The 110,116-nt window shown below is 30.2% G+C and overlaps 5 protein-coding genes and 1 long non-coding RNA gene across 33 annotated transcripts; 3 read left to right on the top strand and 3 right to left on the bottom strand.

Annotated features, from left to right (window-relative positions):
- Positions 1 to 6,432: 6,432 nt before the first annotated feature.
- LOC123259336 (serine/threonine-protein kinase MARK2-like) lies at positions 6,433 to 67,162 on the bottom strand. 27 transcript variants are annotated; one of them, XM_044719725.1, is made up of 18 exons: positions 67,008 to 67,162; positions 63,394 to 63,536; positions 23,386 to 24,220; positions 23,023 to 23,296; positions 20,882 to 21,097; positions 20,410 to 20,788; positions 20,105 to 20,340; positions 19,834 to 19,945; positions 19,361 to 19,473; positions 18,938 to 19,139; positions 18,623 to 18,820; positions 18,030 to 18,231; positions 17,160 to 17,339; positions 16,197 to 16,317; positions 16,015 to 16,103; positions 10,999 to 11,040; positions 10,269 to 10,380; positions 6,433 to 9,744 (listed from the first exon to the last, which is right to left on the bottom strand). In XM_044719725.1, exons 3-18 carry the CDS (start codon positions 24,066 to 24,068, stop codon positions 9,526 to 9,528), a joined length of 3,378 nt encoding a protein of 1,125 aa, XP_044575660.1. In that variant the 5' UTR covers positions 24,069 to 24,220; positions 63,394 to 63,536; positions 67,008 to 67,162; the 3' UTR covers positions 6,433 to 9,525. The 27 variants fall into 27 exon arrangements, with proteins under 27 accessions (XP_044575660.1, XP_044575669.1, XP_044575664.1 ...); XM_044719734.1 differs by having other exon boundaries at positions 16,015 to 16,085; XM_044719729.1 differs by having other exon boundaries at positions 17,160 to 17,327.
- On the top strand, positions 26,603 to 27,317 carry LOC123259375. The gene is made up of 2 exons (XR_006508222.1): positions 26,603 to 26,723; positions 27,042 to 27,317. It is a non-coding gene; the product is annotated as an uncharacterized LOC123259375 (long non-coding RNA).
- Positions 41,397 to 43,198, top strand: LOC123259356. Its single transcript, XM_044719801.1, has 2 exons — positions 41,397 to 42,583; positions 42,956 to 43,198. Exon 1 carries the CDS (start codon positions 41,663 to 41,665, stop codon positions 42,575 to 42,577), a length of 915 nt encoding a protein of 304 aa, XP_044575736.1. The 5' UTR covers positions 41,397 to 41,662; the 3' UTR covers positions 42,578 to 42,583; positions 42,956 to 43,198.
- Positions 67,163 to 68,245: 1,083 nt separating the features above from the next.
- Positions 68,246 to 69,695, bottom strand: LOC123259359 (macro domain-containing protein CT2219-like). 2 transcript variants are annotated; one of them, XM_044719806.1, is made up of 6 exons: positions 69,609 to 69,695; positions 69,385 to 69,463; positions 68,993 to 69,250; positions 68,780 to 68,896; positions 68,496 to 68,704; positions 68,246 to 68,404 (listed from the first exon to the last, which is right to left on the bottom strand). In XM_044719806.1, exons 2-6 carry the CDS (start codon positions 69,404 to 69,406, stop codon positions 68,324 to 68,326), a joined length of 687 nt encoding a protein of 228 aa, XP_044575741.1. In that variant the 5' UTR covers positions 69,407 to 69,463; positions 69,609 to 69,695; the 3' UTR covers positions 68,246 to 68,323. The 2 variants fall into 2 exon arrangements, with proteins under 2 accessions (XP_044575741.1, XP_044575740.1); XM_044719805.1 differs by lacking the exon at positions 69,609 to 69,695 and adding an exon at positions 69,530 to 69,593.
- A 90-nt stretch (positions 69,696 to 69,785) lies between these two features.
- LOC123259366 (28 kDa heat- and acid-stable phosphoprotein) lies at positions 69,786 to 71,682 on the bottom strand. Its single transcript, XM_044719817.1, has 5 exons — positions 71,521 to 71,682; positions 71,265 to 71,362; positions 71,002 to 71,133; positions 70,789 to 70,922; positions 69,786 to 70,142 (listed from the first exon to the last, which is right to left on the bottom strand). Exons 1-5 carry the CDS (start codon positions 71,528 to 71,530, stop codon positions 69,926 to 69,928), a joined length of 591 nt encoding a protein of 196 aa, XP_044575752.1. The 5' UTR covers positions 71,531 to 71,682; the 3' UTR covers positions 69,786 to 69,925.
- A 227-nt stretch (positions 71,683 to 71,909) lies between these two features.
- LOC123259372 (protein BUD31 homolog) lies at positions 71,910 to 73,276 on the top strand. Its single transcript, XM_044719826.1, has 3 exons — positions 71,910 to 72,415; positions 72,493 to 72,615; positions 73,026 to 73,276. The coding sequence occupies exons 1-3, from the start codon at positions 72,322 to 72,324 to the stop codon at positions 73,241 to 73,243; spliced, it is 435 nt and encodes a 144-aa protein (XP_044575761.1). The 5' UTR covers positions 71,910 to 72,321; the 3' UTR covers positions 73,244 to 73,276.
- The last annotated feature ends 36,840 nt before the right edge of the window (positions 73,277 to 110,116 follow it).

Here is a 110,116-nt window from a genome sequence, read left to right as displayed (position 1 = left end):
TGACGCCAATGATGTCGAAGAATTTACGTTGTATTGATGTCCAGAAATTAACTTGTGATTTTTAAAAGAACTATAGAACTCAGCATAACTATAATGTTAAAAAGACTCTACAAAAGCCTTTGGCGATGACATTTTTGCCTTTTATACTAATTATAATAAACATGAAACAACGATAAAGCAAATAAAGTTAAACATATGAGCTTAGCTAAAAGGAAGTAATAATGGTGCCGAACAAAGTAAATCTGAACAAAAACAGTTTCACTGTAAAAAAATCGCGCCAAGTCCACGTTCATAAGACTATTAAGAAAAAAGAAATTTTTTTTTTCTTTACAAAAAGATATAAAATAAAAAAATTAAAAAATTCAAGTAACCGATATGATTGTATAAGATTTTCGGAAATTAAAAAAAATTTTGTTGTAAATTTAAAAATTAAAAAAAAAATTTTGGAACGTATTTAGTGTGCGTGGTTGCAAAATATTTTACTTTTAATGAAATTCGTAAAATCTATTTACTAGTACTTTAATAAAATTGAAATACACAATGACGCACACCAAGTACGTTCCAAAATTTTTTTTTTAATTTTTAAATTTACAACAAAATTTTTTTTAATTTTCGATAATCTTATACAATCATATCGGTTACTTTGATTTTTTAATTTTTTTATTTTATATCTTTTTGTAAGGAAAAAAAAAATTTTTTTTCTTAATAGTCTTATTAACGTGGACTTGGCGCGATTTTTTTTACAGTGAAACTGTTTTTGTTCAGATTTTAGTATTTTTTGTAGTTATAATAAAAATTTACAATTGGTACCAACTTAAATCTCGCGTTGGCTGCATTTTTTATAGCAAACTATCCCCTTGAAGCTACAGTTTATGTAAAAATAATTCCAGCGCACCCTGGCGGGTATAGATGCAAGCTGTGAAATGTATTTTTTTAACTGTAGTTTCCCATCTATTGGAGGATTACCATGTAATCTCAAATTATTTAGTCTGTGGCATGTCACTTTTTACATCGAAAAAAAAGTCAGGATCGAAATTTTCGAGCTTGCTATAGTTTACGTTGATAAAATTTAATAATTTCAAGTAGATTAAGTAGATTAATTGTTATAATTGAATATAATGAACTAATATCAGTAAAATAAAGTATGAATTACTGTTATTATATAAAATTTAGGAACAAAAAGTACCGTAGAATTAAATAAAATTTTGCAACCTCGAAATACCGTTCTGCTTACAGTAAACATACTCGATAGTCTGGAGCTCCGTTTACAACGGATTTGAACGGAACTTGGCGCCAGATTCTACCGAATCTGTGGATTATAAAATTTAAAATTAAACAACATAAGAAATAATGACACTTATAACCAAAAACGTTGCATAAAAATCACTTAACAAAAGAAGTAAAAAATTTTTGAATTACAACATATAAAAACCGCAAGCTCAAATCATTCTTATTATAATCTCAACTTAATCAAGCAGACATCAATTTATTACTGATATATTATAGAAAATACAAGAGAACAACATATAAATCAGAAATTATTAAATGCACAATAAAAATAAAATTTAGAATGCTAAAATAAATAATTGCTTAAAAATAGTCTAATAGTATAATCTAATTGTAGTAATCGACAACGTCGCACGAGTTGCACGTACTATTTTTTATTACAAATGCGGCTATATATGTGGGCCCAAAATCGGGGTCCAGGGGCGAAGCCCCGGCGGGGGGTTGAGGGAGGGGGGCGGAGCCCCCCAGTCTCAAAAACAAATGAAAAGTTAAAAAAAAAAAAACAAATATATATCAAATAATAAATCCAAAGTGATTAATATTAATTAACAAAAAATAAATTCACACATTGAAACAATCAATACATAAAATTAAATAACATTAAATTTAGCTGTCACTTTATAATTTTTTAATTTTCTTAAAAATGTTAATTTCCACTTTCTATTTATTATTAAAATCTTAACGAATATTTATCTTTCTTCTGATTGAACTTCAATGGTGAAATGGCAGTTTTGGAATACCATACATTGAGGCTCTTCAAATTTTTTCACGCACAAACCTAAGTCTTGATCATAAAATACTGTAGAACAGATAAATGAATGAGGAGTTTGACAATCGTCGAATTGAGAAGTTGAATTTTTCTTTCTTGCAACAGTATTTTCTTGCAAAGTAGATTTAAATTTTTTTTGATGGCGTAATGTATCAACTTTAACTTCATTTGATGCTGATGAACGAGGTTGGTCAAAGTTTGATGAAACATTATCTTTGGGTTTGGACATTGAGACTGCTGTTTTAATTAATTTTTCATTTAATACTGGTAAAACATTTGAAATTTTTGTAAAATTTTTTTTCGTCGAAACATCTGAATCGGTTGATTTATTCAAAACGGTAATGTTTGTAATTACAGGAGATGGTTTAGTAGATGGAGGAGTGGATCCAACAGTATTTGTTTTTTTATTCAAAACAATTCCATCGGTGATCATAGAATGAGTACGTTTTTTGTTGTTAACGGAATCGGCAATATAACCTTCAACTACTGTTGATGACTTCCAACCACCATGTCTCTTCATCACTGTCATATCACCTCCAGCATCAGCTAACAATGTGGCAGATGTTCGACGGAAACTATGTCCTGTGTATTTCTTTGCATTTTCTAATTTTAAAAATTCAGCAATGGTTCTAGGCATTGAACCAAACTTGTTAATTCCTATGGGCTGACAAGTACAGCGACCATTTTGGTAATTCAAAAAAAATCTGTTTTACAGGTTTGGGGCCTAGTATCCATATGTTCTTTTGCGTAGTCGTAATATATACCATTAACGGTAAATGATCTTGGCTGATTATTTTTTGTTATCGGAACTTTAATAAATAAAGTGTTCTCATCAATTTTTTTGACATCTTCCAGTTTCATGTTCATGAATTAACTTCTTCTTAAAGCACGAGAAATTCCAAATATTAAGCAAACCGGCAACAGTAAGAATAAAATAAACAAATGTTTAGACTATACAGACATTTTCATACTAAACATATCAATAAATATTTAATTACTTTTGTAGCAAGATATTTATTATCAGGGGCTTCATTTAGAAATTTTTCGATATTTTCTTTTGTAAAAACTTCAGATTTTTTAGTAACGTATTTACACATTTGTTTCTTCAAAAAGAACGTTACTTTTTTGTAATTACCAATATCAACATCATCAAATGCTTTGATAGTAGTTTTCAACATCAAATGAAAAGCCCATAAACTGGGAGGGGCATATTTTTGAGAAAGATTATCAAAGTAGACTACAATTACATCTTCAGCAAAAGAATTTGATTTAACATTTTCTTTACGCCATGCTTTAAAAGCATTATAAGTTGCCACATACATTCGTCTAGATTTTGTTGGCATTGATTGTAAATCTATATTCTTCGCCTTTTATTTTATCTCGTCAGGAACAAAATCATTATAATCATCGTCTAAATCACTGTAATCACTGTCCATATTCATTACGGAATAAGATTATTGTTAAATTAAATAATGTTTAGAAAATATTTCACACCAGAATAATGTTTACGACTGAGCGAAATCCTTAATAAAAAACATTTGAGAATCATTAATAGAGGTTTTAGTATACTTCAGACTGAATCATAACCGACAAAAAGATGTAATTTTAATCATTAATTATTTATTATTTTGTATTTTTTCGGGGCTTTGAATGTTTTTAAATATATTTTTTCGTTTTTTTTGCGGTAAAAGTCAAATTTTTAGAGCAGAAATGTATGAATTGATCGTAAATATGAGCCCGTAGCCTAAAAAATTCCTCTCTACTCGTTTAATAATTGTTTATTTAAGTCAACAGTTGAGCGAGTCCTAAATACGAATTTAGGACACGCAGTGCTATAAACAAATTTGAGATTTTCATACATTATATACGTTTATTTACCACAATAAATTTTGAATGAATTGACCGATTTTCACGCGGTTGGTGGCATTCGACGTAGTTTTTGAAGTCTCAAAAAGAATTTTTGAGTTTAAATTGATCGACCGATGAATTTCGAAATAATTCCGAAAAATCACTTTTTTCGGTTTTCTTTCGAAAACGTAACTCACGACCGAATGAACTGATTCGGACCGGGCTGGCGGCGATCGACGTGGTTTGTTTTTATGTTAAGAGCTGATTAGTTTTTTGAATCGATTGGTAGAGCTGTTTAAGAGTTATTCCAAAAAAACTACATTTAAAAAAATTTTTAACTTCCCGCTAAGAAAATTGAAAATTAAAAAAAATCGGGAAGTTATTGGTTTTACCCCGTTTTGCAAAAATCGAGTTTTCTTCAGATCTCGACGTTTTAAGGTCACAGGAAGTTTCCCTGACTATTCCCGCGAAGGTGTCCATGCGGTTGTGTGTGTGTGTGTGTGTGTGTGTGTGTGTGTGTGTGTGTGTGTGTGTGTGTGTGTGTGTGTGTGTGTGTGTGTGTGTGTAAACCTCTTATAACTTTTGAACAGCTCGGCCGATTGGATCGAAATAGATGGCGATCCAAAAAGTATCATTGTTATTGAAATTTGTGAAAATTTGAATCGATTTGGTTCGATAGATTTTGAGAAATCTCAAAAATAAAATTTTCAAAAAATCGTTTTTTTTTAGAATAACTTCAAAACGGCTCCACTGATCACTTCTAAAAACTAATCCGCTCTTAAGTTTAAAAAACGACGTCGATTGCCACCAGTTCCGTCAAAATCGGTTGATTCGTTCGAGAGTTATCGAAAACGAAAAATTTCGAAAAAAGTGTTTTTTTCACATAACTTCGACATTTCTTTTAGAATCGTTTTTGATGTGATAAAATAATTATTAGAGCCTAAAAAAACCACGTCGATCGCCACCAAGAACGTGAAAATCAATTGATTGATTCGTGAGTTATCGTTATCGAAAAAATTCGGAAAAATTGAATTTTTCAAATTTCTCTAAGATTTTCGGTTCAAATAGTTTGTGTTCAAAAGTATATCATAGAATTTGAAAAACTGTGTGGAATACTGCTAACCGCGTGGAAATCGATTCATTCATTCAGAAATTATTGCAGTTTGAAAATTCAAAAAATACTGTATTATTAAACTTCTATCAGACTTTTGAGTTCGAAGAGCTCAAGAGCTTAGAACAGCTAACTATGAGCTCGGAGAGCTTGAAATAACATATAAATTATATTTTTGAGCTCGAAGAGCTTGAAATAACATGTAAATTATATTTTTGAGCTCGAAAACGTCACGTGCAATTTTAAGCCTTTAGATATGAAATTAGCGGGAAGTTGCAGGGATGGCCTTTAGGGTCAACCGTATTCCAGATTTTTTTTTGTAGTTTTTTTTAGATTTCTCAAAATCTACCGATTCAAGCTTTCTCGAATGGCGCCATCCGCGATGAAATCGGTTGAGCCGTTCAAAAGTTATAAGAAAGTCACACACACACACACACACACACACACACACACACACACACACACACACACACACACACACACACACACACACACACACACACACACACACACACACACACACACACACACACACACACACACACACACATATATATATATATATATATACCTAGTTACGATAGTATTCGAGTAGAAAAAGTTTGAAGGAGAAGCGATTGGTTCGTTTTTGTCTAATCTGGACATGACAAAAATATGAAAAAAACGGGAAAAAATTCATTGTGAAAAAGAAAAAAGAAAGTAAGAATAAAATATAATACGCTAATAACGACTTTTTACGAAAGTGGATATACCTTTTGCGGAGTTGGTCACTATTCAGGACGTAAATTTAAGCATCAAAAGTTTTTTAATGTGTAATAACGTTAAGGTATCTATTACAGATACGTACAATACTTTTCAGGCATGCTCAAATTGTTTAATGAAAGACTAATTGAATAAAATGAGTTATAATCAATATACACGAGAAGTTAAATGTGATAATAAAGATTAATGCGAAATGCTTATGGACAAAGATGCAAAATCGTCGAAAAATATTTATTTAATTAGTATATCGTTAACAGCTAAGAGAAGAATACGATAAAGACGCACTCTAATTGTTGATAAGAAGAAAACCAAAGAGAGAAAAGGAAAAACAACGAAGGCAGGCGGGCAGTACAGTAGCACAGCAGCAGCAGCAATAGGAAGAAACCAGCTTCATCCTCTACACGTTAAATAATAAGTACACAACATTACAGTATTAATTCTAATAAAAGAATTTAATATCATTAATCAGTTTTTGTGCTTATTAAAATAATTGGTGGTTTTCATATCACATTGGTCAGATTGACGACTACAATTAGTGTAGTTGGTTTTTCAACGATGCTTTTGCTTCGGCAGACAGTGATTACTTACCTTTAATTGTTTAACTGTTAATTAATTATTTATTATTATTGAATAAGGAAACATGATTCAAAAACTATTAATTTTACAATTTTATTATAAATATTTTTTTCTTTTTTACTACATTTGGCTAGATATCGAAAACCAAGAAAACCCTTAACAAAGCTGTTTTTATCTATCTACAAAAGAATAAACGTATGATGTGTGTATGTTATTTGTCCAATGACATAACGCGTATATTGCATTAGTAATCGATGACTGCATGAGCAGTACTAATCCGTTTTTCTAATTTTCAATCATAAGCATTTACTTACAAAGACAAAAATTTACTTATATTAAGAATTTATCAAACACATTCACTGCCGGATAGTTACCTTAATTTATATTATCTCTACAAGGAGCCGTGTAGGTGTTAATCATTTTAATTATTTGTCAGTTCAACCGACATAATTTAATGTGTAATTTAATATTCTTGTTGTATTTTTATTTCATTCCCAAGATAATATTCTTATTTTATTAAACGTATCTTTTTTTTTTTTTTTTTATAAATATTAATAACGAGTTTTTACATTTATTTAAGCAAGTAAACGCATTGTGAATCATTGCACCGATCATGCAAGATTATTTTTCAACATATAGAAGAATTATTTATCATTACTTCTAATAGGTTTTTTATAGTTAGATGCCAATAATTATACATATTACACTGTAAAAAAAAAATAATTTTTTTTATTCTCTTATTAAAAATAGTTAATCTTTAACTTTTAATAAAACAATTTTTTTCAAGTCCAGCCATTTAACATAAATGAAGAGGTACATTTAAAAATACGAATTACCATGTATTTTAAATGTAGATAATTTTTAATTCACTATAACTTAGTAAGAAAATATCTGCTACAATTTTTTAATCAATCTAAAAAAAAATCATGCAGATGAAACTAAAACAAAACCAACATTTTCCCATTAAAAATATGACATTATTTTTTTTTCGTTAGAGACTAACTTTTTGAGTATGAGAACGAAAAAAATTATAAATGTATAACAATATTTAATGTATGTATTTGAGTTTATTCATCAGCTTAGTTAATTAAAATATGATGCGACAATTATATAATATTATATTACATTAAATGAAAATTAAAATAATGGAAAATAATGATGATGATACTGTACAGATTAAAAAAAAAAAAATAATTAGTCTCGTTGCCAATTTCACTTGATTTATCCTCATTTTATAATAATAATTTTTATTTACTATATCATATGATTGATGTCATATATTTTTAATGTTTTATATCATTACTGTATCATATCAAAACTGTTGTCGATTTTTGTCAGTCATTTATGAATATCTTACGACATACAGTTCTTGTAATTCGTTACTATGATGTAGAAATATTAAAAAATGTATATGATAATGCATATTTCCAATAAATGATTGAAATATTTGATATTTTTCAATTGTGCAAGTTTTTTTTTTATTCCACTCATTATTAGGCGGATACAAAATACATCCCATTATGAATTATTTGATGACAACTGATGTTATTTGTTTAAAGTGAGATGCACTGAGACTTTTATAACTTAGTATCTTACAATATACAAATAATAATATTTATTCACCACGGTTTAAACATTTTCACAAAAATTATTAATATTATTAATTTATTGGGTTTATCGAACCGTCAATTACTCGTTAAAAAAAATATTTAAGGACAGAATGATTCTCCTTGAAACCTAACATACTTATTTTTAAATAGTTTATTTCAATTGGATATAGCAAATTTTATCGTTACGATATTTTACTTTTTAAAATCTGTGATTGAATTATTGAAGGAAACGATATATATTTATTATTATTATTATCATCATTATTCACAATAGATACGATTAGTGTTGATAGTTTTAAGTATAGTATTATAATTAATATCATTATTATATTATTTCACTATTATTTATTGAGAAAACTCAATATTTATATAATTATATTAAAGCATTTACAAATGCTTGATTATCTAATTATTCACATTCGTTAATAATAATAAAAAAGCGTTTTCTTATTAATTAATAACAAACTTACAATGTTTTAAACGTAGAACTGATCGAACAGTTGTTTATTTCTTCTTTTGTTCACTCAGCCTGCAGCAATTTGAATCCATAAGATTTTCACTTAACAGAAAACGACAATGATATAAGTTTGTGCAATAAAATAAAAGAAAAAATTCAATTCGTCTTATTTATAAAAACAAAAAAAAACACAACTCGCATATGTGATTTCGCGAATGGACGTCAGTAATGAAAACATTGGTGCCACATTGTAAATATATTTATAATTGTTCTAAGAAGCTTAATAAAAAATTGAAACCAGTGGCAGATTTTTGTTTTCTTTTGTTATACATGTATTGTTATAGTTTATAATTATTTATAATTTTATCGTATTCCGATACTCTAGACATTTTTTATGCAATTTAATAGATGATTAACAGGTACAATAATTATCCCAAGGATGTCTTGTGGGTCCGATAGATGAAAATTTACTACGAAAAAAAAATCCATCATGTTTTTTACTTTTTTTTTTTTTTTTATTTCAAGTATTTGATTAAAATTAATTCATTGGATAGTTCTTAACTAAAGAAGTTTAGAACAGATAGTGGGAAAAGTTTGAACACCATGAATTAAGTCTAGTTTCCCATAATAATGAATTAACAAATCTAAGTTGAAAATAATAAAATAAAAATAATAATAACAATCATTTATATTACTTTGATCCCATATATAAAAAAAAATGATAAGCCCGGCCTTGATATTTGGCACACGGGAAAGTTGGAAGGAAAATGAATCATTACAAAAAAACAATCGTCTATAATTAGAGATAGATGTTTAAATCATATTGAATTAATAATTAATTTCATTAACTGTTTGCATTAACATTATTCAATGACGATCATTTTTACGCGATAAATTTATTTAATTTAATGACATTTTGAGTTAATTGTAACAGGAGTAAGGGAAATTAAACAAATACTTCTCGTGTATCTGATTCATCAGAGTCTGAGTCTGAATTCCAGACATAATAGTAATATAATAAATCCTCATTATTTGTCACTGAGTGATTTAATTCATGAAAGGGTTATGGATTAACGTTAGTGGTCAAACCACCCGCAGCCGGCAGTCACAGCTTGAGTTCATTAGCTATTTTACTAGCGATATTCTTGAATCCTATTGATGTACCGAGTATTCTCTTGAATCGTACACCATTCAGCGAAAGTCGAGGTAACTTGCAGACCTCTATTTCCCATTGAACTTGGCTGTCTGTTGCTGCATCTCCGTGCGCACATAGCAATAAGAATCGTTCTCGTTGTTCATATTGACATTTATTTGCATCCAACACCTACAATTTTATAATTGTTTAATTTATTTATATTTAAATTAACTTTAGAATAACTATTGTGAGGTCTTATCTCTGCTAATATTGCTTATACTTAAAGAGTTTGTTATAAATCATAAACAATATCGAAACTAACAATTGAAATAACAATTCTTCTACCAACTCTTCTTTCCATTAATTTATTTATTTCTTCATTATCAATATATGTTTTCAAATTAGGATCATCATCAGTGTTTATGGAATAAATTGTTTGAGTGAAATTTTAATTTAGAAAATCAAATTTTATTCTTCTTCATAGTTATAAAAATTCAAATATTAGATTTTGTTTTCACATGAAATCTAACAAATTTGAATTAATTAAAATAATTTATTTATCAAAGCGAAATTTCTTACTTTATTTGGAAAAAAAACATCGTCCAAAAATAATTAAAATTTCAGTTTATAATAATTACTTTTGATCTTAAAAACTCGTTGAGTTTCAATACAATTGATAACATAAAAATTTTTGTACTAAGATATCACTCTACCTTACGTATTTCCTCCATAATGTCATTTGGATCTCGACTGCTTGTAGTTCTCATACTCCAAGTAAAACGTAAGCTACGTGGTTTAACTTGCTCATCATTAGTTGTAGCTCCACTGAAAAATTCAAAATAATTATACAATTATATAATTAATTGGTATTATTTTCCTGATAAAATATAAATAAAAAAATTCATTTTTTATATTTATAAATATTTATCACAATTCAGGCTTTTCCATAAACTGTATACAATATTTTATGGCCTTAAATTTTAAATTAATAAGTTCAACTTTGATGGGCAACCAATTATTTTTTATAAGAAAATAATTTTGCGTAAAAAATTGTGATAATTAATATCGCTTGAAATTAAAAAAAAATATCATGCAAGTTTTAAAAGTAGTTTAAATTTTATCCATGCACATGCTGACGCATATAAATTTAAAATATATAATTTGTTGTATAGTCAACAGTTTTTATAATTATTTATATGATTATTACTGAGAAAAAAAAAATAAAATTGTTTGCACAGTTAATAAGTTAAATGAAAAAATTTATTGTTAACTTTAAAGAAATGATGGTGTCAATTTAATTAGTTATTACTATATAGTGAAGACAAATTATTGAATGAAATTATTATAAATAAAAGAAAAATAAACTTGTGAACATACCGTAAAATAATGAATGATAATAATAATAATGATACTAATAATAATTAAAACTGAGAAGCTACATACCTTACTACTGGGTTCTTTGGGGGTGCAGTTTGGTCCATGGCGCTGAAATAACAAAACAAAGGCGATTGCTAACGATGATTGAACTGTATAAATGAAATGAACATTTTTTCTTATTTACGACCATCACCAGCGTGTAGTCATTATTATTAATTCTTGAATAATGATTATTAATGCCATTTATTAATCAATGGAGTATTATTTAATATTTTACTAAAAATTCATTAATTTATAATTACTATTTATGATTTAAATTAATTTAATTAAAATTATTTGACAGATATAAAGTAACACTTAATAAATTTATGGTAAAAATTAAATAATATTCAAAGTTTAATTTTTAAACTTACTACAAAATTTTAAACAATAAAATATGGTTAACTTAAGTTAATATTGTATTGTTGTAAAATGACAATTGTTTTTTATATTCTTAAGGCTTATTATTATACAATAAGTTATAATGATGTGGTGATTTAAATGATCAACTGAAGTAAGCATTGACATTTGTTTTTATATCTTTATATATAATGTTTAATTGTAACAAAATATAATAGGCTAGTTAAATAGTATTATTAAATAATATATAGCAAAACAGTTATATCATGCAAGCTAAACAAAATTTTTAAGTAATAAATTAAAAAAATAAAATAATAGAACAAATAAATTTACTAATAATCTAAAGAAGTTTACTTCTTGAATATAGGTAGTAAGAAATAAATTCATACAACATTTAAAAGACGGTTTTAAAATATTTATTAAAATGAAATTATATTTATTATTGCTTCTTAATATTATTAAATTATCCTGCAACTTTTGTAATATATTTACTGCTTTTCATGTAATCATACCTTCAGTCAAACGGTAATAAGTCAACCGAATTTAAAAAGTATAAATCATATAAAAAAAACAAACAACGTCAATTTAATAATTAAAAAAAAATTTTAATATTTTTTTATCTAAATTTAGACGGTCACATAATTGAAGAGCAGCAAATAGTACAGACTATACAGGAATTAAAATTAAAATTTATAAATCTTTATGCAATGTAAATGAATCTAATAATTGTTTAGAATAATAATTACTTTTCAATTTTTAATTTCATTTCACTGTGACACATACATTTCGATTTAATGAAAAATAAACATAACCATTTTTAAATAAAAAATTTGTCTACATTCATGCGTTTATATTACAGTAAAGCATGACCAAAATTTATAATACATGCTACTGATAATATAAAAACAAAAAAAATTTTTAGCACAATAGTTTTACATTGATTTATATCATTTTGCTGATGACTATAATTATCAATTAATTCATACTTTGTTATTATGAAAATTCATTGATTTCATCTAAAATACATAGTTTTATCCTTTAGAATTCCATTTTTATGTAAATATATATTTTTTTTTAATATCATAATAGATTCCTTTTTTGTATTGAGAGATGCATCAATTTGTTATTATTCTGTACTTTAATTAAACCGAAGACTCTAAATAGATATATGATAATGGGAGAACTATTAATTAAAAATATTACTGTTTTAAAATATATGAATATATGTGTCAAAATAAATCATAGATAATTTGATGACATAAATCAATTTGTCTCAAAATGATCGGAAATTAATCTGTTGAATATGCAAAAAAAAAAACATGAAAATTGATTTATATTTTTATAAAACCTATTATTTAGTTAAATGATTAAATAATAGTTTAATACAGTCTCTTATTTTATGATAAACGTAAATTAAAAACTTTAATGTTGATTATGGAGTAGAAGACAAAAAAGCATTAATTTTTTTAATAAAACTTAAGATATTATACGGATAATAGATTTACAGTATTTCCCTTGAATTAAATAATAAAAAGAATAATAATAATTAATTTTATTTGATAACAGAACTAATTCCTATAAATGCATCTTTTTGTTTCATAATTGTACGTTAAAAAGCGGAAAAACGTGAAGTTTAACTGAGCTAAAATCGATATGAATAACAACATCGGATCATGATGAAAGTAATGAGATCACAGTCAAATCTAATGACACAATATAGCCTGAATGGATATCTCTTCGATGTTATCAATTGATTATTATAGATAAATACTTATTTTTAAATAACATTTCAAATATAATAGTATAACTGATAAAAAAAAAAATAAAATAAAATAATAATTATTTTAAATGTTAATAATTTAGCATTAAACCTAGTTATTCTGAACGATTGCCAATACTTAATAATCAGCTTATAGTATACACTCCATTGTCGATTGTTCGCATATCGATTAATTAATATACTTTCCTAATATTAATATGAAAATAATTTTTATTTAAATATTTTTTTCGTTGCGAAGAAGTTTTCACGAATCATCTAGTGTCTGGAATATGCAGCTCTTTTGGCAAGTATACCGATGTGTGAGTTAGCCAGTCTGTCACTCGCTCTCGTTTCAGCATGAAGAAACTAAGCGAGACTTCACCTTTTCACTTAGAAAACCTGTTAATGTATGGGACTATTATAATTAACCGATCCATTGTTTTCAATGACATAAATTCGCAATAACTAATTATTAGTCACGATAGACTTATCCGCTGGCGATGCCGCATAACATTTATATTACTATTACTTTTTGTATTATTTATACATTTTATTTAAATATTTTTCTTTTTTCATCAACTAATACTAGTTTTTTATATACTGTATATAAGCCAACTAATTTAAACGATTTCCAAGCAGAGCATTTTTTATTATCAGAAACTATTTAGGTAGTAAAATACATATTAATATATTTTACAAAGAAATAAATCATAGATGAATAAGAAATCATTTTTAATAATCGTAGGTATTTTTTTTAAATAAAAAATAAAAAATATATATTGACACCCAAATATAATTACCCATTTATAAAAATATTAAATGATGGTACTTATTATTTAATGTGTGACTGAAAGTTATGATTTACAAGCAGAAATAGGGAAGGCACAAAGTTCTGTGCTACGTCTAAGTGCATGAGGCAATCATATGGTTGCCAATATCGACAATATTACGTTCATATCATATCATCGATGTGGAAGACATTTTTATTTTTCAATAATTTATAATATATATATATATATATATATATATATATATATATATATATATATATATATATATATATATATATATATATATATTTAAAAATACATACGTATATAAATTGTTGAAAATTTAATCGAGCTTCTACATACCAATTTTATCCAAATTATTATATGTATATTATTATAGACACTATAATTGTTTGTTTCTTTGTTTTTGTCGATCAGCATACAAAGTTTATAAAAAGTGGTATCTCTACTTTAAACTTCGTGCACCACAGAATAACGGAATTGAAAATACTATTTTTTATTTTAATGAAAAAATTATTTTATAATGTAAATGTCATTTCTTTTTTGTTTTTTTTTTTTTTTGTTCTATAAATCACATTTTCCATTGAGCTTCGACTGTAAAGACTTATTTGCATTCTTGCATCTTAAAAGTTCATCATTATTATAGATATTAAGGGGCTAGTTGTATTTCATTTCTCACAGTGCCCTATGTCATGAGGTTGTTTGCGGAAAATCGCGTCTTTATGACTTTGGTCATCATTGAACTTGAGAAGGAGCCAATTAACTTGGATTCAAGTCCTGCAGCATATAATTTTAACCGATATCAGTAAAAGAAAAAAATAATGAAAAAGAAAAAAAAACGCAATTTAGAAATTTCAATGATGCATTAATGGCTATGCAATTAATTTATCGCGTATTTTAATTTAATGCAATTTGCAGTACTCCGATAATGTATACAGTGACCATTTCATGAAAGACAATTTAAATTATTAATTTATTTACAATATTACAAAGACAATACCGTTATTCTGTGACACACCTTGAGATTAAGCATTTCGTGTCGGCAAGTAATTCAACATGCCATCACCACATATTTGATAATACAATCGTAGCTATTATATCTTATATAATAATCGTAAATTCCAAAAATATGCCTCGCTACAAGTCTGAGAGTGATACTGGATGCACAATGAATATGCGAGGTAGTTTAATTTTGAATTTAAACAGAGTTATAGAATCGACATCATTGTTTTTCGACATTAAGTTGAAAAAAAAAAAAAAAAAAAAATAAGTAAATAAAATAACGTTACTTTTTAACAGAACTACATCATTATTTTTATGTAGTATATTTCGGATATCCATTTTTAATAAAAACAATATATATGTATATAATTATTTCTACAATATTAAATATATTAACATTAAATGCTAATAAAAATAACTACTATATATTTATCCAAATATAATTTCAAAAAAAAGACGCCATCAAGCAGGTTTTTATTTATGGGTCGATTAATGATTGTAAATAATAATACGTGCGCGAAATTATCGATAATAATTAATAAGAAAATAAACTTTAAATAAGCTACATTTAAAATATAACTTTCACTGATAATGGTCGCTGTTAACTCATTGGATTACAGCTGATATTACTGTATGCATAATATGAAATAATTATTTAGTTATTTTACTTTTTTTTTCTTTTCATTAATGCATCGTTATCCCGTGAGGGCTTTTGATAAATAATAGTACATAGTCATTGTGCATCCTTAAAACGAAAACATAAAATGGCATGCAAGCAACAATAGATACGATAATTCTTCGGATTCATTAATTGAAACAATTAATTAATAAAAAAGATAATACTTGGATAATTTAATTTTTTTTAATAAAAACTTATGCATCGCCTAATTTATTTTAGTTATTGTTGAGTGTTAGTTGTTAAAAACCAATTATTAATAGATATAAAAGATGAATAAATTACAATAAGAATAAATTTTTCATGATTTTGGTTAGAAATTTTAATTAAAACTGATCCGAAATAGAATTATTGTATTTAAAAGAGTGGAATTGACTATATTAACATGCAAAATATTTTAATATTAAATGGTTTATAATATAATACTAAAAAATAAGGAAAAAATAGTAACTTACCGCTTAGAGAACCTCGATGACAATTTTGAAAAGAAAGATGGCCTTGCCAGTGGACTTATTGCGCTTGTATCCTGTGTATGAGTATGCCCCTGTAATTTTTGCAACTTCTCAGTTCAATTATCAAGATAAAAAAAATGATTAAACAAAATAATAATAATATATTTCATAACTACTTTACAAACCTGAGTATGATTTCTCTGTGCCCGATTTTGACCAGAATGGAACGTACTGCGACTTGGTACATTTCGTGGAAATGCTGGTGTCGTGGGTGTTGCCAATCTGCTACTCGGAGATACTCCCATACTAGGTCAAAAATTAAAAAAAAAAAAAAAAAACTTATAATTACATTGAAATATGAAAAAAAATTATTATATAATTCAAATAATCTATTAAATATAATAAATAATACTAAATAAGTAGTAATAGTAATAGTAGTTGTTATTTAGTGTGAATTATAATCATTGTTATTTACAAAATTTATAATTGATGCATTGTTAAGTAACAAACAAAACATATATAATTTAGTTATTATTGAAATCGTTTGTGGAGAGAAAGTGTTATAACCTAAATGTTAAATACAAAATTTTAAATGTTTACTATAAGCAGTATCTATGAAAATGATCAAAATTGTCGAAGCTCAGTAGATTTTATAATAAGTTGAAGCATTTTTGCTTTAATGATAACACTTAAATTATTTTTTTTTTTGTTAAATAAAAATAAATCAACATTCGAAAAATGTATGTATATAAACACTAATAACAATAATACTCAATAAAAAAAATTATTAAAAAAATAAAATATGAAAATTAATTATCATGCACTAATGGCAATATGAAATGACAGTATGACCAAAAACTATCCGAGAGCTCCTACAGGAACTATTGATCGAGTATTTTAGTTATGAAAGATTCAATAGACTCATTCGAAAATCTGTAAAATAATATAAAAGTCAACTAGTCCCACTAAGCTTGTGAGTAGTTGCGAAAATTCGACCTCGTCGACGTGTAGATTCCCCAAGAGAGTTAGTGGCCCAATAAATATAATAAAATAATATCAATTTATCTCGATGAAAAAAAATTAATAGGAAACTTTGATAAAATAAATAATTAATTCCGATTGAAAAAGTACGATGGGGAGCCTTGTACCTCTGCCTAAGAGGGTCAGTTGTTGTGAGTAACGAGATGTGAGCATTCCGTGGCTGAGTATCCAGTAGCAACTGATCACTGGGAGCTACACCACTCGTAGATCTGTGACTTGCACTGATGCTGGCAGACTTGATATGACCTCGCGTTGGCCTAGTGCCCTCGGTTAAGCTGTGTACAAAACTAATCAACAAAAGTCCCGATCCTGATCCATTAAATAAATTAAATATAACCAAAGATAGTATTTAAATATGACGCCTGATATATATTTTAAGAAATTCTAAATTATCATAGTTCTGAAAACGAAATTAAAAATACCATCGTGTTTTATTAATAAATAAAAATAATTAAAGTCTACACGATTTAATAAATTGATTTTTATTAATTGAATAGTATTCAAAGTTTTGTCAATTTTCACGAGATCAATGATTATGAACGAATAATTACTGTTAGTGAATATGATTAATGATTGGCAGACAGCAGCTAGCATGCTTTAACAATGCAGAAAATAAATAATCTCACTGAGTTTCGTTTACTCTGCTATTAATTCAAATACACTTTCTTACCCTTTTGATGAGATTTTAAGAAATATAATAAATCATTGTAAATTTACAAAATTTTCAAGTATATTCAAACTAAAGCGTAATTTTTTCTTAATTATTACTAGTTAACTGAGATCTAGTTTAAAAAAAAAAAAAAAAAATCATCATCACTCGATTGTGATAATTGAATAAAATTTGGTTAATTATTAAATTAATCATGCAAAAAAGTGATCAGTGAATGTCATAGTCATATTAGATTATAAATATTGTTATACATACATATAGTAAATATAAAGCTCTTGGAAAAAATAAGATCATAATATTATAATACCTAGGTACGTCATTAGTTCTCTCTGTAGATGAAGATGACGTTTTAGCTTGATCATAAGAAATGGTGCTACGTCGACCAACAGAGCCTGGGGCAGGAGAGGTAAGCGGTCGCACACCACCTACCCCTGAATTTATAGTATTACTTTTGCCCACTCTTCCTTTACTACCAGGACTCGTACCGACGCCTAGAATAAACATTGTCACTGCAAGCTTCATTAGATGTGTTTCAACACAAAAAAACTTAACGTACGCCAACAAAATTATAAATAAATAATAAAATTAAAATCCATTGAAATCTCGGGATTTCAACAAAAAATATAAATTTCAAATCTACAACTATCTAATAAATTTTTAATGAAATTTTAATTATGAATGTTAAGTTTTATAGTTCGTTTGAAAAATGAGTAGTGTATAAAAGATGAGTTGTTTTAATAGTATAGTGAAGAATGTTTTTATATGATTGAAGAATTAATTTTTTTTTTTAAATGAATTTTGTCAACGTAACGAAAGTAAATGTTGAAGATGGAATAAAATAAAATTGAAATAAGAAAATAAATCTCTTCCAATTTATCAATCAAAATTAAATAAACTCACTGGTATCAAGTTGTCCAGGATTATTTTTCGGCGCTGATGTCCGTGTCGATGAAACGCGGGCACTATTTTCTTTAATAGTCGCCGCATCAACGGTGTTCTGTCGTTTAAAATTACTACCACTACTAGCAGTCACTGTTCCACCAGTGACAGTTGATGCATGATTATGGTTCGTTGCATTACCTGGGCTTGGTACACCACCTGAAAACCGATCATTATTATCAGAACTTATACTTAATAAATTCTTATATACAGAAAAATAAATTCTATTTTTAAATTTAAAGGTATTATATATTTTAATAAATTGATAAGACTTACGAAGAGTTTCTACACCAGCAGATGCACGTCTACTAGGTTTAGCATTACTAGCAGAAATACTCCGATGAACACCTCTATGTGAAGGGCTTTGAACTGTACCACCAGTACTTCCTCCACTGCCGCCTCCTGCACCTGAACTAGCTTGTGGCGGAATGTTACGCAGTGATAGTGAACTGCCTGACCGCGAGCCATCACTTTCAGGCTGAAAAAAAATTATTTTATATAATTTTATTATGCAAATATAAATCAACTTTTTATTTTCAAACTTCTTACTGATAAAAAATTTTTAGAAAAAATGAATAATTTTAATCAATTAAAATAAATATTTTGTGACTATAAAGCTAAATATGAGTATTAATATCGACAGTCAAAGAATTTTATCAGCTAAAGAACAGCTGTTTATTTTTAAAATTTTTTACTTACATCAGTAGTTTTACGTCCTAGTAAAAGATAAGTGGCGAAAACATCATCGTATTTAGCCTGTCCCAGCGAGTCTTCAATTTCAGTTCTTGAATATCCCATGATAGCAAGGGCTTCTGTAATAAAATTTTGCAAGAGGCATAGTCACATCGAGTCAAGATTACAAGCTGTCGATAATTCATTCAATTACTAATTTATAACCCAGCTGTATTTTTACAATTCTACCAATATTAACGTGCAACATAAATGATATATATCACAGTACTATGATAACATACAAATGATATTTATATATTAAAATTTTATTAATACCTAATGATAATTTTCTCTTTTCCCAATGAATAAATGAAAAATAAACTAATACATTTAAATAACAATTATTATAATAATAAACACGTGATTGTGCAAAAAAAAATCACTGAAAAGTAAGTTACACAATTTGCAAATTAAATAGGTAGGAAGTGTTATGTACATACTGGCAGACTCACCTATCCTCTTGTGATCTTTATAATCGGGTTCGGGTTCTAAGTACGGTTTCAATTCATCGTCTTCATAGCCCATATTCATCCATTTGTCCTTCATTATATTCTAATAACGTAAAATATATACATAAAATAATATTAATTAATTAATTGCTTGATTAATAGACGTAATAAAATAAACAAATAAATAAATTTATATAATTATAAATTAATATTAAACTAATTAACTAAATTTTTTCAATCAAAAAGATAAATAAACCCGAACCTTATCACCACGTACCTCTAATGAGGCCCGCTTTGTCGGATTAAGCACCAAAAACTTTTTTAGCAAATTCTCGCAGTCAGTAGACATGTAAAAAGGAATTCGATATTTCCCTCTTAATACTCTTTCTCTCAATTCCCGTAATGTGGAACCATCAAATGGCAATGAGCCAGATACTAATGTGTAGAGAATTACTCCTAATGACCATACATCCACTTCAGGTCCATCATATTTTTTGCCTGTAGTTATGGTAAATTTTATTATTAATAAAATAAATCTTTAACTATTGCTCAAAAAATAATATTTACCTTGAAATAATTCAGGTGCTGCGTAGGGTGGTGATCCACAGAATGTATCTAATTTATTTCCTGGTGTAAATTCGTTACTGAACCCAAAATCAGCTATTTTAATATTCATTTCACTGTCTAATAAAAGATTCTCAGCTTTCAAATCTCTATGAATTATTTTCTTTTGATGACAGTACTGCACCGCAGACACTATCTGCCTAAACTTGGCTCTAGCTTCTTTTTCTTTCATTCTTCCATGTAATACCAAGTAATCAAATACTTCACCACCGCTGGCATATTCCATTACTAAGTATAATGTTTTTTCTGTTTCAATAACTTGAAACAATTTTACTATGTTTGGATGATCAAGCATCTTCATTATCCTTACTTCACGGAAGAGCTAAAAAATAATTTAAAAAAATTATTTCAATTTTCTAAACTTTTACTATAAAAAAATCAAAACCCGTAACATAAAGACACAACATAAAATTACCTTTTGAAGACTGCCTGGATTTAATTGAGTTTTGTCAATGATCTTGATAGCCACTTCTTTCCCCGTTGGTATATGTTTAGCAAGTTTTACTTTGGCAAAATTACCTTTACCAATTGTTTTTAGTAACTTATACTTGCCAATGTGAGGCTCCTCAGAGGTCCGGCTTCTTGAAGAAAGCCGCCCCCCGCTGCTCGATACTCCCACGCCATCTCCAGTCTGGTAAAAAATAAATTCAATATTATTAATAAAAATAATATCAGAATAAAAATTTAAAACTTATTGTCCTAACATATATTATATTTATATTTTGTTTATGATATTAATAGTAGGTACATCATTTTGATTTCAATGAAACGATAAATGTACTAATTAAAAAAAAACACACACACACACACTCGATTATGGTTGACAATTTTAATTCACAATTTATGAACAATTGATTGAAATAGCAGATATATACATACTCCATAAAAAGTATCAAAATAAAAAATATTTCAATATGTGTCAAGTAAAATAAAATACGTTTAAATATATTAAGGAATGGTAATAATATAGACCGTAGAATTAATTGAGCTTTATTTAGAACAACAAGATACCAAGTAGTTTTAATAAATTGGCGACAATCAGTATCCTCAAGGTTACTAAACATATCAAATAATAAACCAATAATGTTTATAGCATTTAATTGAATATATGATAATAATACTGAACCTAAATTAATGTGGTTCACTTGATTTTGTTATAATAGATTATATATTAAAATTATTAGATCTAGGATAAAAATAAATTTTTGACTGTTGAAATTATAATGAGAAGGAATTATAATTATTTAATGTTATTACCCTCAGTAAACCACGGGTGACCATTTTACAAGTGGTCACTGTAGCAACCTTCGAAGCCGCCAGTTTCTAACTTTATATCTATTAGCTAATGATTTAGAAAATTTTCCTTTCTCTTGTAGCAATTAATTCAAAAAAATGAAAACAATATTATTGTCATCAGGAAATTTTAAATAAGGTGAGACGAGTCACTTGTGAAACATATCCGAAGATCATTATTCAATTATAGAAAAACTTATTATAAAACAATAAAAGTATCATTCTCAACTCTAGATGATAAGTTTAAACAATAAAGTGATTTAAACATTTTACAAAAAAAAAAAAAATAAAATAAAACAAATAAACTATTTAATTTAATGTGGTATATCGTCTGATGAAAGGATAGATGAAATTATATGAAGTTCTATTACGATTCCAAAAAAGCACCTTCACTTCACGCTTTTCATTCGGTCGCGATACCTTTTTTTGTTCTTTAAGCGTCATTATTTTTATGATTAACCACAAAACAATTTCTCGAACTCCAACATGTAAATATTAACATTTGTAAACTATTACAGTAGTAAGTTAAATGTCCATTTTTTTTCCTTATCTTGATAAAAATATTTTTTTAAAATGAGTAAATACTCCATGTTCAATTACAAGATATAATTTTTAACAACTCAATTATTATAACATTAATTAATATTTTTGATCTAACTATTAACAGAATATCCTTCATTGAATATGTTTTATGCACAATTAAACTAAAAAGAAGATAATTTTGATTTTATCAAATAGAGAACTAACGGTTTCGAATCGCGACTGTCTCATGAACTAAGGGATGAAAGGGAGAATCAATACATGACGCCACTCCCGCCAGCATGGTAAAGTGCGCGAGCCAGTCACCCTTGTCGCTATCCGCTCTTCTAGTTATCAACGCATGCGCGTTATCGACTTTCTTTTAATAGTGACGACACTATTCGCTTAATAGTCAAACATGTTATATATATAATACAGCTATAAGGTATACGCATATACAAGTACTAGTTTAAGTTGAGGTTGCTGAGTATAAACTTTGAGAAAGGTCAGCTGATTTACTAGTTATACTAGCAACCCCCTACATCCTACATCATCGTTACCATTATCACCGTACAAACATACATACACGGATGCCTAAATTGTTGACTGGATTAATTCTCTTACCGATATACGTTTATAATAGATCAATTAAAATACATTACACGGATAAATTTTAAGAGTTGTTGAATAAAATGAATAAATTAAAATATCAGAAGGTAGATGAAGAGCGTTAACCATTAATACCTTCTGATGAACTTGAATGGCTTTCTGCATGATGTCGGTGAGCGGTTTGAGGGCTCCACTAACCTCGGGACGGTGACGAGAATCACTTTTCTTAATCACTACAGGTCTAGCTACCCTCGCTAACTGCTGGGCTCTCGACTGGACTTTCAAAGGCATTTCTGTTTCCTGACCACGTCTAGTATCTGATGCTGTTCTTGATAACTTAACTGCTGGCCTTTTGATTGCTGCATTCCCCGTTGAATTTCTCATAGCCTCACCTCGTTGCAACGATGCCCTTGATTTTTATATCCAATTATTTTCATTATTTTTTTGTGTACTTATTTATTTATAATAATTAAAAACTATAATTAATAATCAATTTACCCATCAGCTTCATCGTCAGTAACGTTGTTCAACAAATCTTCGTGTTCACGATAACGAAGTTGAATTTGCGGTTGCAAATCAGTACTATCGCGCAATTTTGTACGAGCTGCAATAGTCCCCAATTCAATAGCTTTTACTTGTCGTTCCAGCTGATCCAACATGTCTATGCTCTGATCCGCAGGTGGATTTTTCGGCTTCAAAATCGTATCCAATTTAATGGGACTATCATGAACGGTTTCCCCGTTATTGGTTTTGTTGCTCATTTGCTTGGCTGGTGGTGCAGGTGATGAAGTTTTGATAATATTAGATCGTTCAAAAGCTTTAAACTTTTGTACAATATCTTCATTCCACAAATTTTGTTCTGCTTGCATATTAGTTTTCCGCTTTTGAGACATTGACGGTGAACAAGGTACTGAAAGTTTTTCAAAATTCTTTGGTAATGAACACTCTAATGCTGATCGTTTTTCAACAACTTTGAGACCTCGATCACCTTCTATCAATTCCCATTGCTTGAGATTGTCAAAAGTCGATGATTCGGATTTTTTGACGTCCTCTCGTTCAAACTCTTTATTTTTTTGAGATCCGACTATCAAATAACTATTCTTTGATCCGTGTAAACCTTGAGATGACTGAAGATGTTCAACACTACGTAATTCAGCAATTCGACCACCTCGATCCGCCATGGCTCGGTTTTAAACTTTTTTTTTTTTTTTTTTTTTTTTTTTTATCAACTTTAGATTATCAGTTTCTTTTAGTCCTTTTATTTTATTTTTATTTTTAATTTAATAAATTTCCACGTTGACAATCAGACCAAGATCAACAAGTAGTTTGCGTTCTGTTAAAATTAATAAAATAAAAAATATGTCCTGTGTGTGTTGTATAGCCTCATTAGCAAGCGGTTATGATCCTCAACAATTAATACATGTAATATGACTTATTTTTTATAAACCATTACAAAAAAAAACCCGGTAGTATAGGGAAACACCAAAAAAGCAAGCCGTACCATAAGCAACAAGTATTGCATAAAAAACACCACACTTTTTGTTTTTGTTAAAGTTTAAAAAAAATGATATTTTATTAAAAAATAAAAAAAAAAAAATTTGTTGATGCGTTGTGTAGAATGGATGTCTGGCCTTGTCTCAATGTCTTATCTCATCAATCAAAAGCCTTGGCAGTATTGTCACAAATTGATTTTATTACCTCAAAACTTGATTGTATAAAATTAAAAACAGACTTGTTAAAAAATTTATGTAACTAAATAACTTTGAAGAAAAAATATTTTTGTGAATTAAAAACCTATTACATAGTTATTAATTAGCACATGAATAAATTTAAAAATAACAAAAAATAATAAATTTTAATAAGTGTTAAGACAACGTAAGTGACGCCCGCAAAGAAATAATAACTACTTGATTTGTTCTCCCAGTGCGATAGTCAAGCCTTGTCGTAACAATTTCGTTATCAGCCAGCTGCTGATAAGCGAATTTTGATAGCTATATGTTGTGCCTAGTATTTTAGCCGTTGTTACTTGTAGTATCATTATCATTTAAGGATTAAGACAAGTATAAGTATCTTCGTTCACGAGTTGATCGCATTGACCATGCAACGTTACCCCAAAGCCACTCCTTCATTTTTTTTCTTTAATCCAGCTCATTCTTTTTGTTTTTTACTTATACACTCATATTTGTACTGTTGTACTTTACTTTAATTTATTTTCTTTTCTTAATACGGTCGACTTATCCTTCGTACTCGATTGCAGACTTGAAGTCTGCTACTTAAATCGACACACAGACAGAATTGAAGGCAGTGCGGTAAAGAGGCGGACGGAAGAGGAGGAAAGCCAGTGGAACGAGTGAAACAAGAACGAGTGGAACTATGCGTGAGTCATGATCGAGGATTCACGAAAGCCTTCTTTACTTCGAGTGCGTGGAAACCGATCTATCGGTACGATATAATATTATACATAAGATAAAGTGTAAAGGAGGATACTTTTATGACTCACAACTCTTAGACATATTTTAATTTCAATTAAAAAAAATTGAAACATGTTTACTACACATATAATTAATTTAAAAAAAAAAAATCAATCTGAAAAGTTCTGCTATGATGTAATATATAAATTTAAAATCCTCTGAAACACCAACTAAAATTCACTGTTTAAATAGTTTTTACAATTTATCCATTTGAATAACCAACTCTACTTTTTAATGACTATCACTAAATTAAATAAAAAATTAATCTTTATTAATTCTGTTACTTGAACTTTTTAAAATTATTCTCAGAGACAAGTGTTACATATAAATGATACAAGTCTTGAAAAGGATAACTAAGTATAGTAGAATAGTAGTTCTCCTAGTTACAGTTACAAGACAGACACACGCGGCTTTACTGGTACGTTATGTAGCGCTTAGAAAGTCTCTAACCTCTAGTTCGTGTACAATCGCTTCTTAAAACTCGCTCGAGCGCCCACGCTTCCTTTTGGATAAAAATGAAAGTTTGAGACATCGTTGTCGAGCAAAAGACGGAAAACATAAAAATCTATACGTTATACGTTTTACAGCTTTATATTGTCTCAATGTTTGCTAAGAGTTTACTAGTGTTATCAGCGTGTCTTTATAGCTAATCACAATTAGAAGGCTTACACAAAACAAACTTTTAGCTCAACACTCAACTGTTAAGTTATGGACGATTTCAATAGTTTTCATTTCATGGAACACTGTCGTCTTGATTTTGCTCGGAAAATTTTCAAAGACAATACGACGAAAATGATTAATTTAAAAAACAAATGTTTTAACATTGTTGTCATACACTTAATGAAAAACACTCGATAGGAACGATGAATTGAATTGCAGACTAATTACCGCCATTGCTTTTGTATAGCCCGTTTCTTCCGCTTCCGTTTGACATGCAGTTATGCAATCAACACGTTTCGTAGTAACAACGCAGTTCGCAGTCAACGTTAAAATATATTAAGTATATTATACATCTTTTCATTTATTTCTTTGACACTTTTATCTTTCTATACCTTTCTCTATTTGGATTACATTATTTAGTCTAAGAAATTAATGCATTTATTTAGCAACGCACTTTTGACTTAATTTTAAATCTATAAATGTAATAGCTACATATTAAATTAAATACTTGAGGTTATTAAATGTAAAATGCAAAGGATTATTATCTTGACAACTCAGAGACTCGTTACTGACTACCGTCAGGTGGCGACAGTGAGTGCCATTAATCGGTATAGTCACTGACCAACAAAAGCTACGCTACTATCAACGAGATACGGCCTCCGTATAAATTGTTCTTGTTCAAATCAACTTGGGAGAAGACATCACGTGAGTGTATCTTAAAATACATACTTACAACGCCCACTATACAATACAGGCAACTGTGATGACACAAACTTATATGTGGCTACCTCACACATATTATTTTTTTTTTATTATTTAAATTTAAATACTTCTTCGTATGCTCAAAACACCTGACGTTTTTTATATCAACGTAATATATTAAAAGTAAATAACAATGTCTGTTTAAAAAATATTAAAAAAAAAAACCCGGATCTTGTTTTGTTTATTTTATGTATCTTGAAATTATTTTATTTTTTACTTTTTAAATGTTCTATTTAAGAAGAATGAATCACTTTTATACAGGTAAAAAAATAAGTAAGTCAACAAAAATCCGTTAAAGGTGGTACTACATGACTACTGAACTGCGTTTAAGCTAGTTCATGCAGATAACTACGCCCAGACAAATTACGAAACATCATAGAAAGATACGTAGATAGAAAAACTTTGACTAAACCTACTTTATCCACCAATCACATGTAATTCAAACGTAAGTTCATCATAAATGCTTTTCAATGTCATAATAAAAAAAAAAAAAAAATTATCGTCAGGTCACCAGTTTCCATATAGAGAGAGAAATTATAGACATACGTAATATTTTTTATCTCAACTCGTATTTTTATATGATTTAAATAGAAGTTAAAATTAAAAAAATAATGTAAATTTATCTCATTCTCACACAAAACTTTTTGAGTTTTCAGTTAAGACGTTTGTGATTTATTATTGTATTTTCAACACTAAAATAATTTGTATATGTAGAGGTATTAAAAAAAAAAATTGATAGTCTCTTAACATTTACCAGCATATGTAATTAATTATTATTTTTTATCTGTGCTTTTGCATTACTTGTTTTTTATTTTTGTAATAATCCATAAATAAATTGAAATGAAAATTAAACACATCGTAAATATCAATATGTATTTTGCTGCGGAAATTTCCATCTGTGTGTTGATGCTAACCAGGAAGATAGCAAACTACGTCTTATGACCTCAAAATATTGATAATCATGAGCTTTTAACAATGCATGGGATTTTGTATGAATTATAGGTAGGCTTAAATGTAAGTTAATTTTAGATTTCATAAAACTAAAATAGATGCGGTAAAACAATACGTAAAACTGTTTGAGAATCAGGTTAGCTTGAATGATCAAATATTAATTCTTAGTTGCATTACTATTGCTGTAATTATGATTTCCGTTATTAAAAATCAACGTTAAATTCAAGAAAATAAGAAATTATTTTTTATTATAGTAAAAAAATAAATATTTCATATTTTTATAAAAACGATGAAAGTATACTAATGTGAAATGTGAAAATAACTAATGAAAAAATATTAATTTAAGTTTAGAAATTAATAATAACAATAACAATAATATCTTAAGCGCGGTTATTAAAAAATATGCAATGTGATATTTATGATTACATTTTTTTTTAAAAGATATCTATATTTAATAATGATTGTTTCATTGATTTAATAGATTTCACTTTTTTTTTTTTTTTTCTAACTATTGACTTGATTAGTCTTGAAACTTTCTAATGTCGTTTCAATATAATTTAGAAGACTAGAAATTCAAATTGCGCGCATACGCGCGCGCTATAATTCTAAACCAATAAGAAATCAGGGTCCATGTTTTCGATACTAAGCTAACTTCAATCAACCATCAATTTTAATATATACACGGAGAAAATTTTATAGTAGATATTACTATCTAGTTATGGTAAAATCTATTAACTGAATTCGATAGTAGTAAATATTATTTAAATAATTATGTAAACCATCTGAATTGTAGTAGTTACCATCCTGATGGTTACTACTACTATTATGATGGTAATCAGTAATAATAGCTATTATTATTTTAACTAGTTACTACTATTATCAAAATCGTAATTCCTAATATAACCTGATGGTTACAGTTACCATCAGTAATAATAATAGCTACTATCTAAGCTAGTAAAAAATATTTAAAAAATTAAAAATTTGCGTTAGCGTGGATGCATTTCTGAATAAACTAAAAGCAGTTGTAGCGCAGTGTAGTACACAAAAAATCGGGATTAAATTCGGATTGAATGTATATTTAAATTTTTATTTGTCTAAAACAAGTTTCAACGCCAAATTTTTCAAAAAAAAATTTGAAATTTCCAAAGAAATCAAAATTTTCAATAAAATTCAAATTTCAAAAAAATTAAAATTTCAAAAAAAAAATTTTAATCTTACAAAAAATTTTTAAAAAACATAATTTTCAAAAAATCTAAGATTTTCAAAAAAAAATTTTGAATACAATGAAGCTTTAAACTAATTATTAATCATAATTATCTAATTATTTAAATTAAAATTTTCCCTTTAACAATTGCAATTAAAGAGAGCATACTCTTTGATCCAGCTGATGGTATCGTATTTTGAAATGCACCGAATCAGCTTGACTACATGTAATTTTTCTTCTGCATTAAATTAAATGATATTCTTAAAGCTAGCAGATGAAATAAACTCATTGACCTGTTATAGTTATGCATTCTGTTGAAGAAATTCAATGCAAAAATTATCAAAACTAGCAACCTGCAGTCCCTATGTGACTGCCAAGAATTGCGAACTATAATAAATAAAATTTTGCTTAGTTATATAATGATTTTCGTTAAAGTGGACTTTACTTTCTTAACTATTGACATTTATAAAGATATAATCTCATCCCGATATTACAATCATAACGAGCTTTCATTTGAGTACCCACTTGCATTTTTGATATATTTTTCATATATACATATATATAATATATATAAATATATAAAAAATTCATGTGGGTACTCAAATGAAAGGTCTCGATGAGTGTAACATCGGGATGAGCTTATACCTTTAAAAATGTCAATAGCTCACAAGATACAAGGTCATTTCTTAACTATTGATATTTTCAAAGATATAAGCTCATCCCAATGTTACACTCATCAATAGCTTTCATTTGAGTACCCACATGCATTTTTATATATTTTTCATAAATACATACATACACACACATATATATATATATATATACTAGCTGACCCGGTGAACTTCGTATCACCTACAATATATTTTATTACACCTTTTTATCAGCGATAATCAATCTTTAAACTCTAGTCTACTTCGATAAGGAATAAATACTGGCTGCATGAAGTGCGGTTAGAATTTTGTCAAGTTATTAAATAAAACTCGTTTCTCATTATCGCCTGAAAATCAAGATCCCAAAAAATGAACACTGAATTTATGAAATTTTTTTTTTGTTCATATATACAGAAGATTTTGAGTTATAATCAGACTAACGCACAGCAATTCATTTTTATATATATATAGAAGAAGAAGATAGTATAACTCTGCAGTGTACTTGTACGTATCTTCCTACATATTGAACAATTTTGGTACACTCTTGCAACCTTGAGGCTCAAGCGTAACAATAGCGATTCCGATACAAAATTAACAATTTTTTATTTTTTTAGCTGAACTTTCGGGTTTTCCAAAAATTTTTATGTTTCTAAACCATCCCTGAACTATAGCGAACAAAACAAAAAAAAAAATTTTTAAAATCGGTCCAGCCGTTTTTGAGTTTTAGCGAGACTAACGCACAGCAATTTATTTATATATATATATAATATATAAATATATGAAAAATTGATGTGGGTACTCAAATGAAAGGTCTCGATGAGTATAATGTCGGAGTGAGCTTATATCTGTAAAAATGTCAATAATTCACAAGATATAAAGTAATTTATTAATTATGAATCTAGAGATAGAGTATTTTCTCTTAATGATATTCTCTTAATAATATAGATGATAGGATTACAATTAATTCAGTTATAATGGAACCATTGAATGATGTTTCATAATTTTATCTTGTGAAAAAATATTAATAATTGATAATATTAAGACTTTTTTAGTAACCCAAATCTTGGATGATTGCTATTTTGATAATCATAGTCAATCATTCAAAATAATCAATAACAGCTCTAATATTTGGAAATTTTTATCATATATGGATTTAAACGATTGTTATTATTTGTTTTAATATTTTAAAGGAAAAAATGCTCATCACTAAAATATGAATGCAAATAAAGAATTAAATTAAATAAATTTATATTATTTTTTCTTTCAGAATTTTTACAATCTGAGATGGTTACAGTTACCATCTTCGATTATAGCAGTTATAATTTTTATTAATTACAATTATCATTTTCGATAGTAATCGTTACCATTATTAATAGTAACTAGTACAATTGTCAATGATAACACCTATTATTTTGTGACTAATTAATTTTATTACCATTTCAAATAGTAGGAGTTAATATTTTCGTATAGTAAATATTATTATTAATTTTTCTCCGTGTAGGATATCATTTTCAGTTGTATTGAAACAGAAAATCAATAAATTCGAAATCGACAAATAGAAATTGATTTTTTTCGACATTTTTTTTTTAAGTAGCTTATAAACAATAATGAAAGAAATTAATCTGTCAAGATGATTTTGAGTTTTAAGGTGATGTAAAATAAAAATTATAAATTTAGATAAAGAAATGTTTTTTTATAATTTTACGTTGACAGAATCTCTCAATTAAATAAAACGATCTAATTTTACCTCTTGACATATCTGTATTGATTAAACGATTAAATTTGAATTATACATTGAAATTTAAGTTTTTATAGGTGCTAAAATTAATATAAATGACCTTTTTTAACAGTAATAAGAGTCTTATTACAGATGGTATAACAAACTAACTTAAATACAATTGACTCAAGATTTTATAGTGGCTGGATCATGTAATTAAATTACTTTATTTTACATTGTAAAGTTGAGAATTCTTTGTTTGATAAAACAATTTTAAATTGCAGTTGTATTTAATTTATTATTTTAGATATTCCTTATCAAACTTTTTATAGCTGTCTAAAAGGTTATTCTTTATCTAATTCAACAATTATCAAAAATTCAAGTTTTACGAATTGAATTAAATTACAGTAAGGTGTTAGACACTTAAAATAAAGTAATATTGCATATGTTATTCATAATACATTACCGGTCATTCTACAATTTTCCTAATTTGCACGGCGATTATTTATGATGATTCATGTTGAGAAATAACAATTCTTCTAAATAGAAAAAATATTCGGAATTTTTATTAGTAATGTTAATTGTGTTAAAAATTATAAAGTATAAGATTATTGTTTATATACCATGTTTGACCAAAAACAGTTTTAAACTTTTCATTTGCCGTATGTGCGACGAAAAAAACGTTTTATTTATTTATTCAAGTGTGAGGAAAATAAATAAATATCGTTACTACTTGAAAGAATAATACTTTACTCATCAGAAAAAGAGAATTCTTTGAAATTATTTTAAGGTGCATAAAATAATGTATTAATTATTCAATTTAGATTTTGTTTGTAAAATTTAAATAAATTTCAAACTTTTACACAAATAAACACGCAAGCTTGAGATTTTAAATGCTATAATTTCTACACGTAGAAATAAAAAATCAACAGAAATGGTCCATAAAGTTTCATACTTAATAGCAATTTGTATTAACAAACTGTTCTTTTCATTTAAAACAATACTTTTTTAGTTGTCCTTGTAATTATTATTGTTGAAAACAAGACTTCATTCATGTCTTTGTACAAATATATAAATATAAATATAAATTTAATAATTAAATTCTTATCTATTATGAGGTTGATAAATGCATCATTCATTAGTCGAGACACCTAAAAGTGCTAATTAAAACTCAAGGACACTATGATCACCAGAGTGATGATGTTTAAAAAATTAATTTTTATCTACATTATACATTTTATTTTCTGCGCACTGGTTCTTTTCAGAATAAATAATTAAAAAATATTGAATTTTAAACAGATAAAATTTGCTCACTTAAAATGACTGCTTACTTATGTATACAAGTTTAAGTTGGCTTATCGTTTCTGATGTAATATATTTACGGTTTACAGGTTTCTGTAATTTCCTTACACTAACTCAATTATAATTGTTACTGAATAAAAAGGAAATTAAAATTTTTGTTAAATAATGAATTATAACTTATAATCAATAAAAAATATTTAATTTGATGGATACAAAAAAACTTATAATGACCTTGAAAGTAACTAAAGATTCCTTTGTATCTATTTGATTCTGAAAGATTCAGTTGGAATGTGGGGTGTTAAGTCATGCTGTTATATTGTGACTCAGAGTGAGTTGTTTTTGCATAGTAATTATTAATGACATTCGTTGGAATAAAACTCATGTATATTTGAAAAACAATCTTATTGCAAAATTAATGGAAATAAATAAATAAGTATTCAAATGAAATATAATCTATAGAGAATATAATCGATACTTTTGAAATATATTTACTACATTATACACCTGCAGGATAAAAAAAAATAGCAAATCATTAACCACAAGAACAGCAACCTGTTTGTCGCTGCTTTCGCTTCTTTATTTCATTTCTTTGTTTTATTGTTTGCTATCTAAGGCGCGTTTATATTATACTGTTGAAACGAGTAGTGGAGTGAAAGGAAGTTACTGTAGAAAAGCTAGAGATCATTTTACCGATAATATTTAGTAATAAAATAAAGTTGTTTATTAAAAATATTGTTCTAATATATGAAAAAATAGAAAAATATAATATATTGTTTTTTCACATCAATTTACATTTTTTTCAATACTCGATACTACTAACTATGGTTAGTAACATATGATTTAATATGCTACTATTAATATAACTTTATTCTTACAATTAACTGACGAGTCATCAAATTCAATGAGGCATTAAATTGAATGGTCTATAAAACAATGATCAAATTCAGGTAATAAAAACACTTATTAGCTATTATTTCTAACATACTCAAAAAAAAAAAAAACATCGCTTACCTTAATTAATTTTAACTAATAAGGAATTGAGGACTATAATTTTGTTACTAAATTGAGTTCAGTTAACTATCGATTTTGCGTTATAGAATATTTTATTCGAGTTGTTAATAACATATTTTTTTCGATAATTTGATGGATATGCAATATTTAATTTGTGGGTTCGTATTTTCATCTAAATAAATGTAAAATACAACTGCGTTTCAACTCAATACAAAGTGTTTCTTTGATCAAATGTAACAGCGCTATTGTAACTAGCTCATCAGAATAATTATTAGACACACATTTGAATTGATACCATTCTATGTACCAAACTTCACGTTTGTATCTTGTAATTGTTCATACTAGCTAATTAAAATACGTATTATTGATTGTAAACTTTGCTGTTCAGGTATGAAAATAATTCTGCTAATGTTCATCAAAAGAATTGTCAATTATTAATGAATAATTCAAATGTTTAAACGTACAATTATACATCTTCTTGTCAATGAATAATTTTCTAGCTAAACTGTGAGAAAAAATAATTCTATTCACTCATCAGACAAAAAAAAAGTTTCTACTAGTGTAAGTTCCAACTGGTGAGCTACGTCATTGTTCCAATCTATTCTCCATACAAGGTAAAATAGTGCGCCAACAAAGCTTAAAACAAAAGAATTAAAGTTGATCAGATTTTAAAATATTGTTTTCTTCAATTAGAACTGACCTTCAAGTCTTACTCATTGAAAAATTTATTAAAGAGAATCATACAAAAAAAAAAAATTATTATTTTTTTTAAATATACAACAGTTATACAACTCACACATAAAAATTTTGTCATCCATACTCGACACTAAGTTAATTAGAGGTGTAAATTATCTGCTATTTATGACAAAATTCATTAAGTAAAGATACAATTTAATATTTTATCTATCAAATTAAAAGTAGTTCCAAAAATAATCAATAGTTGTGTATGAAACTATACTAATAAAAAATGAACGGGACAAGAATGGTATTCGGTGAACGTAACACCTACTGCTGATGAATCATCAATCTACTAAACTTGAAAGACATGATCGTATTCGGACAAAGATTACCCATCTCAATCTCAATTTAAATTTTGTCCTTACCTTCAATTTAGACCGGGTTCTTGAATATCGTTTGCTTCCACCCGTACTTGTTCGGTTACCAGACTCTCGATATTGAGATGAGTGTGCCGGTGGTGGCGGTTGAGATTTTCTTTGGACAGATCCATCATTTGGATTAACGTTATTTTTAATCACTGCTGTTCCTTTTGAATTTGTAACTGGAGGAACATTTGGTATTGCTGGTATAATTGGAGTAGTTGCTTTTTTTGTTACAGCCGTAGTAGTACCATTCGCTGTTATTGAAGCAGGATAGACAGAAGGGGTATCTCGATGGCTTTTAGTTCGACGCAACAATCTTCGAACTGTATTTTTTACAGTTGCAGCAATATGAGTTCCTCCACCACCACCACCGCCACCATTTGATCGCTCATTGACACTTTCATTAGGTTTATAATCTACTTTTTTCAATAGATTGTTTGTTGGGGCTACCCTATGCCCACTCGATTCCATCATATGGATCATTAGTAATACATTTCACAACAACCAGTTTATTTGTTTTAACAAACTTTAATTAAGATTTTATTGGACTGATGAACACTATTCAACATAATTATTCAAAGATAACATTAATTACACAACATCACATCTTCTTTGCCAATAAATAAACAAACAAATCACTTCTTAATACTTATTAATTAAATTTTTAATTTAATTATTTATTAAATATATAGTGCGAGGATAAAAAGTCAGGTAATTTATTGAATTTTGTTTATAAAAAACCCGAATATTTACTTTTCATTTTGTTTTATGAATAAAAATATCCAAAGAATTAATAATTTATCAGAGATAATATTTCAAGTAATTAAATTAATTTACATATTCGATTTCAATGAACTCGCTGATAGAAACTGGATTATAGCGCAATAAAAATAAATCAAAGAAAGCTACGGTTTTATTTTACAATTGTATAATAATTAAGTTGATACACAAAGTGCGACTATCAGAGAACAATTGAGTTTTATTTATGTAACCACTACTAGTAGTATGAAGATCGAAGTTATACTTTTGCAAATGATGTTGCGTTGATGCCTCAATGCGTTTTCGTGTCAATTTAACTCTCAATATAATAAGATATGAATAGTAAAACTTTTATACATTTATAGTTGATAGTTATAAAATAATTCTTACATCATAAATTATATTAAGCTCGACACAATTGACAATTTTAAAATAATAACAAAGTAATTACAGGTATATATTTTTAAATTATCAAGTGTGTGTAATTATTGATTTTACGGGTAATTGAATTTACGATAGCTTTAAAGGAAAAAAAATATTCTCATGAGAATGTTATTTTTATAACACACGCAAATTTTAAATAAATTTACCAATAAACGTTCGAAAATAATTATTATTTATTTTTTTTATACTAATTTTAAATTTCGGCTATAAATTAATCATATTAAATGATAGAAAATTATTAGATTTTTCATATGGATAATGTAATAACACAATAGACTAATGATCATTTGCTTGGCATGCAGTTCAGTAACAAGACAAGTACATTAAATTGATATGACTAGTACACCTACAACTTTTAAAGTCAACTTGTTAATTAAATATTTCACGACCAAGGCATCATTCTAATTAACCCAAGTTATAATATTTTTGATAGGAGCAAAAAGTCAATGTACGAACTTTGACATACAATTATCTCAAAGTTTGAATCATATTTATTTTGACAACTGATGAAACACTTGCTGATAATTGAATAATATAAATAATAAATCACAAAACAATATACACTAAAATATAATAGAAGTCTTATATTATGATTGTAAAAAATTGTATCAAACATTGGGGCGTATTCTTAACGTTAATGTTATTAGTGTAATCAAGTTAGCAAGTACTTGGTTGTGGCACATTTATGATTTTGCACGGAAACTTCTCTTGGCTAGCTCGACAGCTTAGCTTAGAGTTGTTCTCTTGTCACGCCATGTTGCAATGTTGCAATATTTTAATAGAATTCTATTTAACCATATACATTTTTTCCCCATAAGATCAAACATAATTTTTAAATTTGTTTTTTCTACTACCAGTAGATGTGTAAATAAATCATAACTAATTTGTCAAAATTCATAAATTGACACATATTTTCTCAAGCACAGATAATTTTACCATCAAAATAAACATTCAAACAAAACAAAATGAAATTTTTTATTTTAATAAGCAGTAAGTCTTTGGAATTTATTTATATTTATGAAGAAAACAATTTTTTTTTTTTCTATAGAAAAGCTTTATAATTGAATATCAATCGCAACGTTGATTTTTAATACGTGAAAGTATCTTCGTTTATACAATCAAGAAGTCCAGCTGGCGCGCACAAATGACCACGAGGGAGTATTAAATTCTCTTTCTCTTTCTTTCCTCGCACTATTTACGTACCATTATTATTATTGTTAATTCTAATATCACGAAACTATTATTTACACCTTCTAATTAATCACTTGAAATTGAAGTACACTAAAACAATTAATATTAAAAGAATAACAACAACAATATCAATAACAATGTAACAATAATAAATTATAAAAATAAAAACGGGAGTTTTGGAGTTAAAAAATAGATATTAAATTGGAGTTAAAGGCTAAGAATAAAGATATGTAAAACACACACAATACCGGGACATGAGTAGCGGTAGCCAGCAATAAGCTTTGTTGCTGGATCTTTGGTTGGCTTGATACGTAACTCGTGTCCGTACCGGGGGGCCTGTGTGCGTCACACTACGCTTCTATATTTCTTCAATACAGTATACTATCCTCTGTTATCCCCCACGTCTATTCTCTCCCACTCTTTTAATGTTACAATATATCTTTCTCTTTCTAACTCTCTACTTTACTCTGTTGAGCTCAAAGCCTTCGACCGCCTTTACTTTGGAGCTTGACTGTTTTATTATGCCTCTGCCTCTACTCGTATCGTACCGACAGATACTTGCTGCGGTTATTGTGTCTTGTATGTGTACGCATCACATGTATGTACATTATTATTATTTTCCCTCTTTTTCTTCATGTCTCTACTTGACATATTCTCCGTTTAGTTGTATCTATTGTACTTATATATTGTTCGTATGATGCATCGCCGAATAGAGTACGGACCACTGGAGCTTGTGTTGGATAGATTACGTTCTATATTATGTTATATTAGTCTTCGTAGTCGATTGAATAGAAAATTAAAACGGCATAACCGCGCCTAGATTCATTTTGTTGTGCAACCAATGTTCTTACGGCAGTGTAGAAAACCTTATGCTTACTTGCTGTCCTAAGTCAAGACTATACAAGTGGGGATCAACGTAATAGGCTATGCAAGTCATTAACAATTTAATATAAGGGCGGACAAGTTTAAAATCGACGGAATAATGAAATATTATCGAATAACTTATCAATTGTCTTGCACTGATAGAAGGATTTATTTGTATTAAAAAAATATTTGTTAATAGTTAACAAATCATTTATTAGAGACCATTTTTTAGTATCAAACAAATATTTCTTAGTATTTAAAATGATTTGTTTGTATTTAATAAATCAGATATTCATTTATTAAATATTAATAAATCTTTTTAAATACTAAGAAATATTTGTTAAGGACTAAAAAGTGGTCTCTAATAAATGATTTGTTAAATATTAACAAATATTTTTAACTATAAACAAATCCTTCTATCAGTGTGGATTTAAATATTATTGAACGTTATGTAATACTAATGATAACTTAGCGTATAACACTATTCATTTTTTTATAATAATAAAAGATTCATTTCACTGAAGAAGAATATTTTCTTCAAAATTTCGCTCATTTTCAAAAACATCAAAGCTTTTTTAATTTAGATGAATGGCTAATTTTTCTTACGAAAAGGTTCTTAAAAAGAAACAACAATATTTTTAGTTCAAAAAACTTGTCCTCGATTGAAGAATTTGACTATATTGACTAAAGATATTGTACTTTCGAAGAAAGTGACAATAGTTATCAACTCAAAATACAAAAATTTTAAACCAAGAGTTTAGAAATCAAGAGAATGAATTCAGAAAAACAAGACGACGGGTTTTTTTTTAATAATTATTAGTTAAATCAAGTTATTTTTTGCATCTATGTATTTTATTGATTAATTTTTAACTTCCCGCTAATAAAATTGAAAATTTAAAAAAATCGGGAAGTTATTGGTTTTACCCCGGTTTGCGAAAATCGAGTTTTCATCAGATCTCGACGTTTTAAGGTCACAGGGAGCTTCCCTGACTATTTCCGCGATGGTGTCCGCGCGGCTGTATGTGTGTGTGTGTGTGTGTGTGTGTGTGTGTGTGTGTGTGTGTGTGTGTGTGTGTGTGTAAACCTCATAACTTTTGAACAGCTCGGCCGATCGGATCGAAATAGGTGGCGATTGAAAGAGTATCATTACCATTAAATTTCGTGAAAATTTGAATCGATTCGGTTCGCTAGATTTTGAGAAATCTCAAAAATAAAATTTTCAAAAAATCGTTTTTTTGAAATAACTTCTAAACGGCTCCACCGATCAATTCCAAAAACTAATTAGCTCTCAAGCTTAAAAAACCACGTCGATTGCCGAAGTCCCATCAAAATCGGTTGATTCGTTCGAGAGTTATCGAAAATGAAAAATTTTGAAAAAAGTGTTTTTTTCACATAACTTCGAGATTTCTTTTTGGATCATTTTTGACAAAATAAAATAATTATTAGAGCCCAAAAAGTCACGACGATAGCCACCAAGAACGTGAAAATTGGTTGATTGGTTCATGAGTTATCGTTGTCGAAAAAATTCGGAAAAACTGAATTTTTCGAATTTCTCTAAGATTTTCGGTTCGATCAGTTTGAGTTCAAAAGTTTATCATAGATTCTGAAAAAGTCCGTGGAATACTGCCAACCGCGTGAAAATCGTTTTATTCATTTAGAAATTATTGCAGTTTGAAAATTCAAAGAATACTATTTTATTAAACTTCTATCAGCCTTTTGAGCTCGAAGAGCTTAAAAGCATACAAAAGTTATTTCTTTGAGATCCGAGAGCTCAAAATAACACACAAATTGTATTTTTGAGCTCGAAGAGCTCAGAAACGTCATAAGTGCAATTTCAAGCGTTTAGGTATGGAATTGGCGGAAAGTTGCAGGGATGGCCTTTAGGGTCAACCGTTTTCCAGATTTTTTTTTTTAGTATCCGTTTTTGAACAAAATTAATGTTAAAATAATAGCAAAGTAACTAAAATTTCATTGATAGGCTAAACATTATTAATAGATCTCGTGGAGCTTTAAAAGAATATTAAACAACTATATATTGACTATAACATAGATTAGTTTAACAATTTTTCCTTCAAGAGGTAATAAATTTAGGTCAATTTATTACCATAATGACTACTACTGTATGTTCTTGTTTATATTAGAAAAAAAATTTGTAGCAATTAGTGCAAGAGTAATTAAATAGGTGGTGATTGATAAAAATAATGGCTTCATATTTAAATTTAACGGGAGTGTTGTAAATACAGCGAAATAGAACGTTTTATTAATAATCAATGTATTAACTAAAGAAAAAAAAAATTCCAAGGGTGTTTACTGGACTTGGTACTTAATATTTCAATAAACAATTAGGTCGATTACTCTATGGTTATTAAGTTTATAAAAAAAATATAATAATTTACTAATTTATCGATTCTTGTAAATTTAAGAATGATGAATTTGCTCAAAAATACTTTTTTTTTTTGATAGAATAATTTTGCAATTAGTTCAATTAATAAACCAAAGCACTATCTCAAATCTTAAGGTACTTAAAAAATGAGAAAAAAAATGTATTGTTTTTTTTCCATGTCTGTGATTTTGGTCTTTTTCGTTCCCCTAATACAATAATTATTTTGAAAAATCACAACATGAGATTTTATACTTAAAAAAAAAACAAACACACATTAGTTATGGTATTCATAGAATATAGATTGAAAACAAACATGGGTACGGTTGTTTCTGATTAGTTAATAAATCATTGAAAAAAAGCTAACGATAAAATTTTTGTTATAAAAACGAATAAGTAAGAATAGCGTTTTTAAAAAATATTGTTTCCAAAAAACTATAGAACTTAGAATATTTTCAAATTTTAAAAGTAGTTACACAGTATCTTCTTTGAATAATTATCATATATTTGATAATTAAAAGATTGGGAAATCGTTTCTTTTCATGATAATATTTTTTACATTGAAATTTTTGATAATAATTTGTAACATTGCTATTCTAATCTTTGTTGGCCAAGTTTCAAATCTTAACAGATGGTTAAAAGCATATTTTTTCTTTTTTTGTTTTTCTTTCAGTGCACTATTTTAAGTACATTAAAGTATTACTGTTTTTTTTTTTACTTCCGTTTTGTATTTTACAAATATGTAATATGATATTGTAAAAGGACGTTATATTTATATTTACAAATTTATACTCTAGTGACCCTGTTATTGGCAATTGCTGTTGGGTCTTTATGTAAAGAAATAAATAAATAAATAATCACCCAAATATTTAGAGATGAACTTTTATTTATCATATGTACTTTTATACATATAAAATTTTCAAAAATACCTATTCTTTTATCTATGTAAATATCAACAAAGTTTAATGTATCTTATTTCCAGTGAAAAATGCAGTTGTTTACATACTACTTTAAGGGGGTCTTCTACTCTAGAAATTTCAAAAAATCGAAAAATTTTTTTTTTCATAATTCGATAGTTTATATATTCAAAAATATCTCTCTAAAAGGATTTTTCAAAATTCAAATTATTTCCGAAGTTATAGCCGTTTTAGTGTCGTGGCAACTAAACCGGTTGGGCGGACGACTGGAACAATAGACGATTGGAGGCCCGGGCTACCTGAGTATGAATAACTCTCTCTCTTTTCTTCTTTCTATTATACTTTCAGTATACTAAATCAATCGTTTGATTGACAAAGGAAGTGCTGGGAAGATGGAAGTCGACTCAATGATTGAAATGTTCAGTCGATCCGAAGAAAAGCATGGAGTAAAATTCGTCAAGTATATTGGAGATGGCGACTCGAAGACTTTTAAAGGTATCCTTACACTTGATCCTTACCAAGGTCAACCTGATGTTATAAAAAAAGAGTGTGTTGGGCACGTTCAAAAACGTATGGGATCGCGTCTACGGAAGGCAAAAAAAGAGAATAGTGGAATTGGTGGCAAGGGCGCTGGTAAGTTGACTGATAAAAAAATCAACGAGTTGTCTTTGTATTACGGATTAGCTATTCGTCGTCATCCTGACTCCGTCGAGGATATGAAACGTGAAATATGGGCAACTTACTTTCACAAAAGTTCAACTGATAAGAATCCTCAGCACATGAATTGTCCACCTGGACCAGACAGTTGGTGCAAGTGGCAGAAAGCAGCGGCCGAAGGAACTCTAAACGATTTTTCCCACGAGGATCCACCTCTAACTGATAAGGTTTTAAAGGTTTTAAAGCCTATTTACGAAAGCTTATCGGATGATTCTTTATTAGAGCGTTGTTTGGGTAGCGAAACTCAAAATAACAATGAGTCGCTAAATTCTTTGATATGGACATTTGCACCGAAACATATTCATGCCGGATCCCAGACAATCGAAATTGCTGATTATTTAGCTACCTGTATTTTTAATGAAGGCTTTTATCCTATTTTAAATATTGTGATACTAATGGGAATGAAAATTGGTCCGGAATCTTATGGGTTTGCTGTCAGGCGCAACGCAGGAAGAATTGTACGGTCTGAGGTTCGAGCTTCAGATGCTTCGAAAGAAGGAAGAACTGCTCGTTATGAGGAGAGAAATGCGGAAAACATTCAATATGAAGTCGAGGAAGGCCCAATGTATGAAGCTGGGATGGCTGATTAAAAGAATGTAAGTTATACGTACTATACTATCAGTTACGCTGCCTAAAACTTAACGTAAAACTTTAAACGCGTTTTTCTCGAAACTACTTTTTTCGATGCGGTAACCACAATATCTCAAGTTCTAATCAGCTGATTTACGTGAAATTTGGCATTAATATTCTTTATATATCTCTCTAACGCATGAACTAACAAAAAATAAAAATTAAAAATTTTTAATATTTTTAAAAAATTCGACAAAGTTGAAAAATTAGTGAAAAAATCGACCTTTATTTTTGAGTAGCCGCCATTTTATGAAAAAAAATTTTTTTTTCAGTTTCGTTGGTTCATGCGATAGCGACATTCATACTAATCAAGAATCCATCATTGTTTTATTTTTCAGATGACCACAAGGGCGGAAATCATGGCGATGAGGACACTGCTTTTTTTTTCCCCCCTCTACTTCAAGGATGCATAACTTGATGAAAAAATTTTTTTTTTTTTGAAATTTATTTTGTGTATTCTTTAAATATAAATAAACACATGATAAAAAAATGGATAGTAAAATTATCAAATGCTTTTTTTTTATCGACTGCCGAAAAACGCTCGAAATTCGAGCCTCTAGAGTAGAAGACCCCCTTAAAAGGTACATTTTAGGTATGAGATACTTATGAGTCTTTTAATTTAATCTATATATATATATATATATATATATATATATATATATATATATAAATGAATAGCTGTGCGTTAGTTTCGCTAAAATTCAAACCGACTAGACAGATTTCAACAATTTGTAAGAAACGCGTTATTCGGTTACAAGACGTTTATTAACAATAATGAGATTATACAGATGACTATGACTCAAGGGTTACAATAATATACGGGACAATAGAATGACGATTACCGAAGTGTACGAATTGGGGATCCTCTCGGAAGTGTAGCCATCCTCCCTCGTTGCTGGGGTCCTAGAGTAACCCCAAGGGTGGAGGTAAGTACAAGGCCCGCCTGTACCTCTCATCCCTCACTATCGGTACTTGAGACTGGAGGGTGGACCTCTAATGTGGTGGAAGGGGATGACGTCACTTTCAAATTTCCTTTTTGTTTTGTTCGCTATAGTTGAGGGATGGTTTCAAAAGAATAAAATTTTTGGAAAACCCGAAAGTTCAGCTAAGGAAATCAACAGATCTAAAATTTTTAATCGTCTATCTTCTGTATATGTGCGCAAAAAAGAAAATTCAGTGTTCATTTTTTGGGATCTTGATTTTCAGGCGATAATGAGAAGCGAGTTTAATTTAATAACTTGATAAAATTCTAACTTCAGACAGTCAGTATTTATTTTTGATCGAAGTAGATTAGAGTTTAAAGATTGATAATCGTTGATTGAAAGGTGTAATAAAATATATTGTAGGTGATACGAAGTTCACCGGGTCAGCTAGTTTTTCTATAAAAGTTATTTTTTTGAAGTCACGAAATTACTAAGTTATAACTCTAAGAACGCTCAGCCGGTATTTATCTGTAGAAAATTACTTGGAACAACTACAAATACAAGTTTATGAATTAATAATAATATATGCCGAGTTGATAAGTAAAAAATGCAAGTATCTCGTGCAATTATAAACATGATTATAAATTTCAATAATCGCATTTAGAAAAAAACAAACGAGATAGTATTATATTTATTTGCACTTGTATTAATTAAAAATTAAACTTGATAAATTTTTCAGTTAAAATTTAAGTCTGACCTTAAATTTTCAAGTTAAAGAAAATATAATAACCAGAATATAATGAATTGAATTAAAAGACATGTTAAAAAGTAAAAACATTAATAAAATATTAAATTTTAATATTAAACAACTATTAACTAATATTAACAAATATTAAATTTTCGAGCTCACCAGTATAAAATTGTTGTATTTGTGAGCTCGCAGAGCTCAGAACTTCAAGAAAATAGAATTTTTGAGCGTTAAAAGATTTTTGTTTTTTTAGTTCTACTATCAAAGTTTATTTTATGGAGATTCAGCCGTTTAGATTACCCTCACAATAAAATTCCGTCAAACTATAGATTCTTATCAATTAAGTCATACATTTTATTTTTTTTTTCGTGGGAAAAAATTTTTATAATCATCGGTGACATAAATTTATAATTTTTTTTTCAAATTGAATTTTGAAATCAATATCTTCAACACGAAATTTCACAGAGTATTAATTTGTCTCTTTTGATAACGAAGAAGTCTATTCTATAACATAAAATTTATGATCGAGTTGAAGTTCGGTTAGTATCGAAATTATCAAAATTTATTGAAATTTATCGACAAAAATGAGCCTTAATTCCTTATTGGTTCAGATTAGAGCTTGCGCATTCAATATGCAATTTAAATCTCTAGCATTTTTAAGAAATAACATGAAAAAAAAGATAGGGAAGTAAAAATTTAAAACATTTTTCACTTTATGTTTTACAAAATAAGTATCGTTTCATGAAACTATAGTATTATAAACGGAAAAATAATTGATTACTGCATAATAGATTTCTGATTAGACATATATTTCTTTACACAATTGAATACAAATGAGAGCTGTGTATCCACTCTTATAATTTAGATAAAAAATATGAAAATATATCATGCAAGCAAACTATTCGTAACGTGATTGGTTAAATATATCATAAGCATGAAAATATAGATAATTCCATACTAAACATTCAAACGCGCGCTTGCGCGCGAAACGTATACTAGTTCACTCTTATAATTTCGATGAAAAATATGAAAACATATCATGTAAGCAAACTATTCGTAACGTGATTGGTCGAATATATCATAAGCATGAAAATATATGCAAACTCTATAGTCAGGCGCTTGCGCGCGCAAATTTAAATTCTAGTATACAAGAATTTTAGTTGCAAATTGATAACAAAATAGATAAAAGTTAGAGATATGATGTATCTGTGTGATCTATTAATTAGACGGTTATATTGAATTCAAATCCCTTGACCGTAAAACTCTCATCAAAATGAACCTTGTCTATACATGCATTACCGTCGATTAATTGACCTTCGATTTATCAATAACCAGCCAGATAGCCTCAATAAAATTTGTAAATAACTTTAATGAAAATGTAATTAAGGTATTGTTGTTAAAAGAAAAATAAAATTTACACTTCTTCATGAGAATATGTTTCTTACGAATGATAATGATGATTTTCATCAACATATAAAAATTTATCTTTCAAGAATCAATGATTCAAACATATTTCCACGTCAATTAGGTTTGTCAATATATAAACAATCATTTGACCTTTCGCTATCAGTGATTTTCGAGAGTTTCTAATCAGCTCTTAACATAAAAAAACAACAACAATTGGCATAAACCGCATCAAAGTCCCATAATTAGTTCAATAGGTACCCGAGTCGAAATTAAAAAAGTGATTTGAGCCTTATGAGCCTCCTTTCTTTTGTTGTTAGGTTTGCATTGATTTTAAAACTTTTTATTTTTTAGAACATAGAATTTTTTTATAATATAAAAAATTTTATAAGTAAAAAACTGGACTTCGAAAATTTTTAACTTTTATCTTTGCAAAAAATTGTTTTTGGGTTGAGTTGAAATAAAAATTATGACTTTTATAATTAATGTTGCAACAATTTATCAATAATCCATAAAATATACGGACGGTAATAAGTAATATCATCTCAACTTATATTTTTTCTAACGTTTATCGTTAGCATATTCAGATTAATATATGGGGCATTTCATGCCAAATCGACCACTTTCGACCTCGCCGATTTTCGATTTTTCTGAAATTTTTGTATCTTTCTCTCCCTACTAAAAACAATTTTTAGAGTTTTTTCAATTTTTTCTACCCAACCAAAAAAAAAGTTACGAGTTATTTGAAAAAAAAAAGAGCTTTTTTTTTATTAAACAACCATAACTTTTTTGAAAATTGACTAATTGGGATGTTTTTTTTTATAATTTTTGTTTTAAAATGCACTTTTTAGAAAAAAAAAGTCAGAATAATAATTCGAATTCATATTCAACGTTTTTTTTTAGAAGAAAACGAAAATTTGGAGATGATGCTTATTTTTGATTTGCGATTTATTTTTTTTTATAAAAAACCAGTATTCTCCGCTAATTTCCTGAAATTTTCAGTGGCATTTTTTCTTCTTTCTATTTTCTTTTTTTAGAAATGAAAAAAAAAAAAAAAAAAAAAAATTTTCTTTCAATGTTTGTTTTTTGTTATACCACTCTGAAAATTTTCAGCAAATTAAGAAAACTTCAAAATCCGAAAAAAAAAATTCAATAAGTTATCCCATTCAAAAGTTATTCGAGTAAGAAAGTGAAGAAATATGAATTTTTATGATTTTCAAAATTTTGAAATTCTCGTATTTCTAAATTACTTGATCGATTAAGCTCATCTTCGAACTTGACTTTGGTATTTATCTGTAGAATAAGTATGTTGAGTTTGGTAGAGATCCGTTGTAAATTGGCGACGCTATCGTCCTGACAAGCCGCGTTACATCCCATATATATATATATATATATATACATATATAAACTTTTGAACCATATGCATTTTCTGAATTCGCTTGACGAGCTGAGTCGAAATATAGCAAAATTTTTTAAAAGTTCCGTCATGAGGACCAATGCAATAGTTAGATTTCTATGAAATCTACTAAAAACGGCTGGACCGATTTTCAAAATTTTTTTTTCGTTTTATTCGCTATAGTTCAGAGATGGTTTAGAAAAATAAAAATTTTTGAAAAACTCGAAAGTTCAGCTAAAAAAATAAAAAAAAAAAATTAGGAAAACGGTTGACCCTAAAGGCCATCCCTGCAACTTCCCGCTAATTCCGTTAATACCTGGCCGCTTTTTTAAGCTCTTCGAGCTCAAAAGTACAATCTGTGTGTTGTTTTAAGCTCTCCGAGCTCAAAAAGATACCTTTTCTATGCTTTTGAGCTCAAAAGTCCGATAGAAGTTTCATAGAACACTATTTTTTGAATGTTCATACCGCAATAACTTTTGAATGAATGAACCGATTTTTACGCGGTTGGCGGCATTCTACGCAATTTTTTAAGCCTCATGAAGAATTTTCAAGTTTCAATTGGTCAAACTAGAAATTTCGGAGTAACTCTGAAAAAACACTTTTTTCGGTTTTCTTTCGTTCACGATATCTCTCGAAGGAATCAACCGATTTTGACCGGATTGGCGGCGATCAACGTGGTTTTTCAAGGTTGAGAGCTGATTAGTTTTTGGAATCGATCGGTTGAGCCGTTTAAAAGTTATCCCAAAAAAACCACTTCAGAAAAAATTTTTTTTCCTACTTTTTTTTAGATTTCTCCAAATTTCTCAAAATCTATCGGTCCGAATCGGTTCAAATTAACAGGAAATCTAAGTTTGGCGAAGCCCTTTCGAATGGCACCAACCGCGATGAAATCAGTTCAACCGTTCAAAAGTTATAAGAGGTTTACATACATCCACACATACATACATACACACACACACACACACACACACACACACACACACACACACACACATACAGACACCATCGCGGGAATAGTCAGGGAAGCTTTCTAGGATCTCGAAACGTCGAGATTCGATGAAAACTCGATTTTCGAAAAACGGGGTAAAACCAATAACTTCCCGATTTTTGAAAATTTTCAATTTTCTTAGCGGGACGTTAAAAAAAAGTTAATTGCTGTGCGTTCGTCTCACTAAAACTCAAAAAAGGCTGGACCGATTTTCAAAATTGTTTTTTTTGTTTTGTTTGCTGTAGTTCAGAGATGATTCAGAAAAAAAATTTTTTTGGAAAACCCAACAGTTTAGCTAAAAAAATCATTATCATCAATCATCATCGAATAATAAAAAAATATAAAAATAAATTGCTGTGCGTTAGTCTCGCCAAAACTCAAAAACGGGTGGACCGATTGAAAAATTTTTTTTTGTTTTGTTTGCTATAGTTAAGGGATGATTTAAAAAAAAAATTAGGAAAACGGTTGACCCTGAAGGCCATCCGTGCAACTTCCCGCTAATTCCATACCTAGGCGCTTAAAATTGCACTTATGACGTTTTTGAGCTCTTCGAGCTCAAAAATACAATTTATATGTTATTTTGAGCTCTCCGAGCTCAAGGAGACAGCTTTCCTATGCTTTTGAATTCTTTGAGCTCAAAAATCTTATCAAAGTTCGATGAAACACGATTTTTAAATTTTCAAACTGCTATAACTTTTGAATGAATTAATCGATTTTCACGCATTTGGCAGCGATAGATGTAGTTTTTTAAGCTCTATAAATAATTCAGAACATAAAAATTGATCTGATGAAACATTTCGGAGTTATTACAAAAAAACACTTTTTTCGATTTTTTTCGACAACGATATCTCACGAACGCATCAACCGATTCTGACGCTTTTCGTGGTGATCGATGCAGGTTTTCAAGGTTAAGAGCTAATGAGTTTTCGAGGTCGATCGGTTCAGCCAATTCGGAGATATTTAAAAAAAATGAAAAAAAAAAAAAACAAATTTTTTTTTTCACTTTTTTTGCAATTTCTCGAAATCTACTGGTCCGAATCAGTTTCGAATTTCAGGAAATCTAAGTTTGGCGAAGACCTTTCGAATGACATTTACTGTGATCAAATTGGTCAAGCCGTTCAGAAGTTACAAGAGGTTTACACACACACACACACACACACACACACACACACACACACACACACACGTACGGGCATCATCGTAAAAATAGTCAGGAAAGCTTAGGGCTTCAAAACGTCGAGATCTGCTGTAACCTCGATTTTTTCAAAACGGGGTGAAAATAATAACTTCCCGATTTTTTGAAAATTTTCGATTTTCTTAGCGGGAAGTTAAAAATTTTTGAAAAACGCGAAAGTTCAGCTAAAAAAATCAAAAATTATTAATTTTGTGTTGGAATCGCTATTGTTACGCTTGAGCCTCAAGGTTGCAAGAGAGTACCAAAATTGTTCGATATATAGGAAGATACGTACAAGTATACTGCAGAGTTGTACTATTTACCTATTCAGTTTGTCGGACATAACCACAAATCTCAAGAAGAAACGCAAGAAGAATGTTTGTCATTACTTTTGTTTTGTTCGTGTTTATTTTTGTAATGTTTATATCTATCTATCAATGGGGTATTCCATACTAAATCGACCACTTTTGAACCCGACCCCTTTAGATTTAGCTGAAACTTTACGATTCTTTTCTACCCTTCAAAAGACGCATTTTTGAGAATTTTTCAAAAAAATGGCTTTTTTATTTTCAAATAGCCATAACTTTTTTAGGCATTGACCTTTGGGTACCTTTTTCTTTTAATAAATTTTTGTTTTTGAATGAACTTTTGGAAAAAAAATGCAAAAAAAATTAAATATGATCAATTCTATCAAAAATAATCGGTTTTTTTTAAGCACAATCGTTATTTTTTCGAAGTTGGTGACTTTTTGTTTTTGATTTTTGTTCTCAAAAAAAAACTTCAATCAATTTGACAACTATTTCCGCTCATCCCGGGCAGGGCCGATTTTTTTTTATATTTTTTTTAATTGAATAAAAAAAAATTAGGAAAACGGTTGACCCTGAAGGCCATCTTTGCAACTTCTCGCTAATTCCATATCTGGACGCTTAAAATCGCAATTATGCCGTTTTTGAGCTCTCTGAGCTCAAAAATACAATTTATGTGTTGTTTTGAGCTCTCCGAGCTCAAAGAGATAGGTTTTATATGATTTTGAGCTCTTCTAGCTCAAAAAAGCCATTTTTTTGAAAAATTCATAACCTTTTTTGGGTTGAACAAATAAATTTTAAAAAATTATCAAAAATGTTTTTCAAAAGGTAGAAAAGAATGATAAAGTTTCAACTAAATCTAAAGGGGTCGAGTTCAAATGTGGTCGCTTTGGCATGGAATACCCCATGTATAAAAATGAATAGCTGTGCGTTAGTCTCGCTAAAACTCAAAAACGACTGGACCGATTTTGATAATTTTTTTTTATTTTGTACGTCATCAGGTATAGTTAGAGGATGGTTTAGAAAAAAAAAAATAAAGAGTTGAAAAAAAAAATCCTAAATATTAAGAAATCAAAAATATCAAGTAACATCAATTGTTTCCTGCTTCACAGCAGTATTTCATTTGTCACCTATATAAGTCTATCTATATATATAGATAAAAATGAATAGCTGTGCGTTAATCTCGCTATAGTTCAGGGATGTTTTCGAAAGAAAAAAATTTTTGAAAAACCCGAAAGTTTAGCTAAGGAAATCAACAGATCTAAAATTGTTAAACGTCTATCTTCTGTATGTATGGACAAAAAAAAATTTCATAAATTCAGTGTTCATTTTTTAGGATCTTGATTTTCAGGCGATAATGAGAAGCGAGTTTCATTTAATAACTTGACAAAATTCCAACCGCGCTTTATGCAGCCAGTATTTATTCTTTATCGAAGTAGATTAGAGTTTAGATTGATAATCGCTGTTCGGAAGGTGTTTTAAAATATATTGTAGGTGATACGAAGTTCACCGGGTCAGCTAGTTATCAATAAGATTGGATTATTTTTTCGTATTTTTTTTTTTTCAAAAACTATTGTCTAATTGTGAAAGAATACTCAAACTCTCCTGAATTTAGGATATGTAAATTATTTAAACGTGTAAAAAAATGTAATCATATTCCATTCAAGTCTACTGTTTATAAATCATTCAACAAAAATGTTTTTAGCTGTGTAAATGAAAATAAATTCAATCAAATTTTATTTCAAATTAATTGCCACAAAATTTTTAAAAGTTCATGCGTTGCTCCATAATGGATCGAACAACAATTTAATTTTTTTGTTTTTGCATGTAGTTTTGGAAAAAAAAATACAAAAAAAAATTCAATGCTTCTTTTGATTTTTGATCTGACTTTATTGAAAAATAATCAAATCTTTTTGATAATTATCAATTTTAATTTTTGTTTTTATTTGTTTCTTCTCGGATTTTGAAGTTTTCTAAATCTGCTAAAAAATTTTCAGTGTTGTAACGAGAAAAAATATTAAAAAAAAATTTTTTTTTCATTTCTAAAAAATAAAAAGAAAGAAAAAAAATGCCACTCTGAAAATTTCAGAAAATTCACAGAAAATACTAAAGTATTTTATAAAAAAAAAAAATCGAAAATCAAAAATGGCAATCGCATCCCGAAATTTTCGTTTTTTTTCGAAAGTTTCAAAAAAAAACTTTGAATATGAATCCAAATTATTATTTTCATTTTTTTCTCAAAAGTACACTTAAAAAACAAAATTTTCAAAAAAAAAAACATCCCAATAAGTCAAGTTTTAAAAAAGTTATGGTTATTTAACCAAAAAAAAAAGATGTTTTTTTTTAAATAACTCGTAACTTTTTTTTGGTTAGTTAAGAAAATTTGAAAAAATTCTGAAAATTGTTTTCAATAGAAAAGAGAAAGATAAAAAAATTTCAGAAAAATCATTACCATATAGATTTACCTTATAAAAATGCTGAGATGTGTATCAGCTCATCGGTCGTACGGTGTAGGGGTAAGTTATCGATCTGGCAAGCGCGCGGCTCAGGCTCGAATCTCGGTTAGAACAGGTTTTCACTTAATTTCTATAGTTAGCGAATGTTAGGTCTAAATTAAAAATCAAACGGTATCGAACTTGCGATAGCTCTACATCAAAAATAAAATAATGATATGTCACTGACAAAATCCTTCTTTTATCATTTTTTATCAAATACCATATGAGCTGGACATAGCATGCCTCTAACGGCAGCTATTTTTATCTGGATCCATTCCCCTTTCCTTTCTTTCTCTTCGCCTACATCATGTTAACAAATAAGAATTTTTTTTTACGGTAGAGATGTAGGCTCCGTAGGCACAATTTATGGTTCTAAAACTGTAATTTCGGCCTAACTTTGGTAAAAGCGGACAAAAATACCACTTGTAGGCTGAAATTATGATTCTGATATACGCGTCATCGTAGTCGAAAAAATCTAAAACCATAATTTCAACCTATAACTCCTCCAGTATAGGTTGTGGAGGCTGAAAAGATGTTTTTAATTTTGACTCGGGTATCGTTGTCGAAAAATTTCGAAAAAAATGTTTGTTTCGCATAACTTCGAAAATTTTTGTCGGTAATAAGTAATCTTTTTGTGCTTCAAAAACAACGTTAAATGCCGTGATCAGATCAAGATCCGTCAATTCATTCAAGAGATAATGTTACCGAAAAAAGAAAGTGTTTTATTAGCATAACTTCGGAATTTCTAGTCGAATCATTTATTAACAAGTACGATAAAGTCTTTTGGAAATTAAAAACCTGCGTTTTATGCCGCAAATTGCATACAAAATGAACTGCTGGATTTTCGAACTCGAAAATGTATACAAGTTGTACTTTTGAACAAGAAGAACTCAAAATTTCGTAGGGAATTATTCGACCGTTTTTTAGATTTTTTATAATTTGAATTCATTAATAAGTATTTGAAAATAAACAAATACATGTATAACCTGAAGTAATAATACCTTATGATTATTGATAAAATTAAAATGAATGATTCAATGTTTTAATGATGTAAGTAAATTCGTAAATATGAACATTTACAGTATGAATACAATGTAATCTTTTGAACTTAGAATAATTTTCTATTAAGTAATACTTTATCAAATTTTATGAATATTTAAATTAACTAAATTTGAATGTAAAAATGTTAAATTTTTTTCTTAATTTATAATAATTATTACTCAATTGTCAATAATAAGTAATTCATAAATTATACAATTTATAAAAATATATTGCGTATTTGATACACCTATTTGAATAATAGTGAAGTTTACATATTGAGTTTATCAATTTGACCTAATTAATTTGATAACACAAAATTTCAAATTTTTAAAACGATTCAATATTTCTTAAATATTTAATCACATTAGTGAGTCTATATGATCAATTCATTTTAATGTAGCGGTTATTTTGGTAATTATCGACAAGCACATTTTCACTGATAATGTAACAACAGCTCATTTATCAATAAAGATAAGGGAAATTTGGTATTACTAGATCATTTTGATTTAGAATTATTTCAATTAATAAAAAAAATTTTATAATTTGGTATCAAAATTTAATGTTCATAATTACACAGAAAAAAATTACCTTGAATTAAAGAAACTAGTATACGTTGCGCGCGCAAGCGCGCGTGTGAATTTAGTATGGAATTATCTATATTTTCATACTTATGATATATTTGACCAATCACGTTACGAATAGTTTGTCTAATTGTGTATATTTTCATATTTTTCATCTAAATTATAAGAGTGGATCATTTCGAAGTGTTTCATCGTCTTGATTTAACCCTTTAACGCTTCTGGGCGTTTCCCCCACTCTTGGTGGAACGCCTCCTTCTACGTTTACTTTACATGCTCCCCACTCCAGTGCCACACGGGTCACTTAGGGCCATTTCAGCGTTAAAGGGTTAGGTAGAAAAATTCTCAAACTGATATATTTTTCTTGGTTTAGTGAATTTTACTCTATTCAAGAGTTTTTCGTCTTGATTCAAGACAAAGAAACTCTTCTAAATGATTTTCTTAGTTCAATAATTTTTCTCATGATTCAAGTTAATTTTTAACCTCCCGCTAAGAAAATTGAAGATTTTAAAAAGTTGGGAAGTTATTGGTTTTACCCCGTTTTTCGAAAATCGAGTTTTCAACGGATGTTGACGTTTTGAGGTCCTAGGAAGCTTCACTGAATGTTTCCGTGATGATGTCCGTACGTGTGTGTGTGTGTGTGTGTGTGTGTGTGTGTGTGTGTGTGTGTGTGTGTGTGTGTGTGTGTATGTACGGCCGTATGTTAACCTCTCATAACTCTTGAACGGCTCGATCGATTTTATCGCGGTTGGCACCATTCAAAAGGGCTTGACTAAACTTGGATTTTGTATATACTTTAGAACGATTCGGACCGGTAGATTTTGAGAAATCTCAAAAAAACAGCAAAAAAAATTTTTTTCAAATGTGGTTTTTTGGAATAACTTTCAAACGGCTTTACCGATCGATTCCAAAAACTAATCAGCTCTTAACATAAAAAAACCACGTCGATTGACGCCAGCCCGGTCAAAATCGGTTGATTCGTTCGTGAGTTATCGTTAACGAAAAAAATCGAAAGAATCGTTTTTTAGGAATTACTTCAAAATTCGTTGTTCGATCAATTTAACCTTAAAGGTTTTTCATGAGGCTTTAATAACTGCGTTGAATACCACCAACCACGTAAAAATTGGTTCGTTCATTCAAAAGTTATTGCGGTTTAAAAATTCAAAAAATAGTGTTTTATTCAACTTCTAGCAGATTTTTGAGCTCGAAGAGCTCATAAAAGTAATAAATGCAGTTTTGTGTGTTTAAGTATGAAATGAGCGGAAAGTTGCTGGGATGGCCTTTAGGGTCAACCGTTTTCCTAATTTTTAACTTCCCGCTAAGAAAATTGAAAATTTTCAAAAATCGGGAAGTTATTGTTTTTACCCCGTTTTTCGAAAATCGAGTTTTCATCAGATCTCAACGTTTTGAGGTCCTAGAAAGCTTCCCTGACGATTCCCGCGATGGTGTGTGTGTGGCTGTGTGTGTGTGTGTGTGTGTGTGTGTGTGTGTGTGTGTGTGTGTGTGTGTGTGTGTGTGTGTGTGTGTGTGTGTGTGTGTGTGTGTGTAAACCTCATAACTTTTGAACAGCTCGGCCGATCGGATCGAAATAGGTGGCGATTGAAAGAGTATCATTACCATTAAATTTCGTGAAAATTTGAATCGATTCGGTTCGCTAGATTTTGAGAAATCTCAAAAATAAAATTTTCAAAAAATCGTTTTTTTGAAATAACTTCTAAACGGCTCCACCGATCAATTCCAAAAACTAATTAGCTCTCAAGCTTAAAAAACCACGTCGATTGCCGAAGTCCCATCAAAATCGGTTGATTCGTTCGAGAGTTATCGAAAATGAAAAATTTTGAAAAAAGTGTTTTTTTCACATAACTTCGAGATTTCTTTTTGGATCATTTTTGACGAAATGCAATAAAAATTAGAACCCAAAAAATCACGTCGATCGCCACCAAGAACGTGAAAATTGGTTGATTGGTTCGTGAGTTATCGTTGTCGAAAAAATTCGGAAAAAGTGAATTTTTCAAATTTCTCTAAGATTTTTGGTTCGATCAGTTTGTATTGTGTTCAAAAGTATATCATAGATTCTGAAAAAGTGCGTGGAATATTGCCAACCGCGTGAAAATCAATTTATTCATTTAGCAATTATTGCAGTTTGAAAATTCAAAAAATACTGTTTTATCAAACTCCTATCAGCTCCTCTTCGAGCTCAAAAGCACACAAAAGCTATTTCTTTGAGCTCGGAGAGCTCAAAATAACACACAAATTGTATTTTTGAGCTCGAAGAGCTCAGAAACGTCATAAGTGCAATTTCAAGCGTTTAGGTATGGAATTGGCGGGAAGTTGCAGGGATGGCCTTTAGGGTCAACCGTTTTCCAGATTTTTTTTTTCAGTGTACAAAATGGCAAACCTTTTTAGAAGAACTAGCTTTATTAATGCAATGATCAAATGGTTCCGTAATTTTTCATTTTATGTATTTTCTCATATATCATAAATATTTGAGCGAATGTTTTTGTTTAAACATTCGCATATCCACACTGAATGTAAATATTACAAAATGAATTATTGTCATTTATATTTATTTTGACAATCACTTAATTGATGAAGATATAATGGTAATTGTTTAAAGCTATTAATAATATATTAATAACAACAAGCATCATTATCCAAGACAAAAAAAAACTTGGTGCTTAATGATCCGCCCATGACAGACAAAGAAATGTTTTGTTTTTTTTTTTAGTTCAACCTTCTGGAGGCCGCGCAGTCATAGTAAAGGATTTTGTTTTATCAACTGACAGGAAATAACTAGAGTACAGCTAATCATCAAAATAAAATTATCAATTCAATTTTTCGATAATTCTTATAAATTAACTAATTTAATTTAATTAAATTCTTTAATATTAGGTATCAGGTTAAAGTTTCTTTTGAGTGTTTTTGAATTTTAAAATTCTATTGTAACAACGATATCTATTTAATTTGCTTGAATTTAACTACTTAGAAGTTATAGTACAAGAAACTTTAGTTTTTGACAAAGTTGAAATTGAATTATTGTTCAGAATAACTTTTTATGCTTTATAGATAAATTTAATCTTTATTTTAAATCAAGGCTTCCAGACATTCTTCAAAAATTTTTCTATGATAATTAAAGATAAACGCTAACATTAAAATGTTACTTTAGAAGTTGAGTTAGTGGTTATAAAGTTTAATAGTTTTGACACATGTAATCTATGTCATTGAATAATTTAATAATATGGAAAATAATTTTCACAAAACTAATTTTTCATTTTATCTGACAAATATGAGTTAGGGTAAATGCACCAATTATTGACCGATTAAGGTTTTCTTTTTTTGTACTAAGCTATAAAAAAACTATTAACTTATTAACTACAATTTTTAATGGATTTTATTAAAGGTAAATACTTAATTAATGATAATTAATAACTATTTATAATAAAAATTAACAAAATTATGTCAATTTTGATATTTAAATCTTGAAATACTAAAATCACCAATTATTGACCGAAGAAACCCAATAAATGACCGACCGTTCTTCAATTAATTGACCGCTGAAATAATTATAAGTAATTTTGTAAACTACATGTATGTAATTGAATTTATTCAGTACTTTTGAAGTATTAACGACATCTTTAACAAAACTAAACTTCCAATTCAATTTTAAATCGTACTTTTTTATAAAATAATATAAATAATAGCAATAATTAACATAAAGTCACATTTCTTTAGGTCACAAATAACCAAAAGTTCATTTTGATGACGATAATTCTTCTGATTCACTTGAAATTTTTTTATTCTTCTTCTTTTCTTCAATTAAAGCTTTTTTACTAGCTTGTAACTCTTTTTTAACTTCTCGCTAAAAAAATCGAAGATTTTCAAAAATCGGGAAGTTATTGTTTTCACCCCGTTTTACGAAAATCGAGTTTTCATCGAATCTCGACGTTTCAAAGTCCTAGAAAGCTTCCCTGACTATTCCCACGATGGTGTCTGTATGTCTGTCTGTATGTGTGTGTGTGTGTGTGTGTGTGTGTGTGTGTGTGTGTGTGTGTGTGTGTGTGTGTGTGTGTGTGTGTGTGTGTGTGTGTAAACCTCTCATAACTTTTGAACGGCTTGACCGATTTGATCGCGGTTGGTGCCATTCGAAAGGGCTTGACTGAACTTGGATTTTGAATATACTTTAGAACGATTCGGACCGGTAGATTTTGAGAAATCGCAAAAAAACTACAAAAATAATTTTTTCAAATGGGGTTTTTTAGGAATAACTTTTAAACGGCTTTACTGATCAATTCCAAAAACTAATCAGCTTTTAACATAAAAAAACTACGTCGATCGCCGCCAGTCCGGTCAAAATCGGTTGATTCGTTCGTAAGTTATCGTTGACGAAAAAAAACCGAAAAAAGTGTTTTTTCGGAATTACTCCGAAATTTTTGGTTCTATTAATTTCAACTTGAAGATTCTTCATGAAGCTTAAAAAACTGCGTCGAATGCCACCAACCGCGTGAAAATCGGTTCATTCATTCGAAAGTGATTGCGATTTGAAAATTCAAAAAATAGTGTTTTATCAAACTTTTGAGCTCGAAGAGCTTAAAATCATACAAAAGCTATTTTTTTGAGCTCGGAGAGCTCAAAAAACACACAAATTGTATTTATGAGCTCGAAGAGCTCAAAAACGTCATGTACAATTTCAAGCGTTTAGGTATAGGATTGGCGGGAAGTTGCAGGGATGGCCTTTAGGGTCAACCGTTTTCCGAATTTTTTTTTTTTAATTGCTTAGCAATTTTTTTTTCTAATAATTCGTTCTTTGATATAACCGTTCACTAAAAAAATTAGAACAAAATAAAATTTAATGATAAAAAAAGATTTTAAGTATTATTTTAATTATAAATATACATTTTATAATCATTATTTTTATATTTACAAAACATTGAATGACTAAAGTACTTTAAACACTTGACAGATTTAATTTTGAGGTTAAGAAGTTTGTATTATAAATATACGGTCATTAATTGGATTGTGATAAAATCAGAGGGTCTAATAAATGACCGAATGAATTTTTTACTGGGTAATGGGCTTCTGACGGATCCAATAGTTGACCGGTCTTAAAATAATATTAAAACTGATAATTTTACTGTATTTTTCTATAAAAGTTGGAATCTGATCTTTAATTAACATAATAAAACTAAAATATTTTATATTATGTCAATTAATATCACGAAATTAATCATGAAATGCACTCACTCTCCAATTGTACGCTAGTTATTTTTGACCGGTTTATGGCTGGTCGCGTTGTAAACAAACATAAAATATTTTTTTTTTAAGCTGTAATCACTGCGCAAAAAGTTGCGTAATTTTTTATTATGATGATTAAATGCCATATTTTTTTATTTTAATACTTTAAGAAAAAAAAAACCCTTGTAAAATATTAATTAATTAACTTTTATATAAATCGGTCAACTAGTTGGTGACCGGTCAACAACTGGTGCATTTACCCTACCGAAAGTTTTTGAAATTTTTTTAATTTTTTAAAACTGAGTATATTTTCGTAAATTTTTTAATTTTAAGATTTAATAAATCATTGAACGTATTATAATTTTAAATGTTTAAAAAAAATATTTACAACATCAATACTGTAAATATCTAGGATTATATTTTGATGCTCAAATGAAATGGAATATACATGTGAATGAATTGACCAAAAAATTAAGATACTTTGTTTTCCTCTTTTACAAACTTACTAAATGTGTTAACATTACTGTACTAAAAAGTGTGTGTTATGGGCTCTTTGAAAGTATCATAAACTATAAGATAATTGCTTGGGGTGGTGCTTATAATAACGCCATCAAGCCTATTATAAACATTCAAAACCATATGTTGAAATATTTCAAAGATCATGATGTTTTACACCCCCTAGATATTAAGAAAACTTTTATTGTAAAAGCCTTGATGCGTTACTATCAAGAGTGTAAGGATCTACACGATGCTAACCAAACTAGAACTAAATTGAAGTCGATATCTCTCCCTAAAATTAAAAAAAGGATTAGCGTAAAGAACGCTTATTATGTTGCAATAAAATACTTTAACCTTTTACCTAATAATCTTAAGATATTAAACTATAGTAAAAAAACGCTAAACTACAAGATAAAAGACTGGATTGAGAATCTCAAAAAAAAAATAAAAAAAATTAGGAAAACGGTTGACCCTGAAGGCCATCCCTGCAACTTCCCGCCAATTCTATACCTAAACGCTTTAAATTGCACTTATAACGTTTTTGAGCTCTTCGAGCTCAAAAATACAATTTGTGTGTTATTTTGAGCTTTCCGTGCTCAAAAAAATAGCTTTTGTATACTTTTGAGCTCTTCGAGATAGAAGTTTGATAATACACTATTTTTTTAATATTCAAATCGCAATAACTTTTGAATGAATGAACCGATTTTCACGCGGTTGGTGGCGTTCGATGCAGTTTTTTAAGCTTCATGAAGAATCTTCAAGTTTTAATTGATAGAACGAAAAATTTCGGAGTAATTCCGAAAAAACACTTTTTTCGGTTTTCTTTCGTCAACGATAACTCACGAACGAATCAACTGATTTTGACCAGACTGACGGCGATCGACGTGGTTTTTTTTATGTTAAAAGCTGATTAGTTTTTGGAATTGATCGGTGAAGCCGTTTAAAAGTTATTCCAAAAAACCGCATTTGAAAAAAAGTTTTTTTGTAGTTTTTTTGCGATTTCTCAAAATCTACCAGTTCGAATCGTTCCAAAGTGTAATTAAAATCTAAGTTTGTTCAAGCCCTTTCGAATGGCACCAACCGCGATCAAATCGGTCAAGCCGTTCAAAAGTTATGAGAGGTTTACATACATCCACACATACATACACACACACACACACACATACAGACACCATCGCGGGAATAGTCAGGGAAGCTTTCTAGGACCTCGAAACGTCAAGATTCGATGAAAACTCGATTTTCGTAAAACAGGGTGAAAACAATAACTTCCCGATTTTTGAAAATTTTTGAATTTCTTAGCGGGAAGTTAAAAATTTTTTCAGAAGTGGTTTTTTTGGAATACCTTTTAAACGGCTCTACCGATCGATTCCAAAAACTAATTATCTCTTAACCTTGAAAAACCACGTCGATCGCCGCTAATCCGGTCAAAATCGGTTGATTCGTTTGAGAGATATCGTGAACGAAAGAAAACCGAAAAAAGTGTTTTTTCGGAGTTACTCCGAAATTTCTAGTTTGACCAATCGAAACTTAAAAATTCTTTTTGAGGCTTAAATAACTGCGTAGAATACTACCAACATCGTAAAAATTGGTTCATTCATTCAAAAGTTATTGCGGTTTGAAAACTCAAAAAATAGTGTTCTATGAAACTTCTATCATACTTTTGAGCTCAAAGAGCTCAAAAGCATAGAAAAGATATCTTTTTGAGCTTGGAGAGCTTAAAACAACACACAGATTGTACTTTTGAGCTCGAAGAGCTCAAAAAAGCGGCCAGGTATTAACGGAATTAGCGGGAAGTTGCAGGGATGGCCTTCAGGGTCAACCGTTTTCCTAATTTTTTTTATATATATTTTTAAATATTTTGTATAGTTTATGGATAATTTATCTAATATCTAGCTCTATGTACAGATGCTCTTGCATCTCTATAGACCTGTATGCTAGAAATAAATAAATCAATAGCAATTATAAGACCTAACGAATTTCATTTTTATATGAAGTTTTTATTGAATTAAAAAAAAAAAAAAAAAAAAAAAAAAAAAAAAATAGCATAAACCACTAGAGGTTTACTGATTTTATGATTTCAAAAAAAAATATTTAGGTTGACTCCAGATTGCAGTTAAAAAAAAAGTTTAGAAACATTATATTGTCAATTATATATTGATTCTAATATTCCAATAGCGTTTTAAGATGATATTTTAAGTTTAATAAGATTCTTATTATTTTTTTATTTTCAGTAAAAGCTATTGCAATTTTCTTTGTCAATGTAATTATTAGATTAAGCGCGTATTACTTTAAAGTATAGAAGTCGAGCAGTTCACTTAAAACAACAGAGAAGTACGACGAAATTCCGTTACTTAAGCACCATGCGACATACTTTTAATCCATTATGGTCTCAGTTGTTTCAACTCTTAGCAGCAACGGAAATGTACCGCTCAAGAAGTCTCCAGAGAATTATTTGCAAATTTTCCAACGCATAACTATATTAGAATCGCATTGACTAGATGAATATTCATTAGAGTTGAAATAAGATTAAGATATTTTAGAAAAAAAAAAAATAACTGCACATGAAAAATTTCGTTTGATCTTATACAAATGTTCAATTTGTTAATTTTATTCTACATAAAAATTGGTACACTCTCAGCAACTTACATTTTACTGAACCTAAGTTGAGGAACAGTAAGAATAATTTAAAGCTTTGAAGATCATCTTAACAATTTAAATACTTTTTAGCTCAATTATCTTTGTTCTAATAAATGATTGTAAGATATTACTATTAGTTTGATGCATCGATTAATTCTATAATCAATAGTGCAATTTGTCGGACGTCTGAAGGTCTTCTATTCTTGTTTGTTTAATATCGATTTTCTATAGTAATTTAAACTTAGATATTAAATAAAGAAAAACGTCGTCTTTACAATCTAATTACATTTTCTCATAGAGAAATTGCTTTACAATTGTGCTTTCAAAGTGCTCTTTAATGGTTAAAGGTTTGTCAAATACTTTATTTGAGTACTTTATCTGCCATCTAGTGGTATTTTTTCTATAATATTAATCCTCCTTATCTTTGTAATAACTATGAAGGATTAAAAATATCCAATTCATGATCAAAATTATAAAATTCCAAAACAATTGAATAGAAATCTCAGAAATTTAGCTGTCACAGACAATTCAATAGTGGACTTTCGAATAAATTTTTTATAATATGGCCTAATTCGTTAACAAATATTTCTCAGTTTTTAATTATTACTATTGATTTACTAGCTCACAAATTTTGGCGTTTTGAGTAATTTATAAAATAAATCTAGAAATATTGTTTTCGTAACAAACCACAAAAATGATTTTGAATGAGTAATTTGTTCGGATAAATCTTATTCATTTTCACAATATTTAAATCACTGGGAAAATTTCAGATCGTAATGCTAAAGTTTCAAATTAGTGTAAATAAAACAACACAACGTCATAATTATTATGTACAAAGACAAATAAGACTAACTAATAAGCAAAAAAATAAAATACAAACATAAATGATTTATGGCAAGTGTCAAAGCGCAGAGTTTCACGTATGGAGTTGAAATTGAGCTCAACGAACAATTATTAAGAGCGACCGTCTTGTTATTGAAATACTTGAATCACAAATAGCTGACAACAATAGAGACAATCTGTTTTTATTTTGTCGATTGGCAGATATATTCGTTGCACTGATGGTTAATCAGTTAAAAAAAAAAAGTTGTGGTCATAAAAATACATGAAATAATTAAATACTAATATTTCACTTCTGAAAATAATAAGTAATGCTGGGAAATTAGTACCACTTCCATTGATATTTTTTATGATTAAGCAGAAGCTTCAAAATGATGTATCCACCAACAGATATTTCGATAAAAATTATTGTGACGTGAATGAAATTTTTTTTAAGACAAGACTATACTAGTACGAATATATATTTTGTTTTTACCAGGACAAAAATTGATTTTTAATGAAAAATTTTAAAAGTTACCTTAGGATTTGTGACGCGGTCAGCGGGCACAGATTCTGGAACAGTTTGCAATGTGCTCCGCATGGTATTGTACATTATAGGCCAGCCAGGATTACTGCCTCAAACCCTCCAACCCTTTAATGCTACAGTTTCTGCCTTTACGCCTGTAAAAGAAAAGAAAAAAGAATGTTATACTAATCAAAAAAGTAAGAGCAGAAAAAAATTATCTTTTTACAGAAAAATTAAAATATAATATAATATAATACAGTAGAAACATTAATTTGAAATTGGTGAAAGCAAATGGTCGTTTCAACAGGTTTGCGTATTGTTGTAGTTATTTACCGTGGAAAGCGTATGATGAAGTATTACAAATTATCTTTATTGTTTACTACAAAAAACGTAATAAAATAGAGAATATAAATACTTTAAAAATATGAAGAAAAATAAACTCTGTATCTATGAGAACAATGGAAATAGTTAGCATCATATGGTTTATGTTTTTTTTGTTTAAAATTTTAAAGTTCATCTTATTTTTTGTTTTAGAGCTCAAGTAGTAATATTTTTTTAATTGAGTAACCACTTAAGAGCGTTTATTATGACGAATATTGTCGATTGCAATGCGCTACTTGACATGACGTTGATGATGTTGATTCAGGGCAGACCTCAAGCGAAGGAGGTCAGCTTCCTTCCGCGTTAGTTGAGTATTGTAATACAAAGCAATAAAAGCTCCCTACATCATTATAAGGTTAATACTGTGTTGAGAAAAAAATTTTTTTTAATCTTTGAACTTCAAAACGTTTTATTCGTGTAAATATTGCATTTCAAATATTTGACCATAGAATATTTTTTAGATTTTAGAAATCAAGATTTGGGTATTTATTTTGTCAGTGTCTGGATTAAGAAGGCAATTTTTAATTAAAAATTCATGAAAAAATTTATTAAATTTTATTTATGATCAAAAATAGAGTTGACATCAGTTATGGATTTTTATTCTTTATTTTACTAAAACAGAATATATAATAACTAACAAATATAGAGAGACTATGAAGACATTTATTTGAATTTCACAATTAAATATTACGTTTTTATTGGAGCTACTAGCAAAAATAAAATTATATATCAATTTATAAATTTAGTTTTTCTAACAGTTATCAATAATCCGAAATATTTCATCGATTTTTAAATTTCATAAAATGGAACGCAAAATATTTCAATTAAAAATTTAACGATTAAAAATAGATGCTGATTCGGGATTAAAAAAAATTGTTTTTTGTTACTCAAGTATTTGAAGTAATCTGACTTTTAAAGTGATTGTCACGGTAATTTGAAAAAATTTGTTTTTTGTTTATAAAATTGTAAAAAAAACTTCAATATTTAGATATATACATGTATACATGTAATTGTATAAATTATCACTATTTTATCGAAGTTATATGTGAGCATGATTAAAGTTAAAGCTTTTTTTAACATGCACTTAGTATTCTAGTACAAACGCAAATGGAGAACTCATTAGTCCCAATCTGACCTTTAGAGTTTACACAAATCTACAGCTTCATAAGCATCGATTTTAAATATACATGCGATATTATTATCGTGTAAACTGACCGGGTTTTACTATAATGCACTAAACTTAACAAAATTTTTCGTAAAATTAAAATTGATTTTTATAAAATAAAACATTCATAAAGTTTATATTTTTACTTAAATACCATATATAATAATAAATAACAGTAAGTTTCCGTTATTGAAATACTAATATATTGTTACACATCCGCTGTATGAATAAGTATGTAAAACTTGAGTTTCAACAAAAGTAAAAATTTTCGAGAAATTATTCACATAATGACAGCATTTTGATCAAAAGATATTTCCTGACCGGATGTTAAATAATAAATATGTACGTATGAGTTCAGTGAAAACGACGTATATGGGAAAAAATAGAGGAAATTGACAAAAAAAAAATTTTGTTTCAAAGAATAAATGCCGTCTACTCTAAGTCGGTGAACTCGCAATTAGTCTGATGATTGGACGATAGAGTGGGCGTTATTCTACAAGTATTTGCTCGTTTGGCCCAAAAAGAGAGAAAGGCCTTGCTGCCAAATCGGTTACACTCAGTTCAAATATTTCTCAGCCCTGTACATCTGATTAATTTTATATTTTCTTGATATTTAAAATACTCACAAATACCTACTCTCTATTTTATTTAAATATGCGTTATAATTAAATAATTTCTCTTTAAAAAATAAATAAATAAATATTACATATCATTAAAGGGAAAATCATGAGTTTGAAAAGCGAAAAAAATGAAATAAAACTAGTCAATATAAAAACGAAAATCCAGGAAAGCCGTTCGATCGAAGATGATATCTCTCAATTCCAAATATAGGTGTACACTAAATAACGAGGACGTCAAAAGAAAGCGAGCGATGTTGACCTTGGAAAAAAGAAAAAAAAATGAATAAATAAATAACAAAAATATGAGTAAAAAAATAGCAAGAGAAGAAGCGGCTTTTAATATCAGTAAGTCTTACAATATCACGTGAAAGTGAAGGGACTCGAAGTAAACTCGTTCACCATTGATTCGACCTCGCAGAGTCAACTGCAGTACTTACTCTCTCGAGGTCGCTAATTTTAAAAAATAAAATGAACCCAGGGATAAAATTTTGATAAATAAAATTCAAAGGAATGAACCTTAAAAAAAGAAACAAGATAAAAAATTATTTGTTTACTTATAATTATAAATTTTAGATAAGTTTTATTGATAGAGGTAAAATTGTTACCGAAATAAGATATCTTTAAAGAGACATTTGGGGCTCCTCCTACATAACTCTTATTAAGCTATTTTCTCATCCTTGTATATTTTTATACTCACCACTCGTGTGTGATTTGAGTAGACACACTTTTGTAGGCAAATAGTTGCATACATTTAAATTGCAGTACGCTTATCTAAAGTAAAAGTCATAAACGGTGGTGACAGCGCTAGTATAACCAGCGGGGGTGATTAGTTTCATTTAGACTGACACATGCACCTAGCTAAAAACGTGCTAGCGACCGATTTATTTTTTAGTCTAACTGACAATAAATCATAAAAATATATTCATATTTTATATGATGATATATAAATAACTAAAAATTAATAATACACAATTACAATTAAATTACACGAATTTAGAGTATTACACACTATCAGACTTAACAGACATGAGTATTCGTCAGTAACCTAGAAAGTAGGCAGCCATTCAGGATTACGGGACTCTGTATGTTTGTCCATGATACTCCAAACCATCAAATCATAAAATAATTCACCCGCGTATTTTATAATCCTTGGAACTAAGAATACATTATTTCAATCACTTAATTTTAGCTTATTGGTATCACCACAGTTTTTATTTAAACAATATTCCATATTTAAAACGATGTAATTATAAAATAATATACAATACAAAAGAAGCCACGGAAGGGAATTCTCGAAACTGTAGATACAGTTGACACAAGACCCGTTCTTCACTCGCGATCGAACGGTCGCCTCATGCCTTCGCCACAACTAATGTTTTATGGTTTGTATTACGATAGAAACAATAAAACTTATAATATCTAAGTCAGTTAAGCACTTATGTAAAACTCTAAATATTTACCCATTTGTGACAGATTTCACGATCGAAATGTACCACACATTAACAAACGTCCCCCACCTATTACCACATGCAGACATTACAAATTTTCATTTTTCAAGATGGCTGCCACCACTAGAGCTTGACCGTCAGGCGAAACGATGCGGCTGGAATGCTAAGTTATGGCGCTAGTGTACTTACCTTTTCCCTTTTTTCTTCTCATACTTGCCGTAACGTGCTGCCACCACATTTTGATAGTGGTAATTAATAATACTTAGGTGTGCTCTATTTAGGGCTGGAAAATATTAAAAACAACAAAACAATCATAAAATATGAAAGTTTTATTACAATTTTTAAAGTATGGAAATGATGATTACTAATTTATATTATATTACACATCTAGGGCAGTAAAATAAGAAATGTCTCAGATCACATGTAATTGTTGTCCGAGGCGAAGCCGAGGTCAATAAACATGTGATCTGAGGCTTTCTTATTTACTGCCCGTGGTGTGTATACTATTTTTCTCCTCGACGGAGGCGGAAAGCGGCATTTTCGTTTAGCGCAGCGAGAGGAAAATTGACGCTTTTCGCCCGGAGGTGAGAAAATTTATTTATTTTAATCAAAACTTAGTACTAAAAAGCACTTTTGCTGATAAAAGCTACATTATAATAATACCAATTGTTAAAAATTACAATGGTGCCAATTTACAATTCTTTATTCTTTTAAATCGCGTACATTTTGTAAATGTTATATTCGATATGATAGGTGTCGTCGTTGATGCATTACGCGGCAAATTCACAATTCACTATAATTTGAATTATTTAATTTAATTTATAATAAATTATAAATAATGCATTTTGCTATATAGAGTTCAAAAAAAATTGTTGTAGCACATAAATTAAAGTATAGTAATCTCTTTAAACAAACAATAAACAAAACTAACTTTGTCAACATGCTACTCTCACGACATAAACTCAGGTAGTAAATAAATTCCTGTAATGATTTTCCATTATTGACATCCAGTTGAATGGAATTTTGATAATGCTTATGATGTGCAAAAGATTTTTAATATCAATTTATTCACAAATTTACTTATCACAACATGTTTTTGAATTAATGTTTACAATAAATAATTACTTATTACTAAATTTTTGAGTAAAGGCAACCGTACCAAGTTTTTTAATTTTTGAAAAAATAATTTTATTGGCTTTATTTAATTGAAACAATAGTAGCTGAAATTTATAACACTTTTGTATGAAACGGCTTAAAAAATTATAAAGAGAGCTTGAAATTATTATAAAAACTACATAAAAATTTTTTCAGTATGAATGATTTAATTCTCAAGAAAAATATTTTTGAAGTAGTTCTTCATAAATTTCTTTGTCTGACTCCAAAAATAGACAAAAAATAATCCTTTCAATCTGTAAAAAAGTAAAGACAAAAATATTGAGTAACTTGTAATGTAATAAAAATTTCTGATAATTATAGTAAAAAAAAAATTTAACAACTTACATCGTTTATATTATCTTGTAAATATTTTTTGACTGTTTCAATTGCAACTTCAGCTGCTGGTTTTTGAGGATAACCGTAAACTCCGGTTGATATACATGGGAAAGCAATTGTTTTAACACTATTTTCCTTGGCAACACGGAGACTATTTACATAACATTCCTTTAATTTTTCTGGTTTTTCTCCCTGTGGTCCAACAGTATGAATAACATCTAATAATAAAATGTTATGTCATTAATTGTCTGATTGAGTAAATATTAACTATTTAATTTTGAGTATAAGCTAACATTTTGCCGGCAATTTATAACCCCCCGTTATTTTTGCTTCACCAACAGCACATCCATTTAGTGTCGCACATTCCTTTTTGAGAATTGGCCCCGCAGCACGATGAATAGCTCCATCAACTATTGAGATAACATTTTTACATGTATTTAGTTAATATTCACTATTATTAAATTATTAGCAAAAATGATAAAATAATTTATGAAAATCTTTGCTACCTCCACCACCACCAAGCAAACTTGAATTTGCAGCATTGACAATAGCATCTATTTCTAGACTCGTGATGTCGCCTTGCCACATTGAAATTTTATTAGCTAATTCCTCTGAACTCTTTTCCACTTCTTTTGTATCAATTGGTTTTATTGACTCTTTATTCTTTTGCCAATATTGTAGCCATGTCATAACTTGATCTAAAGTTGTTATGTTACCTTTGTAAAATTTTTTTTTTTCATCCGAACTCATCTTCAGGAATTTTTCTAGAAAAATTTTTTTCTTTAGTTTGTTAAATACTTTAAAAATATAATAAAACCATAATGGTTTTTAAAACCTCAGATATTCCATAATTATATAAAACAATTCTATGGGAAATAATAATTATGTTTTTTTTTACCTTTCTCTGTTTCAAATGACATCGTTGACAAATTTTTGAAAACTCTTCCTAGTTTAACCGGCAAATTGTTGATAGTTATCTGTTTGAAAATCAATATCAATTAAATATCTGATTATTTTTTTTGGAGTTAAAAAAAAAGTCTTACATTTAATTTCAACATTCATTTATAATTACGATCAAGCATATACAACGTTTTAGTTAATTTTAATTTTCTAGTAACTTACTTTTTTCAAATTGATTTTAATCAAATAAATAGTAATTTTATTCTTTTTTTAGATTCAGATTACCACTGCTATAACCTCGAAGATTATAATAATGCGTAAAATACATATGATTATAAGAAAATTACTTTCCCCTCTCAATAAATTCGCCATCTGGTGATGAAATAATAATACTAAGTGTTAGAGGAATTTAGTAAATTTTTATTGATAAGAAAGTAGCGATTGAATTAGTAAACCATTTGTAATGATAATAATATGTTATAATCAAAAGAATCACATTCAATTTTCAATGTGTTTTACAGTATAGTTATTTAATATGTTTAAGATCGTTTTCCCAGTGCTTTTTGCGTCAACTCGGTTTTCTTTTGGGCTGCTAACTCCTTTTGCTTTTTCTCATCTTCTCTTCGTTTTGCGGCATCTTCTCTTTGTTGTTTAATTATGGCTAAACGTGCTAAATCAGCCCGTGCTTCATCGGTTTTACCTGCAGCATGAAGCTTTTGATAATTTGCATATGCCCGCTGTTTTTCTATTTGTTCCCTATTGAATAAAAAAGAAAAATTCAGATGAAAATGATTTTTAACACTTACGATTACTTAAAATAATTAATATAAAAATATTTTGACTGTAAAAATAAATATCAGTTATGTTTTAATGCTAACTTGACATTGTTCTTATGATTTATATTGAAAACAATGTTTATCATAATTAAATTAAAATTTTTAATTATATCGTCAAGTAATAGACGATTGAATGTTGTGTACATTAAAAACATAATCAAAAATATGTTGTAATATTAATCTGTACATTAATTGCAATACTATTATTTGTAATATCTTTATGAAGTGAACACGATAATCATTTCGCTTTATCTAAAACTCTGAATTTTTCATTTAAGAGGATTATTAAAGCATTTCATCGGTAATCTTAAGCCAATCAACGGCTTTAAAATCAGTTAGTTTTTGAAATTGTTATGTTAATTAGAAATTTTTTTTCAGTATATAAATCTTGTTGTTAAAAAATTCTTGTAAAATTTCTAGATTTAAGTGTATTCGGATTTTTGAAATCATTTAATAATTTAACTGATTAAATATATACATATGGTGAGAATAACTAAAATATTTCAGTCTTAGCATAAGTTAAGAACAGAAAAAAAAGGTTGAATATAATATTTATTTATGTTTACCTCTCTCTTCGTGAGAGTTCAGGCTTTGTAGATTCACCTAGTGTCTCATTTAGTTTTGATAATTTTTTGGTTTTCTTTTGTACCCTATTTGGATTTTCCACTTCAATTAAATTTTCTACTCCTTTAGCTTTTCCCTTAAGTAGAGAAAAACAAATAAAATATTAGAAAAAAAAGTTGTCGAATTATGAGTATCAACAAAATTATTATTCATACTTCGCTCTCTGAATCACCATCGGATTCACTTTCACTGTCATCGGACGAAGCATCAGGATTTTTCGATGTAGCGCTGCTGGCTTTAGGATCCTCGTCGTCATCACTAGATTCATCACTGTGCTGTTTGTTTTGCTATAAAAAGTAAAAATGATCAATTGAAAATTGTTTTGTTTACCATCACCAAGATACTTGGAAACTTAGTACTTTAAGAAATATTATTTCTCCAAGTCGTTTCGTTGGTGGTTAACCTATAAAATACTGACTCTCCACTTTTTTCGTGCTTCATCCTGACGCCGTTGCTCTTCCAATTCTTCAGGATTAGTGAAATGACGATTGCGTCCTTTGTGGTTTACAAATTTTCCTAGAAAATAGCGTTAAAAAAATAAAACAAACAGTTATATATGTATATATATAATTAATAAAAATCTTAAAAATTGTAGAGGTTGTAAAATTTCAATTGATAAAAATATTTTTTTTTAACAGTATTTTAAGTGACAATGGAAATAATAATAAAATTACCTCGTGGCATTTTTCAATTATTTATTTTAACTAAAAAATTATAATTGGAGGAATGGTTTGCGGTAAAATATGGAAAAATATTGACGTTAACTTTAGACAAGATACAAAAATGTGGATTGTTGAGAATATATAATATAATGAAAACGAGAAGTTGGCACAAGTTAGATATAGTTAAATTTTTTGGGTGGGGAGAAAAATGTACTCGCTGTTTTGGTCCTATGAGTTGGTAAACAGGGTTAATTGGAATACTAGTAAAGTAGTTATTTAGTGAAATTAAAATTTTTTCTGTAAATGGCTCGTACTTTTATTTTAAATTTCTATTATTAATAACTAATTTAATCGTCATATCTAGTTCGTGAAGGTTACTATTTATTACATTTTAAAATTAGTTTGCATTAGCAAGAATTTATTTTTTCTTTTCAACGAGCTAATTTCAATTTCTATGACAAAGTTCATTCTAAACGCACCCAAGTTTGGTCAATTTACAAAATGAGTATTCACCATACTCTGATGTGTACATACGATACATTGTCCTGAAAAACATATCAGCCTACTGAGGACATTTGTATACAATTGAATTCAATATTTTATTATTTTCTTAGTTGATTGCCCTATCATTAAAGAATAATAATTAAAAATCTACGGGTGCAGGTGTTAAATCTGTGAGAGATAAGTAATTTTTGTACTTTGGACATTTACAAATTTATGGTCAAAAAACAAACAGAAAATCAACCTCATAAATAATTAATTTTGATTACAATTATTGATAATAATTCAGTCATACACGATCAAAAAATAAATATGCCGAAAGTACGTAGAAGTAAGAAATCACCACCAGAAGGATGGGAACTAATTGAACCAACTTTAGAAGAATTAGAGTCAAAAATGCGCGAAGGTATTTATGATATGTTTATTAATATATAAATTAACAGCTGTTATGATTTTTATATTCATTTGTTTATAATATTCTAGCTGAAACTGAACCTCACGAAGGAAAAAGGAAACAAGAATCATTGTGGCCAATTTTCAAAATACACCATCAAAAATCAAGATACATTTATGATCTTTATTATCGGAGAAAAGCAATTAGCAAAGGTATGTATTATTTACTTTTATTAAATAGTATTTTCTATTAAAATGATAAAATAATAACATTCAGAATAGCAGAAATGATAATTTGTTTGTTATATATTTATATCGACGAATAAATTATAAAAAAATATGAGCATGTATTGGGAAAAATACAAAATAAATACAAATGATTATTATTCTACATAGTAGTCAGTTGCATCTTGAAAAAATTATTATAAACCATTCATGTATTAAAATTTCGTTTATTTTCAACATATTGGTAGTAATCAGTTATATTTTTTCAGAGTTGAAAATTCGATAAATTACATGTATAAAAAAAAAATTAAAAAAAAGAAACCAAAAAATTCAGATATCTGCTAATTTTGGCATTTTAAGTGGATGTGAGTGATAATGATATAAAACTGTTTTTTCAGAACTATACGACTATTGTTTGAATGAAAATATTGCTGATAAGAACCTTATCGCTAAATGGAAGAAAGTTGGCTATGAGAACTTGTGTTGTTTACGATGCATTCAAACAAGGGATACTAACTTTGGTACGAATTGTATTTGCCGAGTACCAAAAGGTAAATTAGAGGAAGGTAGGATAGTAGAATGCATACATTGTGGTTGCCGTGGTTGTTCAGGTTAATTTTTTTTAAAAAGATTTTTATTTGAATGTAAACATTTAATTGTATACTTGAATTTTTTTTTTTATAAATACTGATATAATTATATTTAGTGATTGTTTACAAAATAATAATAATAATTAAATTTGTCAGTTGAAAATAATAAATGAATTAGTAAACGACTCGTTTGAAATTTAAAAATAATTCTATTTAAAACAAAGTTTACTTTAATTCAGTATAAAAAAAGGCTGAATACGTAGACAATAACCAAAAGAATTTTTTTTTTGTTTTTAGTATTGATTTTACATTTTTTTCTGTTTGAGACAACTAATTGAAATCTTAAAATATTTATTTTGTGACGTATATTAATAATTTAGGATTGCATGCTGTTTTTTCACATTGTTGCACTACTTCACGAGCGTTTATAATATTCGAACCCTAAAAAAAATTATTAAATTAAATGTATAATTCGGAGTAATATGTAGTTAAAAGTTACAGTCTTAATTAAAAATAGAATAATAATTCAGCGTATCTTTTCATGTTCGTAATTATGTTAAGGTTTTATTTTTATAACAAAATAAATGTATGAGAGAATAAATAACAGAAAGATATGACTTGTCAAATTTATGAATTGCAAACATTGAATTATTTTTGATCATCCAAAAGATTAAAAAAAAAAAAAAAAAAAAAAAAAAAACGATGAAAAAAATGTTTCTATGTTATTTATGTAAAAAGAAATCGCCTTATAAATACACTCTAAAATCGAAATATTGATTTTGGAGTTTTCTTTTTTTTTATTTTAAAGTTGTAAACTTTTTTGATAATCCAACGATTGGACTTATCTCAAAAACTCGTTTTTTCAGATCAATAAAAATAAACTCCGAAAAAAAAATAACAATTCCAATCAAAAAAAAAAAAATAAAGATAGTGATAATTGGTAACAATATTCTGGAAATTATTTATGAACGCATTAAATCTATTTTATTAGCTGACCCGACCTCGCGTTACTGACTCAGTTATTATGTCTCGAATTAGTATCATAATAAACTATTCGATATTATAAAGCTAATGATCACTAATAAAGTGACAATTTAAAAACTAAGGTAAAGTATGGATAATAAGGTCAAAAACAATTAATTTGCAATACAAGAAATTTTTTATTAAAAATTGAGATAAAAAGTATCCTATGTTCTAAGTTGAAACAAATCCAGCAAAATAAAGAAAAAATTATTAAAATCGATTGAGTAGTTTCGGAGTTCTTCGCGGACAAACTCGGTGAGAGGGAATTTTTATATTTATTTATTTATTATAATATTTTTCAACTTAGCAAGATTAGAATACTTAATTCGTAAAATAAATTGTAAAAACTAATCCGTATTATCTAACTTTTATTCTATAGCGTTGTAATTGAATAATATATTTTCGTGAATACAATCAGCCATCAAAATATTTTTAGACGCATTGTTCTTATCAATCTCTATTAGATATATTGTACACTATGACAATGCAAGGTGATGTATCTGTGGTACTTTTTCTTTTGTTTTGTCTTTCAAATAGAGAAAAACAATAGTTTACATTTCAATTACGGAATACATTTACTTATTCTTTCTACAGTAAATTTTAATCTGCATTGTCTTTGCTTTAATAATGAGTTTCGGATCTTAAATTATTTTCTAAAATTATAAAACTGAAATTAAAACAATTTGAATAAAGTTGTATTTCATTCACAAAACGCTGAGTTCAAGGATCATTGAAATGTTCAATATGGAAATTCACGGAGTAATAAATAGTAATTATTTAAAAAAAAAAAATGATATTTACAAATACGTTCTACAAAAGAACGTTTCAACTTTTTTTTAAATTCATAATTCATTGTATGAATAATTCGGAATGTTTAATTATAATATACATTCATAATTTTAAAATTAATTCAATCGTTCCTTCAACTCTACGGACGGTTTATTATTATTGTTGTTTGTATATTCAATTCCGTTATTTATACCAATTTGGTTATTCAAGAAAATTATATATAACGAAATATTTTTGTTTCATTTTAAGGGATACATGTAATTTTATTAATATAATGTATTATTATCATTATTCTTATTTGTGATGGGTGGGTCTACTCTCCTGTCCATTTATCTATAAATCCATAAATCTGTTAATCAATATTGAAATCCGCGAGAAATCGATCGACTAACTATCTCACGCGAAGTAAAATCTTAGATCAAATAAACCGGATTTTCTTCAGTAAAGTCAAACAGATTCAGAAATATATTTGCATTATTATTATTATTATTATTATTATTATTATTAAAAAATAAATGTAGCTGTTAGTAAAATGAATTTAGTTGAAGTATAGATAATGTATAAAGTAAGTTCTTTTTTATTTAAAATATCTTCGAAACATTTAATTATAGGTAGTGAAGCATGGATAGAGAGTCTTGTTATAAATTACAAAGAATATTGAATTGAATTCACTTTAGTTCATTTATTATAGTTCAGTCGCGGTAGTGGATATTATATATATAAATATATATATATATATATATATATATATATATATATATATATATATATATATATATATATATATAAGGGTGCTTCATTTGAGACGACTATTTTTTTTTCTCACTCCATTGACGAAATATTGTTCTTTACATAGAAAAAAAAATTCTCACCAAAAAATAGTTCTTAATTTCAATTTTAAGTACTCGCTGGATGATTTGAAGCTTTCTTATATAATTAACCCGTTAAAATAATTTTTTTTTGCTTAAATTATCTATAGCATAGCGACATTTCATGATATTCATTTGACCATGGGCGGAAGTTATAGAGGGATCCTTCCTCTTTAAAAGCTCTGACAGCTTATTTCCAATTTATGAGCTATCTCACCAGTAAAAAATTGTATATTCGATTTTTGCTCAAAAGTCGTGGTTTTTCGATTTTTTCTCGTAAACTATTGATCTGACACCAAAATTACAAAGGACCTTTTTTGTAAAGAATTTAATTTTCTACAAGATAGATTGACAGCTGAACCCTTTCAATGAATTGCCTCTGAGATAAATTTAATTAATTACAAGAAAACAATAAATGACACTATTTTATCGTAATTTTTATACTTTTTAATAAAACAACAGTTAATAAAAAAAATTATAACATTGTATATTTTTATAATCAACCATTGTGATATCGTTATAATGCCTAAATTTTTAAAATTTTGAATCATCTTACAAATATTCTAATTAATATAGTTATTATATAGAATATATCCAAAATATATAGTCATACATAACTCCGGCTCACAAAGAAAACAAGTGGTATGTACTTTGGACCGGACCTACCTATTGAAATGAATATTGACCCACTGAATCCGAATTTCAAGTCCGTTTGACCCGGTCACCCTCCAATTTTGAGCATAATGCAAAAAACCCCAAAAAATTGCAAAAAACTGCAGTCACAGCAATGAAAAAATTCTTATGGACCAGGATCAAGTATGATTTTTATGTATCCCAATGTACTGAAACTAAATCTGAACGTTAATTAGCCTGGAAGAAAAGTATTTAATCATGTTTTATAGATTGTTTTTTCATATTTGTAACTACAACTTTCCTGATTTTTTTGGTTTTTTGAGATTTTTTTAATTTTAAAACTTTAACGTGGCACTGGGCTAATTAACGTTCAGATTTAGTTTCAGTACATTGGGATACATAAAAATCATACTTGATCCTGGTCCATAAGAATTTTTTCATTGCTGTGACTGCAGTTTTTTGCAATTTTTGGGGGTTTTTTGCATTATGCTCAAAATTGGAGGGTGACCGGGTCAAACGGACTTGAAATTCGGATTCAGTGGGTCAATATTCATTTCAATAGGTAGGTCCGGTCCAAAGTACATACCACTTGTTTTCTTTGTGAGCCGGAGTTATGTATGATTATATATTTTGAATATATTCTATATAATAACTATATTAATTAGAATATTTGTAAGATGATTCAAAATTTTAAAAATTTAGGCATTATAACGATATCACAATGGTTGATTATAAAAATATACAATGTTATAATTTTTTTTATTAACTGTTGTTTTATTAAAAAGTATAAAAATTACGATAAAATAGTGTCATTTATTGTTTTCTTGTAATTAATTAAATTTATCTCAGAGGCAATTCATTGAAAGGGTTCAGCTATCAATCTATCTTGTAGAAAATTAAATTCTTTACAAAAAAGGTCCTTTGTAATTTTGGTGTCAGATCAATAGTTTACGAGAAAAAATCGAAAAACCACGACTTTTGAGCAAAAATCGAATATACAATTTTTTACTGGTGAGATAGCTCATAAATTGGAAATAAGCTGTCAGAGCTTTTAAAGAGGAAGGATCCCTCTATAACTTCCGCCCATGGTCAAATGAATATCATGAAATGTCGCTATGCTAAAGATAATTTAAGCAAAAAAAAATTATTTTAACGGGTTAATTATATGAGAAAACTTCAAATTCATCCAGCGAGTATTTAAAATTGAAATTAAGAACTATCCTTTGGTGAGAATTTTTTTTTCTATGTAAAGAACAATATTTCGTCAATGGAGTGAGAAAAAAAAATAGTCGTCTCAAATGAAGCACCCTAATATATATATATATATATTATTATTATTATTATTATGCTTCACTTGTACACCTCTCGGTTTTTACAAGGTTGATTCCTCTTTTTCTCCTAGCTCTACGCTTTTTCTATTTCTCATATTGGACCTCAGCAAGTCCCACCCGACACTTCATTTTTACTTTAATTTTTGCGGCTGTGGACCGATTTGTGCTTTCTGTACCGTATTTACCCTGAACCCTACCTCTCAGGCTGTTGGAACAGAACCATGGGGAAACCACAGAGAAAACCCATGATAGTACAGTCGGAGCTAGGCTAAGTCTACAGTGATTGATAAGAAACTCTTCTTTATCAACCACTGGAGCATTAGGCCCCTCTACTAGTGTGCAGAAATCCCTCACGCTAGCCAACGCCGACTAGAGTGGTCACCCATTCAAGTTGTTGCTTAAATGGGTGATCACCCAAGTCAGACGTGTGCCGCCCGGATATCTCTGCCACTTTCAGAAGCTGGCAACGTAACGTACATATTTTTATTTATAATCACTGAAAAATAGTGGTGCGTGCCGGGATCGAACCCGGGTGGGTCCCACTCTTTCGAAAAGAGGGCACCGAGCCGACTAGGCTATTGCCCGCCTATATATATATATATATATATATATATATATATATATATATATATATATATATATATATATATATATATACAATGAAAATGAGTTTCCTTTGACTCTCAATAACTTTTAAAATACTAAATGCATCGACATGGGACCATGACTATTCGATGCAGGATGAATTGTTTATATTTTATGGCTATTTAATTTTTTAATTCTATCGACTCTTTATCATTTAATTTATAATTAACTTTTATAAACATTATTCCCGTTAATAAAAACAACAAAAGGCATTTTCTTTCAGTTCTTTTGTTCTTTTTTTATCGACACAGACTTAATGAGATTATATTAAATCTTTTACTTACATTCAGCTAAAAACCCACTCACATCCTCCTACGCCTCCATCTACACCCTCCCACGCATCCACCTACACACTCCCATTAAAGGAGATTTTGATCTGTATAGTCACTTATCATGAAATCTCGGGAACCATAGGTCTTCAAAACTTGAAATTTGGTAGGAATATTACTTATCCCATGTAGAGATCATCTAAGAACGGATTTTACGAAATTCCTCCCCCAAAGGGGATTGCGGGGCGTTAACAATAAAAAATTCCTGTTTTTAAATTATAGCTCCTATAGGCTCCAAAATTGGTAGGAATATTCTATATGTGATGTTCAAGAAACAGGAAATTCCAGGGATGGCTTCCAGGGTCAACTGAGTTAAATATTTTTCCTTTTTAATAATTAGATATCAGCTAAAAACGAATTTCGCGGTGGTAGAGTAGCCGACATGTCTTCGGAAGGTTCTGGGTTCGAAGGTTTCCAAAACTTCACAAGTAGTTATTTAGTCAAATGACTAAGAATTTTACATACATGTTATTTTTGCTGATCACATAACCGATGAATCGTTTTTTCTACGGAATCGCGAGAATTTAACAGATTAAAAAGAATGAATTTTCCAAACACTTGATATGTGGAAAAAAAATTTGGCTAATTATTTTGTTAAAATTCGTAAAAATAACATGTACAATTAATTTTATATAAAAAATTAAGGTAGTTTGGTCATAAATGCAAAATTTTAAGAAGTTTTTGAAATTTGAAAAATGGGTAATAGAATGCGCATTGCATGTGCTGTTAAAATTTGAAATCAATTGACCATACCAGAAATGAGATAATTGTAATTAAAAATGACATTTTAGCACAGACAGTATGGGTGGAGAGTGAGAAAATCACAAATATTAATGGTTATTGCATTGAAAGGATTTTAAGATCGTTTCAAAAAACTGATATCTGTTAGATTAATATACTTAAAATAATCCAAAGAAATTTTTAAAATTTTGACCATGTAGTTTTTTATAAATTGTTAATAAACTGGCTAGTTAAACAAAAATAACCATTAGTGAAAGCGAATAAGAAAGAACTCCTGAGAAAGGCAGCACTAGCGAGTGAAAAAGAAAGAAATAGCACAAACTATATGTCCCGAGTGAACTACCTTAATGTCACTAAGAAAATTTTAATAAACATAAAAATTTGTCGCACTTGCAACTAGGCAGATTTTAACTTCACTTCGGAGACCTGCAATTACTTTAATTGTTAACTTTAATTACGTTAACTGAAGCTTTCAATGGCCATTTCAAATTTTTTTTCTTTGTGTCAATAATTATTCATTTTTGTAAGAAATCCACGGGAATGTTATAGTGATTGCACATTGAAAGTTACAATGAATATTAGTTAGAATATTCTCATTGATAAGAGGTAGATACCAATTCGATGGAATTTGGAATCGGTCCAAGTCAAAACAATACTCCAATTAAATTTTAAGTCTAGATAAAAAAATTCAACTCTCTACACCGAGAAAAAAAAATACTTTTATTAAGAAAATTTTCTTGATGCAAGAATTCATGTTCTTGAAAATTTTCAAGAATATATATTCTTAGCTCAAGAACTTGTTAAATTGATTGAAATAATTTTTACTTAATTTAAATAAAGCTATTCTCTTTTTTATCTATTATCTAAAGATAAATATTGATACTCTTCTCTTCAGAAATTAATAACTAATAATAATAGAATATTTGATCGACATCGAATTTTTTGAATCAAGAAACTGTTAATTGAGTAAAAGTATTTTTTTTTCTCAGTGTATAAAGCGCCCAACGGACCGAACGGGTAATAACTAGTTTATATATTCCGAAATAAATGATTAATATTGATTTTGAACTTTATGAGATATCAAAGTTTTACCATTATTATAATAATTATTTTTTTTGAAAACTTAAAATATTATTCATTGAAATTCAAATATAAGTATTCATTGTTTGCTTACACTTTACTGAAGATAAAAAGCTAATTTATTAAAAGATATAACTTTATGATACCAAAAAATTTATAAAATTAACTATGTATATCAATTACTAGCTGTCAATATTATTTTATAAATTTTAATTGGTTGTTTGTTTTATTTTAAATTTATAAATTTTTTCATTTAATCCATCTTTTAATCCATACAAAAAATACGTTAAAAGATCAGCTTGTATGAAATGACCTACATACTCTTGTTGCATAATTTTTTCAGGGAGATATTTCCACGTGTCAATAAAAAGAAGAATATAAAAAATCATGAACTACAACATCTATAGTTATCATAATTATATTCGATCTAAACAATATATAACAAGAATTTAATTACGTATGAGCAAATTTTAGACAAAGTTTTTATTTTTATCAATAGTATACATTACTATTTACTACTTGAATGCTGGTTCAAAGCTATATACAAACCACTGTTAATGTTAGTTTTTTTATTTTAACAGCTTCCATTAGTATAAATTTTGGTCTCATCAATGTACTTTGAATGTATTCCTACTACAAATTGTCTATACAATGACGAAATATATTGAAACATTTCACGACTATTCGTAACAAATACTCTTCTATGCATTTATGTAAAATAAAAATAAATCAAGCAGCTTCTGAGATTGCTTTTGAATAGTATTTAAGTATTAAATAATGAAGTACATTATAAATAAGTGAGAGAATTTGTTTCGAGTGCTTTCATCTATGTACATTATTCTATTTATATTGCTTAAATGACAGGGTGTTACATTATACAGATCGATTTAGCACGATCAATTATTAAGGTGATCGGGTAATTATAAACGGTCATTCTACTGAATAAATTGAATTTTGCTGGACAATTTCCGCCAATCGTTTTCTAATTTTGTCAGTGTTATCTATGTTAAGAAAAATTAACCAAATTTTAGCCTTTAATAATAAAGTCGTTTTAAAGTATATATTAATTTATTATTTTCGCGAAACAAATAGACTTAGACACTTTTTTGGATGTCAAGAGAGTATGATTAATTTTAGAAATCATAATTACACTCAGCTTAGAAGATGTGTGATCAAGAAACAGTCAATAATTAAATTATATTTGATCTGGTATATGTATAAATAAGACCTAAATCTAATTACTCATATAGTAATAAAAAAAAATTAATTTCATTAAAAAAAGAAATCTTGACCGAACATCATTTTGAAGAATTTCATGGTCGTGAATCAAGCAGAAAAAAATTCTTGATCCAAATAAAATTGACATAAATTAGAATTATTAGTGAAAGATAAATTTAATAAAAGCTTCTCGTTACAATTAAATACTGAAACCTTTAAAGAAAAATAAATAGTAAACATTTATATTTTATGATTATGACTTTAATTGAATTAACCAATGTAGCAGTTGATTTAATCAAGACGTAAAACATTGTGTTAGGAGTAACACAATTGCATTACGTGAAAATAGCATAACGTTTGAACGACAACTTTGTTACAAGTTCACCCCTGAGTTCTCTGGTTATACAACAAGATTAACATTCTGTGAGAGCTACTGCAAGAACCAATCTCCCAAATGGAGTGTCCTGACAACAGTTTCCACCTGACTTCGTGCGAAAACTTAAGTTACTAACTTGCAATAAGTAAAAGCTAGTTGAAACCTCTATAATGACTATCATCGTAACTCCTAAAAATTGAATTTCATTTCTTAATTAAATAGTTTTTATCGAAAGATCAAAACACTATAACTTACGTTTATAACTTCCCGCTGTGAAAATTATAAATTTGTACTTTTGGAATGCTATTGATTTTGTTCCGATTTTCCAAAGTCAGATTTACGTCAGACTCCGATGTTTTGAGGTTTTAAGAAGCTATTTTCAGCTGGATGTCAAAGTTTTTTTTACATATTATTTAAAAGTAAAATATATTGAAAATATGCTGCAGAAATGGTAAAATTTAAATATTTGTGAAGCCTTATAACTCGAATAAAAGAACAACTGATATTATAGCTTTGCCGGACCTTATAGAAATTATTTTAAGATCAAGCAATGTATCGAAATTATCTGATTCGTCGATATCTCATAGTAAACAAGGTAATTTCGTTCGACGGTATGTTGTATGTCCAAACGAATCGGAAGACTGTCATCACTTTGTCTGAGATCGAATTTTATACTATGTCACACTCTATATTTTTGTATTAAATATATGTAAATATGTCTCGTTGAAATGAGATGTGTTAAAATCAATATACAAGGCGCTTATTCTTCTTACCCATCTGATTAGTTGTTCTGAAGCTAATATTAAAAAACGTGTGAAATGAAGTGAGAAACAGACACGATAAGCAAAATAGATATCTTCAATGTATCATTTTGGGGCTCCTTTAAAGTTCATGATTTTTTTTTTTTTTTTTATTTTAACCCCGCTTTTCAGACTTCTGTCTCGATGGGGGTCCGGCCGAGACCGGAAGGGGACTCCAGGCTGATCGGTACATTAAGTTTGGCAGAATAAGTTTGGCGGTATTACATACTTTTTCAGCCTGGAGAGTAATGCGGAGAGAGTTGTAAAAATTAGGTCTACGTGAGATGCAAAATCTCGTCAGCGCTTCATAAAAATAAAATGACAACAAATATTAAAGTTCATTATAATTATTTAATATTTCAATTTTCTTGGATTACAAAAATATCATCAAAATAAAAGAAATCTTGCATGTATTTGATTATGGATATAAATATTGAAATATGACGTAATTTAATGTTTGAATAGGTTTCTTTGTAAATTTATAACAAATATAAATACGTAACACTTTAATATTAAAGACTTAGATGGTTAACTCTTCTATTTTGGAGAGATTAATTTTGTTCGTGTTTGATTATAAGGCAATCTATGTAAAGCAGTGATAAATTTATAAAAAAAATTCAACGGGATAAAAATGAATTACAGAGGTAAAGAAATTTGCTTGGAAAATCAAGCATTAGTTTTTTTTTTATAAATATTGAATTATTTATATAAATTAATGTCTACTAAAATGAAAGATAAGTTGCAGTCAGGTTAATTCTTACTGATGATTTACTCGTCACTATCATAATGTAACTTGAATTTGTTTTTAATTAATATATAGCAATGAGATTCAATTACTTACTAGTGTAAACAATTCTCCAACTGAATACGTAATATGTAAGGGAGGGTGAGGCTCGACGGCCCCCTTAAGCCGGGTATTTCTTTTTGTGGTTTTTTCGTTTATTTTCTGTCTATTTCGAATAAATTAGTCGAAATTTTGCAGAAAATCGAAAAAAAAATTTTTTCTGGGGCACCACGGCCCCCTCTTTAAAAAAACATAAAAAAAATTTTTTAACTTTCCGCTAAGAAAATCAAAGATTTTCTATGTTATGTTCAAGGGCGTTTTTAGAGCAGTAGCGTAAGCGGTGGAGATTTGGACTAACAGTTTAAAGAATACGCAACGGAGGTTTTAAATTCCGTTGTTTTAATTATTTATGTGGGACGTTTTCGACGTACGAATTTATCACGCCTTCGTTTGAGACTGAGCACGGATTTTATTGAGTATAGATGTACTTACTACTTGCTGGATTATTTCTTGTTATCAGATCCGTGATTCCGGGGCTGCTGTTAGCGCCTTTTCCTTGAATGGGCCCTCTGGTTGGTCTTTGCAGCAGATGGAAGTGGATCGATTTGGGCTGCTTATTTTAAGGGCTTCTTATTTTTATGAAATGAAATTATTCGAAACAGATTTCACTTCTTTTTATGATTTATTTAATAAACATCAAAACTTTTACACTTTTTATCTAATCGAAATTTATATTAATGAATTTTATTTTAATTTGAGTTAACGTCCTCCAGTCCCCCGTAGGGTAAAGTGCGCAAATTTAGCTTTTGAAAGATTTTAAGTTACTTATTGACCAAACTCTCGCCTAAGTGCAGGGCAAATTAGAACTTTGAGATTCCGGTTCTCTAAAATTTTCTTATTGCCCGAATTCTCGTCTAAGTGCAGGGCAAATTAGAACTTTGAGACTTCGACTCTTTATAATTGTATTTAATAACTAATACGTGGCCTGCCGGTTGAACCGCGTCCAAACTTCCTCTAAGTGCAGTGCAAATTAAAGCAAAGGACTCTACAAGGCACGGGCCTTCAAGTTAAACGCGGAAGTCAAATTAACTAACAAAGACCTGGTTTACACTTAAAATTAATACGTGGCTTGCCGGTTAAACCGCGTCCAAACTTCCTCTAAGTGCAGTGCAAATTAAAGGAAAGGACTCTACAAGGCACGGGCCTGTCAGTTAAACGCGGAAGTCGAATCAACCAACTAAGACGAGGCGTTGGCTGTTGATCGCCTTTTTAAAAACTCGCGGTGCTGAGCCTGCAGAAGTCCCCACTAGTCAACCAGCAGTCATGTAGCTTATATTTTATTGTGGCTTTTGCGCATGGAGAAGTCGTCCATCTGCGCGGGTGATTTAAATTTGAAAAAAAAATTCGGGTAGACATATAACATCTAAAATCGGGAAGTTATTGGTTTTACCCCGTTTTGCAATAATTGAGTTTTCATCAGATCTCGACGTTTTGAGATCCTAGGAAGCTATCCTGACTATTCCCGCGATGGTGTCCATGTGGCTTTATGTGTGTGTGTGTGTGTGTGTGTGTGTGTGTGTGTGTGTGTGTGTGTGTAAACCTATTATAACTTTTTAACGGCTTGATCGATCGGATCGAAATAGGTGGTGATCCAAATAGTATATTTTGACAGCTTTATATTAAAAAGAAATTTGTGTTTTTGTTTATAATGTCTATAAGCTCATTATACGCAACTCAAAAAGAAGTCCAAAAAAGGGACTCAGTTAGATGTCAGAAAATTGACTCCAAACTTATGAGTTCATTAAGAGCTCTTAGTTCTGACCTTGTAAAAAAGAGCTCCTTAAGACGTCACATTAGGACTTCTATAAGAAGTTTTTTAAAAGACTTCATACTGAAATCTTTCTGACTTGGATGCTGACTGGGAAAATGCAATTCTATAAACCGCCCATCGGAGCGGGCGAGTAACAGCTAGTATTATCTAAACTGAAAGACGAATAGTTTAAAACTATTTTTTTTTATTTACTCTACTCTGCAACTTTCTTAAAATAAAAATTAATATATAATTTTTATTTTTAATTACTATTAAATAACTATTTCGCCATGCATACATTAAATGGTCATTTAATTATTAAATAACTAATAACTACGAAGTAAATCTTTTTGTAATTTATTTGACACTGTAAAAATTTTATTTTTGAGATTTCTCAAAACCTACTAGCCAGAATTGGTTCTAATCCACAGGAAATCCAAATTCGGCGAAATTCTTTAAAAACGCCGCTAATTTAGTTCGAATCATTCAAAAATTATGAGATGCTTTTACACACACACACACACACACACACACACACACACACACACACACACACACACACACACACGCACGCACTTTTCAATTTTCTTAGTGGAAAGTTAAAAATATTAAATGAAGGATTCCCACTTTGAAAAAATTTGGAAGGAATCGGGTTTAAAGGTGGTCGATTTGGCGTGGAATGATCACTATACATTATATAAATTTTTTGTCTTTCATGTCTACATATATTTTTATTTATTTCTAAAGTTCAAAACATTGAATTAACGCTTGTAACGTTGGAAACGTTGGAATCACGTTCGAGACGTTGGAAACGTTGGAGACGTTGGAAACGTTGGGATCGCGTTTGAGACGTTGGAATAACGTTGGAGATTTCGACTCGGGGGATATTCTTCAAAAAGAGGCCGAAGTAATCTGCAAAGGACCGCAGGAGACCATCGAGATCCGAGACATTGATGATGACACGACGAAGCAGGACATTCAGACTGCCCTGAAAACAGAAATCGGAGAAACTTGCGAAATACCACTAGAGGCTACCAAGATCCGTAAGGCCTACAGAGGTACGCAAACGGCTACAGTGACACTACCAGCAACTGCAGCACAACAGCTACTGGAAGGAAACGGCAAAATAAGGATTGGCTGGGTCAACTGCCGAATAAGAGCAACAAAGAGACCGATACAATGCTTCAAATGCTGGCACTTTGGGCACTTTGGATCACAGTGCAAAAGTGAAATCGACCGATCTAAGCACTACATAAGGTCTAATCACGGCGAGGTCAATTACTATCATACACAGATGTTGTCGGGATACGGGTGTTTTCGAAAGTATCTACACCACTTTAAGCACGATAATTCTTCGGAGTGCCCGTCTTGCCCAGGAGTTGCTGAAGATGCGGAGCACGTCTTCTCTGTATGTCCCCGTTTCGATTCACAGCGTGAAGAGTTGGAGAGGATCCTGAACCAGAGAATGCAACCAGATTCACTAGTGGAAGCAATGTTATCAGAGGCTGCCTGCCCTGATTCAGAAAGATGATTTGAAATGATTACCTTCATGTTAATTGTATATTGATATAGTATTCAAATCCGATGCAATTAAATCATTTCAAATCATTTTAAATCATTTCAAATTAGATTTCTTAATCAGGGTGGAACGCTACCAACACGTTTGCTACAGAAGTTCTCACAGACTTGCGTTCCACCGAAAGAAGAAGATAATTCCACTGAAAGAAGAAGCAAATATCAGAAGATAGAAGGAAGGAAGTTAACACCTTAGCCACCAGAAGGAAGAGCAGTAGCTAGATCCTCCTCTCACGAAGTAATGCCTGACGGCGGTTTCCATGAGGGATTAGAGGAAAGAAGAAAAGGGGTTTAGGGTTTAGTGAGTAGGAGCGTTAGCGTCGAGTTTTAGTATGACGCTATGTCGAGTCGTCACATATCCAGGTCAAACAGCTATGCCTAGAATCCGTAAAAAGGATTCCCCCCCCCCTAAGGGAAAAAAAACACACACACACAGTGCCAACTTCGCGGGAGTAGTCAGGAAAGCTTCCTGTAACCTTCAAACGTCGAGATCTGATGAAAACTCAATTTTTGCAAAATGGTGTAAAACCAATAACTTCCTGATTTTTGAAAATCTTCGATTTTCTTAGCGGGAAGTTAAAAATAATTTTTTCGTTACACTTTTTAACTTTCCGCTAAGAAAATCGAAGATTTTCGAAAAATCGGGAAGTTATTAGTTTTACCCCGTTTTTCGAAAATCGAGTTTTCATCAGATCTCGACGTTTTGAGGTCCTAGGAAGCTTTCCTGACTATTCCCGCGAGGGTGTCACTATGTATGTATGTATGTATGTATGTATGTATTTATGTATGTATGTATGTATGTATGTATGTATTTATGTATGTATGTATGTATGTATGTTTTTTTCCTTAGGGGAATCCTTTTTACGGATTCTAGGCGTAGCTGTTTGGCCTGGATATGTGGCGACTCGACGCAGCGTCATACTAAAACTCGACGCTAACGCCCCTACCCACTAAACCCTAAACCCCTTTCCTCTTTCCTCTAATCCCTCATGGAAACCGCCGTTAGGCATTACTCCGTGGGGGGAGGATATAGCGACTGCTCTTCCTTCTGGTAATTAGGTATTATTTTACCTTTCTTCTAGTTGTTGTCATTTGCTCTTTTTCTTTCGATGGAACGCAAGTCTATAAGGACTTCTGTTGCAAACGTGTTTGCGGCGTTCCAGGCAGCCTCTGATGACAGCATTGCTTCTACTATTGTCTCTGGTTGGATTTTCTTCTTCAGGATCATCTCCAGCTCATCGCGCTGTAGGTAAAATCGTGGGCACTCAAAGAAAACGTGCTCCGCGTCTTCATTGATTCCTGGGCAGGACGGGCACTCCGGTGAATCATCATGCTTGAAGCGGTGAAGATACGTCCGAAAACATCCATGTCCTGACAACATCTGCGTCAGATAGTAATTGACCTCGCCATGACTCCGGTTTATCCAAATGTCGATTTTCGGTATGAGACGGTGTGTCCATCTTCCTGTTGTCGCGGCGTCCCACTGCGATTGCCATCGTGCGATGCTGTTCTGCCGTTCTTCAGCTCTGAGTTCCTCGGCACTTAGTGTGGTTGACCTCTTTCGTTGGTAAAGGTTCCGTCTTTCCTCAGCTAGAACTCTAAGCGGCAGAGTTCCGGAAATGACACACACTGCTACTTCTGATATCGTGCGGAATGCACTGGCTAGTCTTACAGCGCTCAGTCGATATACTGGTCCAGCTTTTCTCCATGATTCTTGCAACTTCAGCGCGTCTGCCCAAATGGATATTCCATATGTGAGCACCGATGTGACAACTGATGATAGTAGTAGTTTCCTGCTCTGCTTTGGCCCTCCGACGTTCGGCATCAGTCGTGCGAGACTAGCCCTCACTACTGACGCTTTGGCACTGACGTGTTCCACTTGCTGTTTAAAGTTGAGACGGGCATCAAGTATCACTCCCAAATATCGGATGTAAGGTTGTGATGTGATTTCTTGTTCGCCGACTTTCAGCTTGATGGCCTCTTGTATGTATGTATGTATGTATGTATGTATGTATGTATGTATGTATGTATGTATGTATGTATGTATGTATGTATGTATGTATGTATATGTATGTATGTATGTATGTATGTATGTATGTATGTATGTTTTTTTTTTTTCAGAGGAGGGAATCCTTTTTGCGGATTCCAGGCATAGCTGTTTCGCCTGGATATGTGAAGACTCGACGCAGCGTCATACTAAAACTCGACGCTAACGCCCCTACTCACTAAACCCTAAACCCCTTTTCTTCTTTCCTCTAATCCCTCATGGGAACCGCCGTCAGGCATTACTTCGTGAGGGGAGGAACTAGCTACTGCTCTTCCTTCTAGTGGCTAAGGTGTTAACTACCTTCCTTCTATCTTCTGATATTTGCTCTTCTTCTTTCGGTGGAACGCAAGTCTTTGAGGACTTCTGTTGCAAACGTGTTGGTAGCGTTCCAGGCAGCTTCTGATGACAACATTGCTTCCACTAGTGAATCTGGTTGCATTCTCTGGTTCAGGATCCTCTCCAACTCTTTACGCTATGGATCGAAACGAGGACATACAAAGAAGACGTGCTCTGCATCTTCAGCAACTCCTGGGCAGGACGGGCACTCCGAAGAGTCATCGTGCTTAAAGCGGTGTAGATACTCTCGAAAACACCCGTGTCCCGACAACATCTGCGTAAGATAGTAATTGACCTCGCCGTGATTCCGGTTAAGCCAAATGTCGATCCGAGGTATGAGGCGGTGCGTCCACCTACCCTTCTCTGCAGCATCCCATTGTAGTTGCCATCGGCCTATGCTGTTCTGCCGTTCTTCAATTCTAAGTTCTTCAGGGCTCAGTGCAGTTGACCTTTTTCGTTGGTAAAGGGCTCGTCTTTCCTCTGCTAGAACTCTAAGAGGTAGGGTTCCGGCAATGACGCACACTGCTTCTTCTGATATAGTGCGGAAGGCACTAGCTACTCGTAGGGCACTCAGTCGATATACTGGTCCAGCTTTTCTCCATGATTTCTGGGTTTCCAGTGCATCAGCCCAAATGGATATTCCGTAAGTGAGCACTGATGTGACTACTGATGACAATAGTAGCCTCCTGCTCTGCATTGGGCCTCCGATGTTAGGCATCAGCCGTGCGAGACTAGCCCTCACTACTGACGCTTTGGCACTGACGTGTTCCACCTGCTGCTTGAAGTTGAGTCGGGCATCCAGCATCACTCCCAGATAACGGATAAATGGTTGTGATGTTATTTCTTGTTCTCCGACTCTCAACTTGATGGTTTCTACCGTTTTTCTACGAGTGATGAGCACTGCCTCGGTTTTATGCTTGGCTAGTTGCAAGTTCATCATGTCCATCCACAAATTGACTCGTCTGAATGTAATATCAAATGCCATTTCTATCTCTTCGAGGTGCTTTGCGACGATCACGACAGCTACGTCATCCGCATATGCTACAAGTTTGACTCCCGTGGGCAATGCTATTCTCAGGAGGCCATCATACATGATGTTCCATAGCAGAGGACCTAAAACTGATCCCTGTGGCACTCCTCCGGAGATTTCGTACACTTCCGTACCGTTCTTCGTGTCATATTTCAGAACCCTATTCGTGAAGTAGCTCGCTACCATTCTGCGAAGGTATCCTGGTACGTTTTTTTCTTCTAGAGCCCGCATAACGCAGTCCCAGTTAGCGGAGTTGAAGGCATTCTTGATGTCCAAAGCAGCCACCAAGCAGTATTTCTTCTTTCCACCCTTCCATCTCGTTCCGGCGATTGCATCCTTGGCTGTATCAACAACCAATTTGATCGCATCCAGAGTTGACCGTCCTTTTCGGAAACCAAACTGGTTCTCTGCCAGGAGTGGATCGACTACAGCCTCTATTCTCTGATGAATTATGCGCTCGAATATCTTGCCGGCCGTGTCTAACATGCAGAGTGGTCGATAGGATGACGGTTCTTCCGGCGGCTTTTTCCCCTTCGGAAGTAGCACTAGCCGTTGCTGTTTCCACTTCTGGGGAAAAGTCCCTTCCTTCAGGCATGTATCGTAAACGTCCAGGAATAATGCCGGTGCTGCCCTAAGGATTGATTTCAGGGCAATATTAGGGATTCCGTCCAATCCCGGCGCCTTATTATTCCCTACTCGATTGCCTGCCTCTATCAACTCGTCCAACGTGATAGTTGGGATGTCTTCAGGGTTGAGCTGCTCCAACTTGTAGGTGAATACCGGCTGTTGGGGAAACAGCGCAGTAACAGTCTTCTCTAGGAGCTGTGGACACGTAGGTGATGGCATTGGCTGGCATTTCAGGTGGGTCATAACCACCTTATACGGTCTGCCCCATGGATCTTTCTCTACTTCTGCGACCAGTTCCTTCCAGCAGCGTCTTTTGCTTTCTTTAATGGCTCTGTTTAGTTCTCGACGGGCCTTTTTATACTCTGCCAACAGCTCTGCGGAGTTAGGTCGTCTGTAGCCACGCTGAGACTTTCTTCTTTTTTTAAGACACTCTGAACGTAGAATGCTAATGTGATCGTTCCACCAGTGCACCGAAGGTCTTGAATTCATGCCACGTTTCCGAGACATACTGGCGTCGCAAGCCTGGGTGACTCTTCTCATTAGGTCCTTGGTCTTCTCTTCAGCAGTTTCTACGATGATCGGATCGCACTCTAGGGCTACTACTAAAGCAGTGAGGTCGAGAGATTTAACTGTCCACCCAACCGCGCTGGCGTTCCTGTTGACTCTTGTTAGATTCTGGCCAATTGATATTTCCCATAGTATCGCACTATGGTCACTGGCTGTGTAGATGTTCAATACTTTCCAAGAAAAACCTCTTCGAGCTAAGCAACTGCTGACAAATGTAAGGTCGACAATTGAGTTTGCCTCTCCCTTAGTATACGTTGGCGTGTCACCGGTGTTAAGAAGGATCACGTCCAGTGTGGCCATTGCCTCGAGAAGTGCTTTTCCACGTGTATTAGTGAACTTGCTGCCCCAGTCTGCTGCCCAGGAATTGAAGTCACCAGCTATTGCCACGGGAAAGTGTTTTCTTGCGTCCTCAGTTAGCCGATCAAGGAAGTCTTCAAACTGTTCATTAGAGAGACTAGGTGGTGCATAGCAACTGTAGAAGCGGAGGCCATCTACCCATGCTGCTACGAAGCCGGCTTCTTTATTGTTGACTGTTCTCTGAAAAGGACATTTACCGCAGGACCAGATGACGGCTTTGTTAGTGCTGTCGGATTCCCAGGGTTGGTTACTCAGGTGTCTATAAGGCTCACTTATAAGTGCTACGTCTGCCTCTAATTCGCGCACAGTTTGCATGAGCAGGTCATGCGCAGCCTCACAATGATTGAGGTTGAGCTGCAATATCTTCATGTTCTTGGCTTCGTTATCTTCTGGAACGCTTCTTGGAAGACGGGGCATCTGTTCGTGCGTGCATGGTGAGCCGCCTTTTCTACGCCGTGTTGTTCAACTTACAGTGCACATTTAGCTGGATTTTTACAATCAGCTATTTTGTGTCCTTCTTTTCCGCACCTTATGCAGTGCTTAGACTGGTCGACTTCGCTTTTGCACTGAGATCCAAAGTGCCCAAAGTGCCAGCATTTGAAGCATTGTATGGGTCTCTTCGTTGCTCTCATTCGGCAATTGACCCAGCCGATCCTTATTTTGCAGTTTCCCTCCAGTAACTTTTGTGCTGCAGCTGCTGGTAGTAACACTGTGGCTGTCTGCGTACCCCTAAAGGCTTTACGGATTTTGATTGCCTCTAGTGGGATTTCACAACTTTCTCCAGCTTCCCTCTTTAGAGCGGTCTGAATATGCTCTTTCGTCGTGTCGTCATCGACATCTCGGATCTCGATGGTCTCTTGTGGTCCTTTGCAGATCACTTTGGCCTCCTCCTTAAGGATGTCTCCGATCGTCTTTTGGAGGGCTTGGCCTTTGTCAGTGCTCTTCCTCGAAATCGTAATCAACAAGTCACCACTTTTGGTCTTGTTGATCTTATCTACCGTTGAACGAACCTGCTCATCTGGGACGTCCTGCTTTATGCGACGCAGAATCTCGGCATACTTTGTTTTCTCGGCCGGGCGGATGATCAGTGCGTCGGGTCTGATCCATTTGCGTGGTTTTTTCCGCTTAGGCTCTGGCCTGGGCTCCTTCGGCAGCTGCTTTGAGAGTTGCTCTCTAGCTAGCTTCCTCTTCTCCTTCTTAGACTGTACTTTTTCCCAATCAGTCGCCTTCTTAGGTTTGTCGCCCTGCCCTGCCAGTCGTTGGGAAGGGCCTTTTTTCAAGTCCTTCTTCTTTGTGACTTTGTCGGTTTGCTCTGGCGAATTTCGGTCCTTTCTCTTTCCAGACCTTGAGTCAGTTTCACCCTTGTCCTCAGCACCAGATTCGCCGTCATCGTCGGCTCCAGTGTCCATTGCTTCTCCCCGTGGTCCCCGCTGGATACTGCTCATATCCTGTGGGTACATCTCGATGTGCCTACGGGGAATGAGTTGCCAGAGGAGTCGATGAGAGTTGCACACACTTACAATTATACGCAACTCTTGCAGCTGTTCAATGAATGTGTATAAACACAAGAGAACGGCGGTTTTTCCTTGTCCGCGAACTGGGCTGTGTTCTCGTTATGGTGGGAGTAGGACAAATATACGTGCGTGTATAGCTCTTTTGAGCCCAGGAAACGGCCTCTTCGGAGGTAGGCGAAAGCCTCGCCATATATTCTTCTTGTCCATTGCTTCTCAAAAGGACGACAGAGGAAGCCCAAGTACGATAATAAACCGCCAAAAATAATGATAGGAGACTCCAAAGTCAAATTCAAATCAAGCGTTAGATACTTAGGGGTACACTTCGACGAGGGCCTCAAAGTGAAAAATCACATTAAAACAAGGCGCGCGAAACTAAGTAGGGTATTTGGGCGCATGCGGCGTATTGCGCGAGCAGAATGGGGATTGCGATACCCAGCTATGTCCACCATATACAAGGGTTTCTTTATGCCTATCGTCACATATGCGGTGGCAGCTTGGAGTGACCGTTGCGATAGGGAGGACTGGAGACATCTTCGAGTACTTCAGCGTCAGGAGCTAATAACAACAACTACTGCCTACAGGACAGTTTCGCTTGACGGGATTTGCGTAGTCGCGGGTGCAGTGCCCATTCAGCTCGTAATAGACAAACGGTGCGCGCGATACAACCTCCGTATTGGCAAACAGGCTACCCTTGGAAACGTCACCGTGCAGCCAGATGCGGAGGATCGCCTTGTAACCCTTAGAACTGAAACCATACGTCGGTGGCAAGAACAATGGGATACATCAGAGAACGGCCGCGAAACTAAAGTCTTCTTTCCAGACGTAGCAGAGCGTCTAACAAACAAATGGATCAGCCCTAACTTCTGGCTGACCCAAATCCTAACCGGCCACGGTTGCTTTAGAGAATACCAATACAAGTACGAACATACGGATAGTAAATTCTGCGACGAGTGTAGGGAGAATGGGTTAGGAGAAAGGGTCGACAACGTGGAGCACTTAATGCTTGAATGCCATGAGTACGAGCCTCAACGCGAGGTGCTCAAGGACATATGGGGTGAGAACGCGGAGTGGGCGAGTGTTACGCGTGCGATTGCCACATCCCAAAGTAACTTCAAGCTTTTAAAAGGTTTCAGTAAAGTAGTAATGTGCTGCGAACTCCAAACCCAACTAGCTAACGAAAACGCGACTAGGGACGAGACTCAACAGACATCCACTTAGGTAGAGTCGGAGCGCCTAGGCACAAGCGATATGCTCCACACAATTGTGAGGACAGTATAAAGCTTTGGATGACTGCCGTAGAATAAGTTAGGGAAAATGACCACAAACAACACAAGTGCCCGGGCACCCAACACACGCAAACACTTATACGTAGAATCATATTTTACACACAACACATTACACAAACAACATGGTCTTCAATCGACTTCGCCTCCCCGTGGTCCCCGCTGGATACTGCTCATATTCTGTGGGTACATCTCGATGTGCCCACAGGGAATAAGTTACCAGAGGAGTCGATGAGAGTTGCACACACTTACAATTGTACGCAACTCTTGCAGCTGTTCAATAAATGTGTATTAACACAAGAGAGCAGCGGTTTTTCCTTGTCCGCGAACTTGGCTGTGCTCTCGTTATGGTGAGGGTAGGACAAATATACGTGTGTGTATAGCTCTTTTGAGCCCAGGAAACGGCCTTTTCAGAGGTAGGTGAAAGCCTCGCCATATATTCTTCTTGTCCATTGCTTCTTCCGTCTCAACTTCAGTTTGAATGCGTCGTCGTGATGACTGCCATTCCTCGTCCAGTTTCTTGAATCTTCCAAGAGCATTGACTACACCGGTTGTCTTGGTCTTTATCTCCTTGTGGATATTGACCTTAGTTTGGGCAAACTCTTGCAGCTCAATGGTCAGCTTTTCAAGGCACTCCAGCGCTTGCGTTCTCTTCATTTCAGCGCTTGCTTCAATCGCTGCTTGTTGGGCATGAAGCCTGTTTCCACTCTTGTTTGTTTCCTGTAAATTACTCATACTTTTTGATTTACCAGCGCATCGTACGAAGTGGAGCGGGTTGTCATAACTAGGAACGGGTGTACCCTCGGAGATAGTACTCCTACCCCAGTTCCCTGAGGCCTAGCCGACACTTAGCCAGTCCCGGAATACACGGACGGACTAGACTCGCTCGGGGCGGTGAAGATTCCGATCTCTAACACTCACTGCGTACTTCCTGATCAAGGCCCGAAGTGGCTGGCTCCTGATCCGCTACTGCAACTTACACCTCGGCAGAGCAAGCTCACATCAGCCGTAGCCTGCATCGTCGAAAATAATCGACACGGGCTCCGGACACTCCCAGTGAGTTACAGCAGGGAACGATCGTCTTGCTAGGTCAGTTAGTGTGACCAACCTATTAAAGGGGGAGTTTTGTCCACGGGAGCGTATTTTATTTTGCTCCTACCCTCTGTACCTCATCAACTAAGAGACCTAGTGTCATCCAAGGACAGCGAGCGTTCTCCCATCCGCTATGAGGAGACGCGCCTGGTAGCAGTTTCTCCTCTGCCGCAGGTGTGTGTGTGTGTGTGTGTGTAAACCTCATAACTTTTGAACGGTTGAACCGATTTCATCGCGGTTGGTGTCATTCGAAAGGGCTTCGACAAACTTAGATTTCCTGTGAATTTGAATTGATTCGGACCGATAGATTTTGAGAAATTTGGAGAAATCTAAAAAAAAATAGGAAAAAAAATTTTTTCAGAAGTGGTTTTTTTGGGATAACTTTTAAATGGCTTTACCGATCGATTCCAAAAACTAATCAGCTCTCAACCTTGAAAAACAACGTCGATTGCCTCCAATCCGGTCAAAATCGGTTGATTTGTTCGAGAAAGATCGTGAACGAAAGAAAACCGAAAAAAGTGTTTTTTCGGAGTTACTCCGAAATTTCTAGGTTTGACCAATTGAAACTTAGAAATTCTTCATGAGGCTTAAAAAACTGCGTAGAATTCCGCTAACCGCGTAAAAATCGGTTCATTTATTCAAAAGTTATTGCGGTTTGAAAATTCAAAAAATAGTGTTCTATAAAACGTTTATCAGACTTTTGAGCTCAAAAGCATAGAAAAGGTATCTTTTTGAGCTCGGAGAGCTCAAAAGAACACACAGATTGTATTTTTGACCTCGAGGAGCTCAAAAAAAGCGGTCAGGTATTAACGGAATTAGCGGGAAGTTGCAGGGATGGCCTTCAGGGTCAACCGTTTTTCTAATTTTTTTTCGAGTGGTCTATTATGCCCCACATATCACATATTGGCCTACAATATATTAATAATATCATAGCGATCACAACTTGACGGAAAAGGAAAGAAAATAAGTTTACCTAATTTTCGAGAGGGGCCGTTGTGCCCCAGGGTCCGTCGAGCCCCACTCTCTCCTAATCCAGATAAATAATTTTAGTTTAATCTATCGAAAAAAATATATTTTGATACATAGATACTGCTATTCCAAGACGTCGTATCCTACAATTAGAAAATTTTACAGCAGACGGTAAAAACGGTTCATTTTCAACATTGATTAAATGGGATTCAACGAATAAAAATATTTATTTAAAAATACTTATTAAACTATTTGACCTTTAAAGTTTCAATATGACTTTCATAATATTGTTATGATTCTATTTTTCAAAAAAAGTAAATTTGTTAAATTTTGTGGAATACGACGTATTAGAATGGCAGTATCGATATATATTGTGCACTCGGGTACTATCCTGTATATAGATGAATAGACTTGTAAAGATTTGAAATGTTAACTTCTAAAAAAATTTAACTCTTGAGTCAATTTTCAAAATAATTAAAAATATTTATTTTTCTCAACTAATATTTTTTATTATTTAAAAAAAATCAAGTTAGTTTTTTATGCCATTTCGGTCTGCCAAGTGATATGTCGTTTAAGTAAATATGAATGTAAATTTGTATATCAATTAAGATCGATCCAGTTCGTTTCTTTCTATAAATTCATGCGATCCTTACATACTTGAGTGTTAGTGATCAAAAGTATTGTATTATGAATAATAATGTAACATCGCTTGTAAGGTTGTATATATTTCAATGGAATTTTGTAAAAATAATATTTTCCATAATAGAGTGAAAAAGTTGAAAATATCAAACTGGGGTAAATAAAGTATCGATATACTAAATTGTGCGTGCACGTGAAGTTTTCGAGGAGACGGTTTTTTTATGATCTCTTATATTTATTGAAGGGGTGAAATAATATCTTCACATGAGAGGGTAAGTGTTTTTTATTTTTATAGATATACGGTATTGTTGAAAGTACATGATTTAAAGATTGAGTAGACCTGTTGCATGATGAAATATCATTTACAATAGTGTAAAATTTTATGAAAATAAAATGGTGATAAATACATTCATAGTACAAAATTTAGTTTATTTGTTTCCAAAAAGCTTGTTGAAAACCAAGTCAAAATTAAAATGATGAATTGAACCTCTGAGATCTCATTTCTTTTGTTGTTGAACTTTCTGATAAATATAAAATGATAATTTTGAGTTCAATGCCTTAAAAATAAATAATTCCATTTTGTCGTGGATATGGATGCATGAGACTAATGCTACCTTGCAGTAGTCGCTATCTCTATCACTCTTATTGTGATGTATAACCTCAAAGTTGCTTGCTTATAAATTAATAAATGGTATAATACGGTAAAGCGGGAAAGAATGGGAATTACGAATTAATTTTACGTGAAGCGTTCATCATTCACGTAACAAGTTGCGAGAAGGATAAGGATTGAGATAGGTCGAGGATAGGACTTTCTCAATGGGAGTTTATTGAATTTGTGAGAAAAAATTCGGATAGCTTGGACTGGGATTCGAACTCAGAACCTTCTGAAATCATGCCAGCTGCTCCGGCCTTTGAGCTACCCGGTCTACATCAACTTTACTTTCACGTTATTTTATATCTATTGAACCACACCGTCCATAGTTCGGTAAGCATTTTTTAACAAATGACATAGTACTGTGAAACAGAAAAGAATGGGAGTTACGGATTAATTTTACGTGTTTTTGTGTCAATTGTTCTGAATTAAAAAAAAATTAACTAAGTATTAATTAATGAAAAGGAAGTAAATATTCTAACTTTAGTTGTATATTCAAGTGCATAGAAAAAAAATCTGAAAAACGGTTGACCCTGCAGGCCATTCCTGAAACTTCCCGCTACGTACGACTTCGAAACGCTCGAGAAATAATCTACTTCGAAATTTTGAGCTCTTCGAGCTGTCTCAAATTATACGCTCTTTTGGCTATAAAAACTTAGAAATTTTGTGATGTAAAGCCAAAAGGTCGTATAATTTCAGAGACATGCCCATTTGGCTTTGGGGAATATGTTTTTTTTATTGAACGTAGAGTATGTTTACAAAGTAATTGGTAACAAAAATTTTTTTACACGCTTTTTTTTAGTTCTGCTTAGCCAAACGGGCATATAAAAAAAAATTTTTTATTCTAAGCTGAAAAATAAAGAAATCTTGAGTCCAAAAAAGCGTATGTCTCAAATTATATATTTTTTACCATTTTATAAAAATAAGAAGATAAATTTTTTTTTCGTTGCTCATTTTGTCTCTTTTTGTAGTTTACTTTTTAATTTTTCATATTTTTTATGATATTGCTTCATTGATGTCGCATTATTTTCATGTTTTATAATAAAAAACATATTTTTTTTATATGCTCTTTTGGCTTTAAGAAAAATTATCCTAAAGCCAAAAGGGAGTATACCTTTGAAATATTTATAGAAATATATATGATTTATCATAATATTGACGGGAGGGTAGGCCCACCCGTCACATATATATACACATTATAATGTCATATAATAATAATAATAATAATCTTTATTTAGCCTTTGGCTATTAATCAACATTTACATCTTTTATCACATTAACTAATCACATATAATTATCACAGATTTATTTGATCGAGTTATAGATGTCAATAATTTATCTTAATAAAGTCTTTTAACGTTCTCCTAAAATAATTAAGTCTGTCCTCATTCCTCAGATCTTCAGGTAAGCTGTTATACCATCAATAGCCTTTATTGTACGTTATGCATTTCTCAGCGGTGTGAGTTCTTGTTTTTTTTTTATTAATATTTTAGAGCTATACCTGGTATTGTAGTTATAAGTATCTTTCAATCTTATCATTTTATCAGCTAAAATCTCTGGTTTACCAGTTAGAGATAGTTTGTGTATTAAAATACAGGTGTTAAAAATAATTCTTTGTTTGATACTCATCCATCCAAGTGTTTCGAGCATGTCAACCACTCGAGTGCATTTGCTAACTCCCAATACCAGCCTCATAGCTCTATTCTGAACTTTCTGAAGTCTTTCTAAATCACCTAAAGAGAAATTCAACATCACACTACAACAATAATCGATGTGAGGAGCGATAAGTCTTAAAAATTAAGTTTTTAGAGTAAGAACTTATACTATTTCCTAAACGGTACATTACATTTAATTTTCTAGCTATTTTACTAATTATTTCATTCGCATTTTCTTTAAACGTGAGATTTTCATCTATTAATACACCCAAATATTTCGTTTCACATACTTCAGAGATCTTCCCGAGTCAAAATTAAAAACATATTTTGAGCCTCCACAACCTACTCGAGGAGTTATAGGCTGAAATTATGGTTTTAGATTTTTTCGACTATGATGACGCGTATATCAGAACCGTAATTTCAGCCTACAAGTGGTATTTTTGTCCACTTTTACCAAAATTAGGCTGAAATCACAGTTTTAGAACCATAAATTGAGCCTACTGAGCCTACATCTCTACCGTAAAAAATATCCTTATTGGTTAATACGATGTAGGCGAGGGGAAAGAAAGGAAAGGGGAAAGGATTCAGATGAAAATGGCTGCTGTTAGCGGCATGCTATGTCCGGCGCATGCCATTTGATAAAAAATGATAAAAAAAGGATTTTGTCAATGTCATATCTATATTTTATTCATATTGTAGAATTATCGCAAATTCAGACTGTGTGACTCTTAATTTAAACCTAACATTCGCTAATTATAGAAATAACATGAAAATTCGTTCTAACCGAGATTCGAACCCTAGCCGCGCGCTTGCCAGACCGATAACTAACCCCTACACCGTAAGACCGATGAGCTGATTTACATATCATTCTCATAAGCTAAATTTATATGGTGACGATTTTTCTGAAATTTTTGTATCTTTCTCTACCCTATTGAAAATAATTTTCAAAATTTTTTCAAATTTTCTTTCCCAACCAAAAAAAAGTTACGAGTTATTTAAAGAAAAATATGTTTTTTTTTTTTTTTTTTTGTTAAATAACCTTAACTTTTTTGAAAATTGACTTATTGGGATGTTTTTTTTTGAAAATTTTTGTTTTTAAATGTACTTTTTAGAAAAAAAATAAAAATGATAATTTGGATCCATATTCAACGTTTTTTTTGAAACTTTCGGAAAAAAACGAAAATTTCGGGATAAATGCCATTTTTGATTTTCGATTTTTTTTTTATAAAATATTTCAGCATTTTCTGCGAATTTCTTGAAATTTTAAGAGTGGCATTATTTTTTCTTACTATTTTTTTTTTAGAAATGAAAAAAGAAATTTTTTTTTTAAATGTTTGTTTTTTGTTATAGCACTAAAAATTTTTCAGCAGATTTAGAAAACTTCAAAATCCGAGAAAAAAAAATAAAAACAAAAATTAAAAATAACAATCATCGAAAAGATTTGATTATTATTTTTGAATGAAGCCAGATCAAAAATTAAAAGAAGCATTCAATTTTTTTTTTGTATTTTTTTTTCCAAAACTACATGCAACAACAAAAAAATGAAATTGTTGTTTGATCCATTTTGGAGCAACGCATGAACTTTCAAAAATTTTGAGGCAATTAATTTCAAACAAAATTTGTTTGAAATTATTTTCATTTACACAGCAAAAAATATTTTTGTTGAATGATTTATAAACAGTAGACTTGAATTGAATGTGATTTCATTTTTTTACACGTTTAAATAATTTACATATCCTAAATTCAGGAGAATTTGAGTATTTTCTCACTATCAGACTATAGTTTTGGAAAAAAAAAAAATAATCCAATCTTATCGATGATTGTCATTTAAAATTTTTTTTTCTCGGATTTTGAAGTTTTCTAAATCTGCTGAAAAATTTTCAGTGGTATAACAAAAAACAAACATTGAAAAAAATTTTTTTTTTTTTTCATTTCTAAAAAAGACAGTAGAAAGAAAAAAACTGCCACTCTGAAAATTTTAGGAAATTCGCAAAAAATACTGGTTTTTTATAAAAAAAAAAAAATAAATCGGAAATCAAAAATGAGCATTATCCCCAAATTTTCGTTTTTTTCCAAAAGTTAAAAAAAACGTAGATTATGAATCCAAATTATTATTTTGATTTTTTTTTTCGAAAAAGTACATTTTAAAACAAAAATTAAAAAAAGAAAACATCCCAATAAGTCAATTTTCAAAAAAGTTATGGTTATTTAACAAAAAAAAAACATATTTTTCTTTAAATAACTTGTAACTTTTTTTTGGTTGGGTAAAAAAATTTGAAAAAATTTTAAAAATTGTTTTCAGTAGGGTAGAGAAAGATACAAAAATTTCAGGAAATCGAAAATCGTCGAGGTCAAGAGTGGTCGATTTAGCATGAAATGCCCCATATATAAACCTGAATACGCTAACGATAAACATTAGAAAAAGTTTAATTAAGTTGAGATGTTATTGCTTATTACCGTCCGTATATTTTATGGATTATTGATCAATTGTTACAACATTAATTACAATAGTCATAATTTTTATTTCAACTCTACACTTAAAAAATTTTTTGCAACGATAAAAGTTAAAAATTTTCTAAGTCCAGTTTTTTTATTATAAAATTTTTGCTATTATAAAAATATTATATGTTCTAAAAAATAAAAAAATGGAAACAACCTACAGACCCTCGAGGTAGGCTCTTTAGGCTCAAAATACAGTTTTAAACTGTGATTTCGACCTTAACAGCCTATTTTTAGGCCGATGAGAATGAAAATACAGTTTTAAATTTTCATGCAAACCCAACAACAAAAGAAAGGAGGCTCAAGAGGCTCAAATCATTTTTTTAATTTTGACTCGGGTTATAATTATTTAATCGAATATCACAAATATTCTTAACATGTCGATTCTTTATATCATGTATTAGCATAAATACAGTTTTTTTTACATTTATTTTCATTTGATTTACTAATAACCAATTATACAATACTGAAAGGCTCATACTAAGTTTATTTTCAATCTCTTTCAAGTTGTCACTCACATAATAAATTTTCGTATCGTCTGCAAATAGTCAACATTTGACATCTAAATTTCTAATCAAACTAATCATGTCATTAACATAAATCACAAATAGTAATGGGCCAAGTTTAGAACCTTGTGGTACCCCATTATCATTTCTGATCTCGTCAGAAAAGATGATATCCAATTTTACTCTTTGTCTTCTATTACTTAAGTATGACTCAAACCATTTTAATGCCACTCCTCCTACTCCTAAATTCTTCATTTTTTCAATTAACTTTTTACGATTTATTGTTTCAAACGCTCGCGTAAAATCAATAAATAAAGTCCCTATAAACATACCTTTATCAAGAGATTTGCGCCAATCTATGAGAGATGTCTGTATCGCTGTTTCACAGGAAAAATATTTTCTGAAACCAAATTGTTCGTTGTCTAACAAACCATTTAATTCCAGATAGTTTTCTAGCCTATTTTTAACTACTTGTTCTAATATTTGTTCCAAAACAGGCAACGTATTAATAGGTCTATAATCTTCAATGTTCTTGCTATTTTTAATTTTGGGTAACGGTGTTATTATTGATAATTTCCAAATATCGGGTACAATACCCATTCTCAAAGATTGGTTTACTATATCAATTATAATAGAGGGATCAGATTCCCATATCAATTTAACAATTTTACTATTTATCTCTAATTTTGAACCTTTGCTGTTATCTAAATTTTTTATTATTAATTTTACTTCCGCAAAAGAGGCTGAGTCAAACTCAAGTAATTTAGGACAATTATTTTCGTCATTTAAAGTATTATTTACATTATTTATATTGCATCTTGATTATTTTCAATAGTTTCGTTGATTTCATTTACAATATTACTAATACTATTTACAAAATATTTATTAAATGTATTTACAATTTCTTTACTATTGTCAATCACTATCCCATTTACAATAATAGATTCTATTTTATTTATCACAGATTTTTTATCACCCATAAGAGTTTTAATTTCCGACCACATTAATCGAGAATTTTGTTTATTATTATCAATTTTTTCTTTATAGTATATTTTTTTATTTAACCTCATGTCATTAACTATTTCATTTCTTAATTGTTTATAATTTATCAAATCCTGATTACATTTTGTCAATTTCGCTCTATAATAAGCTTCATCCCTAATTTTTATTTTATTAATTATATCCCAATTTATCCATGGTTTGCTATTCCAATTAATATTTATTTTTTTTTCTATTACTGGAGCTGTTTTATCAATAGTTTCATATATAGCTAAATTTATTTTGTTAACAACTGTATTAAAATTAACTTCATCAAAATTATTTACATCTTCCATTGACTTATTTACTTTTTCTGCTAATATATTATGAAATTGGTCATTACTAAGATTTTTGTAATCTCTAGTTAAAATTTTTTGAGGCTTTAATTGATTTTTTTACAAAATTCAATTTTAATAATAATAAAATTATGATCTGAAATTTTAGGTGTCGTCAATACTTCAGTCTTACATCTAAAGTTACTAAATACTAAATCTATTATTGTATCTGAATATAAAGTAGATCTTGTAGGAAATTTTATTTTTTGTTTTAGACCTAATGTTGCTAAGCTATTAATAAGTTTTTTTACTATAATAATTGTCTTTTTTAACATCAATATTAAAATCACCAACAATTATAAGTTTACTTGTATCTATGATATTGTTATTATTTAAAAATTTATCAATATTCGAACAAAAATCACTAATATTACTGTTTGGAGATCTATATAAGTTAACTATAATAATTTTGTCCTTAGCTTTTAATTGACAGATATTAATCCAAGTCCCATCACAAATTTTTTCATTATTCGTCAATAATTTAAATTGTATACTTTTCTTTATGTAGGTTATAACTCCTCCAGTCCTGTTGTTGATTGTATTAGTTCTTATAAAACTATAATTATTAATACAAATTTCATTGTTTTGAACATCCTCATTAACATGAGTTTCACTTAAGCACACAACATCAGGTTTAACTATGTCCATCCATTTGAATAAAATATCCTTTTTACAGATTAATCCATTGATATTCAGCGAAACTATTTTTAATTGTTAATTATCACATGGTACATGCACTATTTTTATCTCCTTATTAAGCATTTTAGCATAACATTTGCAGTTTACGTTCGTTGCTTCATGGTTTACATCCCAGTCTGTCACATTGAATTTTTTTACCCAGTTCGCACAATTTATGCATTTCTTGAAGTTCACCTTACAATCTGATTCCTTATGTTGATCAGCACATCTCCTGCAGACGATAGCCCTCGTACAATTTACAGCTTTATGGTTAAATCCCTAGCAATTGAAGCATCTATTGACATCAATAAAGTTATAGCTTCTAAAACTCATCCAACCTATTTTAATTCTACCATTGTCTAGTAATATTTTATGAATTTTAGGATGTACTTCTAAGATTAATGACCCTACATTTTGAGTTTTCATGTATTTTTTAAATATTTTAATATCTATGTTTTCGTCAAAGTTTTCTAATTTATTTTGTTTCCAAATATTACTAGTGAGGATTTTATTTTCCATATCAAATATATCTTGTGTTATACCAATTATCTTAATTTTAGGTCTCTTTTTACTTACAGCTGTGACGTCAACTGAGTTTCCAATCTTTTTATTTATTTCATTCGTCAAAATATTTTTATCTTGTTCTTTCTCTAATTCCACAATAACTTTGCCATTCGTACCATTATTAATTTTATTTATTCCAATACCAAGTTCACTGACATTAATATTGCTTTTAATATGTTTCACAGTTTCCTCACTGTGTTGTTTACTTTTAGGTTTAATAATAATTCTTTCTGTAGATACATTGACAGGTTGCTTGTGTTTGTATTCTGACATATTTCTATTACATGGAAACATTTCTTCTTTAAATGCGCTTAACTCAGTTTTAATCACTTGTGTCAAGCTATTATTTATTTCGTCAAAAATTTTATCATGAATTTTTTCTTTCAAGATATTTTTGATTACCTCATTTACAGTTTTATTTATTTCCTCACTAATTTTTAGACTTAATGATTGTTTTATTTCTAAAATTTCTTTATTCAATCGCTCCACTATCAGCTGTTTTAAGTTGCTGAAATTCTCTTCAAATTTATTATTTATGACTGTTGTGACCTCTTCAAGTTTAGATTTTATACTTTTATCTTTGTCATCTAATACTGTAATTGAACGCCTTCCTTGGAGATTACTTGGTGATGGTATATTAGTAGATCGTCTATTGTTAAGAACTGAGTTGTTAGAGATTTTATTTATTTTATTACTTTCACTTTTATTTATTAACTGTAATTTTATTTTCTCATATTGCCCATTACACTTGATCTTTTTATTATTTTCATCCACAATTTTATGGAATTTAATACAACATGGATCAAAATCCATATTACATTTTGTACATCCCACACTGAAAAAATATATATGCGCATATATGCTGACAAAATACATATACGTCGCACATATAAAATATATACGCCACATACTTTTTTTTTGCCCCCGTATATGCGGCATATATTTTTCTTCAGTACGGGATCTTTCTACAGAAACCTTTATATCACTATTACATCTTTCACATATATATTTATTATTTTCGGCCATATTCAATAACTTTTTTTTTATTAATTTCGAATTGTTAATTCCCAATATGAATGATTAATATCGTTATTTATTTTGATTGATGAACATCACAAACTTATAATAAAATCACTATGAGCACGTGTTTCTTTACAAACCTCAAAACATTTCTTCTTTATTTACAGCAATAATTTAAATTATTAACTATTTATTTTAATTGGAAAAATATAGAACTGCATGTTAACTAATTAACTAATTATAATATCATATAACATCATATAATATCTTATAACATCATATAATCTATATATATATATATAAGAGATTTCCACCTATATATTGACTTATCACGATATCTCTGGAACCATAAGGCGTAGCGACTTGAAATTTTGTAGGAATATTCCTTTCGCCGAGTAGAGGTCAGCTAAGAACGGATTTTACGAAATTCATGAAGGTTTGTGGGGGTAGTTGTTAACAAATAAAATTTTTATTTTCCAAGCTATAGCTCCTACAGACCCCAAATTTAGTAAGAGTCTTCTACATATAATATAGAAATTATTTAATAACGGACTTTACAACGAATTACCTCCAATAAGGATCGCGGGGGTGGGTGTTAACAATAAAAAATCTTAATTTCCAAAATATAGCTTCTAAAAACTCTAAATTTGGTAAAAATCTTTTATTTCTCATGTAGAGATCATCTCACAATGAACTTCAATAAAGACTATTTCCGATAGGAATTGCAGGGATGGGTGCTAAAATCTAAAATTTTAATTTCCAAACTGTAACTTCTACAGACTCTAAATTTGGTGAGAATCTTCGTGTATGATGTCAAGTTCAGCTAAGAATGGATTTTCTCGAATTCTAACCCTAGAAGGGATTGCGGGGGTGTTAACAATGAAAATCTCTCATTTCCAAACAAAAGTTTCTATGGACTTGAAGTTTTGTTGAAACCTTTTGTTTATAATGTAGAAATTTTCTCGAATAGGATCTTATGAAATTCCTCTCCCATATAAGAGTGTGGGAGTGATAATTGTCAAAAAATTTATACTTTTCAAATACAGTTCCTATAGATATAGAATGTGATAGAATCTCAAGAGAAACAGGAACTTACGGGAATGGCCTCCAAGGCCAACGGATTTAAATATTTTCCTTTTTTAATAATTATATTTTCTCACAACAATCGTCTCTTTGGCAGCGGCAAAAAAAGTCATTGTAAGGTTTCCAAAATTTAACTTTACATGTAGCTATTCACTCAAGGGACTAAGAATTTTACATACATTTTATTTTTGCTGATCACATAACCCATGAATTGTTCTTATTACCGGATCGCGGGAACGTAACAGATTGAAATGAATGCATTTTCTAAGCACTTGAGATGTGAAAAAGGAATTTGGCTATTTATTCTAAGAGAATTCGTTAAAAACATGTACAAATAAGTTTCTATGAAAAATTGATGTCACGGAGGAAATTTAAATTAACGGCAAAATTCGTCACGCTTTAAGCTAGCCAAATTTCAACTTCACTTATGAGATGCGCAATTACTTTAACTGAAACGTTCAATGATCATTTCAAATTTTTTTTTTCGTTTCAGTCATTATTCATTTTTGGAAAAAAACCACTGGAATGTCATAGTGATTGCACATTAAAATTTACAATGAATATTAGCTAGAATAATCACAGAGATAAAAGGTACGGGCCAATCTGATGAAATTTGAAATCTGTATAAATCTAAACAATACTCCCATTAAATTTCAAGTCTAGATCTCTAAAAATACAATTCGATGAAGTGCCCAGCGGAGCGGGCGGGTAACAGCTAGTATTATATAATATCATATAATATAATAATAATAATAATAATAATAATAATATTATTATTATTATATTATGTTATATTATATATTATATATTTAATTTACAAGCATGTACGGAATACACTCACATACCATGCTTGTAAAGGTGGACCCTAGAAACTCCGCCGTCCATCTTACGGCATTAAATATATATATACATATATATATATATATATATATATATATATATATATATATATATATATATATATATATATATATATATATATAAAATTCTCGTGTCACAATGTTCGTTCCCATACTCCTCCGAAACGGCTTGACCGATTCTCATGAAATTTTTTATGCATATTCAGTAAGCCTGAGAATCGGCTACTATCTATTTTTCTAACCTCTAAGTGATAAGGGGTGTTCACCCCAAAAATTTTTTTTTTTATTTTTTTATTATGTGGCATCAAAAAATACATACAACTCTAAATTTGCACTTTTTTATCACCAACCTTGCTTTTTAATAGTCATTTTCATAATTTTATCATTTTCTATCCCGCTCGATAACATCAATTATTATCACTTGGTAAGTTATCCCCTCCATGTGTCTTCCGGTGTCACTTCTCACCCTGTAAACAGCACGGAGTAGGGATGTTACCTCTACAGTTTTCGGCTATTGTTAGTGTTTATGCTTCAAGCGTAGTAGTTAAACATTTTTACTATCTCAGTGTAACTCTCATATCAAATATATTCTCGAGTAACTTTATTATTTATTTATTAATAACTAATATTATTGAATATAATTAATTATTAATAACTAATAAAATTATTAATTTTGAGTGTAAATCGCACGATCAGTTAATTAAGTGACTTACATAACCTCTAAAATACTCAACACGTGTCACGAGTTCCCGCAAACAACGGCTATTGAGTTGTAAGTATAAATTATTTTTACGTTTATTATAAAATCAAAAATTATTCTTTCTTATTTATAACGAAAATATTGTTGGGAATGGTGAAAAACGAATTCGGTGAAAGTTAGATTTTTATTACAATTGGGAAATTTTTTTTTGTGTTTACTTATAAGAGCTCTAACTTCGACAGAATTTTTTTTCACTATTTCTAACAATATGTATTTTCGATATAATTAAGAAACATAAAATTTTTCGCTTTCGTGAAACTATCTAATTTTTACATGTATATTTAATGTAATCAAAGATAAAATAAATGATTAATATAATAATTAAATAATTCAATCAGTTTTATTCATGTATGTTTTGTATTGTACAGTGAACAATGCCAACAAAACGCAAAGGGGCCAATTTGAGCCGTGATACAAATAAATCTAGAAGCATTCGAAATAGAAGAGCCTAAAGAACCGAAGAACAAGTTCAGGAAGAAAATACTGGGGCGCGTGTGAGAATGGCGCAATTGCGTCAAGAACAATCAGACGATACACGAGCTGAACGCAATGAAGTCATGAGATTAGAACAACGACAATCACACCGTTTTACTGTCAATAGACGCAGAGCGAATGACCAACAACGCCAACAGGCACATCGAGCATTTGTAGCTACATCATTTCTGCGTCTAGCATTCCAGTATGAGCCCGATATTGAATATTATGCTCATTCAAAAGTAGTAATTGATGCTATGGACAAAGAATGCCCGTATTGTCATGCTTTGAAATTAAAAAATGAACCAGCC

Source organism: Cotesia glomerata, linkage group LG2, assembly GCF_020080835.1.
Source record: "Cotesia glomerata isolate CgM1 linkage group LG2, MPM_Cglom_v2.3, whole genome shotgun sequence".
NCBI lineage: Eukaryota > Metazoa > Arthropoda > Insecta > Hymenoptera > Braconidae > Cotesia > Cotesia glomerata.
Note: the sequence above shows the minus strand (reverse complement) of the source record. Positions and strands in the feature narration are given on the sequence as shown.

Excerpts from the sequence above, each read along its gene's own strand:
- LOC123259336 (XM_044719725.1), bottom strand. The coding sequence starts at position 24,068 with ATGGCGGATCGAGGTGGTCGAATTGCTGAATTACGTAGTGTTGAACAT. Across the intron at positions 23,297-23,385 it reads ACTGACGATGAAGCTGATGG|GGCATCGTTGCAACGAGGTG; the intron begins GTAAATTGATTA and ends ATAAAAATCAAG. Across the intron at positions 19,140-19,360 it reads TAGGACGTAAAACTACTGAT|CCTGAAAGTGATGGCTCGCG; the intron begins GTAAGTAAAAAA and ends ATTTTTTTTCAG.
- LOC123259366 (XM_044719817.1), bottom strand. Across the intron at positions 71,134-71,264 it reads AAGCACGAAAAAAGTGGAGA|CAAAACAAACAGCACAGTGA; the intron begins GTCAGTATTTTA and ends TACTTTTTATAG. Across the intron at positions 70,923-71,001 it reads ATGGTGATTCAGAGAGCGAA|GGAAAAGCTAAAGGAGTAGA; the intron begins GTATGAATAATA and ends TCTCTACTTAAG.
- LOC123259359 (XM_044719805.1), bottom strand. Across the intron at positions 69,251-69,384 it reads GTCATTTGAAACAGAGAAAG|AAAAATTCCTGAAGATGAGT; the intron begins GTAAAAAAAAAC and ends AAATTTTTCTAG. Across the intron at positions 68,405-68,495 it reads TACAAGATAATATAAACGAT|ATTGAAAGGATTATTTTTTG; the intron begins GTAAGTTGTTAA and ends ACTTTTTTACAG.
- LOC123259356 (XM_044719801.1), top strand. The coding sequence starts at position 41,663 with ATGGAAGTCGACTCAATGATTGAAATGTTCAGTCGATCCGAAGAAAAG.
- LOC123259372 (XM_044719826.1), top strand. The coding sequence starts at position 72,322 with ATGCCGAAAGTACGTAGAAGTAAGAAATCACCACCAGAAGGATGGGAA. Across the intron at positions 72,416-72,492 it reads AGAGTCAAAAATGCGCGAAG|CTGAAACTGAACCTCACGAA; the intron begins GTATTTATGATA and ends ATAATATTCTAG. Across the intron at positions 72,616-73,025 it reads GAGAAAAGCAATTAGCAAAG|AACTATACGACTATTGTTTG; the intron begins GTATGTATTATT and ends CTGTTTTTTCAG.